This window comes from Dicentrarchus labrax, unplaced genomic scaffold, assembly GCF_905237075.1.
Source record: "Dicentrarchus labrax unplaced genomic scaffold, dlabrax2021, whole genome shotgun sequence".
Lineage (NCBI taxonomy): Eukaryota > Metazoa > Chordata > Actinopteri > Moronidae > Dicentrarchus > Dicentrarchus labrax.
The window spans coordinates 28,675,475-28,797,370 of NW_026136719.1; the positions used below are offsets into that span (position 1 = coordinate 28,675,475).

Consider the following 121,896-nt stretch of genomic DNA (forward strand, 5'->3'; position numbering starts at 1 on the left):
TTATTAATGTATTATCACCTATAAATAAGAATTGTTGTGTTTTATTTACCTTAGAATTAGCCTTTTATATCTACATAAAGAGTAGGTCCTCTTCCACAGAGGCCGCCATGTTTCTACAAACCAAACCAAACACTGCTCACCATAGTTTCTCCTACACGCTGGGAAGGCTGAGCTGTATTCAAATGGTTGCAATCTTCAACTTCACAGGTAGATGCCACTAAATCCTACACACTGGTCCTTTAACTGAGAGTCAATCACTGTAAGTGGCTTCACATTTGGTCAGTTTATGATGTAACAGTTAATTAAAACAAATTTATTATGAAAACAGCATAAAATGGGGGCACATCTGAAACACATGGAAACAGAAAATAGTGGTACAGAAAATGACAGTCAGGCTTGAAAAAGTGCAACAGAGATGGTGAGAAGTAAATAAAACATATTATCCATATATGTTGGTTGGGCACTTTAAATAACATGCATGATGAGGACAGTTCATTAAAAATATAGTAAAGTTTATCTCCTCAAGCTGTATAAGTGCAAATGCATCCTAGTCATCTGTACTTTTCTGTGTAATTTACTAATGACACTAGGTGGCATCAAATTACTGCAGTTAGGATCTGCTGCTTCTGCCCATGTGAGACTAATGAAGTGTGAGCTAAAGTATGTCCTCTCCTTATATTTCAGAGTTTATAAGACAGAGACAGAGTCAAGTGTCTCACAGAATCACTGCAAATATTGGAGTCAAGTAGCCGGTGCAACACACACACACACACACACACACACACGCACACTTACACACAGGAACACAGGGAGGGAAGACAGAAAAGATCAGGGGAAGGGAGAGGCAGGAACTAATGCTACACTCAGTAGTGTGTAACAACAAAAATCCAAGTGGAGCCCCATGCTGCTGCTCACAGAGCAGCTTCTCCTCGCGTTAACCCCGCCCCAAACACAGACGTCATCGAGACACAGCCCGTGACGTGTGGACGCACCACTCTCCTCCTCCGTCCCGGAGCAAAGCATCATCAAAATCATCATCCATCACCCTCTCTCTCCCTCTCTCTCTCCCTCTCTCTCTCTCTCTCTCTCTCTCTCTCTCTCTCCTTCCTCTGTTGTCTTTTTAATGTAACTTCTGACTGATCGGGAGAGCAGGGAGCGTCTGGAAAGCCTGGTCCGGCGACTCCATCTCTGATGAAGGATCTGCTCGAGCGGTGTTCCGTTTAAAGCTGGACACACAAGACAGAAAGGATCAGATTGTGTATTTTTGGGGATAACGTTGCTTTCCTCCGAGGATTTTGGCTCAGTGTTGTCTGTCTTTATGTTTCCCCACTGTGGATGTTATAGTGCATTATCTCGGGCTGAATGAAGCTTTCTTTTTGGATTTCCACCGCGCCGAGGTTGTTCCTGGGTCACTGCCCATTCTTTACTTGTGAGGTCGCGCGTTATAATTATATTGCCGTTATTTTATGAGCTCTATTCGCATTTCGAGGCGTAACTTGTATTTAATTTAGTCGAACAATGCCGCAGTTTCCTTGAAAGTGTACTAGTCATTCATGCAGACAGATCGCGTGCGTTAATTATCGCGTAAAAAGAGGAAAGTTGGGCGCGCAAAGTTTTGGAGACGGTCGATATGGCTATGGTGGCGTGGAGAAACACCGAGGGCGTCGGGGACACCCAGGGGACCCTCTCTTCCCCGGTGTCCCAGGTCGCACCTCTGTCTCTGCCCGGGGAGCTGACGGGACACATGAACCCGGCGCCCTCTCTGGAAATACCCCCGGCGGCAGCAGCACCCCAGGGCGCACCGCCGCCCAATCCGTCCAGCACCGCCGCCGCCACCAACAATAACAACAACACCACCACCTCTTCCTCCTCCTCCTCCTCCTCCATGGACAAACAGCAGAGCCAGCAGATCGAGTGCATCGTGTGCGGGGATAAATCCAGCGGGAAGCACTACGGACAGTTCACATGTGAGGGATGTAAGAGCTTCTTTAAACGCAGCGTCAGGAGGAACCTGACCTACACCTGCAGGGCCAACAGGAACTGTCCCGTAGACCAGCACCACCGCAACCAGTGCCAGTACTGTCGCCTCAAGAAATGCCTCAAAGTCGGCATGAGGAGGGAAGGTACGGGCTGGCGTCCTCCTGTTGTTACTATCGGTATTATCACATCATATTATCCAGCACCACACGGTTCAGGACTCAGTTCAGTTTCACACAACCCTCTGTATTTATCGACATTATTTTCTTTGACCACATGTCTGTCCTGTAGACTGCTGGGAGTTTTGTGCATGCTACATTTGTACAGCTAGTGTAATTTATTCCTGGACACGGCCATCAGTGTTGCCTTTGTCTAGTCCCTCATACAGTAGCCCAGAGATATTTCCTCCCATTCATATTCTATTAATATTAGACTAGTGTGTCGGATACTAGTCTCTGTAGCCTACTAGGCTATCTCCAGTGTCTCGCCTGTGGTGTTACAGAAATTAGTCTGGCCCAGCTAGCATCTCGTAGCATGTTCAGTATATTATTGTTGCTATTCGCCGGCTGTGTCCGTCCTGTGTGGCCATTGTGTGGCCGAAACAGCCCGCAGCCGCTTTAAATGTCACGTGCTTAAATTAAACAGTGATTTTGCTACATTTTAGCTTAATTTCGATTTTATTTTTTCGTTTAAATTGTAGCTTTCAAGCCCGTGGCGTTTTTGGTAGATTACGCTACATGTTCTTGTGTGTGTGTGTGTGTGTGTGTGTGTGTGTGTGTGCGTGTGCGTGTTTGTGTGTGTGTGCGTCTGCTCGTATTCATAACGTATGCTGGTCGGATAGGCCCAGCATAGCCTACTGTAGCCTCATAGTACAGCTCCTGACATAACTGAGGGACATTGGAGAGTTTCCAGAGCAGTTGGGCTGTAGAGTTGAATAAAGTTGAATGCAGGTTTCATCACCAAAAATTGAGGAGAGTAAAAACCCCACAGGTGTATCAGTCGACTATTAAAGTTGGTAGGCCTACAAGCGAAAGTAGCTAATATTAGTAATATAATATTATATATAATGAATAATATAGACAATATATTTTACAATAATAATATACATTATATATAAAATCACAATGCATGAATTCTAATATATTTACAAATCACTATTAGAATATAGTTTTGCTCTTGAATTGAAACAATTTGGGAAAATAATGAAGAGCCTTCAAAGACCTACAAACAGGCTGGAAACGCCATTATCTGCACGTTGGCCTAGAAATAGATTTCAATGGGCACCGAGCTGAATGTGACATTTCCTTCCAGGAGCTGTCTAAAACAGTTATTCACGTCCATTTATGAAGAGCTAGTCTACCTACAGGCTACTGGCCGTGGAAATGAACTCTAATGGCTGAAGGCCTAAGTGTGTGTGTGTGTGTGTGTGTGTGTGTGTGTTAATTGACACCTCTGGTTCTTATAGATATATGCCATCTTCTGCATTTTACTGTTATTTTTTTTTAAATGTCGTGTGTTGTAGTTAATCGCCTTCTAGCTTGATTTGACATTTGTGCTGTTTGTGTGGTTGCAGCTGTCCAGAGAGGCAGACTTCCCACCCAGTCTTACCACGGCCAGTTCGCTCTGACAAACGGAGACCCTCTGCAGTGTCACTCCTACCTGTCGGGCTACATCTCTCTCCTGCTGCGGGCCGAGCCCTACCCGACCTCCAGGTTCGGCTCTCAGTGCCTGCAGAGCAACAACATCATGGGCATCGAGAACATCTGCGAGCTAGCGGCCCGGATGCTGTTCAGCGCCGTGGAGTGGGCCCGCAACATCCCCTTCTTCCCGGACCTGCAGGTGACGGACCAGGTGGCCCTGCTCCGCCTCACCTGGAGCGAACTGTTCGTCCTGAACGCCGCACAGTGCTCCATGCCCGTCCACGTCGCCCCACTGCTGGCCGCCGCCGGCCTCCACGCCTCCCCGATGTCCGCGGACCGGGTGGTGGCCTTCATGGACCACATCCGGGTCTTTCAGGAGCAGGTGGAGAAGCTCAAGGTGCTGCACGTGGATTCGGCAGAGTACAGCTGCATCAAGGCCATCGTGCTGTTTACCACAGGTAAAATCCGCTTCTCTGTGGCTGAAATGTGCGTGTAGCAAAAGATTAAGACTTCTGACCTCCACAGTGATGATCTGGCAAAAAAAAAAAAAAATTTAAGTAAAGAAAGGTGTTGACAGGGTGGTGTGATGTAGTAAATAAAAAGATAATACCGTACACAAACAACCACCAGTATGAACAAAATACGATCTGTTTAAAAAAGACACCACTCTTTAGAAGACTGCTTCAGGGAAAATAAAAGGTGGGCGAAATATTATTTAGATTTTTTTAAAGCGCCCCTATAAAATACCGTTGTACCGGAGTGAACCTTCAATTAGGCCAAAAATAAAAAAATAAATAATAAATACTAAGATGGTTACACCCCCTACAGAAAGCTACTTTTACAGAATATTTTTCTAGGAAATCCATGATGCGCACCAGCTTCCCTTTTCTGTTAAATTGAATCTTTTGGGTTTATGTTCCGTTAAAAGTTGTACAAGAGTTCCCTTATGGTCTGCTTTATTTCACTGTAAAAAAATAAAAATAATGTTATTAGATGCAGAATTTTTATTTTTCCTACAAATTTCAATTCGATCAGAACTCACCTCCACAATCATGATAAAGTTAAAAAAAAAAAAAAAAAGATGTTAAAGCCAAAAAAAAAAAAAAAAGAAAGTTTTCTTTTGAAGTCTTGTAGCTGAAATAATTTCTTTACTGACTAGGATCTACAAAGTTAGTCCGCCCCAGTGGAACACAGTTGAGTTTTTCAGTATTATGAAGTTTATTATTATTATTATAACATTTAGGAGGCTGCCAGTGAGTTTTTGTGGGTTTGCAAACTGCACGAAACCCCTGCAGAAATATAAAGCACTTTACAGGAATCCTATTGTAGCAAATGAAAACAGGGCTAGGTGTTCAACATTTGACAGCACACTATATTTTCTTACATTGTTGCTTCACATAGAAGAATCAGCAAAGTACTTCATCAAATAGACTGTTTTATCTTTTTTACCACTTTGTTATTTTTTTTAAGCCCCATATAGAAAGCGGTTAAATCAACTGAAGTTAATTTGTAGTCTTTAAATTACTTGTTTAAATCGGATAATTCATTAAAATAATTAGATAGGAGAAATTTTGTTTTTAATCTAAAAAATCCAATTTCTCTAAACATTAATTACAAATAATAAAAAATGCAAATAGATGCATTTATTTTTGTTGTGTGTTTAAATTGCTACACCTGAATTTGGCATATAACTAATTCTTTTGTACAAGAGAATAAGTGAAGCTGTTGGTCCCAACTGCATTGCAAAATTTCAGAGGCTTTTAATAAAAGTCAGGACGATGTTTGATGGCTGGATCGTGAACAGGATCAAAAGAATGAGTAGCAGCAGAGTAAAAAAAATAAAAAAGGTCTCCTATGTAGGTCTATTTTAGTCCCCATGAGCACATCTGAACACGTGTCTTTAAACTGGGACACGGAGACCGTTCTTTAACCCCTACTTCAATCCGGCCTGCAGCATTACAGTGCAAACAGGGGTCTGCTGTGTGTAGAAATACTACACACAGTATATGCAAAGCTCTTAAAGAGCAAAGCAGAGTACCTAAGTGCTCTGATACACATCAATAGTTTACTTATTTCTCATTCTGAACCTCATTTTTTAGATTTTACTTGGAGCAATGGCTCTATTTTTGCTTCCATGAGATTGATGAGGTATCAATTCATCTCAATGACAGGGTGATTTTTTTCAGCCTCTTGCTGTTCTGTTTTCACCACAGCACTGACCCGAGTGTAAATTTAGGGATTTTACTTATTTGCGAATTACGTTTTGAAACCTTTGCACATGTACTGTACTTTATTACCTTACCATGTCTGACCGTCTGATGTATTTATTGTTAAATATTACCTGCTCTACTGTTCTGTTACTAGCAGGCTTACTCAGATTGGCTTATTATAAGATAATTAACTACTTGAGTCGTCTCTCTGCAATCCTGCCAGTTCCTTTATTGCAATAACTAATAACTTAAAACACTAAGTAACAATGACAAATGCAAATCATTTCATGTTTGTTGCCTGAAAATATAATTGTTTCTTGTTTCTGGTGGTCTTTTGCCTCGTGATGATCATGGTTCACTTATATAACACTATGTCAACCACTGATTCATTCTGTCGTTCTTATGTGTGCTGTAGTCACTGTGTGCTAACATAGTTAGCGAAATATCTGCAACATTAACCGGTGTTCCTTTTCGATGGTTGAACCACTGGTCTTGACTGCTTCTTCTCCTGTCTGTTTTTTGTGTCGCTGTCGTTCTCTCTGTCTGTAGATGCTTGTGGTCTGTCGGACGTGGCCCACGTGGAGGGTCTTCAGGAAAAATCCCAGTGTGCTTTAGAAGAGTATGTGAGGAGCCAGTATCCCAACCAGCCTAACAGGTTTGGGAAGCTGCTTCTCCGCTTGCCTTCCCTCCGCACCGTCTCTTCTTCTGTCATAGAGCAGCTTTTCTTCGTCCGTCTGGTGGGGAAAACCCCCATAGAAACACTGATAAGGGACATGCTGCTGTCCGGAAGCAGCTTCAACTGGCCCTACATGCCTATTCAATAGAGGAAAAAAGCTACAGTGGTGCTATTAAGGTCAGGAAAAGGTCCCACACCTCAAACCAAGTCATTCCAGTGCACCGTAAAATCTCTGTTGCTTTGAACAAGGGAAAAAAACTGCCAGTGGAAATTAGATAATTACAGGCTTTTCCAATGTAAAAGAATGACCTCAATTCACATGTATTCTTATACCAACCGCCATTTTCTTGATAGCCTACCAGAGGAGAGATCTGCCTTATTCCTCATTGCGTCCCTGTTTATCTAGAAAGGTCCCTGAAATAAGTCGACCGTTTTGCCGACATTAAACAATTTGAACCCAGAATTTTTTACTTGTTCAAAGAGAAACAATGTTTTACGAAATGAGATGACTGGTTATGATGGACATCTTTTGCAGTGTGGTGACCACTCACAGTCTATGGTTTTTGGGATAACAAACAATATTTATTGGACCCTGTGTGTATATTTATCGTGCTTGTAAATTATGTTTTGGCTCCTTTTTTAAATGTTTTATGTATTTTTGGCCCGGCCAGTGAGAAAACTGCAGGGATTGTCTTGTGTCGATCTGCTATGTTTTTTGTTTTTTCTCTTTTTTTGTTTTTCTTTCATATACCTTCCAGACATGGCACTTTGGACTAAAGGAACATTTCAGAAAGATTTAATACAGGTGTTTGAAACCCATCATCATCTGACTTTAACCTATTTGCTCAATTGTGTACAGCCAGAACGGTGAGATTAATGCTGTTTTAGTTATTTTGGATTCATATTCTATTTGCATTATCAACATACAATGAATGAGAAGAAGAAAAACAAAATAAATGTTTGGAAAATGCCCTTATCGTGATCAGGGTTTGGTTGCGCCGAGTAATGCGTTACTCCTTTCATAGATAATATCATTACGTTCTCAGATGAATACATCTTTCATATTTTAGTTAATACTTGATGGCAGGTGTAATTATGTCCTCTCGCCATAAAGTTTCTGTTCTACTCTTTTTGCCTTCTAAGACCAATATTAAAAAAAAAAAAATCTCTTTTGAACAATCAAAAAGCTGAGAACATCTTGTTTATTTCTCATCAAATTAGTGAATTTTGCCACTCAGAGTAATTCAGATTTTCTGTTATTTCTCATCTAAACAGAGATGATTACAAGGCTAAGTATGGCAAAAATAAATACGGGGGAGGAGGCTGAATGTTAGATAGCTGTATGTTTATCTGATAATTTTATATGTCGAGGAAGTCAAATTGTTTCCTTTGGACTGGTAACTTGTTTCAGGGAAAAGTAATGACATTATTTTACTGGATTAACGATTAATGCATTACCAAACACTTCTCATTCCTGTATGTTTCCAGGTCTTTTACACTGACTGTCTCAGAGAGATTTTTAGAGCACTGGGCCTGATGTATACTGTAACGACAGTTTCTTAATGGGATAAATGAACTGTACGCAACTTCCCAGTTCAAGTAACAAATCTGTTTCATTATAAGTCATGCATTTATGAGCCCAGGCCGCTTTATGGCACAATAGACCACTGCAGGGTATTGCTGAACTGAAAGTGTGTGTGTATGTGCGTGTGTGCGTGCGTGTGTGTGTGTGTGAGAGAGAGAGTGTGTATTTGTGTTTACTTCTTTTTGACAACCACTCTGATGTACTGTGAAAGCATATTGGTTAACATATTGGTACCGTATTAAATTATAACTCAAGATTTATAAATAAAGTGTATTTGGTTTATTTTGCCATTTCAATTCTATGTTGTTTATGACCTCCACTCCCAAAAGAAGAAAAAACTGTGTGTCTGTGTGTGTGTGTGTGTGTGTGTGTGTGTGTGTGTGTGTCTGTGTGTGCACGAGTTGGTGTTCTGGAGCCTGTTTGACGATAATATTGTCACCAATCAGACATTTTAATCCAACTAATTGATTCCCATTGACAGGCCTTGTGTGTATGTCAAGATTTATTTAAAGTTGCCTTATTTGAAGACCTGGGAAACATTTCTCCTGCAGTTATGCTACTATGAAACATTTAAAACATTGAGAAAACAACACACACACACACACACACACACACACACACACACACAGACACACACACTGTTCACCCCGTTTCTATTTTAAAGCAGATTTTGAATTTTGGATTGCAGTGGGACATCTTACTAACAATTATTGGACCAAATTAATTCTTTGAATAAAATGATGAATCATTATTTAAAGTGGATATAAACAGTAAAACAAGCATATAAAACCTCTATAAGAAATGAATACTCTTATAGGGAGTAGACCCGAATTATACAAGGTGATAGTTACCTCTAGTTATACAGTGCCGTAAATGTCTGTTTTCACCAAAGTTAAACCAGTTCAACTAATGCTTAATATCACTACTTAACGCTACCTTAACATCTCTTAACACTTTTGTGCTACTGAGGATTCAAAGGTGGTTAAGTGCTGCGTAAAACAAGAGAGCGGAATGAAAACGGAATTATAATCCTGTCTGTGTTGCCAGATTGAGGAGGACAGAGAGGATTAAAGCAGCTTCTTTGCTTCTTAGTGGACAGAGAGCTAATGAGGGGCCCCTGAGTGCTCTGTCACAACAGTTTACCCTGAGGAGGATGAAGCTGGGCGCCGGACGGCCCCTGGGTACTCTGGGCCAAAGGGCCAACATAAAACAATGGAGCATTTTCCCACACACGTACAGGTCCAGAAGAAGAAAAATGCCAAGGAAGGGTGCAATGCAGGAGGAAAATCAGAGCAGTTGGGACAGAGGCTGATCTATAAAGCAGGAGAATCACCAGCACCCAGTCAAACGGCTGTTCATGTGCTTCCGTGTTCAGTTACGTCACTTTTCTAAGATTGGTCCGAGTCATAAATGAGGAAGCACCTCCTCTCTGCTGTTTGTGGGGAACTGAGGCTGGATCAGTCATTAGGCAGCATGGTTCGGACTTAGCCAATCAGCTTCCGTGAGTTAAAGTGTTGAGCCAATCAGATCACTGTTTAGATTCTTTTTTTAATAATATTAACATTCAACATGTCAAGTGAGGACTAACTATTCAACCTGAAGGCTCAGGCCTAGGGAGACTGCTAATAGAGCAATAAATAAACAGTAATAGAATACGCTTAATAGCAACTTATATTCATCAAACTAAACCACAGTTACTTAATAATGTCCAACCCAAATATTCTCTTCAGTGTTTCTGTGGGCTGATGAGATATTGCGTGTTTGCGATGCAAATAAACCTTTTGTGCGATTTTCTTTAACATAGAAGTCACTGTTTTTATTTATTCATTTTTTAAAATTATTATTCGAATCTTGTTTTATGCTGTAAACGCTTCTGTAAAATTCCTGAAAACGGCTAAATACAAAGTAAAATTATTTTCTGAAAAAAATTATATTTTCGGTTTGCGGAAGGATATGACTTCAGATGTGTGTAGTTAATGAATTGTATAGTATCACAGCTGTATCGTTTTCCAGCTGTTCCAAGTAAACTGTAAGCAGGGACCAAACTGGAGCCACGTGGTCTTTTTTTTTAGCTTTTATGGTAGAGCTGGGAAATAAAATCAGCCCTTCAATATAATTAAGCTATGACAATTGCGGCTGAATGTTAATAAATAAAATATTAATCTTGCTCACTGGGACGTGCGTGCCCTACTGCAGACCTGGTTTATTTGTGCTGACTGCAGCTTTGGAAGCCGTTTCAATGACATGCCTAAAACCAATAATTATCACTCTCCAATCTGTAATGACGCCGAACTAGTTCGCCATCATCCCCAAAATATTATTTAAACTCCATTATATCGCCTATCTATCTTTATTTATTTATTTTTAATGTGTAGAAATAATTTTACTGTAACAAGAAATGCGATTATAAAAAAAGGTTTTCAGAGAAGAGAGTTTTGGGGATAATTACTGAAGTGAAACGGTTTTACTCTCAAATGTGTTTTGTCAGAAAAAAAGAAAAGAAAAATAAACCGTAAGTTTTACGAAATTGTCCTTTTGGAAACAAAGCTCTCACACTCTATTTTACAGCGACGCAACGTTGCAGTCGGAATAACGCTGGTTGCTCAACTTTCCTTTAACAAGCAGTCGATGATAATCCAGCTCCTCTTTTTTTCTCTGTGTTAAAATATAAAATATGTTTCACTGGTTTGGCTCTTTGGGGGATTGTGTTAATAAGTCGAACGGAAAACAGCCGCTGGTCGTTATTTCATTGTTTGACTGTTGTGGCTGAAATATATCATACCTTAAATATAGTCCACTTAATATTTTATAACGTAGAGACAGTTTATTTTTATAACCGAATATATTGATTACAAGTTTAAACCAATTGTCTCAGTCACTTCTACATTATTATTATTATTATTATTATTATTATTGTTTTAAAAACTGTACTAAAGCAGCAGTTCTGAAGTATTATAGATTACTGTTATGTAGATTATTGTTCCTCAGCTTTTTCTTTTGCTTTCTTTTTATTTTTTAATTTTAAGGATTTTTTTTAGAATTAGTTTTGTAGATTATTTTTTCTAGTTTGTCTTCTGAAAAGCAAGTCTGAACCTAAAAAAAATTTTCATTAAAAAACACAATCAAATTGTACTGAAAAACGTAATTCAGTAGGCTAGATATATTTTCACTAACTGTTAACAACAAAGCCAATGTTGGGAATGAATGATTATTTAAAAAAAATCTGTATTAGTTTCAGAGTAGGCAAACAACAACAGTAAAAAAATACATTCAATATTCTACAGTCACCCAGTGAGCTTTTTGAACCCAAAACATTTTTTAAAGCTTTTACTGTATTATATCTTCATAAATCCTTTGATATTTATTCAACAAAATTATATTTGATCATACATCTTTTTCATCTCTTTAGTAAGTTTATTGTATACAATCTTAGATCTTTTCAGATTTATTACTTACTGACCCTTACTGACTGACTTACTGACTGACTTATTTATGGAGTTATTTGTAATTTTGTGCTTTTATTGTGATTGATGTAAAGGTTATAAAGTGCCACAGTCTGAACTTTGTCCTATAGTGTTATATACTATACAGTGGCTTAACATAAGGCCTTTAATAAAAAAAACGACCGGAATCCTCTTTTTCTCACATCAAGACATATTCTCTCTCTATAGGCTTACAGAACAAACACATTAAATATTGTATAAGTCAATAAAAGTTCACGTCTGCTGTTGCTCGGATGTCCCTGAGCGAATTGACTGTGGTGTTGTTGTGGCATACTGTATGTTGAGGAGAATTAAAAGCACTTTCATTGCTGAAATGAAGCTCCATCTGTCTGGAAGCTGGCATTAAACGGACCTGCAGGCTAAAACATCTGAGAACCAATTTCACATTTTTGTGCGGAAAGCCTGTTCAAAAGCAATAAAGCTGGGACACATTTAACACGGAAACCTCATCACATCAAAGGAAAATCTTTCTTTAATCTTTTACAGGTGATCAATAGCTCCATTTGACAATTACTAAGTACAGTTTGTCATTTAATTACAGTATATTGCATGAAATGTGTTTGTCCAGACTTCATCCATCATGTGTCATCCTTCTACCATACGAATATGGATGCACTCTATCTATCTATCTATCTATCTATCTATCTATCTATCTATCTATCTATCTATCTATCTATCTATCTATCTATCTATCTATCTATCTATCTATCTATCTATCAGCAAATCTATGCTGCTGGGAAAAGAGAACCAGGTCCTTCCTTCTTCCTTTATGTCTCTTCCTTGTCCCCAAATTGCCCTTTTAATCCTGTTCTACGTGTCTGACTGACATTGTGCCACTCTGGCTCCCTGCTCTGATATCTTCAAGCTGACGGTTTGAATCAAGAGGTTCCCTTGGCTCCTTCCACTGACCTTTGACCCTGGGCTGCCCTTTTCCTGACACTGGCTGAAGAAAAGGGGGATACGATAGTGGTGAGATGCTCAGGGGGGATGAGTTGCAATCTTGAACCACCAAACTCTGATACAGACATTTGATTTAATGTCATTTCTCAAAACTTCACAACCTAAAGACTGAAAAGGTGATTAACAATCATGCAGAAATCGCCTTTAAAGGAACACTGGTGCGTTTGTTTCAAACTCCCCCTGACAAGATCACATTTTGGTTGTCATTTTGTGAATACTGCACATTTACACCCAGGGAGGCTAAGCTACAGCGGGTGCCACGCCTCAGCAAGCCCATCTGATGCTCACAGAAACAAATTCTTAAAAGCAGTGAATGTGTGAGGAAGCCTGTCTGCCGAGGAGCCCCCTCGCAAAACATTTCAGCAACCAAGGAGGAAAGGGAAAAAAACGCACCAATCAACTCAAGGACTGTACAAAGAGCGGTCTGTCGTTGCTAAGAGACAGATGCAGAATAACCTCCATGAGAAACCTGACCATGACCCTTCCTCCTCCTCCCAAACAGTCTCTCCCTCTCCTACCCAATTACTACAGAACATTAAAGCCCACCTCTGTCACATTAAAGCTGAAAGGCAGGGAGGTGGAGGGGGGCTGGGGGCTGGGGTTTGTTTTAGTAGCAGCAAGAAGCTGCACGAAGATTTCAGATTATTCCTTAAAGCGCACACAAACCAATTTTCTTTTTTTTCTTTTTTCTTCCTTTTTTTTATGTGAGAGAATGAATCCGGCTTGGGAGCAGCAGACATGAAGGGTTGATGTTGGTGCCTTTTATGCAGGCTGGTGGATAGGCGGAGTTTGGGACGGATAAGAAGAAAGTGGGGGTGGGCAGAGGGAATCTGTCAGGCGAATGAGAAGATGAAGATTTGACAGAGAGGTGACAGGGAGTTCAGCTTATACGAGGCCTGTCGATTAGTGCGTTTGCGGCTGACAGGTGGAGTCCCAGGGGCGCGTCTGTCACTGCATCTGCTGCCAGGCCCGGCCGCACCACCTCCACCACCACGGGAGACACCCATGGGCGGGGATATGCTACACACGCAGAGGGACCTTATTGGCTCGGCCCGGCAGCCCGGCCTACCAGTCAGAGCCTAGATTAAAGCTTTATTGTGCACAGAAAGCAGGGTGAAAGTCATGTTAATCCCCCACTAATACATTGCTATCAGCGATCTGTTTTTATAATGTGATCGAAACAAGCTTCCTGGAATGGGTATTAATCTGACGTGAAATAGTATTTTTTGTTTGTTTGTTTGTTTGTTCATACGTACTGTTGCAGCAGTGCATGCAGCTCTGAAAAGGACAGTGCTGAGAGGGCCTCTGATGTTGCTAAGATCCATTAAGATGCAAATCTTGCTTTTTGAAAAGTTTTTTTTTTATGAAAAGGAAACTGGGGCAAAAGGAAAATTCATACTGGGATGACGAAAATCATGCCAACACTTAAATCAAACATTATGGCAAAGTCAGATCAGACCAGAGACAAAAGTAGGCCACAGAAAAGTCTCTGTGGATGTAATAAATATCAGAGTATCAAATAGAAATGTCAGTCGCTCAGAATGTCCAAGATACAACCAGACTGTCAAAGGCAATCGGTGTTGTTTCATGTAGAAAAGGAGTACAAGTGTGGGTTTGTTGTTCATGCTTTCTTTCAGTGCTGAAGTGCATGTATTCAAGTACTGTACTTAAGTACAATTTTGTATTTTAATTGACTATATCCGTTATGTTATGTTAACTACTCCATTACAATTCATCTGACAGCTATAGTTACTTCTCAGGTTTAGATTTTACATGACATCACATCAATCCAACCTTTCGAAAAACAGATAATTAATCAATCGGTTACAACTCAGGCGGGACTTTCAATTGGCTGTCGTTTTATACGTGACTTTCGCTACACTTCTGCCATGGCAGAGATTTGCAAATGCGTGTGTGAGGAGAGATTTGTCTGTGTGCCTCAATAGCCACGCCCACTACTTTCTGATGAAAGCCTTGAGGTCATAAGTAACTTACAGCAGCCTGGAAAATGAACATGGACCAGGACCAAACAGCCTCCGGACCAATGGAGGCAGTTTGGTGACAGGGAATACAGTACCACGGTGCTTTACAGCGGCTTGGGGATGACAGCGATACTGGGGGTTCAGGCGGGGGGACGGGAGAGATGTGGGGACGAGTTAGTGGGAGGTCAGGCATCAGTGCTCACCTCTGAAGCCCTGAGCAGGGGTGGGGGCGGGTTCAGCTCTGGGTTGCCAGACGCCAAGCCCGGCAAGAAAACCTTCCCTCTCAACAGACTGGCATCCATTGGACTTGGAGACTGTGGACACTGTGCTCAGTTGCATACTTTAGCAACAATTAAGCTAATGTTATCTGTCCACCAGTCAACAAATCACTGAGAGATGAGGAGGAGAGCAGTCAGAGGACATCAGAGGGAAAAGCAGATAATATTTTCTCCATGAAATATGATCTGCTTTCACCAAACTCAGTGAATAAAGTTTAAAGTTCTGTTTCTGTACAGAGACACTGTCATTCTCATATATCGTTTTTCCAACATAATTCTTGACTCATTTGTGGTCTGATAAACAGTAAATTCATTAAATTCAGTGCCCCATATCGCTATTTTCCAGTAGGTGAGTAGGTTAAAAAAATGATAGACAGCGCAGCAATGTCTGCTACCACTGACTGGTGATATGTAGGCTGTATAGCTACTGATGCACACAGACAAATTTCTCCACACACACATTTGCCATGGAAGAAATGTAAAATGTCAGAATGTAAAAACACAGTCCGCATGAGTTGTAACCGATGAATTGTCTGCATTTCCAGCTCTGGGAGCAAATACTTAGACTGCTCAGTCATTAATATGTTTGTCTGCACAGATTTGTCCACATATTTATTTATTCTATATACGCATTTACAGATTTGTCTACATGTTTAGAATTCTCAATATATTTGCAAATGTGAATACAGATTTGTAGATTTTTTTATTTACACATTTACAAATCTAATTACGCACACACGGATTCTGAACACACATTTGCAGCTTCCTGTACACATTCACAAATCTCAGTACGTATTTACAGATTCTGTTACACATTTACAAATCTGAAAAACTCTCCACTCACATTTCTAAATGGTTTTGCTACAATAATGGCTCCATACCTGTGTCACTGAAATTTTTATCTGGAACACAAAAACACATAACTGAGTCAGAAACCAAAATGTTGAAAGAAAAATGTATATCATGCTGACCAAAAGCTGCCACATCAATATCTGATCTATAGTATCATCTATATACAAGTATATTGTAATACTGTCTCCTTTATTCATACAGATTCCACCACTATGGTGAAAATAACACACATTGTCCCTTTTAGAATCAAATCTGACAGACTATTGGGAAAAAAAAAAAAAAAAAACTATGTCCCAGATGGCTGCACAAGTTTGTAATTTTCCTGCAGCGACAAACGTATGAGTGTTTCAACACAACTGTACATTCATTCTTCTCTTTCTTCTTTGAGTATATCATCTAAAAAAACATAGAGTTTTAAAAGTTAAAACTCTGCTTTTCTGTTTTTGTCATAGGGACCTAAGAAGACGGACAGAAGTCAATTGATCTTATTAGAAAAAAACATATCTTGGGGGGAATGCTGAACATGAAACTATAAACATCTCATTGACAGGGGACAATGATGAGTGTAGACATTTGTGGGCAATGATATGAGGTAACATCAGCCAAAGAGAAGTGTAGGTGAATTTTTCTCCACTGTTAGCTGCCTATCACGCCGCGCTGTTCCCCAACAAAGGCTTTGATTTCCTTCTTAACACTTCTTAATCACCAGTGATCATTCACGGGTCACAGGAATATTGTCTGTGTGCTGTGACCTTTGACCTCCTGACAACTGGTTGTTTGTAATTTTGCTGATGGAGGATATTGGATGACAGTGGCTCAGAGAATCAGTGAAATCCCTCAAGTTTAACTTTTTAAGGACTCTATAGGGCTGAGACATGTGACTGCGTTGGGGCTCTGGATACATGCTGAAAATGTGTGATCTTAAATTAATAGGTTATATAGGGCAATTTGCCTAAAGCTCCAGAACAAATCTGGAACTTGAGCGAGTTTGTGACAGTGAAGTGCCGTTGCTTCGGCTGGTCTCTGGCGCTTTTTGCAAAACAAAGACATAACACAAAGTGAATCAACTCTCTTGGAGGCTCTTCTGAATGTTGCTCATAAAGGATTCCCACTTTTCTGTTTTGACTTTGAGTCCGTGGTTCAGATTGTCCTTCTGCTTTACATTTTTGCTGACAAGCAGTCAGCATGGTCACAGATATCATGGCCCATTCCTAAATTCACAGGAAGCCATTCGCAGCTATACACTCTCATAGAGCAGGATTCATTTCCAATAATTCATCATGGTGATTGCAGAGCCCTCATTTAGTTTAGTTAAACTTCCTGTTTTTATCACTATTTTATTGTGTCTTAAAACTCTCATTGGACTGGAGAGGATCTGTAAAACACAGATGAAACCTTTTCTGAAAAATCATTGTTTGCTATTAAGTTACTGTCTGTTTGTGCAGAAATGATCCCTTACTTTTCACATCCATGTCTTTTTCTTAAAAATATAATATGTAACATTGCCACATTAAAATGTCTAAAAATTACTAAACCTATTTCATGTACTATTTTGTTTAGTATATATATATTATTCCAAATGTTTCCAACAAAGAGAGACAGAAATACGTAATTTTATTCAAGGTAATGGTTTTCTACTTGCCTCTTGCTGCTATTACTTCCAGGGAAACACAGGGTACGCCAGAAAGCGTCAACATGACTGAACAAAATGTGAATAAGACCTTTTATATATTACCTCAACAATGAACATGATTACTGCCTGAGTCACATCATCTGCAATGGTGGTTTATTTTCAATGAAGACAACAATTCCTGTGATCCCACTGTACTTCAAGATGCCATCAAACTACGCCTTAGTGGCAGAAATTACGTACTGTGCCTTTAAGGCATCAGCAGGTTAACAGTTAAATTTCAAACTGCATTAATATACACTACACTTTGCCATATTTTTTAAAATTTCAAAAGCAGTATAAAATGTAATGAGATATAAATGTAATGCATTTATAGGCCTAAATAATTGTATTTCAAATGTAAAACCTGTATTTCCTGTAATTCCTGTAAGTCGTACATGTAGAGAGGTTTTACCACTAGTGACCACACTGATATCAGACTGTTGTTTGGGTATGTGGAGAGTCTACAGTGTTTTATTGGAGATGGGCCTCTCCTCTCTGCTGCAGCTACTTATTTATGGATTTGCACAGGAAATTCTTGTGTAGTGCAGCCTCAAGGGGGAAATGTAATGGTCACTTCAGTGAGGGAGGTGAATCAGCTCAAAACTCTCCAAATCTCCAAACGTGTCTGAGTGCAAACTATTATATAGTTAATATTGAGTTAAATTGTAATTACATTACATTCGCTTACATATTTTACATAAGCTTTGTAGATTTTATTTATTTATTATTAGTGCTGTCAGGATAACTTTAATAACAACATTAACAGCATATTTTATATCAAGCAAATGACATATGAAAAGCTTAACTTTTACATTTAACGACTGGAAAAGCCAATGGAAGTCAGGATTATTGTCTATTTTTCTACAAAAGTTTCTGTGTTTAAAGTGCAGTTTTATGTCTCAATTACTGTTTCTAAGTAATATAACATAAAAGCATACTCACAATGTTTCATTTTATAGTGTAAATAAAATATATTCTTAATATTGTCAAAAAGTCCCCAGAAAAGTCCATGATGTCAAACAAATGGAGGAAATTAATCTTAATCCAAAAAACTAGCTGTTTTGCATGTGGTTCCATGCAAACAGAGTCCCTCTATTCAGATGTGTTATGCAATAGGAGGCTGTAATCTGTTATATAATAACAGAGTAAGTGAAATCTACTGTACTTAAATTGGTGGGTTCCAGGATTTGTTCTTATCTCATAGCCAGAATTGTTTGTTCTCTTTAACATCTGTAAGATGCCAAAATGAACGTTAAAGTGAAATATTACTTACACAATGTCTAATTAACCCTTTACAGTCTGGTTTACCTTCCAGAGGTAAAGCGGAGGGCGCTGTGTAAGATATGGGTCACAGTGGCTGCACTTTATTTTGACCAAATTCTCACAATGTTGTTGCTATCCAATAAACACAGAAATGACCCAAAAAATAATCATTGGGGGAAAAAAAGATGTCAAAGTTGTAAGCAAACACATTCTCATCCTCAGATTTTAAGAAATTAATTTTTTCACCCTGTGTTCTGTGCATTTGAAATTCACATACCTTGTTCTTCTCGGAAAAGCTTTCTTGGTGGTCATGTGTGGAGGAATGTATTTCAGGATGTATTTTTTTGTTTGTTTGCACTGTCTAAACTTGTGGTTCTAACTTGCTAACCCAGTGACACGCATACAGGACACAGGTGTAATATGGAATCCAAGTAAGGAAATGAAAAGGTTTCCAAAAGTCCAAAAGTCCAAAAGTCCAAAATCCAACGATATTCAGTTTACTATTTTACATGACAAAGAAAATGAAAATGGCCTAATTAGTTGATTCAATTAATCGGTGAATTGTATCAGATGTATCCTAATACCACACACACAAGCTATTTAGAACATTAAATGGAAAAACGTCCATGAGCCGTATATAAGTGAATCTCTGTCCATTATGTTATATGCTGTTAATAAGTGCTAGATGTTAGTAAAGTTAACTATATTATGTATGGGAAAGCTGCAGATCATTACTGGACTTACTTTGTATGAATTACTGTACATACATGTGAAACCCCTCATAAAACAGTTCAACAAACCTGATGCTTTTTTGCATTACGTTTGGTTGGATCTCAAAATTGAGATGAAGTGAGCTGAAAATGGGTTGGTGCATTACACAAGAGGAAAAAAAGAGGTGAGAGGAGAAGGAAGAGAAGATCTCACACTGCAGATGGTCTGCCCGCTCCATTCAACAACAAAATACAAACCAGTGCTCTCTCTTTTACCTGTATGTTGCTCTGATGATGAAATTTTGACTCCATCATCCAGAGAAACTTCATGAATAAATATTTCTTTATAACACTGCGTCAGTGGAGAGAGGTCATTTCATCCTCATCAGATTGAATCATATTCTGTCATAAATGGTTTGAACTGTTTGGTGCTCTCGCTATTTCTCTCTGCTGAGGATATTTTTGGCTCACCAACGTGGCAAACACAGAGATGCACAGAGCAAGAGAGGGAGAGGGAGAGAGAGAGTGATGGCTGTCAGAGGGAGAGAGAAGCTCACAGAACTCCCCCGGCAGGCAGTGTGTGAGATCTGGGGCCCTGGGGCCCTTTGGATGGCTCACGCTGAATGGGTGCCCTGGCGAGGTGACCAGGCTCATTGAGAACAGGTTACGAGGGGAAGGGAATGCTTTTGCTCTGCATTTGGCCCCCTGACCCACTGTCCAACGTCTGCCTTGGCAGCTTTGAAACCCAACATATTTATTTGCAACGCTCTGAAGAGAGAGGGTGGAGCGCTTGTCAGAATAAAGTCATCGTCCTGCTGACAGCTTCATCTGCTGTTGAAGGGCAGCTATGACAGGCGCACAATGTCGCTGCGTCGGCCAGCCCTGGGCGAAGGACTGTCATATGTGGACATGCTGGGAATCTAGCAACCATCTCCCCTCCCTCCCCTCTCCCAAGCTCCCTTGATACGCCAGAATTATTTCTTTGGCCCTGTTAGAAATGTTTTTCATCTCCTTGTACAAGGATGTCAACTGGGTAACATGTGGGAACTCCCCATAGCTTATCATTAATGCGTCCATGTTTGCTTTTGTTGTTCTTCTTATTGTGTGTGTGAGAGAGAAAAGATTAAGCAGAAATGTATGTCTAAGCCATATCCAAATAAACATACAAATGTGTATAAATAAATATAATAAGATAATGTATATCTGTTACAGATGCACAAGTGTTGCTTTTAAGCTGGTACTTGTTTGGTGAGCCTTGTCTGATAATTCTCAGTAATAATTAAATTACTCTAACACTGACCAAATGACAACATCTTGTCAGTCTAGAGACATCAAATGAGCAGGTTTGTATATTTTGGCTGCATTCTGCTGAGGCACAGGCTGCACACTGTTTGCATGATGTCTCTTTTGCACACAAAGATAAATCAAAGGCAGCAGAAGTGAGTTTAAAGTTTAAACTCTAGACTGTGCTAACCATCTTTTTAAATGAAAGATATTTTGCGTTTTGGAGGCAAAAAAAGATCAGATGCACTTTGCTTTTGCCTCGCAGTTTAAGTAATTGATATCTAGGAGAAAAAAAGTGACACTGTATAATACAGCTTGCGCGAAATTGTATGTTTTTGTATGGCTCCTATTGGTACTTGTAGGTACAGTGGAAGAAAACAACACTATAGGGAACGAGGGAGTAACAACCGGGCATTTTAGAGGAAGGAGAAATAAATTAATGCTCTAAGTGTTTTCATAAATACCGGGTACCTAGGAAACAAAACTGACATTTGGGAAAAATGGTTTGAACAACACTGATCAGCCTCTGAAACTGGCACAAAACACTATCTCAAAAATAAACACAATAGACACCACTACTGGATAGGTTTACACTTAGTTTGTTAATGAGTGGAACTAAAATGTGTACCTATGTTTTGTTGTTTATTGTTGTTTATTGCAGTTATACACACATAAATAATTGTTGACACCAGATTCCTGTTGAAGGGAAAAAGCATTTGTTTTTACATGTACTTGTATCTATTACTATTAAAAACTGCATCTTCTCTGTAGTCAAGCCAAAGAACACAAGCTGGCAGGCTAAATCACAGAGTGGCCTATCCACTGAAATTCCACTGTTAGTACATTGCTGTTCTCCATAAATGATAGATGAGTCTCTCATTATTAATTCCCCTTTCCTTTGACACAAACTACATTGCTGTACCCCAGTATTTTGGGAATGTATCCCATACGTTTTATCTGTTCTTCAACCACTTGCTATCTTACCAAACCCCTGCAGTTTGGCAGCATACCAAAACTGTGAAATGTGTTATAGGATAATATCAGTGTTGTTAATACCATTTTGCCCAAATTTTTAGTTCTGTTTCCCAGCATTCATTAACAAAAACAGTTAGAACCTCTAAAATGCCCAATTGTCACTCCCTCATTGCCAATAGTCTTGTTTTCTTCCACTGTACCTACACTTAAAACAGCAGTGCTGGTTACAGTTCTATTGGTACCTGATTCATACCACAAAATGACTCTGTAAATGGTGGTCTGTATTAATGTAAAGACAGACTTAACTGACCACACTACAGCATGGCAAGATTATGATGTATAAACAGAGATATAAAATGACAGCAGAGCGACCTCTGTGTGGAGGCCCTGTACAGGTAATTGCATTAGCAATGCTCTGGCTGGTAAAGCAGCGGTACTGCGACCAGCTGGCGTCATGCTAATATGCATGGGGCACCCAGCATCCTTTCCTATCAATAAGTCATTATCTGAGCCAGGCCACTGATGGGCATCCTGCAGCCCTCTCTGCAGCTCAGACAAAGAGGATGGAGCAGGTTTCAGCGCTGGAATGCTGCCCAAATATGATGTGTTATTCATGCCACAGAGAAGCAGGAGCACCATTGCCAATACAAATGGGTGTTCAGACTGAAATCAGCACTGTATTACAAAATAAATGTAGAATTACTGCTTGGGGGACTTTCAAAATCCTAAATGTTGATGCAGTTGTCTGAGTCGCCTTCAGTTATTAGCGTGGCTTCACAGCCATTAAGCATTAGGCTTTCATGTTTTTTATGTTTTGTTTACATTTGTTTGCCCCGGATGTTGCCTCTCTCTCTGCCACTAAATAAACTAAACTAAAAGTACAATAAATGGTCTATACAAAAATACAACATTATTTAGCATGTACCTGGTACCACGTATCAGATCTCTGTCAAGGAAACTAAGCATGATTATTGAGTTAATGCATAGTATAGTGCATTAACTATATAGCCCAAATACTACCATTGCAATGGAAAATCAGTAACCAATGTGATCATAATTTGATATCTACTTGATTGATATAAATATATATAAATGCAAGAAATAGCATTTAACTTGTTTTTATTTATTTAATTATTTGGGTTGAAGAACCTCTGAGTTCATTGTTTCCCCACTTCTGAAACCAAACCTTTTCTCTCAATCCAGTTTCTGTAATACATCCACCACTTTGAATGGTTATCAGACTCCAAAACTCTTCACAGTAGTTAATAATACTATGAGACAGGATTTTACAACTCTGGGAAGTTACCTCAACTGCAGTTGTTTTATCCTCCATCTGATCACAAGGTAAACAGTAAAATGACACAGTTTAAGTTACACAGCTATCCAGCAGGAATAGGGCTTGCATGTGTGTTACACTGTATTACTTTGCATCAAACATTAAGCCAGGGTCAACTTCTTTGCAGGATGACCCTGTGTATTGTTGACGGTGTCCTCTGCATTGCCGTGTCAATCATTAAAATAAAAGAAACTCTTAGACTGACACGGTGTTATGGATCTGAAGAAGCAAGAACAAATAGAGGAAAGTATCTGTACTCCAAATGCGGCCACAAAATAACTGGGGAAAAAAACTACTGAGACAAGAGTCAACAAACTTCTTTGTGGCATTAATTGCCCCCCATACACCCCACAACATCACCACTAAATCTCTCAGCACCGTCTCCACCATCAGCTCAAATTACCGTCCACCTCTAATTGATGATGAACAATAACAGAAGAAAGCTTGTTAATGGTGAACATAATTGTCCCAGACAAAAGGCCAAACACGGCAAATCACACTTTACAGCAGGAGCGAGCAGAAGGCGACGTCTGGGCTGCAGCCAGTGAGCAGGGAGAGATATTTCACTGCAGATATCCATCTACCACCTGAATCACATTTCATTACTGGGTCACCCATTAAACAGAACGGCAGACTCCAAAAGCTTCACTTTTATGGCCTAATACACAACACGGCATTGTTTCTGTGGATTTAATGGTTATGAGAGTACATATGATAGTGATATGGGAAACATTGTGACTGTGTATGTATGTATTAGTAATGTGTGCATAGGTGTGCCGTATAAAAACCTAATGAAAATACACAGTGAGCCAATCTAAAATCAGAAATGCAGTGTACAAGAAAGATCCATTACTGTTCTAAAATCCATTTTTACTTATTTTAAGGATCTCCTGTCTCTGCCAGTGTGTGCACTAGTGTTTTCCATTAGGTCCATTTCATTCAGTACTATACAGAATAACTCCAGCCTGTTGGAGATGTTAAATGAGGTGGACAAGGCTTAAATCCTCCACTGCGTTGATAACTGGCTCACCACTCTCTCTCTTTTTCTAACACACTGCTGTGAGGAGGAGGGTTAACTATCAGCTATAATGTGTAACTGAAGATCAGCTTCCCCCTCCGGCTTCACTCCTCACACCCCCCCACCCCTCCTGCCGCACCCTCCTCCCCCATGCCAACCCTCCCCTCCCCTCCCAGCATCCCCTGCTGCTGTTGTTGGGGTGGTCTCTGCTTCTGCTGTCACCAAGCCGCTGGTCTTTCAGTCGTCCTGCTCCCTGCTCGTTTTTTTTTTTTTTTTTTTAACCGCTCTCTTAGGCGTCACAAGATTACTGAAGCAGCGCTGACATCTCTATCAGCCTGACCTAACACTCTGCCCTTTTCCTCCCTCCACCTCCTCTCCTCCTCCTGCACTCCAGGATCCATCACACTCCGGCCTGAGCCGCTCACTACTACACATTATAAAAAAAAGGGAGGGAGGGAGGGGGCTGGTAAAAACACAGAAAATACACAAAGAAAAAGTTTTTCCTCTTCAGCAGACAGCACATGAAATAAACACTTTACTGCCTCCAGCACTTGACAGTAATTTAGATAAGACCGCTTTCTTTCTCACCCCCCTTTCTCACAGTGAGACATTTCCAGGAGGTATTTCGAAGGGCATCCCAGTGGTTTATTTGGCCAAAGTATTATCTACTATGAAGCTATGATGTGTTTAAATCTAGACGGCAACATTTAACTCATATCATGCTCATTATAAAAAAAAACTGAATTTCCTCAATGAAGGATTAAAAAAGTATTAAATTACCACCCATTCATCCATTACTTTCTTGTCAGTTGTGAACAGAATTAATGATCAAAAATATGTTTTAGCTACGCAAGTGGCGTTTCTCTGTGAATGGCAATGCTGGTCTGTCAGTCAAACTGAAATATCTAAACAACTATTGGATGGATTGCATTGAAATTTGGAAAGCACATTTATGCCATTAACTTTTCTGACGGTCATGGGGAGTAAAGGATTACATGTAGTTACACTGCCATGCCAAAGTATTGACAAGTCTGACAACAGCACTCTGGTCTCGGTGAAATAGTTAATCTTACAGTTGCCAATTCATTATCACAGCCTCTAGTGAAAATGCTTTCACTGGGTGAAAATTTCACCATTAATTTGTCTTTAAAGCAGACTAACATCACAGTACAGTGAAAGCTGTTGTTTTATAAAATACTTTCCTTTCCCCTGTCTTATTTTTATATTTGGTAGAGAGTAGGAAAAGTAATCAAGTTACGTTACTTTAATATTGTGATACTTGGACTAGATTACTGACTACAGTTTTTAACAGATAATAATTAATTGTATTGTTGCATTGTTATTGTCTCTGACTTTTCATCTAGAGCCATTATTAGATTTAGTGCTAATTAGCAAATGTTAGCATACTAACAAAACAAAACAAACTATACCTTCCCAGCAAAGTAGTTCAGGAAAGTACTTTCCAATTTATTTAGACTAAATTAGGTTATGGTTTAAGGGTCTGCATGCATTGAATGTGATGCTGCATGAGGCTTCAAACTAAAAGAAAAGAGGAGTTGTGAGGATTACTTTTGAAAGTTTAACACATATTTTGAAAAGTTTCGCCTACTTTTCATACCACCAGTGTGGCACAGGGAAATAGATACAGGGACAGATGTAAAATTGTTTACAGACCAGATTTTCTGCTCTGAGAAAGGAGGAAAATCAAAGAGTATGCCTTGTGAGTTCATGCAGTGGATGAAAACCCTTACATAGCCTGATCACTGCTGAGTAACCACAAACATTATTGAATTTTATCTTTACAACTAATGCTTAATGCACATAAGTATAAAAATGATCTTATAAATGTTTTCAGTTTTATTGGGATTTTGGCTGCATAATGTAGAAATGATGATTTGTCCTCCAGACTTGTTATGTGTCCTTTTCAGTGCACAGCCCCTCAGCGTTAAAGATGAACCATCTGAGTGCACCAAGGACAACAACACAGTCCACACCACTGTTTGTGTCCCTCACTGTGGCTTCAGTAGCAGTAAAAGGGCACTTGTGCTGTCATAGTGCTCATGCATATGAATAAAAAAAGAACATGAAATGCGCACATACATATACAGTATATCATATGTACAATCACTGAGACAGCGTGTACTTCATCCCTATAGGAGCCTTAAGCAGCAGCTGTTCAGACATCTCTAACACTGATCTCAGTCATGTCAAACACAAGGTCTACATTTACAACTGCTATATGTGCTGAACATGCAATTGCAGAGTGATAAGAGTGATATGTAGAGTCTTTTCTTCCTGATGTCTTGCATTGTCCTGCACCTTGTATGTCAGCATGTATGGCTCCATTATGAGTTGTCAGTATGTCTCTGCTCTGGCTTAAGAAAAACAAACGGCTGTAATTTTATTGTTCCGGCTGAATTAAGTGATTCTAATTCTGGTCTTTTCAGACATAAGACCAGTTTCTCTTTTCATAAGTTATATTGAATTTCCCCCGCTGAATGCTGCCTTTGCTCGCCGGCTGCATTCATCCAATCACCCCCCAGTGTTAGCTTTAGAGATTTGTGAGGGGAATGATTTTCATCTGCAAACAAACTGCTGTCCTTGATAGAATTCCTCAGTCGGTCCAGCCTGAGTGTTGTTATTAAGCAACCTAAAATGACACAGTCTGCAGGGGGGCCTGCCAGTGGAAAGATGCTGTCCATTAGCTGTCAACAATGACCACTGGTCTACCCTCCCATGGGACTGGCAAGCAAGGCATCGTCTCATCCTGAGTCTGGCTGAGAGATCACACAGGGCCCATTGTCTCAAGCAGCCTGGGGTCTTATTGTAGCAGCGTCTCTGGGAAAGGACGAGCCTTCACGTCCGTGGTCTGTTAAAGAATGGGCTTTCTCCAGGCTAAGGCCATGAAAACTGTAAGGGATGAATCTAAGGGAACACAGAGAGGCTACGGAGTAGATTTGGAATAGGGGCACCCCTCCTTAGACGAGTTTGGAGTCCCCATCCAGACCTCCCTCTCCCTCTCCCAGTGCTGACCTCCCTTCTCCACCTCTGTTTAATAATGCCTGGGCCTTGGTCATTATTTTGGGCAGATGGAGACGGGGGCAGGCAGTGAAAGGAGCTGGTGTCACTCCTGAGGAGAGGATGGTAGGGATGACAGAGAAGAAAAAGCGAATCAGAGAAAAGATCAAAAGCAGAAGCTCGCCTTTCACTCGCCTGAAAGCGCTAAAGAGGATAAGGAACGATCGGGCCTGGGGTCTCCTGTCCTCTCTGGCAATTAGACTCAGCTGATGGAGAGAAAGGCGTGAATGGCAGGGTTCAAGGCCCTCTCTAGGACTCACACAACGGGAAGGAGTTTTTTCCCCGACGCCTCCTTTATCTTCCTCTCCTTTCAGAGTGTCAGAAATGCAGCTGAAATATCTCTCCAAAAAGACAGCACAATCCCCAATGCCAAACCTTAATCACGGTGGCTGATGAGATTGAGACGGGGGGGGCGTTTGAGAGAAAACACACATTCTTTTCACAATTCATCTTTACACTTTATATGAGGCCAGGATTCAAGGGAACTGTAGTAGGTTTATATGTGATAATTAAATTGGACAAATTTGAGTTGAGTCCATATTTTCATGAGAGGGCAAATCACATCCTGGGTACATACTTAAATACCAATAAACAGAGATATCTAGTTTAAAATGTATTACAGAATGAAGCTGTTTTCGAGGGCTGGAGATATCTGAATTGAAATGAAAACCATTTATTTGACTTAAATAAAGAAAACACGAAGAAAAGTAGAAAGCTAGAAAAATTTTATGTGCTAAAGTTGCATCATCAAACTAATGACTATTATAACTAATTAAATGAAACTATAGAGGAAATTAGTGTGCATGCATCCATAAACAAATGTTACTGGCATACCTCATGAGTGTCCCTGATGGACGGGCAGCCATGATGGTTTTGTACAATAGCTTGGACTGTTTCATACAATTTAGTATTCATTTTTCTGACTGGAGAGCCGTCTCGGGCACAGCCACAGCAACATGTCCCACAGGAACCTATTAACATCCTCTACATATGCAAGAGTTTCAATAGGCCGTCTATCATCCTCACAGAGGGACACGCAGCTTTTGCTACAACTTTAACAGCTTGTCATAAAAGGCGCACAGGGGATTTCAATTACGCAGGTCATCAGAGAGTGAAGAAACAGTATTTGGGTCACACAAATTTAATTTCAGCATATATACTTTGGTAAAGGTTGCCAAAAAGCCATTTGTAAAACAAAGAAAGATAAAACCAGCTGAGCTTAGTGTAAGGAATGTGGCACACGAAGAGGACTAAACGGACAGAGAAACTGTTTTAAAAGTAAAGTTTGTCTCTGGAGTCCTCCCTTCAGAGGTTTATTTAGGCCTAGTGGTGTTGACCCCAACCTATAATCCTCCTGCAGACACACCTGTAGAGGACAGTATAAAGACCCTGGACTGAACCGAGTCAAACATCGAGCTTCAAGGAGTCTCTCCACAGCCTCCAGACTGACCATGAAGATGACTCCCTGTCAGCCTTATGCTGCACATCCTTGGCCTCTTTCAGGCACATCCTCTCCAGGAGGAAGGAGGCAAATAAGAAGTCCCAGACACCGTTGACATCATCACCAGAATTCTGACCTCCAACTACGGCTACAATGAGATCCTGCTTGAAGGAGACCTGCTGGCTCCCAGAACCAATTCTGGTCCTAGAACTGCCTGTGGAGGAAAACTTCCAACGGCTTGGTGATAATCCCCTTCACAATAAGCGCTGAGTTCATCAGCTTGGAGAGGCAGAAGATCGATTTTGCCATGCATGCCTTCCACAGCTGAACCTGCATCCGCTTCGTGCCCCGTCAGAACGAGTACGACTAGCTCAGCATCGAGAACAGAGTTGAATGTTTCTCCTCTCTGGGCCGAGAGGGAGGCAGAGATCTGCTCTCTCTCAACAGACAGGGGTGCCTCTACCACAGCATCATCCAGCACCAGATCAACCACGCTCTGGGCTTCCAGCACGAGCAGACCAGGAGGGACTACGACCACTATGTCAGGATCAACTGGGAGAACATCAACCTTCAGATGGTCTACAACTTCTACAAGCAGTCCACCAACAACCTGAACACTCCCTACGACTACTTCTACAACAGGGACTATTGAAGAACAGCCTTCTCCATCCAGTACAGGAAGGACTTCATCACCCCTTCCCCAACACCAACGTCCAGATCGGCCAGAGGCAGGGCATGTCCTACTGGGACATTATGAGGATCAACATGCTCTACGGCTGCTAACAACAAAGCATCTGATCCAAAGTCATCATTTAGGAAAACTGTTCTGACCTTACTTAATAATCAGACAGTAGAATCTAGGATTATGTTAATGAATATGTGAAACCTATTCTATATATTTCTTACTGTTAACAAATCCCATGAAAATACCAAAACCAACAATGAATTAATCCTACCAACAAGTATTGTCTGTGCATCCAAAACCTTCTGTGTCAGCTCCGCTGTTGTTCAGCATTAATACATTTCCTAATAAAGTCATTACCATTATTTTATAGATCCTAGAGAAATTACATTAGCAGAAATTAAACAGGCAATTCACAGTCTCCAGTTAGGCAAAGCTCCTGGCAATGATGGATTTCCGTCAGAAATTTGTGGAATATCTTTCCCCAAGATTGTTAGCTGTCTACCAGGATGCATTGCGGAAGGGTAAACTCCCAGCTAGTATGAGATCAGCTGTTATCACTTTACTCCATAAAAAAGGGAAATATTGTGGAAACTATCATCCAATCTCGTTAATTAACGTTGATGAAAAAGTAATCTCCAAGGTGCTTGCTGCCAGGCTAGAAAGGGTGCTTCCCAATCTGGTACATGCTGATCAGGTTGGGTTTGTTAAAAATAAGTGCTCAGATGACAATCTCTGCAGAATATTACACATAATGTGGAAAAGCAGGAATGATATAGACCCCATAGTTGCCTTCTCCCTAGATGCGGAGAAGGCTTTTGATAAAGGCTTTTGAATTTGCTTTCGTCTTTCATACATTGGAGAAATTCGGGTTCAGTCCATCCTTTATGTGGTTACAGCTAGTACATACAGAGCCGATGGCTACAGTAATTACTAATAGTGTGATGTCATCTTCATTCAAAGTCGTGGCCCCTGTCGCCGCTGATATTTGCCTTATTTCTGGAACCATTGGCAATTGCATTGCGGGAAAGTAAAGACATTAAAGGGATTCAAATGGGCCATGAAGTACATAAGCTTTTTTTGTACGCTGATGACATTCTTTTGATTACAAGTAACCCAAACAGCAGTATCCAAGATCTCTTCCATTATTGACATATTTTCAGAAATCTCTTGCTACACAATTAATTGGACTAAGTCAGTGACCATGCACATCTCTAAAATATGTCCTCCGGCCATTAGGGAATCATGGCAGTACAGGTGGATGCCAGCAGGCCTGACCTATCTAGGGATCAAGCTGACACCAGGATTGGACAAAATAATGCAATCTAACATTTCTCCGGTTATTCAGGCTATTCAGCCTCTCTTACAAAACTGGGCTAAATTGAATATATATTTGTTAGGTAGGATTAACTTGGTCAAGATGATCATCTCCCCTAAAATCCTATATATTCTGTACATGCTACTATTACGTTTTCCTCCTAGCCTCTTGAAACTATACAATACTGTCGTAGAGAGTTATATATGGGCAGGCAAAAAAACAAGCTTTAACTGATCAAAATTATATGCAGCCAAAGAAAGTGGAGGCTTATCATTGTCTAAAATAGAGTGGTATCATTATGCCTTTTCACTCTCCCAGTTAGCTAAGATAAAGAATTTACGGGAGCAGGTGCCTTTCTGGGTTAAAATAGAAGAGGAACCGGTGGCTCCAACCTCCCTTAAGGCATTTTTTACTCAGATGGGAAGACCGGTACCCTTTAAGGACCCAGTTTTGACCTTTGTACAAGAAACCTGGATGAGTGCTCATCAACATATAAAATGTAGCCCGCATCTTACCCCTAAATCCTCTATTTGGTATAACAAAAAAATATTAATTGGCAAAAAACCTATTATGTGGGAGAAATGGGCAAAAGCTGTAATAAACTTGCTTTGTGACTTGCTTAGCGAAAATGGATTGAGGTCATTTGATGAAATTAAGCAAGAATATAACCTTACACAAGAGGATTTTTGGAAATTCCTACAAATTGGGCATTGCATTAAAGCTACTCAGGGGAAGAACCATGACCCCGTGACCAGGATTCAGGAGTTAGTCCAGGTAACTAGACATAAAAAATGTGGAGCCTCTAAATTTTGTGAGATTTTCAGGGAGGCACGACCACCCCACCTGGAAGGGTTGAGACTATGCTGGGAGAAAGATGTGGGCGAACAGATTTCAGCTGATAGATGGATGAAGTTGGTTGCATCGTGGCATAACTGTTCTCGTGAAGCACAGTCTCAGCTTATTCAGTACAAATTGTTTAACAGAAACCACTGGACCCCCAGTAAAATGGCCAAACTAAAACTTAAGGACAGTAACATGTGTTGGAGGTGTGAGAAGGAAGTGGATACTCTGGTACACATGTTGTATTCTTGTGAAAAAAAAATGCACATTTGTGGGAAAGGGTTGTTACCCTCTTAAATGATCTATTCGGATTACAACTCACCAAGACCCAAGCTCTGTGTATTCTGGGTCTGCTGCTAGACAATAACACTTTGACAGGAAGACAAAGACTATGGATACGTTTGGCTACTACAACAGGATGTAGAATAATTCTGAGACACTGGAAGTCATCTACTCTGTGCTGCTTTAGGGAATGGACTGAACAAATGACAAGAATGGCTACATATGAGCGAGTCACTTACAGAGTAACGGGGAGAGAGGATATCTTTAATCAAGTCTGGGGCTCCTTCTTGATGTCAATAGAGGGGTTGTCTGTCTGAATATAAGGCACCGGATCTGATCTAATCCAATATAGCGTTTGAGTGGTAGAATGAGAGGAAAAATGTTAAACACAGGTGTAAGGCACATGTCGTTGTTGTTTTTTCTTTTTCTTCTTTCTTTAATTTTAAAACGGGACAGCCGATGATGTATACGTCTTGTATTTTGTGATGGTGACATATGTTGTACTGTCTGTCAAAAATATTAATAAAATAAATAAATTTTAAGTCAATCTCACATACACTGTCCAGCTGCTGTGGATACTACATCAGTGGCTCCCAGATAGATGTATCTGAATACTCCTGCAGTTCCCAGGGGATATGTGCAAATATTAGGAGTAGCTCAAGTGAGTTGACAAAATTATTATTTATTTGAAGATATATATATTATGTAATCCACATATAGGGTCAGCTATTACACCTATGTGAACACCTGAACATCACATATTGCAACTGCAAAAGTGTGTGAAGCTATTAGCAAGCAGAGAAATGTACAGTCAGCTAAAATTAATAAATATGGTTGAAATACTTACCTAAAAGTAATAGCTTAGATAAATGGTTAATTAGGGGGTCATTCCCATTGTTCCCAGGATCCTATGTTCTAGGGTTGAGGGTCAGGGAACTTAGGACCCCGGGAATATAGACACAATAATTAGCTAACAGCAATGGATAAATGGTTGGAACTTCCAACTACGGCCGCTCTCAGTGGTAGTTCAATGCTTCTGACTCAACCAATAGATTTAATTGAATTACACATTTTGTAGAAATATACACAGCTTATTATTGCAAATTAACACATTATGTTATCAACCATTGCACTAGAGGACCAAATGCATAATTATCCACAACTGAAGCTATTCCCAAAAGAATGCACTTTATTTCACTCGTTTGAGTAGTTTGGGTTTGCTACAGATTACAGAGCCCAGCTGTTTTAGGAAATTAATTAGCTTTGTTTGTGAAAGCTGAAATAATCTATTTCACATCAGTTTATTTTAAACATCTTTTAAAACATTTACAGACAGGAGAAGTTCAAAAAGGCCTGAGAGATGGTTTTGGTATTTTTAGCAATAAAACCAATACATTTTTGCCAGCCCTATTATCAAAGATAGAACAACAAAACATTTTATTTAGCTTATCTATAGGTTTACACAACTACAACATTCTAGTACTGTAGATTTAAAGAGATAGTAAAACAAAACACCACAAAAGGACAACTTAATATGAGTGTGTTGGTCTCTCTCACAACATCCTTTTGCATCTCCGCTGTCAATCAGAGCAGTCAGCTGTTGGTAGCCTCAGGCACTTCTGGATCAAGGGCTTTGATGTCGGCCTGCTCCAGGACAACTCAGTCGCCCCACAGCCTCTGGGCAGCAGCCCAGTTAGTACACACTGTTCCTGTGATTTACCTGGACCCAGACTCCCTGAAGGATTGTTAACACTATGGGGAGTGGTAGCGGTGGTGGTGGGGGGTCCACATGGTCAAAATCAAGCTCATTATTGAGAGAAATGATTGCTGTTGAACGAGGATAAGACAATTATGACATTTTTAAAAATGGAAACTTGTGACAAAATGGTTGATCACTGATAAGCTGAAACAACAACTGGTGCTGTAGGACTGCACACAACACATTCAGTTGACTAAGAATTCAGCCATTTTGAGAAATATTCTAATTTGCTTCATTCTTGCTGAGAGTGAGAGGAGATCACTCTCATTCCAAACATGCAGTCTAAAAAAAGACCTACTTTATTAAAACACATTAGCAGTTTAACAGTTGCTAGCGAGAGGTTAACAGCAATGATAATGATTCTCATTATCGGGACAATTTGATGATAATTATACATCTCTTATGATGAGTGGTGATGTTTGGAAACAAATACATGATGGACAGAGTGTACAGATATGATCTGACCACTCACTTTATGCTTTTAAGCCATGCTTTATACTAATTTTTTACATGAAAATTAGTATATAATCACACTTATAATTCAATGCCCAGTTTCCACCAGCAGCCAGATTTTGAAGGTGAAGTGTCATAGAAATGGAGACACAGTGAGATACAAACCAACCAACCAGGCTTGTTGTCGGTGTGAAAACACCGTCCTGCTGCTCTGCAGTTTGCTAACTGGCAATATTTTATGTTGGGAACCAGATAAACAGTGCGTTGCCCATTAGACCCCTCCATCTCGTCTCCACACGCACATAAATGGTCCATGCTGGATATAGTTATTAATGCTTTAATAAAGGTTGTTAATGGATAATAATGGACATTCACACCCTCTACAGAGCTTTATATGCAGCTCCTCTGTATAAACACACACACACACACACACACACACACACACACACACACACACACACACACACACACACACACACACACACACACACACACACACACACACACACACACACACACACACACACACACACACACACACACACACACACACACAGGTCCGATATTGAGTTATAACAAGTCTTTTGAGACCGATCAGCCCGCTGTATTTGTGGCTCATCAGAATGCATGTGCCACATCACATTAGTCCCCACGTGTGAACCATGATTTTACTTGGTAATTTTGAAGGGTCTCGCCGCCTATACATATTCATGCTGAGCCTATAAGTGTCAAATTGAGATGTCCTTCCAGTGTCCTTGACAGCGGGTTATTAATATTGATACCTAAGTCAACATTATAACTAGATGAAGAGATATACAGGTCATCGTCTGCCACAGTCTCCACATCCCCTGTTCTCGAGACAATTGGACAAATCATCAAATTATTGTGTATGGAGTAGCATTGTGGTGCATATTATGTGTATATTGCACTGAGCTGTTTAAGTATATTTAGTTTATTTCTCCAGATGAGGTGTTATTTCATGCATGTCTCAAACAATCCAGTATTAGATATAATAATAGAAATTATTTTACTCAAAATGCTGACATCTTAAGTAACTAACCAGTTCAATCATTAAATATGCTTATGTGCAATACATTTGTAAAGCATTTGATGCAAAAATTGTGGGATTCTTATTGCATTTGATCAAGAGCAGTTTTCCTCTAATTTTACTCATTTCTCATTTAAGAGGCTGCTGACTGAGAGCCCACGCGCTCTGACTTAAAAGCCATAAATCCCAGGGTATTACTCTGAACGCCAACATCTTAACTACTCCGATTCTCCAATCCCTAAATTGGTGCGGCTGTTGTTGCTTGTGGCTGGTTTTAAAAACCTCCTCCTGCTCCTGAGCGGTGTGCAGCCCGGTACCGGAGGTTTGTCTGGCTGCTGTGCTTGATAGGATGCTGGCTGCAGGCATCTCGTCACAGCAGCTGAGAGGAGGTCGGCGAGGTCCTCCGGCTTGTGGCGACGCCCAAGGGCCATCAACACAGCAGGGAGCTCGGGTGCCGGCGAGGTCTCACACAGCCTCGCCTCACTTCATGAAAGCCTAATGAAGAGAGGGGGGCTCAGCAACCGTGCTGTTAAGACGCCCACAATCCTGCAGCACGGAGAGGAAGAATACGGCATGCAGGGGAATTCAAAGAGGCGCAGCACAGAGCATATAAATGTGCATGACTGTGTGCATTTATTGCTGTTAGAAATGAGAGATATAAAGTCTTCATCTGTGATTGTCATTTATAAATAAAGTTGTGTGTACAGATCTGACCCCGACCCACTCACAAGTAAAGACTGAAATACAACATAGAGCAACCTGTATGTAGGATGAACAAAAATAAAAAAACTAAAATGTAGGCACTCATCTTTGCATGTAATAACAAGTCCATATTGTCACATTAAAGTAAAATTAGTCAGTCAATATTGTAAGCGCATACCTCTTTATCCATTTTCAAAGGTAAATGTAAGAAACAAAGGATCATGCATAATATTTACTTATTACTTATGATATGTTGCTGTATATCGACATATGGAACAGTACTTCATTAATCATTAATACTTATAATCACAAAGATCTAAATAATATAACAATTTTCTAAGATGACAACTGATTTTTGAAAGTTACCCTTATAATGAAATTTCCTATCACCCCACCAACAGTTTTGGTTTGTTATTTTCAAATGGTAGATAATCCATTTTGGAATTAAAGTCTTCACATCTGTCAATGGAAATTGTGTAAAAATATACACACAAATGTTACATACCAAACATATACATTTAGTAAAGTACAAAATTAGATTTCAACTGGTTTCAGGAGGACATGACCTGAGCCAGGAATATAAAATAAAGCAGCTTCTGATTGATTATATTAAAGAATAAACTGTACATACAATAAAACACCTACAATCTTTGGAAATAATATTACAAATTATTCCAGAAATGCACAGATAGACTCATTAGTAAAATCTGTTACAAAATGTAGTAATTCTCTGCGGAGACTTCTTTGGTTGAAAGGTTTAGGTGCTGGTCGGAATGAGTGGTGCTGAGCCGTGGATCAACACAGCAAATTAAGATTCAAACCTACCACGCACCCTAAAACCGACAAAAGGTGAGATTCAGCAGATTGTCTGGGAACAGTTTTTAGGAAGGAAGCCCACGAACAGCAACATCAGGTCCCGTTGACATACCGTCCTTGTTCTATGAGGTTTTCTTCTTCTTGCTGCCTCTCATCTCACTGTACTGAACCTGCAGCAAATAACAACCAGAGCCACTTTATTCACAGAGAAACAAAAGAATGAAGCTACAATTTTTTATCACTAATGCATTACTTATTGTCCATCTTGTAGTACTTCTACTCAGTTCCTATTGGAAATCAAATAGCATTTTCACCGAGTACTACCACTACTGAGCAGGATGACCATAGTCGTCGTATAGACAGAATAACAATGGTCAGCGGTGAAACCAGAGAGAGTTGCCGTCACTACACTCAGTGGCCCAAGGGCATCGGAGGAGAGGAAGGAGGCAAACGGGGTCAAACAGCTTAGAGACAAAAGGACAGAGAGGGTGAGGATGAGAGGCGACGGCAAGTTAAAAGAAAGAAGACAGAGAGTAAAATAAAGGAAGAGGAGAGGTCAGCACAGCAGAACACAAATGGAAGAGGAGAAACAGGAAAAAAAGAGAAAACTAATTGATTTCTTGTGAATAGTTCATACTTAAAAATGTATGAATGTAATGAATATCTGGTTTATGGGCATAATGTGGCTATTTTGGACCATCAATGCAAAATCCTATAACCCTGATGAAGACCTTTGTAGAAAAAGTGTGGTTATTTTTACTATCAAAGTTATTTAAATTATTCTACAAAACCAGCTAAATTCAATAACTTATTCTGGTGGATGTGAGTTGGAGGAGATACAGCGAGCTGACTGATATTTTGCTCTTGCGGAGGCTGGTGAGTTCATACAGGAGACACCAGCAGCAGCGTCTCCTGTCTCAGCCTGGGAACAGCCTGCGCTGCAAAGCTGCTAAGCAGCAGACCTCCACCAGGGATGTATCATGACCAAAACACAACAGAAATTATACAGGGCTACATAATTATACAGATGAATCTAATTATACAGACAAGAGTGGTGAATGCCTGGGAGTTGTTTTAGTAAAATGCGAAGCTAGCGGGCTCTGGGATTTTGGGCTTCCTGGCCGGCTGATCCAGTGGAGCTTACCTTCTGCACATCTGAAGGCACCCTCGTCAGGAAATCAAGCACCTCATTGTTGTCAATGCTGTACGGGTTCCGTAATTTCTTGGTGAATTTATTGATACCTAAAACAGAAATTCACACCAACATATCATTAACAGTAGTCTCTTGTGGCTGCGCTCTTTGTTTCCACACAAACAAATAACTGCAGAGGAGACGCATGCTGTCCAAGAAACATTGCTCCGGGTACTACAGTATATGTAGCTTTTTGCTGTTTTACTTTCACTTTTTAGGGTTGGAAGAGTTGCAACATTTTACACTGTAGTCATTCAGATAATACTCTTTACAATTATATACGCTTCAATTCATACGTCACTGACATTATAAGCAGCATGTTAAAGAGATACAGGGGAAGTCACAGCAGCCAGAAAATATGGGAGCTAATACTCCTGCTACCTTTTAAATCTCATGGATAACAGAAAAAGATCCCAGGGAAATAAAAATAGTAGAATAGTTGGTGGACAGGGGTTTTATACAGTGATGAAGCACTCTGCTAAAAATGGAGGCAAACAGACACAAACACAAAGCAGACGACATAATAAACAGTGTTTGAGACTCACCCCATATCAAAACTATGTAGCGTACAGGGATGTAGTATGTAAGCATTGCTGCAGTGACAAAGATCAGTAAAGCCAAGCCAGACAGGAACGGCACCGACCAGTTGAAAGTGCTGAAGAAATAAGATCAAAAACATTAGTGAAGAATTTTAGTTTGAACTTAATTTACAGATCCCTGACTGGACATAAAATGCAGTTGTAAAAATGTAATAAATGTAACTGAGGCCCCTCTAATGCAGACTGGTATACTGGATAATTAAAGGACAGGGCAATTTAAAAAAAATGCATTAAAAATATTCAGGACATTTTAGAGACCCCTCTACCTGAAATACAAATAAACACTCAGCTGTAGTGAGCTGTAATTTACGATGGATGTTTAATTCTCACTTTTTAATCCTCTCCCCAAAAGAGGCAATCTCATCCAGCAGGTTTTGAAGGGTGATGATGGTTTCTTGGATCATGTGGATTTTCTCCATCAGCCCTTTTTTCTCTGACTCCTACGAAGACAAAACAAACAAGATGGAAGGAAGAATCCATACAGTCCAGGATGTTTTAACTTATCTTATTTGCTATTCTTCTATGCACTAGCAGAAAGCAAATTAATTCTCATCAGCCAATTGTATTAAAATTTCAATAAAAGTTCAACATTAATCTAATAGATGTCCTGGTGGAAAAAGGTTACTGCTATAATAGTTAGTGACAGATTTTAAGACATGCAGCTCATTAAATTACTCTTAACTCTTCAAAGTACTATCAGTACCAAATAATACAGACTAAATGTGTGTTTGAAAAGGAGGTGAAACTCTAATACATCTTTAAAAAATTTACTTTTGTTACCTCACATTAAATGTTGTTTTATAAAGGTGTTTTGTTCACAGCTGATTGTGCTGTATGTGTTGTAAATGAGATACTGTATTACAAAATACGTCCTGGTTAAATTAAAAAAGTACATTTATTACACTGATTAATTAATTCTAAAGAAGATGAAATCTGAATATCAAAAATATGTAGAGTTTAGTTTGTACCCTAAAAAGTCTTTGAAAAAAAAAACTGAAAAAGATAAAAAATGTGTCAGCTAAACTATACAGTAACAGAGGTTTTATATCAGACATTCTCAAAGACACAGGTTTGATCCCTACAAGACATTATAATAATACCTATCTAAGTGTCTCTGAGAGAGACACCAGGCAGATACACGTTTGATGATGGCTTGAAGTGAAAGCTCTTCAGAGTGGGACTGGACTTCACATTATGAAAGAGAAGAGGTAGCGTTCTCAGGCTAGTCCAGATCCCTTGAGGGAAGGATGGCTTTAAAGTAAACAGGGGAGACCAGACTCTGAAGATCTAGCGCCAGACTTCAGACAGAGACATGGCCACATGTCCACATCAAACACAGGGAGACCGAAGGAGGGTTAGAGGACTAAAGAGAGGAGCTGGGGTCTGAGAGGATGTTCTGTGGGGTGGCGGCAGTGCTTACTGGGGGACAGTTTACTGGCCAAAGTCACTATGTGATCTCTGTGATATACGTTTGCTTCCGCTTGGAAACACTGAGTGATTGCTGGCTCGATGCCGTCCAGACGTTGGGGACAAGCCTGGGAAAAGAGCCGTGGAGGGGATCAAACCTGGGATATTCCAGATGCACAGTGACTATAAGTCTCAAAAACCACATGTGAGACAATTTACTTTGACCTCAGTCAAATATCCATTATGCACTAAAACACTTCAGCCAGTTCAGGGTCATGTTCCCACTGGAACCAGTATGAGAACCACTTTACATCAGGTTGACGCAGGCCATTCACAACGTCTATAATCTACAATAAACTGCTGTCATTCTGAAGAAATATTTCATTGCCTAAAAGCATTGTAACACTTTCAACACGAACTTTCAAAATAAGCTTTGAAAAAGCATGTCTAAGTGCTGTCATTAGTTCCATATTGATGGTATTATATGGTGTGTTAAGCTCAGGGACTTTCCCAAATGCAGCAGAACCTCTTCCCCCGCCCCTCTATTAGCATATGAATGTGTTGTGACATGTGGAAACGGGTTGGTGAGGTCTTCATTAAGCCCAAATGTCTTTTGGTAAGCACAAGTTTACAAAAAAATACAACTAGCATTTGGCAGGAATCAAAATGCATCAGAAGATTTAGTACTGAATAAAGAGCTTAACATAAAATCATAGATCACAGTCAGACACCTCTGTCAACATGGAAAAATAAAGCTAACTTCTTCTCTATTCATCAGCATATAGAAATACAGATTCTTAGCCAACAAAGAATGAAAAAAAACCAAAGAACATCACAGGTAGCTACATACCTTCTCATCATCCTCATCCTCATCCCCCAAGTCCATATTGTCCTGAAAAAAAAAAAAAGAACGGTGGGATTCAAGTGATTCCAAGAGTTTATACATTAGGAACATTGTCGGATTTTGACAGAGGGAGTCTGTATTAACTCCAGCGTGCTCGTGGGGTCGTCATCTGACAAAGTGCAGGGATCAGTGGTGACCCTGAGGTCAGCCTTCAAAAAACACTCAGCACTGCAGGACAGCAGCTGACTGACAGGCCATAGTGGGCTCTTTCTCCACAATAAGCCATGGCAGCTCACAGTTGTAACCTATTTATATCGCAGAATATGTGTGTGTATGTGTGAATAAGTGGCAGTAACAAATATTTTTCTATTAACAGTGGGTCACGTGATTACTTCTTGTAATACATGCAGTATTAGGAGTTACCCAGAATTCCAAGGGGCAGCCACAACCAAATCAAAGACAATAATTAAGTATGGTAGGAGAGTGTGTGTCTGAATACTCAGAATACTTCAGGTTTCTATGAACTGATTGTTATTATTTACTCTATAAATCCTCACTTAGCATTAAGTTTTATGAGCCCATTATCTAGATCATTTCAGTGTCACATGATGGAATAGTATACATATGTAGAGTGTATTCATTAACACGGTTGTTGAGCTGAAACAATCAGTTAATTAATCGTTTAGTTGATTGAAATTAAACAGCTATTTTGATAATTGATCAGTTGTTAAAGTTATTCACCATTATTTCAGATCATTGTAAATTCAATATCTTTGTGTTTTGGGACTGTTGAAAACGTCACCTTAGGCTCTGGGAACAATTTCTCTCAATTTTCTGACATGTATAGTCTAAAAAAATTAACTGACTAATGGAAATTATAATGGACAGATTAGTCAATAATAGAAATGATGCAGCCTTGCATGGTTGTAAATCAGCACAGATTTCACTGATTTAACAATATAATAAAGTACATTGTTGTCTGATGGGTGCTCTGGGTATGTAATTTGCTATAACCTATAGTCTGTGTTAAACTAGCATACTGTGTTCAGTAAATACAGCTGCTCCTCCACACTGAGCACACACAAGATACAACATCCTTTTTCCTGTGAAACTAAGAGTGATCACAGTGGGGAAAAATAGCACTGTGAATTGTGACCTTTTCAGAGCGGAGGCCTGAAAACTTTTTCTAATTTGACCAGTCACAACAAGAAGAGGGCAACAGACCAATTACAGTGAAGAAGAGGCAGGATTCAGGACAATAACTAGAAGCAGACTGAAAAAAGAAGAAAGAAGCGTTAGTAAAGGACAAGCATTGTAAATTGGCTTAGGCTATAATGATATGTTGCATTAGTCTATTCAGTGAGTTTTCTATGCTTATTTATTATGTGTTATTTCATTATTATGTATCGTGTGGCTAGGTGCAGCTGGTTGCTATGGAAACAAACCAGCGTTTAATTATGAGAACAAAATGTGGTTGAGGTAGCTGTGTCTTTATTCCACAAAATAAAGAAAGGAGTGTGAACAGGAGTCAGCAGGTCACTGGACTGATGGAGGAGAAGATGGAAGATGAACGAAGCTGTTCTGGACTCACCAGGTCCTGACTGACGCGACCAGAGCGGATCTGGAGGTAGTTCCACGAGATGAGCAGGGCCAGGAAGAAGGGCAGCATGTAAAACTGCCAGTACCACACTGTCACCAAAAACACCTGCAGGGAGAGGGCCACAGAGGTCAGATATCAGTAAGGGCAGACACAAGGGGGGTTGGAAGGATAAAACAAACTGCTCTTCATTAAGTAACATCCAAAGACATTCTCAATAGTTCCTGAATCCCCGCTAGCTAAAGGTTGATCCGATCTGCTATTGATTACATAAGCACTGGTCAAGCTGATGAAGGCTACCCTGCCACTATCAAAGCCTTGCTTCCTACGTACAGTCATTCTGCATACGCTGTGCAGGGCGACCACTCTGCTCAGCTGGACCGACTCTCCATCCACCCCCTGCATATGCATTGACATTAACCACGTAAGTCTAATTGCTCTGCCTCTCTCATCTTGCGTACATTAAAGCCAGCCACACAATTCACTGCAGCCACAGGGAGCCTGTGTGTGAATATGTCATTAACATCCATAATGGCACTTGTGATGCACATTCCACCTGTGCGTGGCTCAGGTAAAATGGATAAGAGGATAAAGAAATATGGCTTGTGATGTCTCAATTGCACGGCTAAATGGAACTATAAAATAATCCTGTCAGTGAGGCAGTGCCGGCCAAAATGGCAGCGTGCCATGAGGCGTGGGGAAGGGTTTACAGGTTTTTATATGCTAATAAAAATAGAAGTGAACATCTGGTAAAGACATCACTCTCCTCTGAGGCACCAACTGACATAAAAGATGACAGATCTCCCTCCCCCCACCTTCCTCCCACCACCACCACCGCTACCACCATCAGCTTTAATGTGCAAAAAGCCAAGCATGCTCTTGTCTGTGTTATCACAAGCCAAAACAGGGCCTGGGAGAGGAGATGAAACCAATTCCTCACTGAAAGGGTTATGTTTTATTAGTGAGGACTTTGTAATGACTGGGAGAGCCGGGACAGGGGGAAAGCCAAGTCACGCTTTGGTGGAAATGTATACTCAGGCCATAAAGATTGTGATAATTGCAGCCCATTTCAGCTTGAGAGGCATTACACAGTCTTCGACAGCAAAAAGGGCTCTGGAAATATAATCCAGATCAGAGAGGGGGGAAAAAATGAAAGGCTACCTAATGTTAGGAGAGCTACTGAACTGGAGAACAGAATGCAGCAGGATTTCCACACTAATGCTCAGAGAAGGCTTTGCATGGCACAGCGGTAATCCAAGAGCAGAGAAATCACTGACATCATTTACTCCATTCATTGTTTTAAAGAAAAGACTGTGTAACTCTTGCTGAACAGCAGCTACTGTGGCCACAAGTAACAATTATGGGATAATGCTAAATGCTAAAAGGTAGTGCAACAGTCATAAAGTCGGTGGACAATAATATTTAGCCATGGTTTCCTAATATAAGCAAAACCCAAGAGGAAGAACGTGTTACTTACTGCCTCCTGTTTCTAAGCAGCATAACAATTTATATATATTCATTTTGGACAGAGATTCACTGCCAGCTAATTATTCTCAGGATCTTACTTTAAGGTGTAGATGAAAGAGTTCAGAGAAGTTGCTGCATATGAAAAGAATGTCATATGTAACATGAAAGAAAAAACAATGTGGTACATATATATATTTATTTTATAAAGTGAATTGAGGAGCTGGAAGCACACTGATGACATTGATTTTTATGTGGGAGTTATGCTTTTGTACCTTCTATCAGAATTGTTTTCTTGTATTTTCTTTTCCTTCTCGCTTCATTTCTAAGCAAACCACTTTGTATTTCTGACACCTTTTGTTTCTGCATTTGGGTGGGGTGGAAATGGGAAACTGGGGAAATTTAAATAGGCTGTATCTTTTTTCTCTGATTTACAGTACTGATTATATTTCAAAATAAAAATTGCAAGTCATAAAAAAAAGAGAAAAGTTAAACAGCAAGTGCAAAGCCGCACGAAGGTGTCTGACAGTCGGCAGGTGGTTCGTCACTCTGTCCTGTCATGCAGAGGGAAGCTTTGATTCATTACTCTCGTGTGGCGGCATTAAGCAGGCATTTACTTCCTCTCACTGAGGCTTGAAAAGGCGCTGAGTGTTAGTGTGAAAACATGAGTACAGATGGTACTGTCTTTCAAACACTGAGATGCAGTGGGAGGATGTGTGTGTATGTTGTTCATGCTTGTATGATTTGTGCTCGAGTGTGTGTGTCTGAACTGTCAGGCAAAACAACAATATTATTCCTAATAATAAACCCCCCCTATATATAAATAAAGGGGGGGTTGGGTATTCTGCAGAATTACATTATTAAGAACCTTTTTCCATCAAAAAGTAGTGTTTCATTTTGAGTACCTGTGCATTAACTGGATTAAATGTTTTCATTTTAAGCAGTTTCTGAGTTATGTGTACAGCCCCCTGACCCCATCCTGGACAAGTTTCTAGAGGTCTAAGTGATCCTGAATTTTCAAAACTAAATGTACGCCTCAAAGCTTCAGAGTGGCTTCTGTTCCGATAACAGCTCTGTGCTGCAGCTCCCATTTTTCACAACACATTGAACAAACTGTACTATTGGCTGGTGTACAGTATCTCTTTACTGGTGTCCTAAGGAATTCCAGGGATGCTGAGCAAAACTTTAGTGCCATCTACAGGTCATCAGCTGCAAAAACAAAAGGAACTTTCCATGACCTTGATCGCCTGCATAGCTAATGCACAACTTGCTGTATGCCATTTCAATCGAGCTCGATCTGGGAGTGAATAATGTCAAAAAGATCAGCACCCACTCCACTTTGCAGTTTAAAGACAAGGGCTGAGAGGCTTCTCCTGTGTTTCTGTCTTCACACTTACTTAACACTTGTATGCAACAATGGCAGGATGGAGAATAAGCCTTATCTCTGAAGAGCCTTTTAATTGGACTTCTGTCTGCATAATGGGGTCTAAATCAAACCGAGCACAGATTGGACAGAGGGTTAATGAGTTGTCAGGGAAGTAGAACAAAAATAGACTCTATCTCGACTCCACTGGGACTCTACTCTCTCCAGCTGAGGCTTAACTCTGCATCTACGAGACATGCAGCACCAAAAGCGTCCACTCCAGCACGGAGCCAGGGCCAAGCCTGCCTTTCTGCTGAGCCCAACGCCGCATTGATTAAGATTCTCGCTGGGAGAGTTCAAGTAGGGGCTGGCCAGACTGCGGTTGTCTTCCGCAGCTTGGAGGGAAAACAGAGGGAAATGCAGATAGTGTGTTGATAAGCAGTTAAAGCACTTCACCAGGAAGGCCAGCAGGCTCCTCTGAACGCTCTCCCACTGGAAGCAGCTTTTGATGTACTGCAGAGTCGACATGATAGCCATGTACAGTGTCTTCACACGCAGTACGTTCCTGGCCAAAGCCTGAAAGATACACAATATAAACATTAAAAAACATAAATAAATATTACAGTAGTTATGCCTAAAATGTAGATTAAATTGATCTTAATTATGGTTTCATTGCGTATGTTAATTCATACTTAACAGGAAACCTCTAGCCAACCAGTGAATTAGTGAGAGTAACTGGTTTGTTTTGGAATGAGCCATTGCGGTCAGGGGGGCAAAAAGTGTCAGTAATCTGACCTGATTTTGTCAACCAAGACTTTCAACAGTAAAACAGAACGAAACACTGCACGTTACGATCCGAGTCCTTGGTGTGTAAGCCAATTTTGGCGTTAGTGAGCAATGTATTGTCTGACAACAATGAGTCTTTGTGGGAAGTACAGACAGTCAGGCACCCTGTCTCGCACCCTGTCTTGCACACTGTATATCAAACTAATGTAACAGAACAGTGGACAAGAACTCAGTCACAGTTGGGGTCAATTAACGCGCAATTCAACTAATTCAGGCAAAGGAAAGTCTTTGCTTTCGCAGCCTTTGTTTTGTAGACAAAAGCAAAGTAAAAATTGTTCATGTTCCGTTCATATAGAGCAAATTGATAGTTAACATGGTAACATTTGTGCAACTTGTATTCTCCTTTTTTTCTCTTGCTCCTATTTTTCTTTAAAATTTTAATCATCCAAGCATCACAGGAATATTCAGCTCAGTGACCTCTGACCCTTGCCCTCTTTACTGCTGGTTGTTTGAAACGTTTACTGTTACTGAGTTTAGGCCGGCAACCAGCTATAATTTTCATTGTTGTTTACTCTTCCAATCATTTTCTTGATTAAGTAATTAATTGTTTGGTCTTTAAAATGCCAATTTTTTTAATTTTAATTTTTTTTTACAATTCCACAATTTCATAAGATTCAATACCTTCAAATCCACTGTGTTGTCCTACCAACAGTCTAAAACCCTAAGATAGTCAGTTTGCTATCACATAAGAAATGTAAAACAGCAAATCTGCTTATTAATTTTCTGTCGATGAATTAACTAAATGTATTATTGACTATCTATTATTCAGCACTAATCGATTGAAGGGTATTCTATCCTTCACTTGTAAGTGTATGCTGCTCTGGATGAATAAAAATCAACTACAATTAAAATCTTATGTACCATGTGTGTTACAATTTATTTTTTTACTTGCAAAATATGGATACCCAAACCCCAGATTATACAGTAAATGAATCGGAGCTGTGGCAAACCTTTTTGGAAAATTTGGGATTATCCTCCATGAATCTTCTCTCCCGGGGTTGGAAGGTTCTTATACTTGCTCTGACCTGATGAAAACAAATGAAGCTGTGAGAAACAGACAGAATCAGGCCCATCTTCCATAGCCATCATGCACTCATGTCCTCTTTACAGGATGAACTTTTACTTACAGGGTTAAAAATAACCTCCAGCTCCAGAGTGATGCTCCCCTTCGACAGCCCACCTAAGTCCTCTTTCTTCAGCGGGTAGGTGATCTGTTGTCCCCTGCGGATCTGCAGGACAGAAAGGGCATCAGGTGTCGAACTCAGCCACAAACCTGACTATCAGTCATGCTGGATTACATCTTAGCAACTCTTCAACCCGCTGGACTGTTATCGCCCTCTTCACTTTAATTTAGACACAGAGTGTAAATAGATTAGTCTATTGTGTGCATGATGGACTCTTGGTGAAGTAGTGTGTACCGAGAGCAGGGGAATGGCAACTTTTCCCAGGAAGTCTGGCGCCTTGTCTCCATCCTCATCAAAGATAGTCACCACCAGAACATCATGAATGTCTTTGACAGGGCTGCAGAGACAAACAAGGAGGTCAGATACTCCACATAACAGCAGTAGGTCCCAGTTTTTTCAACTTGTCACAAGCATACAGCATACATGAGGTTTTACATACATTATGTAGAATTAATGAGCAAAAAAAAGAGACTCAAACTGACAATGTGAAGACTTTATTCCACTCTGGGTGGAGGCTCTTGTAGACTGTGTGGGTCTGCAGTCTGTCATTCCCCAGTTCAAACACACAGAAGGGATCACTCTTGCCTGCAGAACACAACAAAAAACATTTACAGACTGAGCTTTCTCTGTCCCTTCAGATGTAAAACAGAAAAAAAGAACGTAAGTCCAAGTGTGTGACGCACCATTTAAATCAGCAGCCAGCAGTTCCGCAGCCTTGATGACTTTGACTTGAAGGAAACCGACATCACGGAGGTTTTTCAGGGACCTTTTCAAACTCTGTGGGGGGACAGTAAGTAGACAGGAAACATGAGGGTTTAGAAACATTTAAATTAGAAAACACTCAAGAGAGCCCCTTGCTCTAAATCTGTTATTTAAACAATTGTTGTTGTGTTTTTGTTTTTTTGTTTTTTTGGGGGGGGTCAATCATGTACTATCTCACAATATTAAATAATCCTTGAAAAATATTTCAAATATTTGTTCTGAAAAGCAATCATGTGTTCCTTTGCCAAGCTGTCCATTAAGAATGCATATTAATTAAATGTCAGATTTACATAATAAAGAAAGTGTATTTATATTGTCTATGGATGGGTATAAACTAGCCAAGTCCACAACCATTATGGATTGCCCAACTCACTGAACATTTATTTTCATACTTTTCTAGGATGAACTGAAACCAGGTACGATATAACATCTAAAAATGTATGTTATGCTTTGGGAAATTGTAATATATGCGTGATTTTTAGTTAACAGACTACAACATAAAAAAGTAGGCATTACACTTAAAGTGCAGCTTTTAATTTTCAAGGCAAATTGTAAAGGGACAGCATCTCCAGCACAGTCCTAAATATTCTCAATATTTAATTTAAAGAGGGTAGTGCTCAGTTGAGTACTGGTACCCTACCACTGGCAGTTTGAGGTAGACAGATATAAAGGCAACCCTGATGAACAGCGTGTGTTTTATGTGATCTTGGTGTTGTTGTGGCTGAATTAAAAAAAGAAAAAAAAGAAATCCAGTTGAAGCACCCTGATTTGTTTTGGTTATCTGAAGGTGAAAGGTTGAGTCGGCTCATGAATAAGGAGATTTTTGTCTTAGCAGGATTTATAGAAAATGCATGGTAATTTGTGACAGAGAGCACTGTATCCAACAGAATAAGACATTTCTGTTGTGGAAATTAAATTTTATGACATGTTCTCTCTTTGAATTTGTGGAACTGTACATTGGGATTTGTCATGTGGCCATCCTGGCTGTTGTTGCTGTCTAGTGTTTTGTAAGCCAATATGGGCTGGGCATCACATGCTGCAGGACACTTGTATAAACACAATCAGTCAAATATTCCCTCCTCCTCTGTAAATAATCAAGTATGGCTTAACAGAAGGACTTGTTTTTTTGTTTCTTTTCTTTTGTAACTTATTTTGTGATCATGACATCTCTATTCATTGTTACATCCATGCCACTCAGCTGTGTCTTATTGTAACACTTATAGACCTTCCCACTACATGAGTGCCTAGCTGATGTAAAAATCTTCAGCAGAAATTTTGTTACTCAGTGTCATTACAAGGCGGATACTGCCATCTATTGACCTTCCATCACAATAGTGCAAGAATCTTTGTTTCATTTTGGATTTAACTAACCTCAAACTGACTCAAATTTTAAATTGAATGTTCACTTTATAGTGACTGAGACTACCACACATTCCTTTCTCTTCACTCTTCGCCTTTTGTAATGGCCTCATACTTGCTTTAATAAAAAAAAAACCCTTAGACTGACCCAGATTCTCTCAAGAGAAAAGCTGAGATTTTTGTTGTATGTATTGATGCAACTGAAAGTGATGCAACCATACAGTACAGATAGAAGTATTGGTAGTACAGGTACTGACATAGTTGTCCAGTTGGTTCTGTTGCTCGTGAGGTTCGTCGAGTGGTGCAGCACAGAGGTCGGAGATGGAGACGCCGCTGCATGTATTCAGTGTAAGCAGGAAGACCAAGCGTCCTCTCCCCTGGTCTATGGTGTGTGTGAACAGCTGCCTCTGATCGTAAGGGACCCTGGACAGGTCAACTTCACACCTGTACACACACATATACACAAGCCTTCACCAACTGTATGCACATGCTGGCACACACATATAGATACACACAGTCATGCATACATACATATCCAATTCTAACAGCGGCAGCCTAGATTTTTCCCATTGCTGTATGCTAAGGCTCAGTAGGCATCTACTTGGGATGAAGGCTAAACACCGGACCATTCACTGAGACACTAACAGGAACGTTTTCTTCACCTGAAAAACACACCGCTCACCTGGTTGCAATTGGACTTTGCTTACAAATTATTAAGTGGAAAATCAAGGCAGCTCCTCTGGAAATGTCAAATCATTTTTTTTCCTGTTCACAGGGTTCAGGTGTTTCGCAGCAAGGCAAATTCATTTGATTTTAGACTGTTGCCGTACTGCCTTTGAAGGGTAAGTATATACACACACACATACACACAGGATCTGAATGCAGACTCACGTTCCCAAACACTCCTCAGTCTTTCGTCCTCCCTTGGACCAGAGCTCCACCTCCAGGATATTGGGACTGTCGAAGAACTGGTTTAAAGTGAACCTCTCTCTCCACTGAGGGTTGGGCACTTTGCAGTGATTCTGAATCAAAAATGAGTTTAGAACATTAAGTATAAGAAAAGAGAAATTCATGTGCATGTACATTGAACGCTGAGAGTAGCAAAGTCAAGTTCAGAAAACATTATGCCCAAATTTCCACATTATTTTACAGTGGTAATTAACTTATTCAACATTCTGTAAACGTGTGAAATGTCAGAAAACATGAATTTTTATAACATGTTTGTTGTTATCTACGTTTTTACACTACTATTTTTGTTGACTGTTTATTGACTTAAACCACCGGCCACACAACTCTAACACTTCAAGGTGTAACTAATCATGAAGGTATGCGTGCGCGGCTACTGAACGTTTTGTTGGTTAAGCAGCTTCAGAAATCAGCATCAGAAATTACCATCGCACATAAAGGCATAAAAAGTAATCACTGTGACTTTGATCCTGCCTATGGGAAAAGAAAAGGAGCAACACTGCTCTATAGCGTGCAGCTTTGATGAGTAATGGAAGATGTTGCAGAAATGCAAGATAATCATCAGTGACAGTAGCCACAGAGCCAGCAGTGCAAGAAAGTGAGCATCAATGCTCGACAATATCCAGCTGCCAGGAGGAGCAGTGATTAGAGCTCAGGCATCTCACGTCATACACCAAAAATCCATTTTAGCTTTTCCCAGAACTTCTCTTTTGCATGATCTGTGATCACATTAGAGATTATAAGAGTATTAAGGCGCTAACATTTGGGACACAGTATCAGTTATGGCAAATGTGAATGTAAAATTAAAGTCCAAGTGAAATTAAAAAAGTAATGTTAACCCTTTAAGATTCCTCAGTTACATTGTACTATTTAACAATGTAGGCCAAAAATGTACTAGAAATCAATTTCTTTGTATTTTTCAAATCAAAATCCAATCATTTTGTCTTCCTGTATAACAAAATGTGAAGAATGCTTATATAAGCATAAACTAAACGATTTCAACCAATAATATCCTGACATTCAGATGTCAATCAATCTTCAACTCATAGTCCCACCCTAGCTGTTTTTACAGGAAATAAGTCATTGTGCAAAAGCAAATGGCACTCTGATGTTCATTTCACCTGGACTTTAAATATATATATATATATATATATATATATATATATATATAGTATTTGTGCTGCATAAAATACATTACTGTATTTATAACGCCAGTCTCAAGGTAAAAATACCACAACACAATACATACACAAGAAACATTTCCAATATTTTGCTAAATTCGCAACACACTTGTGAAAGGAAATGAAAAGATTAGGGATGGAGTGGTTAAATAATGAAGAAAAGTGTTTATGACTGGAAGAGAAGAAGAAGAGAAAAAGAGCAGAGGAAGGGGAGTGTGGAGAGAAGAAAAGAGTAAAATGGGGGGGGGAGAAGAGAAGTATTAAGAATAACAAAAGGAGGGGAGGTGGGGAGTATGAGGAGATGAAAAGGATTTGTCCTCCAACCAGTACCTTGCTTTTGTATCTCTGCTCTCCCAGTTTGAAGCGAACAAAGAGCTGACCTCCCTGACCGTCCAGCAGCAGCTCCTGACCCTCGACCAGAGTCACTGACACAACCGAAGTCCACAGCTGACTCTTCTTCAGTGTCTCTGACAGACGAAAGCTCTGAAAAGAGCCTCCCGACTGCAGGAGAGGGATATGAAACAAAGGAGAGAAGGGGAACGAGGTGGAAGGAGGAGGAAAAAAAGAGATTCGGAATACAAATATAACACTTGCATGCAATATCAGGATATATAATACTTCAAGCAAACAAAAGCAAAGGGATTCTACCTTGAAATTGTCAAATAAACTATATAAAGCTTAAATCAGATGGCAACAGGCTGCAAATCAGAGCTTTGCTTTGGACATTAAAACAAGCTCCGTTGGAAGGCAGCTGAATGAGACAGCATTATCTCTCTTCTCTAGTGAAAAGAGAATGAAATGTTCGTTTCATTTCGGTAAAAGATTAGGTAAAGCCTGCTCTAGCCACAATGCACAGCGGTGCCTCTCTTCCATATATAATGGAGAGCCATATAAGATAATTAGCTGAGCTTACATGGAGACACAGTGCTGTAGAGAGATACATTTAACACAGATTCAATTAATGCAGATCAAGCTGATACTGATGTCCTGTCTGAATATGTCCTGCCACATGTCTAGGCAGAAAATAATGTTTCAATGAACAGACCACACTGAATGTGCTTGGCAGAGTATAATAAGTATCTGAAGTAGCAGGGGAACATGCACTCAGCAGGCAACTTTATTAAGTATACCTGTTCAGTAATGCAAACACCTTCCAACCACAGAATCACGTGGCTGCAGCTCAACATGCAGAAATGTTGAAATGTTTCTCGACTAACACGAGGTATGAGCCAAGATGCCAGATGTGTTGGTTCAAACATCTCACAAAAAGCTGCCCCACTCAGATTCATAGATCCATGCACTACAGAGGACAGAGTGTACTAACAGAAAATGGCATAAGCAAAAAAAGCATGCATTCAGCAGCTGTATTTTAACTGTCAACAAAGCCCATGAAAACAAAACAAAAGCAGGAACGTGTTGGTCTGGCTCTCAATACTGGTTTCCACTGACAACATAAAGCTTTAAAAAATGGGTTCACAAATAAAGTGTTTTGTTTTTTTTATTTACAGAGACACTATGTAACCCTTCAAAAATAAGACATAAATAATAAATAACACATTCTTATTCTTGAAAAGAGAAGTTAATATGCAATAAAACACATTACAGTGGCTAATGTTAGCTAACTTTAGGTGTAGCTGACATTACTGAGCTCCTCTTACATTATATTTTAGCCTTTATCATTATCCAATGTTATATAATAATATCAGCAGACTCATCCTGTAAGTAAACAGTAAGGCCAGAAATACTGTTGCTAAGCTCAGCAGTGTTTTGTAGTGGGTGACTCCAAACGTCCAAGAAATCCAGCTATGTATTGAGTTGGTATAAAGGAAAAAAATGTCTTTGTTAAATAAATACCTCAAAAACGTTATGCTGTTCTGCAGTCAAAAAGTCAGTATTAGGTAGGTATACATCACTGAGTGTTAATGACTCTTAATCTTAGAATAGCTATTTTTAGAATTAGTAATTACACCACATACATTTGTCAGCTTGTATTTGTTACAAAAGACTTCTCCTTTTCAAGGAATGGTGATTTGCTGCCCTCTTGTGCAAAAAGACCGACATAACTGCCAAAATAACAGTCTTTATGAAATGTTGGTCAACGAAGAGACACCAGATCTGCTTCATTGCACCTTGTGGTACCAGTTGAACTACTCTGAACTCTGTCGAAGGAGGTCATACCCTGCAGATGATTGGATGTTAACAGTGACTCATTATTTAGAAGCTCTATATTTCTATATATCTGTAGAATGCGAACCAAATTAAATATTACTTAAAGTTTGTCCAGTGTGTTCCCTCCATTGTGCCTTACCCTAATACTTCGTTTTCGTATTTGGGGCCACCGCTGCCAACAGGAGCATGCAAGTTAGGTGCAAAACAAAAAGACACTGCGATTAGTAAGACATAGACAGAAACATGAGTAAAAACATAAATGTGTAATATATACGATGCATTACAACTATCCCTACTGCTAGACAACATGCAGTATATATGCACGTGGGAGCTTGCCATACAGGGCCTTTTTTGCTGTCTCCATTTCTGAGTGACAGAGTCATGTCCACCAGCACGACCCCCATGTCGTCTTCCAGGCTGTTTGGGTCGTCCAAAGGCAAAGACAACTCGTTGACCCTGAAAAAAAGCAAATTTCAGCTTCAATTAATTAAAGAGCTCAAACTGGTCTAGATCAGAGATCACAGCAGTTGTGTGTCATGGAGGCAACATCTGTATTTTCACAAGAGTCACAACCAGAGGAAACTAACCAGCAGTCTTCAACTATTGCTTATGCTATAGCTGTACTGGTGCAGATGTGGGTAGTGTGGTTAGTGTGGGCTGTGCAAGGACAAACACTTTTTTTTTTTTTTTTTTTTAAATACTAAAAGCAACCATTTACACTATAGTGTAATGACACTCTATAGCCCTGCAGGTAGTGATCATTTTGAACTGGTTCATTTGGCTTGCAATAGTGAGGTCTCCAAAATTGTATTAAAAATGCAAAAATGCACCAAATACACTAGATATCATTTCTTGAAGGGTTGTTGTATTACACTGTGCATCTGTACCATGTACAGTAATGTCAGTGTATGTGCTTGAGTGTATGTGGAGGTGGACTGTGAGTGAATGGGCTGGTTAAGAATTGAGCTAGACTTTTGGAAGGAGAGGAAAAGGTGAGTCATTGTTTGTTGGATTGCAGTATGTTTTTTTAATTATATTAAAGTTTAAAGAAAAGTAACGTTTCTAAACTGAAAAAAATATTAAGGACAGGACAGGACAGGAGGACTCTGCTGCGATGTATTAAAACCACCAAGAAGATCATTGGTACTCATCTGCCCAGCGGCAGTGCTATGTGTGAGGAGAAGGACCTGCGTAGAGCCCAAAGCATACAAAAAGACCACCACAACCACATCCTGTTCACCCTGCTGCCAGACTCCTAAATACTCCACCATGTAAAAGAGTTCTATTTCTTGAACTTACTATATATTCACCCATGTACTATACTACTATCATGTTTGTATATAACATTTGTTTTTGGGAGTAGCATAAAGGGAACTACAACTTAATCTCATTACACAACCCTGTGTTGTAAAATGATAAATAATTATTCATACTACAGCACCAAACAGTGTTTGCAATACTCATTATAAACACACTATACATGCTAAAAGTAGAGAAAATAAACAATAAATATCTATCAATAAGTAATAAGAAATTGCAGTAAAGGTAAAGGTAAGTAAAAGTGTCTTCACTACATTGTCTGTCCACCAGAGAGCACTGATAAGTGACACATTTTCTAACTGCAAACTGTCCCAGTCAGCACATATGATTGTTACAATTATTTTTTAATTTTTTTTTAAATGCAACACACTGCATTCCCCTGCACTCACTTGTCAGTCTCCAGATCACTCAGGGTGACGCTGGCGGAGCCCATAAAGTCATCTGTTGTCAGATCACGGTCGTATACCTGAGGCATGTCAAACACCAAAAGACTGTTAATACAGAGAACATCATGGACACAATTACTGTAATGGTGTGTCTGTGGAACCTCAGAGACCATGACCACAGGTATTTGTTACCAATAAAGGTGTGACGAAACTGACGTGGAGTTTGTTAATACTACTACAACACAAATGTTCATAGCTGATTTAATTCACTGACTAAATGTTGTTTGGCTGAAACAACAGCTGTCTTGAGGTAAAGTGGTAGCAAAGTTCTAAAAACATTTTATTCATGTGTTGACTTGACCCATGAACAGCAGCAAATGTAGACTTCCTCCATTCATGGTTCTGGGGCTGTACCACCTGAGCTCACTCAATCACAGTAATTCCCCCAAAGCATTGTGCATTGTGCATTGTGCAATGCAAACACACTGCAACACCAAACATTTTTTGTTTGTATAATTTATGAACATTCTGACTAACCACATAGCCAACACATTTAACACCATTATTGCAGTGCCCTTCCCATGTTTGACTAACACAACACCCTCCCATGGTGAAATAGGGTTAGTAATTTAACTCACAGAAAGTGGCAGTAAGTTACCTTGATGTAGAGTTTCTGGTTCAGATCTTTCACAGGTAGGGAGAAGGACTCATTCCACGTGGGGTTGAGGTCTTTAAAAACCACTTTGCTTTTGTAGAACGTTTTCCCATCCAATTTGAATTTCACATAAGGGTCACTGGTACCTGAAAATGATATATAAATATAAAACAATGCAGATTAGATTATTTACAGATACTTCTTGACGATGTGGTGGCTATTCTTTAAATAAAACAAAGTATGATGCCGTCATGCTGCTGTAAGGTTTATTCAGTCCTCCGTGGAAGGACTCATTTGCAACAGTCACATATACAGCAGTAAAGTGAAGATTTGAATGAGTCAAAAATCAAAAAGGCAGTTTTCCTTTATCCCTGTATGAGTGGTGCTTATCATGTCCTTGGATGTTCAGTGAAGTCTCAACATCCAGCTGTTGACTTGAACACAGAGTGTAATTAAAACAGGGTTAAAGCTTCATGCATATAATAGCCTCTAGAACAGGTTGTGTAGGGTGTTCTTAAAAATTCCCATTACACTGATGTTCCTCATACTGATCATATACTCATACTGGTGGGGTGGGGTTTGGTGTCTTGCTAAATGACACCATACCAGTACACATACAGTAGTTGTGATGGAGATAGTCTGCTACTTGGGTTTACGGATTAATCAGACTTTTAGATAGACTAGACTAGATTGCCAACCATTTTTTAAGGTTTTATTTTAATTAACGGGCCACATAATATTCCCCCCGAGCAGTGGTTCGATTTCTGAAATTCATTACTCAACAGACTGGAGGGCAGCGCTCTTCCTCTTTTCACTCCATCTTTCGAAAGCAGAGTTGAATTGTCACTGTGACCAAGTGTAATAAATAACCATGAAATCACCCTACTTCTACTTTCCAAGCTTTCTAAATAGAAATGTACCCTTGTTTCTAAACTTCTAGGGAAATGTACTGGTTTCCATTAAGAGGGAGGACCAGATCGCATAGTGTGATCTTTCATATGTCTGTAGTGAGGATGTGGGTTTTCTTCCTCCTCAACTGATGGAACCACAACTTCCTGAATTGAAAGCCAATCAGATTTCAGTTTCCTCTGTGAGAAGTGGCAGCAGCTGAAAACGAGTGCATGTGTTTATTAGTGTCTCATGACTCCTGTATCACATGTAGACAGAACAACATGTGAAGGGGATTGTACCAGGATGCTTAATACTGTATTCTAACACTGCATCACATAAGTGTTTTTATACTTTTATATCTCATATTTGTTCCCTGCTCTGTCAATTTATTTTCATTCCAAGATAAAGGAGGTACAGTCTAGCTAGATGCTTGCTATTCTGTCTATCGACCAGCTGAGGGCAGCCGGCTACCCAACACCGTTTGTGGGCCGCCTCTGCGTTTAAGTCCTTTGTAATCATGCCTGGTTCTGTATGGTTTTGCTGTTAAAATATACGCAATACATTATAAATCTATTACACGACAAACCAGTGTTGTCCTTCAGCAAACAGCTGTGAGCATATGCTATGCATCATAATCATGATCAAACAGAAAAACTAAAAGGTTTTGCTTTTAAAAGACCATATGGACTTAACAATAATGACGGTGAAACCAAATCCTTCCTGCTCCTTTATCCTCTGCTTCATTCTCTGCATTATTTTTACCCAGAGCCCAGTTGTGTAAATACACAGCCACACGAGAGAAAAAATGTAATCCAAATCCCAGAGTGAAAGGCCTGGTGTAATGAATGCTGGGTGTGGCTCAGACAGGTTCTAATATGCTGTATGGAATCCTGTCCCGGCTGTTATAGGAGCTTCGCAGCTACCTTGTCTTTGGTGTCTGTAGAGTCAATAACATGGTGTGTAATCAAACAGACGCTCCTGGCCGTCATTCACAAGCCAAGGCTAAACACACAGCCTGAGGCCAGTGTACGTGAAAACAAACGACAGAGGACATAGGTTTTCAAATGTCACAACACTCTTCTGGCCACAAATAATGTTAAAAGTTTGGGTACATAAAGGAAACTCAAATGAAATGAGGAGAGATGTAAATCTGATACGACTTGAGTTTGTTGTTAAAGAAGTATTACAGAACACAAAAAATAATCTGATAAAGAGTACAGCAAATTAAAGCACTAGTTTCAACATGATAACACCACAGGAAGAATACATGAATAACAGTAGTTGCACTTACTCACTGGGAAACAAACACACATATACTTTACGTGATAAATGACGACATAGGTGACAAACAGTAAAACCATGTGTCAGATGTAATGTAGGAATATAAGAATAGAAGACTGATGTGGAAAAACACAGCACACAATATTATAGTTAGTGTGAAATGCTTTGGGAGGACATAGAGTTTAATGAGACTCAGAGCTAATGGTGCGTTCGTTTTGTCTTGTAATCGCGACTTGCAGCTCGAGAGCGACGTCACATCCGTGTTTGAAAACGAGTAACCGCGGGTTTTTGCGTTCTGTTTGGCACACAACACGACGAGCTTGGTTGCAATAGGCAGTTTGGACGTTTCCTAACGTTTATAGTGATTATCTGGTTTACGGTGCACCCACCGCGGATTTCACATGTTCATTACATATTACACAATCATATTTCACACTTTGATATCTGAATTTTGATTAACGTTAACGTTACGCTACTGCTCTGCTTTCTGCTCACGACTCGGCACTGTTGTCATAGCAACATGGAGCGTCTCTAGCCAATTTCAGCTGCACAAGCTACAAAATAACTAATGAGGCGGTATTTAACACATAATAAGACTGTAGCGACATGCCTATAGGTAACAGTATACAGTGCTATGTGTACGACTTCTTCATTTGGTTACAACAAAGACAAAAGTGCTTAAAATAGTAGAAAACCACAATGTTTACTACGTGTGATGCTCGGAGTAGCCATCTTGGTAACTGAACTAGGGGGCCTCCGAGTTCAGACAACTTAACGAGTCGTTTTATACGTCCTCGGGAGCGTTCTATTTGCAACTTCCGGTTCGTAACTCAGGAAACCGACTCGGAGATCGAGTCTGGTGGACAAAACAAACGCACCATAAATAACATTGGAGGAATGCAGCACTGGATATAGTATATGCATTACTAGCTGCAGAGCTAATGAAACCTCCATGCAGAGAAAGAGAAAGCTTACCAATTAGCAGGAAAGTTAAAACGATGACATTCTCACCAAACACTGATTTCAGGTTTAGGACAGGAGAGTAAAGAGATGATGAAAATGTGATTATATGATTCCACTCCTACGCTTCGCATTTGCTGTGTGTTTCCTCATGTGCTGAAGTATTATTTGCTCCTGCATCTACCCTTGTTCTGACCACTAAGGTATCACTTCACTTCATAGTTGCTGAAAATCAAGTTGCTTTAGTGTTGTTTGCATAGTATCCAATTCAGAACATGTTGCAGGTTTTTTAACATCTTACCATTCTAACGGCACTAAGTTGGTCCATGAAGTGCAGCTGCCAACTTCTGCATACAGTACATGAATACACAAAGAAAGATCTGCTGTATATGTTCTTTTGTTCTTTTTTGCACTTCACTGTTGTCATGTGGGATCATACAGTATGTGTATGTGTAGTAGCAGTGGTTCTTACCACAGCGGTCCCTGATGACCAGGTTGCGTCCTTCCTTCAGGTTGATGGTGAGCAGAAAGGACCTGGAAAGATCCCTGGTGTTCTCTGACACACTGAAGGACTCGTTGCCCATCTCGTACTAGAAACAGACACCAAAACATTAGCATAATTTGTTTTGTTTATTACTAGTAGTAGTACATGTGATTGCAGCTAGACTTTCTGAGTACGTCTACAGCTGGATCTGAATATGAACACATATCATGTGTAAATAGAGCTGAGTTTCAGTAAAGATACTAAAACCATGCTTTTTTATATACTACTATACCTCAATATAAACCTTTTCTACAAACCACATTTTTATTGACAAAAAGGAATAACATTTTTAAAGTTCTGATAATTGATTAGGAACGATACGATCAAAAAATACTGTAGAAGATCAAATATGGCCGAACATTTGACATCCGTAATTGACAGATTGACCATAGTTGGTGTTATAGGTTTCCCTATTTTCTTTCATATTTCAAAATTCTCTAATTTGAAATGTTAAAGTCTTGATTTTATTACATTTAGTTATATTTCCCTTATATATTTCCTTTGTGGGTTTAAGCACATAGGGACCATTTTGTTTGTTTTTTAGAATAACAACATGGAAAAATGAATTGCGGTGTCCACATTGTTCCTATTGCAACACTACAGCTTGTAAACGTAAGCTGTTAGGGGGTTTTTTCACAGCATTGAGACACACAACTTCGAGTTCTTTGATTTTGTTCTGCTTTCATTCATTCATTCATTCCAAAGTTACATGTTCTTCACATACTAGAATTTACAGATTATGTCTATAAGTCCTTATTTTATACTTAGACTGTGTTGACCTTTTTTATGTAGTTTTTGATACAATATAAAAAACACACTCTGTGCAGTTGTATGCCATCCATGCTTCATGTCCATGCAATGGATTATTTAATCACTATTAAGCCTCTCCACCAAAGCATGCATCTTTCAGAGAATAAACCCTGGTAGCCTGGAATCACCCAGCTCAGAGTCCCAACCCTGACCGTGAGGATGACACACACTGAGCGCTGAACCACACCGCCTACTGTCCCATCATGTTCTGAACACAACACAATAATCTGGATTAAACTTTGACACGAGTGTGTGTCAACCAAAGCACAATGCCGCTGTCTGCACAATGCTTACCAAAAAACACGATCACAGCCACTTGACAGAAACAGCCTTCCGCGGGGTCCTTTTAACCCCACAGATAAAACCACCCACTCTCACCTTTTCTACACGACGTTATTAGATAAATCTTTAGTACACAACATAGTGAATAATATTAAAATGATATCAGCACTGAATCCCCATACAAATTTACAAATGCTCAAACTGGATTGCAGCACTTACATTTTGGTTGACCCTGTCCTTTGACACGAGACTGTTGAAATCATGATTACCATACTGCGGAGACAAAGATAAATACATTTCCAATAAATCTATCATGTGATATATGAAGAGGAAAGTCCCAGAGAATGAAAGAGGAAAGTTTAAGTCTGCTGGTCAGTTAAAGGGTCAAGAACTGATCTCTCTTTGGCATTTCTACCACCAGCACAAATCCTCTGATCATTTATTAAAAATTCCTGTATCCAGGGGACTGCACAGCATTAAACCACAGAACAAAATACTGGGAGAAAAAGCGAATCCGCTCTCTTTCTGTTTTTCATTTTCAGTTCAAAATGACTTCAGTTCAGAGCCTTTACCTCCTTGTAGACTTTATATCACGAGGGACTGAGCATTATCCAATACATTGACAATATTTACAGATCTTTTGGGAACCTAATGTATAACATGGACTGATCACATAACTAGGAGAAAGTACATCTGTTTTTTTTTTTGCAAAAAAGCATTTGCAGAAAGTCAGCCTGTCAGGAATGAAAACAAGATCAGAGATTTTCCAGTTTTCCGTGTGTTGCATTTCTCTGTTGTAGTTTTTAAAAAATGTCAAGTGCACAGAGTTCAAGAGACTGTGGTCGGACTAACCTGTTCTGGGACCCCAGGGAAAAAATGAACTAGTGTGCCACTATCAAACCAAGGGGTTTTCACACTGTGTACAATACATTGTATATTATATACAGGAAGTCAAATCAAGTCAAATCAGTTTTATTTGGCTTGCTCACAGTATGTATATGCAGCAATAGCACTGGCTGTAGAAAAATGTGGTGTAAAACCAGATTTTGACATACAAATACAGATTCTACAGCTATGCTAGCAGGTCTGTGAGGCTCAGGCTGTACTGAGGCACAGTGGTGTTACATGCTAACATGCTCACGATGGCAATGCTAACACAATGATGTTTAGCAGGCACTGTGTAATGTTGACCCTGTTCACCACCTTAGTTAGCAGTGTATGTAGTTAGCTTAGTTAGCAGTGTGTGATAACATTATCTAATTAGTACTAAACTGAAAGTAGAGCTAAGGCTGATGGGAACATCTGCAGTTTAAAAAAAGTATTTAATCACAAACCAGTAGTATTCAAACAAGTCAATTTTGACCTGATGACAATGAATGTTGAAAAGCAAAGAGATCGCCAAAGTGATGACAATTCATCCTGATGCATCTCACAACAATCCATTGATGACATATTTCAAGATAACATTTTGTGTTGTCATAACGTGAGAGCCAAAATGCCATGTGATTACAGTAAGTCCATCAAAGGTGTGGTGCAAAGTCATGAGACAACATTTACTATTTGCTATCCTTGTTCAGAAACACATTTGCTTCTGCCATTTTCATCCCTGGAAAACAGGAACAAGAAGCACTGTTGGGGAAAATCCAATATAACACCTCAGCACCGGCACCTTTCATCTTAAGAGAAAGCAATCTGACAGTGACAGCGTGGAATGTAGGTGGAGAGGACATAAGAGAAATACGTTTCCTTGTTAATAGTGTTGTCCTATGACAGAGGTATTGACTGTAGCTTTAATATAAGTCATATGTTCAGCCTAAGTAGTAACTGTGACTGTGAAAAGACAAGACTATGACACAGGTGTCTGTAAACTTTGTTGTGTATGTAAACAAGGGCGATATTACATCATGCAGGCATACGGACCCTGACTTCAGCAATGCTTTGAGTCCTTGTGTCCAGTTTTGCCAAACAATTGAGAAATTAGACTACTGCGATACAGAAAGGCAACTTACATAGCTTGAAACTTATATTACAGTTACAATATTGTAATGCAAAATTATTAATAGATAAAGCTATATATATATATATTATTGAATAATAAGTGAAACTGGACCTCATATTTAATGAATATGAATGAAATCAAGCACCAAAGGCATTTTTGTGTCTATTTATGTCGTTCCATTCCGTCTGTGACGGTCTCTGATGCTTGGTTCTTTGTATGCATGTGCTTTTGTTTGTCTGCCTATGTTTGCTTTTCTTTCTGCTGTACCCAGGTCTCTCTTGCAAAAGCAATCTTGATCTCAAAGACTACCTGATTAAACAAAGGTGTAAGGTGTGAAGGGTTGTATATGTCTCAATTTGGCAGTAACTGCTTGCCTTAGTCCATCTACTGACCACGAGAAGACAATAGCAACAAGACTTGTAAAAGAAGTCTTCACTGTAACATTGTAAAAAGCAAGCATCCATTAAGCCCAACATATATGAAAAATATAGATGTAAATATAGTTTATATAGCTTCCCAATGATGATATTTTGTGGAATATTAAATCAGTGCTAAATGTCACTGATTTAAAATTAGCAAGGAAAGTTTATTTAGGTGCTGTTGAAACCTACTATTACAGGAAGTGAGAAACATGATTGACAGATCTGCTACCTGACACAGAGTGTGGTTTGTCAGTGTAACTCTGCCTGCCAGATGTCACATATTGTAGCATACATTTACTTCTGTCTATATTGTCATATATTGTACTATAATGAACATACTTAAGACTCTTTTTATATGTATATACGAATATATACACATTTTCTATTTCTAGTCTATATATATTTTGTTAGATATTATAGAATTATTATTTTATTTCTATTCTTAATGTCACAAACATTTTTTTTTTTGATGACCTAAAAATTCTAAGAATGTGTTGTTTTTAAAATGTGTTAGACCAAGCAACTGGTTCTCAAATAACTTAAATTAAAGAGAAAGATTGATTTCAAAATTCTACACATTTCTCTGAGCCTACTGAACTATGTCAGATCTCTTTAGATTTTAAAGTTGGCCATTACAGAAATAAACATCAGAATATGTGGAATGTTGGGCATCAAATCCCAAAATATCTATAAATATTTACATGTGTCACAACAAAACACCAACTCTTAATACTATTGATTCCTACCTCATACCATACAAGATCAATTATCTAACACTAAGTAGCACCCGTGCTCAAATCAACATCCTTGTAAAGTGATATGTTGTTGTAAAGACCTGTCATTAAATGTCATGCTTTGGGAGTATACAAACACACACCTTTTGTTGCTGTAGACTATTGATTTTGGAATGAGCTCCAATTTCATCTTCGCCCAGCTCCTCCAAGGTAAACTTTAAAAGGTCCTGTGCAAATATACCTGAAACCTCACTTCCGCCAGTGTACAATAAACCAACCCGTTCTTTAGAAGTACATGATCTCTTTACCTGTGTGCTACCAGGAAACAAAATACTATACTATACAAAACAATCTTATTCTACGGTCATGCTCACCGTTAATTATTCTACAAAATATATTGATATGGAAACATTAATCCAGCGTAAGAGATATCAAAATAAAAATCTATTAAAATGTTTAGGTCTACAACTTTTATATAAAGACCCTTTGCTTATGTTTGGAGGAATGATCTGTTCTTTCAGACACTGATTCAACATTTCAAATGCAGTGTCTGTACCTGTGAGCTGTCCTGGAAAACCTCTATGGATGGAGTGTCTGGGCTGTAGACTGTCATCATCTCCGGTAGGGCCAGCTCCTCAGGCTCCATTCCCCTGGCAGGTCTGTAGTTTGTCTCTAGGGAACTCTTCTCCTCCTCACAGAGACTGTTGACAGACTCCTGAGAAGAAGCCCAGTCTGTGCAGTCTGTAGGCACACTTAGTCTGTGTTCACTCCTCCCAGCTCCTCCACCAGCTACACCTGTCTTCAGGCCACTCCCACCTCCTCCTGGGCCTCGAGCAGGCTTGACAAGTGGTGACGAGGGGTTGCTGTAGCTGGGGGAGTTGTACTGTTGCAGCTGCGTGTTGGAGGAGACGTGAGCGTACTCCTGCCTCATGTCCCTCATGTCGGGAACGGAGGAGCTCATCCGGTGGTCCATGGCGTGTTCGAGCTGGATGACCGACTTGCTTGGGCTCGTCTTGCCTCGCCGAAGATGTGGCAGCATCTTCTGGCGGAGATGCCGAAGCATGCCCGGCTTCTTGGAGTCCATGATGGGAGGGAGAGTTAGTCTTTGTCTAAGATCTGGACATCACCAGCTAGATTAAAAAAAACAGAGACAGAGAGGAGTTAGTCACTGTCTGCAGCTGAGACTGGGCTCAGTCACTCTGTAGAAAAGTTGTTGATTGTTGATTCTCATTTCCAGCTTGACAAATTGGCAACCCAAAGCGACGATCTGGGAGCACAAACAGTTGTTTGATTCCTATTTACCCAAAGTGTCCAGAGTGACTTAATCAACTATCTCTCTCCAGGATAATTGACCACTTTAAGCTGCAATTCATCAAAGCTTGTGTCACATTCTTACATACTTCTTATATTCTCTTGCCATTAATTCTTATGAACATGCAAGGAAGCTCAGCTCTTGATCAGCCCCCAAATAATTGCAACCATTAAAGGATGACAACATAACATTCCTAATTAACTGTAATTCCAATACAATTTTACAATAAATCCTCCATGAAATGAGAGACATATAAAACATGGGAGAAAACTGAAGTGAAAGTGTCTTGCTTTCTTGCCAAGAGTTAGATGACAGTCCTCTCTCATATCTATCCATTACTGTAGATGTAAATCTAGGAAATAGTTTAAATGCTGTAAGTGCTCTCAACAAGGTCTGTGGATTATCTTGAGTAAGCTGGTCATGACTTCTGGAGAGAGACTTTGTTGTTGGGTTTTCTAATGTATTTTTTGGCGCTTTGAGCACCACAAGCTGAGTGCCATCTGGGTACATTATATTGGAGAGAAGGCAAACATCTCTATGACTGATATCTCCAAGACTCTGAAACTCATCTCAGAACAGGAAAAATATGTATTTCTGATTGTGGATGAACTGTGCCTTTTAGTCAGTGTGTAACAATAACCATAGCACTCAGTGGTAAGGGTTACTGTAACATCATCTCTCACATTGTATTCACAAAGAAGATCTCATTGTTTAAGGAAGCGTCACCCGTTCTCAACTCAGACACAGGTGCTTAAACACCATTGGAGCAAAAGGCATTGCATATTAACAGTAGATATCACATTATCAGCTCATGGAACAGAAACAAAAGATCAAAGAGGAGAAGGAAGCTAGGAAAGAGAAATTCTGAACCGAACCTCAATGATAGGAGGTTGATGATTAACTCGTGCTTCCTAAGGTAATCAGGAAATAATAAATCATTCTTCTGCATCACCATAACAGAATTTAGCAGGATAGCTTACCTTCCAACTGTATTTTACGTACTTTTATATTGAGTTTTTATTAAAAATAAAGCACATGCACAAAACTGCAGCAACCAGACACATTGTACTTGTAAACTGTATTAACTGTAAACATGTTGCTCGAATCCAGAATAATTTAGATACCATTTTCACTACTGTCTCTTGTATACTTAGTAGTCACATAATTATTATTACTTAATTATTTTATCAGATGTATGACATCAGTTCTCTCCTTTCGATGTGGCTCATTCATTACCGTTGACCCATTTTATGTAATTACCACCCTAACAGAAGAGAACAGATGAAATACTTAGCAAGCAACACAAATCACAATCTATTTTCCCAATCCAATCTATTTAAGTCTGCAGAACACACATTCACATATGACTCTAAACACTTATTCATCCAGCTATATGTAACCTCAACAAAGACTAGCCAATCAATATGAGGGCAGCCACATACTGTACCCATATTCTACATACAGCAACTGCAGTGGAGGCCAATATGCAAATGCAGACACAGTACACAGAAATGGCCCCATATCAATCAGTCAAAATTAAATGCCACAACAAAGACTAAAAGAATCCATAATCTTAGCATGTGTTGTGCTGTAGATACAGTTCTCATAAATTACAACCTAATTGGGTTTCTTTTCCCACTTCCCTTCATTAGAAATAACTTTTACACATTTGAGTATTTTAATTTGTGACCTTTGGTTAAATAACGTAGGATTAAAATGTTCCACCTACTTAATCCTACTGTCTTTCAGCAGGATCACACAGTCTATGAAAGTCTGAACCATGAGGATGTGGTCATGTCATACATGATTCATTAATGGTATTTACTCTAATGCTGCCTGTGCTTCAACACAAATGCCAGTCAAACTGGCAACACTAATAAAATGATAAAACATTTGGGGGAAGAACGAGACACTTGCTCTTCATTATGTTTTTTCAGCACAATGCATGGAAAATAAACTACATTTCTACAAAGCATGCATGTCTTATTTAAGATTCAGTTTAAAAATGTGTCTGTCGCTTCATGTATTTATTTATCATCAATATCATATCACTGCTGATTACATTCTCCCAGATGCAAATTCAAAAGATGCGCTGCAGAATTATTTCCTGGCTGATACATGTATGCATATATGTATATAAATAATTGTATATTGTTTGTTTGTATATTGTATTATTTAATTTCATTTGTTATTATTTAACATTTAATTGCCTTTTTTGTAGCATGAAGGGACTGCAAACCTTCATTTCATTATACAGTCTTGTGTTGTATAATGATATGTGGTGGATAAAAATACAAAATACAAAAAATGTATAAAATAACAGTACAAGCTCTGTCCTGAAAATACATTTGCATACATTTGAATCCACAACTCTCACGCAGGGGGACAGAGGAAGTTGGTTATGAAATGCCATTGAACTGCTATGCATTATACCATGCGGGTATTCTGTCCACCTTTCGTAGATTTGCCAAATGTGATCATCAGTAAAAACACAGAGTGCAGCTACTACAATATTTTTAATGGATTGTTCCTGAATTTGTTTGTGCATGTATTTGGCTGAGTCATCTATCATGCATTTACAGTTTGCAGACTGCAAAGTCACCTTTGTTCTATAAAACATAATCTCGATTTCCAACTAAAGGAACAAACTGTGAGTAGACAATGCTGTCTGTGCATATTGTGATGCGTTTGATACTTGCTTGCTAATCTGTCATCCCTCTAGATGATCTCTGCACTACAAACAGCAGCAGTTGTACCTGCCAAGAGCTACTGCTCCGGTTTCTGACAAAACCTGATTTTGTAAAACGGCCCCATAAGCCTCTTACCGGCCTCAGACTTTGTATTGTCATTAAATGCGACTGATAACCTGCCATGTTATCAGCTTGCAAAGGAATATGGAGGAATGACAAAGAACAAAACAAGAACCAGTATTTACAAAAAACGCAGAGATGATGACAGATGTTAAAGTTGTGACATTGAAAATACAGTTTCAGATTGAGAGTCCAAGAATTTTCAAATGTCACACCTAATTTCTGACACTGATAGCTAGCAACACTGACATGATATTTCTTCAAAATGGGATATTATTTATGGGATAGTAATAGTTAGTTACTTTTCCCAGGAATTACTCTAGAACCACTTATTGCAATGCCCAGTTTGGAGAAAATGAGTAAACTAATGACTCATATCTGTAGCCTAGATTCAGAATTCTCTCGCCTGACCCACATACAAGGATTAGATTGTGGATGACTGAAAGAGAGAGACAGCAGGCAGAGGGAAAGGATGATGGCCACTCACAGGCCTGACTGCAGATCTGTCTATTACTCAAGAAAGGAATAGTTCTAAAGTGCACATTTGTCATGATCTACTATTCTACTAGTGTTGCTTAATGTGTGTCTCTTCTTTTTCTGCAAAAACCCCACCCATCATATAAAAAACACACTTGTGCTGGCAGGTAGCTACCAGAGTAATCTCTCAGTATGAGGCGTGTATTTGGTTTTCAGCTGGACAAAAACTCTGTTTACATTTCGAGAGAACATGGTTGTGGCCTGATTTGATTAATTTCACCCTTCTCCTCCTGATCTAACAACACAGGTGAGTAAAGTGTGGCCGGAGGCCAGCACACCTCTACAGCTCCAGAGCTCTGTATCTCTCTATAGCTCAGTATCGCACATTAATACAAACCATGTCTACACACCTAAAGGATTTGACTGAAATGCTTCATGTAAGCAAACCCTGCCACACAGCATTAACTGAAGCTAAAGACAATAACTTCCTTCCACTGTGCTTTTAAAGCACCTATGTGCAGAAACAGTTTATTGTGATGTCATGATTGTAACATCTTTTAAATTATTCTGATTATATGTGCTTTTGTTTGTAGGACAAACGTCTGTGAAGTAGATGTTATGCTTTAAGCTAATTTATCTTAGTGTCCCTGTGTTCAATACAAGGCTTGTAGGTCTGATCCAACAGACGAGCTACTGTAGCTCAAACTGCTGAAAGAGTTAATGCTGGTTCTGATAGAAAGGTGTCAGAACACACAGTCTGTTGGTATGGGGCTGCATAACATTGTGACCACCAGGGTGCCCAGGTGGTCACAATGTTATGGTTGATTGGTGAAAAGTGGCTTTAAAGCTGCCTAATCAATATTTTAATGTAGTCACTCATAGTGACAAACCTGCAAAGAATTACCAAACGACATAGCAATCCCTTTCAGATCCACGGAGTGTTTCAGCATCTTTCAGCTCATTGTTTTGGTTTCACTTTCAGCAGCAGCAGGACGCTGTTTAAAAAACAAACGGTGCGCTACTTGCCCAGCAAAGTTAGCGGCTAGCCTGTAAACGGAGTGGAGCATTTAGAAACTAAAGAAGCTGCTAAGATATTTCCGTCAGGAGTTGGTGGAGAACAAAATAAAACTAAGGAGAGTGAAGACTGGACGTAAATGCGACAAATACTATGTTGTGTGTATGATTTGTTCCTGCTGCCCCCAAGTGGCCCAAAAAATGTCTTGCAAGTGCTAGTACAGATAGTCAACTTTTACGAACAATACAGCCAGCCAGGGTCTCCAAAGGCCTTTATTACATCCATACCATTCTTTATTAGCTTTATAAAACATTTATCTAGAGAAATCAAAATGTAATCTAAATATAGGCAAGATCAAACTGACAGGACAACGAGACGTGGAGGATCGGAGTGATAAAGCCGGAGCTCATAGCTTTTTATTTCTATATTTTATTTCCATGATGTTTCTAACATGATTTTTAACAATTGAAGCTAAACCCATGACTGAATAACATGATGAGTTAGACCTAATTATCAAGAGAAAAGGCCCATGGTGGAGCCCCAGACTTAAAAGACAATAATCTGGAATGTGTTTTTAACTACCTTTACTGTGGTTATTGGTCACAGCAGACAAACCAGTTCATCTGCATGACTAATAGCCTGCATCCCTTCTGTTGTCATTGCATTTTTTTGTTAGGGTGTTTCACGATTAGACTTAGAAATTAAGTCAAACATCAATGAAAGTGATACATGTCCCCAGAAAGACCATGTCAAAACTCCAGAAGATAAGAAGAAGAAGAAGATAAGCAGCATGGAGGCATTTGGCAGCTGTTTCAGCCAAATAATTGTGTGTATGCTTGCTCCATGGTCAGTTCTACCCAGCAACTCCATGACAGTTATTCTCAAGCACTGGAGCATAAAATGACCACAATGACTATGTAGACAGTACGTATGAAGCGGTACTGAGCAGGACACGCAACCCTCGATTTGACTATAAAATGTAAAAGTGTAAATTGTGCCTTACTGACGGTGTGGTTCGAAAAACATTAGAGTAACAGGGCCCTGGTGTAATCATGCAACCAAATTATACAACAAGGTCGCCACACAGCTGAATGGGCTATTTACTGTCAATCAAGCCGGATGGTTTGACTGGACTTAACCTGGACTAAACAGATACAATTTGAATGCACACACTGCACAGCTAGCCAGGACAGTCAGGCCAGCCTTTATTCCAATTTCTTAATAGGGAGAACTACACATAAAATCGAGATTTAAAGGTTGCTATGTAAAGATATAGATGACGTCACACTCCCTCCTCCCCCTGCGTTGCTATTGCAACTTCTCTCTGGTTTGTTTACACAGTCGGCCTGCTCCATGTGCCGCAGAGTAGAGTGACAAACATTTTTCTCATCTACGTCGTCCAGTGTGTCGGAGTTAGTGGCATCTAGCCACATTTTTGACCACACCTGCAGTGGTGATTGTTGGAAAGAGTGTGAAAAGACTTACAAAGTCAGTTTTGGGGAGTTTTTTCATTTTCCCATCCCCCATCCTTTTGGTCTGAGATGCTGGTGCTTTAATGCGACATCCAATGGCAAGTGAACTGTGCATCTATAACCTTTAAAAATATGAGCCTGTTCATGGTTAAATGGCACATTGCGTCCCTTTTACAGTACATCCCTAGTGTCAGCTTAATCTGTGGACAAGTGAAGGCTGAAGGCGCAAAGCCAGCACAGTTCAAGGTGACACTGCCAAAGCACCCATCCTTTCTACAGGCAACCTTGTCCAGAAATACTCACTAACCTTACTTGCATCACATTTTAGTAATTTATCTGATCTTATGTAAAGAGGAAGTCTGTGAGATGGCCAAGAAAAACAGGATTCATCTCCTCGATCATGATAAATAGTGAGGTCCAAGGTAACAGCATTACACAAAAAGACTGAGCCTTAACAATAATGGATGAAAAACATAAGGGTGCTCTGAAGAAGTAACTAAGTAAGTAAAGCATTTGTTGATTATAGTGTTACAATATTAGAACAAAACTATATGGAAGCATGAGAGGAGAGCAAACACACCTGTTGCCCTACAGTACATGTAATAAATAAAAATGTCTATTTAGAAAAGTCTATAATTTTATTTAATATGATTTCTTTAAAGACATACCATTAAAAGACTGCTGATTCTACTGATAAGAAAAGTGTAACAGCCCGTGTATAATACGTGTCTACATGGATTTAAAAAATGTCAACAAGGTGCTGGTACATGAGCCTGAAGGGCGCCCACTGCAAAGGAGAGAGGACACTATAAATGAGCTACAAACTGACGAAATGCTGCAAAAGATATGATACTGAAACATTCAGTAGAGAAATATATAAATTCAGGATTGTGTTGTCACAGAAAAAAATGCTCTAAAGACTGGGGAAATGTGTGCAAAATACCCCTGTTTTATAACTGATGAATGCTCTATTCAGGGATGTTTTCATGATGTTTATCTGCTTTTCATAAGTTCTGCATGAAGAGAGCCTGAGCCATTTGAATGAGGCCACGTGGTGTTAGTTACAAGTTTTCCATTAGAGTCAACCTGATCTGATGAGATTCTGTATACAGTAAGCCTCAGTCGCTGTTATTAAGGGTGCTGGAGCAGGCTGACACATGTACCGATGACTGTATGAAAACACATTTCTTCTTTAATTCCTAAATGAGGTCAACGCCGTTTGGAAAAACCAGGCAGACTGATTTTACAAAATGCCTGCTAGAATTCAAATAACGGAAGATAGCGTTTTAATATGATACTGGGTTAATCCGTTGTTGAACATGAAAGCACTTTTGCAGACTACATTTTAGAGATCTGAGTGATGAACAAGCAATGGTTTTATCCAACCAAAGCAGATAGAATAATAATAAAAGCAACTGTCCAATTTTCAAATGATGACCATATTGTACCGGACACTTAAAGATGATATGACATCAGTTATAAAGACTTCAAATGGCTTTTATAGTTTTTTTCTCAGCTGGTGGAGTTGTGCAACTGCACAGCCTTGTCTGAACAAGACTAGAAGCTATTTCCTGAAACTATTGCACAGCTTAATGTGGGGCAAGACTAAAGCCTCTTGCAGGGAAACACACAAGAAAAAAATGTAATAACTCTGGCATAAATAAATCTACAGTTCCAACGGATTTACAGACTTTGTTGTTGTCAGTTTAGTGGTTACAAGCTTTAGCATGCTGTGACTACATAAACAATGTGCCATGCCTCTGGGTCTATAACATGCTGAAAGTTCTTGGGTAAATCAATCAATCAATCAATTAATCAATCAATAATCTATTAGTGACAGTACCCTACCTCTCCAAAAATGAGTCCAGTAGACAATATCTGGACTCACTGCGAGTAACCTACCTGCCTAAAACAGTGACCCGCTGCTCTTAAACCAATCTCCTTTTAAAAGTCACGCAAATATTATCCTGCCTAAAGAAAAAGAGAAATAATAATACTATTATGTATCAAACGCTCCACTGAGTGTACGGGGGCTGCTCTTTTATTCGGCATGGCCACCAAGCAGCAACCATTGGAAAAGTGACACGAAACTTCACAGTGATAACTTGTCGCTGTGTCCAGCTGTGTGTTGCTGGAGGACTGGTGGGTGATTTAAGACTCGACAGCATTTTCTCGAAACAAGTGTTGTCTGTTTGATACCCACGCCGCACTGACGACCGACTCTCGTTGTCGTGGAAACTTTTTTTAAATCGCGCTGCCTAAAACATGTAAATACGTGGATAACTAGAAAAGTGTTGCCAGGTGTTTGACCGGAGTTGGCCCTGCAGCCTCCTTCCATCCAGATGTAGGCAGCCTAAAAAGAAAGATTCCCACGAAGTTACACATTAAAGAGTCGACACGAGTGCTTCTGTCCGAGAGAGGGCATGTATCCGGACAGGAAGGGGGCTCACCTGACCAGCCCCACCTCAATGACCCCGACAGGTAACTCAACTACCTAACGTTCAGTTCCTCCCCTGGAGAAGGAAAGAAAGAGTGAACTTTTACCTTTTCCCGTTGCTAAGAACCTCCGACGACTGTTTCTCATTCACCTCATGGCTGCTGAACATAGCGGTGAGATAAACCGACAGCGACGGCCCGGAACATCGACCCTACGGTGCGGTGCGGTGCGGTGCGGGGAGACTTCCTCCTCCTCTCTGTTTGAGCATCAGGCATCAAGGCAGACACCATAGAGCCGCTTTCAGAGCAGGACTTTCAAAATAAAATCACTGCCGGCGAGCGCGCGCACCAAAAGACCAAAAAAAGTCTAAAAATATATACAGAGATAATAAATAGGCAAATTGAAAGCAGAACAGCTTCAAAATGCATTTAGACATCTATGAGTATAATGTATAGGCTAAATTAAATATGCTTTTTTATGTCTAGTTGACACTTAATTTATTTATATTTTCCGGTAGGCTGCTCTAACTTGACTGGGGTGCGTTACATCGGTGGTATGTCTCTGAAACTCTCTCCATTGTCCCATAGCTGTTCAACTGATTCACATCATTGTCATTCTCATCAAACCATTCAATGACGCATGTCATGTTTCTCCACTCATTCATTCAGGGTTCTCCTTTAAGTTGTCAAACATCTGTGCAAGCTATGTTTTGAGACATTTTAATCACTTTTAGCAAAAAAAAAAAGGATAAAATAAAAGATAAATATCTGACCTAACTTTAAATTAAGTGGAATAACTAGACTGTTCCACAGAATTGCTTACTGAATCAGTTATTTCAGATGAATCAAGCTGAAGTCAATAAGTGCTATCAATGTCCACCAGAAATGAAAGAAATGCTTATTTTTCTATCTACTATACTTGTCTACAGCAGTCATTTGTGTCTCACATAAACCTAATCCCTTTCTCAAACAGCTGTTTGCTCTCATCCTTAACCTTGGTATTTAATCCGTCCACCCTCCAGCTCAGTGCACTGGGTGAGTGAGGCCTCAGCCTCTGTACTTTTCTCTTCATCGGAACCAGTATGATTCTGTCACTCCTCTCCTTTCTACAAGCATGCACACTTGTAAAACGATTACTGTAATCAGTAACGGCCGTCTACCATTCAAGAGCTGTTTATTTGACTCAATAGGACTAATGTGGTTAAACAACAAAATAATCCTGACATTAAATATTTTACCATTCAAGTTTATGTTTTAATCAGTGACCAAAACTTCAAGTTTATAACTGACACAAGATGGTATAAAATAATAAAGGACTTTTTATCACTGGTGCTTCTTTCTTTTTATCCTTGGCTCACATTAACCTCTACTATCTTCTCACACAGTAGATCAGAAGTTGCATGGCAGTTAATGTCAGCACTTATGTCACCAACCAGAGGTGTTACACGTTGCACCTCACACACCAAACAGCCATCTGTTCTGAATCCTCGCCTTTCTCCTCTTCATTCATATCTTACCTCCTGACGGGTTGTAGTCATTTACTGTTCCAGTTCTCTACCACATAATGCACATGGTTTTAGCCAGGTCTGCTTTATGACTTAGGCAGTTCATCTGTGAACTACATAGTTCCTGTCTGTTTCCAGCAGGCTATTGTAGTCTAATGATCATAAAGATCCAAATTAGTAAATACTGATGTTATCAAGCTTTCACTGTGTTTTAAATAGTCGGTCAACAAAGATTTTGTTTTCTATTTTCCCATCAACCAAGCACCATGACTTCCACCACAGTCACCGCATTTTCTTTTTATGGTTACCTCTGCATCGGACACACACTGTACTGTAATTGTTTATGAACACAATCAATGTTTTCCTTCTTCTCTAAAAAGGTTGCAAAACTTTCTCTCAGCTCTTTGACTGATATGCTTCCCAGCCACATTATCATTCAGCAGAGCCACTGTGGTTAGTCTTGCAGCTTTTGCACTCCTCAGCACAGGTTGTACCCACACGTTCACTCTTCTCAGCATTGATAATTTTACTGTTCCATCACACCCTCGTTCAGTAAATTCCCATTCACATCTCCAACCTATCCCTCCGCACTCTTGAAAACTGAACCTGACACACTTTGCTACTGTATGACAAAAACACTGTTGTGTGCATTTATATGTTTCAGTTAACTACCTTAATCTGTGGTTGCTTAAGACTTACTTAAAACAATGCACTGAACTCACGAAATAATAAATACATTATAATCCTGTAAATATTCATTGAGTATGGATTTCTGTTGAAATTTCATCACTTTAAATTGAATTCCCCCATTGTGGCTTAAAACACACACTTGAGGAAGTTACCTCATGTGCAAATGCACAACCACAGACAAGACAGAGGTACTTTTGTTAGGTGTTAGGTGAGTGTTTCTCTGTGGTAAATGTGACACGAGTTTCCCTCTGCAATTAATAAAGCAGATTTAATCTCATCTCACCTTATTAGTATGGCTAGATTTAGCCCTGTTGGCTATCAGGCAGAATCAGACAGTTTTATCTTTTCCATTAGCATGTTTGTCTTCTGAAGAGCTGAATTTGTTTTGTTTACTAAAATTCATTCAAACATTTCCCAGAGTGCTTGTACCTTTCAGTAATAATGTAACAATATATTTCGGGAGGCAGTTAAATCGAGATACGAATATGTGAAGATGCAAACTGGTGAGATGAAAAATGAATTTTTTTGAAACAGCAGAGGGCGCTATCTACTTATGACTTTTGTTCTTTGTCCTACTTCACTTGTGCCAGTAGCTGCATCAAGGCGCAAAGACATCACTTCACATTATCAAAAAAAAAAAAAAAGAATGCATTGTTTGCACAGTTTATACCCTACCTCAGAAACAGCAAATGATTCTTGTAGAAATAAAGAAATCTTTTTTGGTCACAATTGCTCTTCAATCTCATCTAGTTGAAAAAAATCACTAGAAAATCATATTGTGAACCCAGTATTGTGAACTGTGTGGATTGGGAGTTGAGTGTATCTTACATCCCTACCTTTCAGTATATTGTTGGAGACCTGGTTTCAAGATTAATCTAACAGACGCTTGATGAGAAAGGGAAGGAGAATGCTTGGCAACTGTGGCGATCATCCACAAAACTATTTGTACTACTTTTGGAAAGTCTGGCGGAGGTGTCTTATTTCACCTAGGTGGATACAACAGACAGATTAACAATATATAGTTACACCAAAAAGTGATATATATTAAAGATGGTATATACAAAACAAAACGACACATTTCGGTAGTACATACAGAACAAGTGTCCATGGCTTTCAGTTTCAAATCTGAATGAAATATTGTCTTATTCTGTGCAAAATATAAAAACACACACAAACAACATAAAAACAGCATACTGCTATGGCTGATATAAATAAGTGTCTTTATAAAGAGCAGTAACAGGGGTGATGCGGGGGAAGTATTGCTTTCATGTTTGACTCATTCAATGTTTCGAACCCTGAGAATATCGGAAATGAATTGGGTGACACCCAGAGGGAGACATTTTCTCTTCTCCTGTGAACTGCACTGCATCCCACTGAATAAGAGAGGGATAGATTGTACTGCAATTGGACCCACATTATCAGTCTGTGATGCTTAAAAGATTTATATTTTAAAAAGGACGGCCTGTTGTGTTTTACCACTGAAGATTTTCTGAAAGTTAATGAAATGATTCTGACAGATCTGGATTTTTTTCAGACTAATTTTGCAAAACCCTTCTGAAAAATCTGAGAAAACAACAAACAAACAAACAGAAATAGCTTAATAAAAAATAACACATCAATAAAATCCACATTTCATTTTCATAACAGTGTCCTTCCTGTGTTTGCCCTGGTGTCGTGTCGTCACGTGACTAAAGGGTTTATGTCACCCAGCTGTCCATTCGCATTCGCTTGACTGACGGACTCTCTGTCCGACTCGCAGGGAGCGAGTGGAAGTCCTGGCGCTGCTGCTCCTCCCGGTCACTGCCACCCTCGTGGGAGCTGCAGGAGGAGCTGATGCTGTCTGCAGGAGACCTCCCCATCTCTGCTCTGTTGGATGAAGAGGTGGAGGAGTGATGATGAGGAGGGGGATGAGCCTGAGTCATGTAGCCTGATTGGCTGAGGTGGTCGCGGGGCGGGGAGATAGGCTCGGCTTTGATGTTGATATTGTGATTGGTGCTGATGGAGAGACTGGACGTCCCCGACCTACAGACAGAGGGACAGAGGAGGAGGAGGTTTTGAGGCCGAGACTGTGGAGTGAAGGTGCCACCTAGTGGTGAAACTAACAAGTCTGTAGACAGAAAGGACAACTGCGAAGGAGCTGCTAAACTGTTTTCTATTGTTCTGAGTACAATGACAGCAAATATCTATGTAGTACTGTACTTAAGTAGTAATTTGAGATACTTAACTTGAGCATTTTCATTTTATGCTACTTTATGCTTACACTATAATTAAGGATCAAATATACTACTACTAGTACTTTTTTCCCACATTGTTTATTTGACAACTCATGTTGAGAGTAAAATTAAGATTTTACATATAAAACATAAAATGACCAAAAAGCAATATATGATGTATTTGAATAGATTTAACAAACCAAGAGTGCAAAAATGAGTTAAAATTAGTTCCACTTGACAAGAAATTGTTACTTACACATTAATGCATTACCAAATATCATCTAATAATATAATTTGTAATATTAAAACACTCACAGGAGGCATTGTTTTGCATTTAGTGCATTTACTTTAGACATTCAGAATTCAGGACTTGAAAGTGGCGCTATGTAGCTTGTGAAAGGAGAGATAATGCCTCTTCTTACCAATGAAAAGGTGAGCACATAATTAAAATGCACCCTTGCTCAATACAATAGTAGTCACACCCTCTCCTATGTCAGGCTTAAGTCTTAAGACATTAGCCTCGTGCTTCAATACCAATTCACATCAAAAAGTATACTCTTAAATGACCAATGTGTAGGATTGAGTATTATCTAGCAATGAACTTGCAGATTGCAACCAACTCGCCTCACCCTCCCGTTCCAAGCATGTAATCAAAAACACAGTGGTCGCAAAACTCGTGAAAAATACAAAAGGCACCATCTAGAGCCAGAGTTTGGTATGTCCCCTTCTGGGCCCATTCTAAGTTAACAAAAACACAACAATTCTTATATTCAGTGATTATACACTAATGAAAACACACCTATGAATATTATATTCAATTGCTACCAATAGATCCTCCTAAATGATACACACTGGACCTTTGACAGATTGTGAAAAACTGCCTCTGGCTTTTGATGCTGCATTACCTGTTCTGTACACTGTGTATGACAGGGGATTTTTCAAACAGCGTGAATGGATATGTCAACTACCAACTTTGTTAACAAACTGTGAAACAGTAAATCCTGCTATCAGTCATGAAGAGAGAAAGGTTAACTGTCAGGTACTTACCCCAGTGAGCCCAGCTGGTGTTGCTGCCATGCCGCCATGGAGCCCAAAGAGGGGCCTGCAGGGGAGCTGAAACCTGACAGCTCTGCACTGTTCAGGGAGTAATCTGACAAAGAGAGAGACAACATGTAACATCCTTGCACACAAAAAGCATTAGACTCAAGTCTGTATTGTTGTTCCTTGATACAATTTTAGTATCAGAGTAAAAGGCTAAAGTGAAACTTTGCTCACATTCCCACAATGAGTAGCTTAACCACCTGAAACAGTTTCACTTTCGCCAATGTTCGTTGGAGAGTTTTCGTGTCACTTGATGCACATAGGCTCTTCTACCACTTCTACCATTTAATGACACAAAAATTAAATGAAGACAAATGGCAACATTTCAGTGTCTTTTTAGCTGTGTTGTGGCCTCATTGGGTTTTCAGGGGCTCCACTAACAACAATAATACTGTACAAATACTAATAATAATCAGGTACCATTGTTGTAGGCCGAGCTGATGCCGGAGTAGACCAGACTCTGGTGAGACAGACTGGGTGTGGTGATGGAGACCACTGGGGTGGACAGAGGCTGGCTGGACTGACTGCTGCTCAGCCTCTGGTTACTCTGAAAATAAATAAAAACAGATACAAAGTCACTAAGTTTATTTATCTTCTCTCTTGCTGCTCTTGTTGCTTTTCTGTGCTTAGCTTGCAAATATACCGAACAGTAGATTACATGCAGCTGAGCATTGCTTGTGATAACCCATTTCAACCACATGATGTCAGTATAAATTCATTTTCTGAAGGTGTCTTTCTTCAGTGAGTGAAAAATAAGGGGAAAAAAATTAAATACAGAATGACTTTTTGGTATGTCCACTTTGTATTAACATGCCACATCTACTTACTAATTTTCTAAGTTCCCCAGAACGCTCTCTGTAAATCCATTTTTAAGATAAAGACCTTATAGTCATTACTTAATATTTGAAAACAGACGCCCTAGTTTGTAAAACAGCTCTTGGAATGAAAATATTTCTTATCCTCTAAATTACTTGGTTCAATTTTGAGCTATTTTGCCACATCTCAACTGGTAGCAGTCTTGTTAAGGAATCATAATCAGGCCCACAGCTACAACATCAGTGCTAATTTAATTGATTGAGTGTTTTTGTATTAATCAACAAACCACTAAATACTAGCGGGCAATTCATTATTAATCAGACACTGACTCAAATTAGGCTAGAAAACCAAGTTGGTTTGGCATACTTTATGCCTGGCTGGTAAAGCTGCTTGTAATCAAAACTGGTGGCTCTTAAACTTGACACATTTCTAACGGTAATTAGACGTTTTGTGTTGTTCCTCTCTGGGTGTTGGCATTCCAGCCTGATAATGTCAGCAATGACATCACCCTGAGTGAGGTAATTCACTACTGAACACACACACACACACACACACACACGGTAGGTTAACCAACTGATATATGCCTGCAACTAACATGTCATCAAAGCTCAGCCAGTGTAAGGGAGCATTGCATTATGTTTCCTTCCTCTTTCCCTGTGTGATCTGTGTTATCCCTGTCACTATGCATGACAAATGGTGTAACTATAGACTTCCAGTTGGAGCTAACATGGTAGCGATGATGGTTATCGAATGCAGCCTGGGAAAAAAGGCAGACCCGCTCAGTTCTTTATGGATACTGCTTTAAAGACATTCAATGAGCACATTTTAAAGGGTTGTTCATGCCTGTTTGTGCAAGTCACACACAGTGCACAACGCACACTGTGCACTCTAACATGCATACACATACACAGAGGAGGAAGTGAAAGGCAGTTTCAGAATGATCAAACAGAGGAGTTGCTGTCTGACCACAACTCAACATCTTTTATTGCAGTCAACAAATACTACATGTCGTCACCTGAGCAGCTACCATCCTCTTCTGTTTAAACACTGGCATGTTTCAACTGCACGTCAGTGTAAACCCATAAAAGCTGATATTTAACACTCTAAGACCACTGAAAAAGACAATGCTAACTGACATATTCATCCAGTGATCAACTCAGGAAGAACTAAATGATGAGAAATTATGATGATTAACAAATCAAATTTTGACTAATTTCTGCAGAGGCAGTGTTGCCTGCCACATGTGGGATCATTTATATTTTGGCCACCTGAAATTTAGTCATACAGTATTTTATTAATTGTAATGACTGCCCCGAGATAAGTCTAATCAGTCTAAAGTGCTTTCAATTTGTGATCCATTTCTAACTCATTGTCTGTAAATGATCAAAATAATCGTACGTTTTCTTAACGTTTTACACTGTAACTCCTGTATCTCCTGAAAGGTGGGACTTTCACATTTATGTTTATAAAAAGGAGAAGTAAGAAATGCTATGCTTTTTCTGATGGATCCCACAGCCAGCGGAATAATGGAGCCGCCTGGTCAACATAAAAAAGAAAAACAAGTCTCACTTTCCATTGTTTGCTAATCGTTACATCATGTTTGAGCATATTGTGGGAGGGAAGGGCAGCAGTACAGGAGTAAAGAGCAAATCAATAACTTCAATAACCCACGGACTCAAGAAGCTCTGAAGACTCCTACTGCACTCTACAGAGCAGGGACTACGGAGTCTGTTAGATTTCATGAATCTAATCACCATAAGTTTTTGTACTCTGCATTTTCTGAGGCCTTACTTGTTCCACAATTTGAGATGCGAGTATAATGTAACAGTGTATTATTTAAAAATTTGAGTTCTAGTGTTATTATTTCTGAATCTGACTCAAGTTTTCACAGAGAATCTGCACTTCCTTTTTAACAAAGTGGATGAGTTGTAGCCTGAATATTTGTAGGCCTGTTGTCTTCCAAAACTAATTTTGTGGTAAATTAAAAAACTTTAACTTTAAACCCATCCTTTTACCTTATAAGGTCCTTAAGGATAGAGTAATTCAATCTGGCAACAAGGGAGGGTGGGGGCGGGGGTGTGTGGGGGTGTGCGGGGGTGTGCGGGTGTCTTTCGGTATGAACAAGCAGTGGTGTCACCCTGTGTGTGAAGGTAAAGTGCACACACTTTACTGATTCTTGTGGTCTTTCTGCAAATGCTGGTGCAAGATACAGAGGGATACAGATAAAACATAACACACATGACATCCTACCAGTGGAGGAGTTTAGTCCTAGTCTAGACTTCTTTGACAGCTAGAGCTTTGATGTTTTGATGAGCAGGTCCCTGAATTATCTTGGTCTTGTCTTATAACCCACAGACATATGACATATATATTGTTTGTTAGTGGTGGTAAGTACTATAAAGGGCAGCAACACACCAATAAAATAAGACTGTAAGCTGATGTTTAGAATGCAGCCAAAATAAGGCACAGTATGAAATAAATAATGTAAGCAAAACCGTTGGTTCACAATGAAAAAACACAGGTGACTCCACTGAAAGACACTACGGATCATTAATGGCACCACATACTCATTCCTTGAAGTAAATTATTTTTTAAATAATCTGTCAGCTTGTTTTCACACACACACACACACACACACACACACACACACACACACACACACACACACACACACACACACACACACACACACACACACACACACACACACACACACACACACACACACACACACACACACACTTACCAGTGTTTGCATCATTCCTTTGGACTGAGGGATGACCACCCGGAGGTCTGTCTTGCGGCTGGTAGGGACCAGGCTGTTCCCAGGAGGTGGAAGAGGAGGAGATTTGGGTGGTATAATCTTCCCCAAGCTGCTTCCACCAGGTGAGCCCACAAAACCGTTCACTAAAAAACAGAAAAGCAAACACATGGTGCCTGGTTAGCTCAGTCGGTAGAGCTGGCAACCCATGTACCGAGTTGCTGCCTGGGTTCGAATCCGACCTTCAGCCCTTTGCTGCGTGTCATCCCCACTCTCTGCCCCCCTTTCCTGTCTATCTTCGCCCATCACTTTCAATAAAAGGCCAAAATAAAAAAATATATTTTAGAAATGCAGACACACATGGACATTTAAGAAGTGATGGTGAGGCATTCCCAACTTTCCCTTAAGTGTTGACTTTATGGAGAATATGAGCTTTTCTACACAGACCAGCAGCCCTGTATGTGTAATTCAAATAAACATTTTGCCAGGGACATTTTCAGAGCCCCTCATAGTTGTCTCTTTTAGTGAAAAGCACAATGCACCTGGATGTAAAAATATTTTAAGATTTAGAAAAACAGAGGGGAGGTTATGAGGTTAGAATGGAGAAAGTACGGATATATATTATACAGGAGATAATAATGAATAATTGATATTTTCTTGCTCATGACATTGCATAATGGCGGTGTTCATAGGAGACATGCTGTTCTGAGAGGGAGACCACAAAGATGACAGGAAGGATAGTCTGCAAGGAGGACAGTTTGTAGCGAGGACCCAACAGCAAAGACAAGTACAGCTGAACATAAACCAGTAAAGAATTACTTGTAATAACAGATGACTTGACTATCATTTAAGCTAAAACCATTCAAATGGTCCAATGTAAAGTGGTCACTCACAGAACTTCCTATAGTAGCTATATTCAAATGGTCCAATGTAAAGTGGTCACTCACAGAACTTCCTATAGTAGCTATATTCAAGTCTTTGGTTGAAACATGATACATTTACTGGACTGACCGTCTAAAACAGTGGTTTCTGACTTGGGGATTGTGGCCTCCACAAGGGGTCACATAATAAATGTGAGGGGTCATGGGACAGGAAGCAGAAAACATATAAGAACATAAAATTGTGTTGTCCCTCTCATTTTTCCCTTTTTCCTCGTGAATTATTTGATAATCTTAGAGAATAATCACTCTTTTTTGGACTTGTCACAAACAGAAGATATATGCAACTAGGCGGTGACGAGGGATGAGAAGCCATTCCTTTGGTTTTAAAAAAAGGTTGGGTAGCACTGCTCTAGATGTTTGAGATGCTAAACAACAAACAACTATTGTTGTTTTGGTCACACGCCTTCACTTGTTTTTGCCTTTAATGGACAGGACAGCTCAAGATAGACAGGGAAACATTTAATCTGCTGTTTTGTAAGATCAGGTAGGTCTGCATCACTGCAAGTAATAAAAAATGTAGCGCTGTCAAACGATAATTGCATTAATGTCATAGTTAACTTGCAATTAATCGCAATTAATCGCACATTTTTATCTATTCTAAATGTTGCTTGATTTCTTTTTGTCCCATTATTTTTTCTCATTTTAATGCTCTTATCAACATGGAAAAGTGGATCGGCTTGCTTTGTGCAAATGTTGTTTTTATTGAAAAATCATCCATTGTCGCCTGGCTTTGACGAGGGGGCGGAGAATTCGCATCAGCTGTGTGTTTGGCCATCAAGTGGTATTTCAGACTGGACATGCTGCCTTGATAGCTCAGTTCACAACGACAAAACACACAGATCACTTTGGTCTTCTCAATGGAACCATTTGGCAACTTTTTAAAAGTAAACTTTCCATTCAGAATATTATTGGCATCCATTTCGGCGTCTCGCACTCGCCGTCCACTCAAAATGTAACATCTACTACTCTTAAACAAGTGTGTGCGGCTTTAATCTCGCAATAAAAAAATTTACGCCATTAAAATGGGTTTGCGTTAACGCCATTCATAACGCGTTTTATCTGACAGCACTAAAAAAACGAGAAACATGCTGAACACAAGAGTTACAGAACTTTTTCAAGAACTTATTTCAGAAACCTTAAACATAATAATGAGCAAAGCATGACTCTTTCCTCCTTGCATTTGTTTGGAAGGAGATATATACAGTAGGTGTGGCTGACTGTGAATTCCACTTTATTGTACTAAAGTTCACAATATATTATGTCACAAAAGTGTCTGTTGTGTGAGACATTTTCTCTGTCACTCTGAGCAGGTGGAGATTGGTGAACACTGGTGTAATATACAAAGTATGTGTTGAATAAAAGGAAGTGCAACCTGGACTCTGTGCTACTAATTCAACACTGTACACATGGGTTGCACTCTATGACATATGACATGAACATTGTAGTTATTGTATCTTTTTTATGTAATTCCACCTATTTCTACATTTCCTCAAACGTCACTTTAAGCACTGCAACTGCATTAGTTTTACACATTTTCTATAAAAAAGATTGTTATTAACATTTTATTAGCCGTAAATGCTGCTGCAGTTGGAGTTGACGTACAGGCTTATAAATGTCCTGTCATAATTTTTTCTCTGATGATCTCAGACAAACTGAATGTCCTTAAAGCTCAAAGCACTACCACAATAAAATAGTAGAATATGAAACATAATAATTGAATATGATGAATATTAACTGTCAGGCATGCTACTGGGTTATAAGAAGCAGATTTCCCAACAGCAACTAGCCTGATGTGTTGGACAGTGAACCTAACGGCAGACAGACAGAGAGAGACTGAGAAAGGGAAGAAATAGAGGGAGTTTATAGCAAGTAAGCCCCCATCAAGGAGAATGCTGGTTGTAAGAGGACAGATTTTCCTTGCATTATTTATACTTGTTATAGTCTTATTATATTAGACTTTTGTATGAGGACAGCTGGTAGAAAGATTCTTTTACTTGTGTAATGTGAAATGTTTCCTGGTCCACAATAAGTTGAATTACATATTTATGTACTTGTGGTCATGGTGTTGCTCAGGGGTAAAGTGCGTTTGACTCTTGACAGATACATACCAACTGGTCCAGACCCATTTTGCAGAGTCAGATCAGAACTGCTGTGCAGGCCACCTAAAGATAAACACACACAAAACACACACTAATTGTTATTTGATTTTTTTCCCCACCAGTTTTTGTTCTGTGACATGTATCCAATGTAACTGGTTTTGATGGTTGTCAGAATTAGTTTGCTGGTCTTTGTTTTATTTACTAATTGTCATTTGCCTGCTGTGTCTTTTTTGGCACAGTTGCTGGTAATTTTAAGTTCCACCTAGACAAAAGATGAACCTTTAAATACACATGCACAAAGAGTTTCCTATGACTGACTGTCATCAGCTCAGTATGCACACAATGAGTTTAGTTAGCACGTTATCTGCCTTCCCTTCTGGATTATCAAGCACACACACATACACGCACCTGTGTTCCCAGTGCTGGAAGGTCTATGTGGTGAGTTCATGTTTCTGTGGAGGTGTGTGTGAGGCGAGGAGAGGATCCCACTGTCAGCCAGAGCTGCTGTGGCTGCAGCTAGAGCTTGGGAGGTCGCTCCTCCTCCCCCTCCTGCACCGGAGCCGTACAACATGCTGCCTGGTGCTACATGCATGAAGTTCTGCTGTGGGAGGCCTGTGGGCTGCAGAGGTGACAGATAGAGACAAGTAAACATGAGCTTGATCAATAACAGAATACAATACTTGTATTCGGGTTTTTTTTTACATTACATTCTATGTTTTTGTGCTTGTCTGACAAGGTACTTCACCAAAGAGGTCAGGTATATGGTCACCAACTGACTGACTGACATAAATGGGACATTTGGCTCCCAATGTTGTGCTGTAGAGTGAAAAGAAAAGGAAGAAGTATCCCAATCTAAACCAATAGGATTTCAGAGTCTGTGGGGAAGATGCCAAAAAAAAAAGTAGACATACTGGCAGGAAGTTTGTTTGTTCAAGTACCTGCTGAGGAAATGTGGGTGGGAAAAGCCAATGGGTTACAGTCTCTACACAGACTTCAGACAAGGCTTTAAACTGCTTCAGCAGAGGTGCTCAGTGTCACTTGGTGCATTTGTATCTATGTGAAGAATAATGTAGCTGATCAAAACCGACAACAAACTACAGTGCAACTTACAATTTTATGACTCTTCATCATGTTGTCAAACTCTTCATTAATCTTCTTGTATTTCTCCTCAGTATTGGGGGTGAGGACGTAGGAGGCATCAGCATCGGGGCTGTCGCAGCCTCTGTGCTCCTTCTTGTTCAGGGCCTGTGGGTGAAATAAACACATGGGGAAGGCATTAGGTTTAGAAAGACTAATTAATATGCATTGGTAAAAAAAAAAAAATAGACATAGCAGCAACATCAACAGATTGTTGGCACAGTTTACAGAGGCCTTTGGTTGACATTCATACATTCAAAGCCACATTGTGGCGAGAGGAGAGACAACTTCATAAATCCCAATAAACCAGTTTGTTAAAAATGATTTACATTTACATCTATTTTATTATTTTTATGAATTCTTTCTGATGGAAAAGTCCGTCAGTACAGCTCTCAATGTCTAAAATACAATCCAATTTACAGAGCACATACAGCTTTAAGTGTTCATAATAGATTGTTAAAGAAATCAGACATACAGATAAAATCCCAATAAAACAAGCACTTCACAAATGTAAAAGGAGTCAAGCTGAGATTTAGCAGTTTTAAACATATTAACAATTCATGATTACTATATAATAACATTTGTCCATGTCACATGCTGAGGTATTGCAGAACACAGGATGTGTATGGTTCTGGTTGCTCCATATCTAATATATGGTTAAAGAGCAGGAAGGACAACCAATCTCTGACATGACAAGAAACCAGATCTGATTCTCAAGAGGTTCACAGTATCCAGATACATCCCTACAACACTGAGGCTGTAGTTACACTTCTGCAAGTCTCTACATGAAATCCTGGCGAGTTCTTTACTGGTATTCACAGTACAGTAAGAGGAAACACATTTATATAGCATGCTAAGATACCTTTATGGCGTTCGCAAAAACATCAAAACATTTTGTTGTTGTTTTCGTCATTACACATTATTTATGTTTTGTTTAGACATTTTTCTCAAATACTTCTCAAGCAGAATGTTTTAACAGCTTTTCCACTGACTGACTGTCTTGTTTTTGACCTTGTACCAATTGTTGGTTTAATTCACACGTTAATCAGGCTTTTATTTATCTTAATGTCTCTCTGGAGAATTCATTAACATTCATAGAGCAAAAGCATGCAACAGGGAGTTGGTAATCTAGAAAATAAAGCAGAGTAGTTGTATAATTTTAGTCACTCTAGCAGCATGGCTCGGAGTCGGTTGATCCACTACTTTAGTCCAGACTGAAATATTTGAACTATTGGATGGATTGCTGTGAAGTTGGTTACACAAATTCATTGTCTACAAAAGGACATATCCTCATGACTTTGGTGATCCCCTGACTTTTCATGTTGACTAATGCCATTCCAATGTTAGCATCCTCACTTTAGCATTTAAGTAAGGTCTCAGCATGACTGTAGACTCTTACGGCATGTCTACATGGGATGTGTTTCAGCTGTGTTTTTCAGTCATTCATCTGACAGAACTCACACATTTCTATTTGATCAATTCAGCTGTCTATACAGGCTGCGTAACAGATCACGTCTTACTCTTGCTATATGCATGTAAACACAATCCAAAACTAGATTTTGACAAGAATCTGGCAATACGATACATATCACGATACAGGGGTTACGATTCAATATATTGCAAGACTGTAAGCAACACGACATATATTGCGATTTCAAACAAATCTAACTTTAGTCATAGTACAAAGAACACAGCACAATATGCTTAATATCTGAGTAAAACAAAGTTTGCATTTTTATTTATCACAGTAACATCCGACATTATAGCCTTCAGTTCACGTTTACAACACTGTTATCTAGTGGTTTGGGGTTTATATAAAAAAAAACTTTTGAGAATCAATATAATATCACAAAGTCTAACAGTACTGCCTAGACTTTTGTCTATTGTTACATCATTTTGTGCCAGTTATGAGTGAATTATCTACATTCGTGGGGTCTCATTTTCTTTTTAACTGACTATCTTTTGTCTATGTAAATAAATATTGTCACTTCAATTCACTACTACTTGAGGCTTCAGCTTTTTACACACCATCAAAACAACTAACATCTATCAAGCATTGTTAAAACATCTCATACACAGTTTTGGCTACACACTAGTGGGAAAACATCCATCTATAAAATGTAAGGCTTATTTACACAGTCTGCAATGAGAAATTAATCTGGGAGTTACTGATCTGAGGCCTGTACAATTGGCGTCTACTTTGAGAAATGTATTCATGTTTTGCATAAACAGTAGCTGAACCGACGCCTTCATGCTTTATCTAAATATCATCTGCTTATACAGAAGAGCATACATTATTCTACTCGAGACATGCTGCTCCACGTCGCAAACTTACTCATCTATATTCACACCAGCCTTTTAAACACAATAGTCTGGAGTAAGCAGATATTTTTTATGGCAAGCCTGAAACAACTTTGGGTTTGGTTGGGTGTTTATAGTGCTGTAGGGTGTACAGACAGAGAAATAAAAGGCAAAAAGTTGGCGAATGCATCCCTGAACACTACAGAGTTATAGCCTTCAAATGAGATTCATGAGCACAAATTCTTCTCTCAATAGAGGATCATATTACTGTCAGCAGTACAGCTTAGACAAATATCCACAGAGCTGCAGGAAGGCAGTCCTGGTAAAGAAAATCCTGCTTTGATTAAGGAACAACCTGATCTTAAAATCAACTCAGGTAAGAATTACATTTAGGTTAGGCTTACAGTAAAGGCTGGGGTTAGGCATTAATTTGTGATGGCAATGTTAAGGACTACCAAAAGTATTATGTCAGTAAGGGTCCCATAAGAGGTATGTATGTTTCATCAATCATAAAGTACAATTATAATTATAGTGTTTTTGTTACAGATTAAAAATTCACACATTGGAAAAAGGATGTGAAACTAAAGTTTGTGATATTAATATAGTCAGAAATCTCGCTCTGTTACCAAAATGAGCAAGCCTACAGTGCTGCTTATACTCTTTACTTTCATCTTGTCACTTCCTAGCATAACATTTGTACACCCTTGCATCAATATCCTGCTTACAGTTTAATAAAATTTTAATTTCTGTTGTAACATACTGGGATGATAAACGTTTCTTTAACATATCCACCATTTGATAACTCCAATGAGTATTACATGCTCAATACAATGGGAATTTTTCTTCTTTTTCTGACATATATTGTACATTGTGCTTTTTAACATACTGTTAATAAATCACAGCAAGATACGTAAACTGGGAAGTTTAGATAAGTTAGTGAAGAGCATTAAATGGAGTGAGTTAGAGAAGTGAGCTTGTGACTGGCAGTTTGAAAACCCAAATCTGGAAATGTAAAAAAAGCAACATTTAAACCTGCATGAACTTATTTTTTTGGCTACTTGGGGGCAGTGAAAACAAGATATAAACACAACACTGACATATTATCACTTTTTAAGTTGATATGATGAACTTGTTAGCAAACAGTTGCCTATTTAGACATTCCATCGAAAAAGCAATGCAACATTAGTATTTTTTTGTAACCGTGTTTCTGGCCACCTGATGAATGTTAGTCCAATATTCACTCTCGTAGCTCTGTTTTGATCTCCAGTAACTCTGCTGGCTATCTGGCTCTTTAGCTGTTAAATGCTCACCTTAAGCCCTGTGTCTGTCTGTTATTTGGTGCTGGGCAAATAGTGTTTTCTGGAAACAGCTGCCTGCACACATAGTTATGTGATCCATTGTTAATATAAAAATATGTATTACTGGAGTCAAAGTCCAAAAAGTGTAGTGCACATTATATATATGTAATGTATGTATGTAATATATATACACATTTTCTGATGGTACATTTAAAATATTTAAATAAAATGAAATTGAATTTCCACCACAAATTCCCATTGTTAATAATAATGAAGTCAAGCAAGGAATTGGCATTGTTCAGGTGGTTTAGACTTACTTTAGGTAATCTGTTTAGAACATAGAACAGATGAATTGTTGGATGTTAATTTACAGCACCTGGACTTTGGTAGAGGAGTCACTGTAAAAAATCAAATCATACCGACATCATGCGAGCCTGGATGATGACATCACTTCTCTGGTATCCATCATCTCATCTCTGCTCCTCATTACATTACACGTCATTGCGTGGAAAGGACGGACTGACAGACCAACACACTAGCCAGCTGACTGTCTGTCCACCACATGTCTTCTGCATTCCCAGACACTGCTAGTTCATAAGAGTATTAAACACACACACTCACAAGTCTATTTTCACCACATGCCTGAAACTACATTTTAACAACTGGTGACCACTTAAGAAGTCACACACTCAATTATGGGATGGTACATTATCTGAGTTTGTCATTTGTTATTATTATACAAAATGACAGGTGGCAAACGAATCATCCATGTGTGATTTAAAATTCTGTAAATTACAAATAATATTGCCCTGACACATATTCGGACACACATGGTAGAGGAAAAGGGACTCCTATATTGTGTGTGAAGAGGATGATCCAAAACACACACTTTTCCACATGTTAACATTCCTGCAAAACTCCTCAAAAAACCATAGCTCTATCATCAGCAATGATATTTTTTTTTTACTATGCATTCTTTTCAGCCATCAATCGCCAGTGGCAGGTCAGGAGAGACACAAGAGTTTGGTGTTCCAATATACAAAAGAAGTTGTACTGTTCACTACTTATTCCTTATAACGGTCCAGAAAGAGCAAGGTCCCTGCTCCTGCTACTTTAAAGCACCGCATCGGTTTAATATGTCAATGGTTTTATGACAACAAGCTTACGGCAGGGAAGTACTGTGATAAACAACCTGTATTGAGATGTCACATAAACGTTTGTTCAAAGTCACTGGAATGAGTCTGCAAATACTTGCATGTGAAGGTATGTGTAACCCCTGAAAGTACATTGTAACTGTTACAGTAAGTTGACACAACTCTGTGACATTCAACGTATAATGACTCAGACATCATTATTAATGATGTGAGGAGAAAGGAGCCGAATTACGAAAGATGGAAAGTGTTTATTTACTCAGCATCAGGAGTTTGTTACTCTTCAGTCATTCTCTGATTCAGGTGTAAACTTTTCTTGACCTCACGGACAGCTGTTACCAAACATGTGATCTCTTCAGTTTCTTTAAATGTTTCACACATTCTCCGGTAGCTTTGCAGTTTCTTTAAATATGTGGGAGTTACAGTTCTGAACTTGAGTTCTGAAATAAGTTGTTTTCTTGGACTGAGAATGGACAGTGTGCAGTACAGAGTGGACAGAGGGCACAGAGGGACACAGAGTAGACCCAGGAGAGGAGGGTCCAGTGGGATTTGGTCCAAGACCCAGCGGGCTATATGTGGCTCCACAGATGCTAGTTTAAACCACTACATCATGTCTGGGCACTGACGACTATCTTAAAGTGTCTGTTAGAGGATCTGAGAGTGTGTGTGTCTCCTTATCATCTCAAATGTCAAAGTCGGCTTTAGAGGATCTCCAAAGGCATGTGGCTCATTGCCACCGTGAGGTACAAGCTGCAACGTTAAGCATCTTAACATGTGAGGGTGATGTCTTGTTGCTGTTGGGGCTGCATCAAAGATAAAATAAGCCACCCCCCTTTCCCTGGAGTGATTCTTTTCCAGTTGGGTGACTGCCCTATAGGCTAAGAATAGGGCAGGCACGGGAGTATTTGAGATGTGATTCGACACATCTCTGGCAGATAAGCACAGCTCACACACTTTCAAAGGCTAGTCCACACAGTTTCAGAAACAGATTGTTTTTTTATGAGGCATCCTATCATACTTGACCTGAACTAAACTGAATCAGCCGCTCTGCTGCCTGCCACACTGTCAGTTGTCAGCGTACTTTAGTTTTCACTTTCTGTTATGGTTCTCATTCATCTCTGGGTTCTGCAGGCTGGAATTACTACATCACATACCTTGGACGGCTGCTCTGTTGTTGTTGAAACTCAACTCTGCTGCACACAAACCTGTCTCATTATCATGACAAAGGTAATCTGTCAGGGAGATTAGCTGACCAGCTAGGACTATGTAGTTGTTTTAGTTGGCGGACCATCATCATTTAAAAAAAAAAGTTTTCCTTAGGTTCATCTCCCCTTCATATGAAATTATATCTCTAGAGTGTATATCAAAAGACTTATAGTTTAAAGTCGGAATAAAATAAAAATGTAGCGTTTCTAAGAAATCCGTATCAATAAATGTTACGGAGTGCTGCGGTTAAAGGACTACTCGTTGCCGTACGTTTTAATAGTCTGGTTATCTGCCATTACCATGAAAGACAGCTAAAGCTAGTTAAACTCTTACTCTCATTTGTATCACGTGGGACAAACAGAACCACCCCAATGGCGGATAACGCTTTGTGTGGTTGATGAAAAGGGAAAAATTTGTATTAACATTTTCAAACTCTACAGTAGGATATTTCTATGGCCAGTGCACCATGATACCTTAGCGGCTAAGTCAACACATCTGCTAGCATTGTTGGCTCTCAGATGTCAGTCAACAAAGGCTATGGGAACGGTCCATCAACTGTTTCCACAAATATGCGCAAAAAAGAATTTATCCTGCTTTAGAAAATTAAAAAACAGCAATAGCTCGAATGCCATGACATGCACAAGGAGAATTCAAATTTCAATTCAACTTAAAAAGATACTTAAATAAACTATCAAACCAGGTAAAGAGATACAGTGCTAATACTCATGTGCAGACGGCCTGTGTGTGACAAAGAAATGTGTGAGCCGTTTGTGTCTGTGCCAGACATTTAATCATCAGTCAACATCTTCCATCAAAAAACAACAATGAACCCAAAGAAGCCTTCTGGCAGTCCCTCCCAACATGGGAAGTCTGTTGCAGCCCATAGTGTAATACTTTACACATAGTCAAATTTAATGTTTTAATGTTGCAAATGGACTGACCGATATGTAAAAGAGCAACCTCTTGCTTTCCAGGCTTTGTTTTAACTAGCTTGTCTGTTTGTGTGACATCTGTGGGAAAAAACAAACAAATGAGGGTTCAAAGCAGGCAAATCATGCCTGGCTAATGGCTCACGGAGCCGACACAGGTGTCTGTTTGTGGTTTACAGCAGGAGAATAGACACGATTATGCTATTTCATTCAGCATTCAACAGTTGTGGTCTTTGAAGAGGATTTACTGTTTCACATGCATGCTCATGTTCATCTTTAAGCCTGTATTGGCTTTAGATAGCAGTGTTGTAAATGTAAACTGAGGGCTATGATGTTAAAATGCAAATAAACTCAGATTTTAAGCATATTGTGCTGTGTTCTTTGTACTACCACAGTATAGGCACTGTGATCAATACAAATGCAGATGCTCTAGTTGCATAAAAAAAGTAAAACATGTTTGTATTCATATGGTAGTTTTTTTTTTTTTTTAAGAATCGCAATATATTGCCTTGCATAAAGTATCGCAATATATCGCATTATATTGAATCATAACCCCTGTATTGTGGTATGTATTATATCGGCAGATACAAAGCCTTCATTGGCTCAAGGTTTCTTTTCCTTTTCAGTTCTATAATAGTTTATTTCCCCTTGAGAAACAATGTTAGATTTACTTGGGTAGGTTAAGTCTGTAATTTTGGTAAGATAAATGTCACTGAGTGAAGACAGAAAGCAGCTGGAAAACATGCCTGGACTCTCCTGAAAAAAACTTGAATCCTAATTTAAACTTTTAAAAAAAAGACTAAGAATTTTGAAAAGAAATAGTTAAATAGTTTAGGAAGTTTAGCTTCTTTTTCAGTTGACAGTTTTCATTTGGTACAGCACTGCAGCATGCATGTGTGTGTGTGTGTGTGTGTGTTTGTGGGAGCAGTAACTTCAGGCTCTCAGCAAGGCAAACACACATTAGAAGCTTACATAAACAGCCAGAACGTGAGTCACGATGACCATTCATTTTTAATGGCAGCAGCAGTGAGTACGTGCTGTGAAGAGACAGGACAGTGCTGCTCAGGGACCATGATGCAACAGCACCAGCGTCAGCACCCGGATGACGCTGCAGCCAGGACCCCACAAAACGGGCAAACAGCTGGATCTTCTCTTATCACTAAAAACCTCAATGCGTAATAAACAGTAACACAGATGCATTACCCAAAATCATTTTTCTCTATTTCCTTTCCTTCAATTTGTGACATGAAAATCTCAGTCTTCATTATTAGTTAAGTACATTTTTTGTGAGCACTGCAAAATCTGTGTCACTTTACTTCCTAAGTAAACAAAACAAGATACAATGAAAGTCTGATTATTTACCCAATACAGTCACTGCTTCACCTACTCAACACACAAGCCTGGCATGTTTAGTCATTAAAATGAACAAACCATCAAGTCTCAGTTGCTACACATTTACCTTTTCTCACTTTTTATCATTTGTACCAAATCTTTTGTCTCATTTTGGGTAAGTTGACCAATTCATCTTAGTTTATTACCTTTCAGTCTACTAGTTCCTCTTTTCTTTTTCTTTTCTCTGTATGTAGTCTCTATTAACTGTCCATGGAAAAAAATGGAAAACATGTCTAGGGTTTCATATCAATTCCCCTCATGCATGAATGCACTCCTCTATCAAACCATCAAATGAAAAAACACATCAAATATCATCTCTTCTCTATAATTTTGCAAATGCAAAATAGACTGTTAGATCCATATTTGCATATTGGAATTTAGGTGGCACTCACAACACTATGTACTATGTGCAACAGCATAATAAGTTTCTATAGACCACCCACCAAATGTAAAGAGGAAAAAGAAAGTTCACATTCCCTACAAACATAGACTGTACATAAACAAGACTGTACTGGGTACCATATTTTGTCAGTGCAAAGCTCTCCAATGATATAAGATGGAGAGAACCATTTGAACTAAACTGCCCAGCCACTCACCTCTACAATGTCAGAGTTGGTTCTGCTCTCGTGGGGTTCATTGTACTCGGTGTATTTCAGTAGGACTTTGTCCATGTCGGTGCTGGCATACTGAAACAGCTTGTTGGAGCTGTTGAAGATGATGAGGGCGATTTCACAGTCACAAAGAACGCTCAACTCATAGGCCTTCTTCATCAAACCAAACTTCCTCTTCATGAAAGTCACCTAGAAGGACAGATGGATCAATTTAGTTTTCTTCAAATCTCTGCTCCTATCACAACGAGGAGAGTTTGGCTAAAACAAGTTGTGAATCTAGGAGCATCATACTAATCAGTCGTTCAGAAGCGCATTCTGGACATACAAACAAGCAGTTTACAAGCAGGGAGAACAACATGGATGCAATTGGCAGTGCAAAACTGAATAACAACTGATTACATTTTCAAATTATTTTAAAAGCATCTGCATATTTTTCCCATTTTTTTCTTTTCATTTTCTATTACCTAAAACATTATTTCTACAATTGAGATGTCACAGTAGAAGGTATATAATAATAATAGTGCTAATTTGATATGTGCAGGGGAGGTGTAAGCCAAAGTGGTTTATACAAAGTTCTCTCCAATGCAATCAATATTTACTATAAACAGGAGTCTTTCAGCAGAAAACACAACTTTAAAATTTTTAAAGGGACATAAAATTGCATGAAAAGGAGTGGTGTCATGATCCAAAATCCAAATAGCCATCCAACTGCAGCCTTTGATCTGAGGGATATGGTGTGCGAAGTGTGGTGCAACAACAGTCTTAATATTTGCATTTACATTGATGTTGTATTTCAGGCATTTAGTTGCTCTTACCCAGATCAACTGATAATGAGCCACTGAACAAAGCGGTACTGACTCAAAATCAACTGATACCAAAATACACAGTGAGTCACTGACAGAACCTTGTAAGAGATAACAAAAGTGATTCAAAATGTGTCTATGTCACATATGGAGGAGAGGAGAAGGAGGGAGGTTCCCATGCGAGATCTGACACTTAATTCCCAAAAGAGGGTGGTTGGGTTCAGCCTTGAACGTAATCATATTCCTTGAAAGTCCTTATACTGTCAGCAAACCCTCCTTGGATATGCATGACAAAAATAGTCCAAGTGTAATCTGTAATCTAAAATGATAACAATCATTCTTTAAACCTCCATGTTCCCCTAAATCATAAATTGCACCTTTACATAAGGCTAAATGTTTGGAGTGTACCTAAAAGCTCACACCAAACCCACACACAACCCACAGGTCACACATCCATCATACTCTCTCATCCCTTTTTTGCTGTGCATTCAACTCCCTGCAATGAGTCAGTGTGTGCATCTGGGTATGTCTTCCTTCCATCATGGCTTATGGGATCCTGACTCATATCATCACATACCTACAAGCTGCCTTTGACTCTCACACCTTGTCGCACCTCCAAGATTTCCAGCAATGCTGAGTATCAGGTGTACTGGTCCATGTCTGACTGCTTCATGTTCTCACATTTCCACACATTCACCACTCTGCAGCTTAAACACAGTCCTCTACTGCTGCTGCTGAGCTACTTTACTGGAGTGGTTAGGTAGTACCTTAGGTTCTTGCTCAAAGGCACTGTATCAGAGGTGGTTGATAAAGGGTATATCCAATATTACCAACATGCAATCTAAATGGACTACAACTGCCCCTGAAAACCATCTTTCTCTATCCACAGTTGTGTCAACCATTGCAGTTGCTATTTACTGATGATGACTCTAAATTAGAAGAACAGGAATCTCCTAATCAGACTGGCAGTTTTCTATAGTTGTGGTTGAAGCAAGTGTGTGTGCCATTCACACATAGAGATATTCATCTGTTGCAGTACTTAAAAAAACACCCACACCCATACTTTTGTTTCCCCTATGCCATCTTTTTACTTTCTATAGCACCTACTCACCACCACTGGAAATTCACTGGTCACAGAAATATCCCCTCAGTCTGCTGTAACCTTTGTTCTACTTGAAGAACAAGAAATGATGCTACCTTCAATGTGGGCCTCACTGGAAGTGAGTTAACTGACATATGTAGAGTGGAAACCATAACCTTCGTTAGCCAAAGCATGTCAGTTGTTGGGTTAAATGTATTGAGCCTGGTGACTTACAGCTCCTCACATATTCCAGCCTCACTTGGAGGCTTTTACCCAGGGAACTGCAGGGAGTACCATTATATGCATGAAAGCACTGTGGCTTTTTATATTTTATAGCACAGAAAACCAGATAGAGAAAGACGTGCTGTTAACAAGTGATTTAGTGTCCTATATGGTTATAAAAGTATTTATATATTTTTTAATTTTAACATTTTCTCAATGGGGTAGATATAATGTCATATTTTGTCTCCAGTGCAGTTTAATTTGTTTTTTAAATGTCTAAGGAGCAAAGTGTCCTCAGCCAAGATGTTGGGGCTCTTGCAACATCACATGTTCCAGTTAGGGAGACTTCATCAGATGGCCAACCAAGTTCATGTTCAACCAAGCTGAACATTTGCACTAATGCCAGAAACATCTGGAACAGTAGTAGTCACTGAATAAATGTTGCATCTCATTATAGTAACTAGATTAGATGATAGTGGTCTAAAGGACGCCACGGTTCTCACTATGATTCCAAGGGCAGTTAAGGTTTTTTTGTTTAGTTTAGTTTTTTTACAGCTACCTCTTAAATGATGTTTGAAATTATAATTATAGTCATTATTTCTTCAGCATGACTTGCAAATACATTTCTTTGAAAGAACTGCCTTGTTCCTCTTTTAGACTATTTAACTGCCAATGTATCGCTGGTGCCTCTTGCTACTACACCAATGTCATTACTATATATTCTATATAGTGTGAAATAGCATGACAGTTACAAAAAGAGGAAAACCTGCTAAAAAAAACTTGACAGATAAAACAAGAACACAAGCCAACTTCCCAAAATAGAGTACAAGAACCTAAATATACAGCAGGCTCCAGTGATGCACACCCGACAGCTAAAACAGTGTCTATCTAAAAATGCTCTGGCCAAGACAACCAAACATCAAATATAAACATCATCCCAGATATTTATTTTCCAGCCACATCCCTATTTCCAGAGCCTGCGCCTTCTGTCCAGACAGGCTGGTATTTGTTGTGCTGTTGGGGGTGATATATATAGAGGAGACAGACAGAGAGGGATTCCAGTGGGCAGCAGTGTGGCTGCGCAAGGAGACGGTGAGGAGAGAAGGCCACTGTGTGTCCCTAACACTGACCCGCCCTGCTAATGACAGGGTGCTGTCCGGAGCTAGCTAACCCCAAATTACTGCCCTCGCCACCAGCTGTGACCACTGCACTCTCAAAAGTAAAACTTAGGAATCTTCAGGAGTTCTTTGGATTGAAACCATAGGGGATCCACAGAACGCTCTTTGAGGGATCCCTTTGTAAAGCGTTCATTAACCTGCAAATACTTGCACATCCACATAATATTTGGTCTGTCTATATGAAGACTCTACAGGGCTGCTTTTTAAAATGTAATCTCCACCTCTGCTTGTGGCTCATTTGGATCTTGGAATAAATCCAGTGAATCCTTATTTGTTGGAGTGGGATCTAAGCAGCATTCAGGGGCCACACATCAACTCATCATAAAAACAAAACATAACAACCAAACAATTCCACAACTGCCTCTAGATGTTGTTTACCACAGCAGAGATATGCAGGAGGCTTCTTTTTTTTTTTTTAAATGGATGCATTTTGTGATTTAGAAGACTGGGGAAATATTCAACATAGTAGTGTCAGGGAGAAGGAGCTTACAAAAGCTTATGTGCACAGGAGGTTCTTTCACCCAAAAGGTTTTGTGCAAAGAACAAACAAGGCATAATTCTTATATAAGGGACGCACTCCTTATATGGGTTATATCACTCCGTAGATGTGAGAGCTGACTATCCTTGGACACCTTGCTTTGCCACTTCTGCACCTGTAAGGCCTTTACACACCAAGTCCATATTTTCCATGTGCGTTTTTTTAATCCGTCATCCGATATATTTGTTATCCGTAGAAACCTTGCACACTGATCTGATGCGCTTTATTATTCTATTCGTTCAGAAATTCACAATACGAGAGTGAGTCATCAACCAACCAGGATGATTATGTGGTCCTCTGACTTAAAAGTATAAACAGAAAAAGGAAATATTACATACAAGGTGTTTCTTGACGCTGCTGTTACTCTGTCTTACTCTTTCTCCCTCATTTCCTCCCTTGCTTCCTCCACTGGCGGTTCCTCAGCAGGCTGTTGCCACTCTCTGCCCACGTCTTACATTTGGCATCGTGGCTACAAGAGGCAAAGCTGTCCTCCCTCTCGAACTATTGTTCCCCCTCTCTGTCTGTGTGCTGTCCTCATCCTCTATTTCTTTTGACGGGTGCGAAAAAACGCAGCAAATCAAACCTGTTCCACTGACGGACATGATTGATACAATGTGAGGTTGTTTTTTCTTTTAAATGTGCAACAATTCTGAATGAAAAACAGACTTGGCGTGCAAAGGCCTTTACCAATGATATGGATATAGCAAGGCAACAATATTGCATTGTTTATGTTGCTGTACTGCTGTGAATAAGTACACGACTAAATCTTTAAAAATGTAAGATTAAATGACACTGAAGACACTGACCTGGCGGTTCCTCTCATCTACGATCCGGGTGATCTGGATCTTCTTCCTCCCCATTGCCAAAACAACTTCCTCCAACAGCTGAAGAAGAATGAAAGTGGGCTCCAGGTAGTCAAGAGTTCAGCAGAAAATCCTTAACACATAGTTCCACTCTCAGCTTTGTTGCTTCAGTATCAGTTTTGCATGGCTTGCTGAAAAAGACAGAGATAGAGACAGACAACTTAGTCCCAATGTTATTCAGCCATCATCACAGTATGAACAGTGGAACAAACAGTTACATTTAGCAAATACATTCAAATACTTCATAAGAGCATCACTTAACAAAAGGTCCTACATTCCTTGCACCAAGACAATGTCAAGAAATGTAAAAAATCCCAGTCTTTGCACTCTGGGATAGACCAAACAACAGATATTTTCCTCGATGAATAAAGTATGTATATACAATTTACTACGGGCTGTTTTCTGGAGAAATTTCTTTGGTTACTAATTCAAGTAATTCTGTGCAAACATTTCCATGCAACCGACTATAACACTATTTTCTGTGTAAAGACTTGGCAAGACCTGGTGTATCCTTCCTTCAGGCTTTCTTTTCCTTCTTTAATTTGTCAGTTTCCTCAATATTGCACCGCTGCACTGCAGTCTTTGTCACTGCTAATTCCACTCTGCTGCTTCTCTTCACCTGACAGCAAGGAGGTCACCAGGGTGGCATAAAATGCACCAAGGTTTGCTGACCAACCAGCAGGATTTGCTAGTTCAACAACAAGGATATGATTTCTCACCGGTTTCCAACCAACAAACACTTCCAACTGTGTTTGTTGGAACACACAACCAAGCCAAATGCACTGCTACCAGGGACTGAACCAGCATTACTGCCATAGTCTCTCTCTTCTCTTCCAGGGTCCTTTTGGCCTCAGAAGTCTTTTACTTTGGAGTTTGATCTGTGACCATGGATTTTATATACACACATCAAGAGGAACTCAAGAGCAATCTGACTGAAAAACACCAAGAGAACTGTAGTCCATCTACGTCATCACACACCTTGTCTAGCTGGCTCCAAACTCTCGTCGACAGCAGCACTCCTTCATGTACACCAACATGAGTATTTAGCCCAGTAGTCTTGAGAGAACTCGCCTCTGCTCTCCTGCTTTCTCCTCCTGCAGGAGTGCCCACCTGCCTCGCTGAGTCCCTCCTCTCCTCAGCCACAGTGTTTCTGAGCCCTGCCTTCCCCCAGAGCTCCTTAGCTCTTTCCTAATCTCATCTGATCTGGGAGGAGGCAGAGAGTGAGGCGAAGCCTGGCTGGCTTTATCCTAACCCTCTCTGGATTACTGCAGCATGTGGATCCCAGAGCTGAGCCACCAAAACCCCCACTGCAGACCCATTTCAAAGGGTTGGGAGATGGGACAAACATATTTGTCATGCACAGTGGAAATGTATTGGTGATTATCTGTTGATTTTAAAGGACCTCTACATTTGATAAAAGTATAATATTATTGAGTGCCAGTCACTTATCTAGCAGATACATCAAGAATAATAAAATGAAATAGAAAATCCCATGTTGATTTGAAATGCAGTCTTTACGGTAATGTGGTCTTTTACCATGAGTGATTGTTTAAAAGCTTCCTATTGAAAATACACATCAATAAACACATTCTCTTTTCATATTTATTTTTTTGGTCCTTGAACATTTACAGTTGTATATTATGGCAATTGGTTTGCAAAAGACTGCACGCAATCATCTAACCCATCCAGTTCAGCACTAGCACAGATCCCAGCTGACCCTGCCAGGTCAGTTCAGGGTACACACTGTCACAGACAAAGACTCCTTGCATATTTGGGATTTAAAGGTCAGAAGGATTTATCTGTTTGACAATCTGGATGATTTGATGGCAAGACACAAATATTTTAAAAAGAGAAAAAAAAAGAATCCTTTCCACCAGTCTTTCCACGAGAAAGGAGACAACAAACATTTCTTTCCAGCAGTTCTTGGGTGATGGTTCAGTTTAATTGCTATATTCTATTGCTAAGTTTGAAACAGCTAAATCCTTGTGGCGCTGTAAAGTCACTCTATAGAGCTCTGCACTAGTTAGGAGAGTCTTTGAAAAGCAGAAGACCCTTTGTAGCACTTGTGTGAGAACTGAGTTTTTGTGTTGATAATAATGCGTCACATAAAACGCCATAAATGGTTGGTTGACAATGTATATGTTCAATTATTTTAACATGTACCTTTACATAGTCATATTGGTGCAAAATTGGAACATAAACATAACACTGAAAAGGTCTTTTTCATTTCATCTCAAAATGGTACTACAGCGGCCACTATATCGGTAATATGTGAATTTTTCCCCTCTAAAATCGATATCCTTCTCAAAAAATCCCATCACTCTGCTAACTTGACGAACTAAATTTAATCAAATTAATAATAAACCCTGTATAGACTACTAATCTGTTTTCCCAAACAAGTTTTATAAGGAAACATAATTGCTCCCAGGATTATGTTCCCTGCAATGTTTTTGAGAGTAGGAACATTTATTTAGCACTTACTATTGTGACTGGGATGGATGGTGAAAGTACAAAGTGCAGGACTTTAATGCCAGAGACTGGGATTTACATCCTGACTCCCGTGCAATCTCAGGCAACAAAGGCACGTTGGTAAAGGCTAGGGAAAGACTGTGGTTTCAGTTAAATGTTAATGAATTGAGCATGTCTGGTTTTGTGCTTGAAGTCACTGTGGACTTTGTCAATATTAAACCAACAACAGGATCTCGTCCTAACCTTAACCAAATGCTGTGAGCGCCTAAACATGACCATAGAAAAAGTTTTAAAATGTTGTAGTTGCTGCAGGTGGATGAGTTGTCATTGCACATGTTTTGCTCGACACTATGCAGATATTTTCATTATTGTTGCAATTTCTTGGAGCAAGTTTTGTCCTAATACATGATGATTGTAGTTCTGATTAGGTTTCATGCCTTCACATTGACAATAGAGGCCTCACCCAATACGATGTTGTTTCGAAAAAAATCTCAGTAAAAATTGTCATTTCCAGAAATATCTGTGTCCACACGGATTCACTGAAACGACTGGAGCGTCTAGCGGCGGCGGCTGAGGTTAAATGCTAGAGAGGCGGAAAAAAATCCGCCCAATGACTCCGGGCAATCCGGCGTTTTCAGATTTTCCCACTCTGGGACCTGTTTCCACAAAATATCGTTTTCGCTTTCACGCCGTATCCATCTGGACGCGAGGCCGATACCATAAAGTATTTATCCGGATTTTAGAAAAACGTATTTGTGAGGACAGGCCCCTAGTGTCCTCATGCTGTCCTGTGAATGCTTTATTATGTGTAATGTTGGTGATAAGTGAAAGCTTAACTACAGAATACTCACAATACATAAAAATACAAATTTACAAACTGTAAATAGACTATTTTCTTTTGTTTTTGTCTTTGTGACAATAAATCTGGCTCTGGCTTCAGAGTCTGTGAAGCAGTGACAGAGCTTACATGTGCATGTGCTTCCAAGACACCCAGACCAGTTGTCCTGATCAATGCAGATGTAATATGTTACTATGGCAGAAACTCTATCTGGCTGATGTAAAAATCAATAAAACCCACGGGATGAGCCAACAGGCTGCAGCAACCAGCACTCACACAAACATCTACATGACAAAGCTATATATGGTAATTTCATTACATCCGAATGAAAAACACAATGTGAGAGGAGGAGCAAAGGAGCACATTGGTTATATTTTTATGTTAATTTAAGACTGAATCCTCTTGAGTCTCTTTATATTTTTGAAAAGTTAACCTCTGGCAATTTCCAAGTGTCTCCAGATGATTTATTAAAATAGATATTTAGCTATTTGGAATAAAGTGTATGAACCTTCTTCATTTCTTCAGAACCAGTCTTTTTTATGTGAAATAACAGCTGTATTGTATTGTTTATCAATTTCATCTATTTTTTTTTTGGGAAACTAATTGTGCAGTGAAAAAACTAAATTAATCAATTAATTCAATTAAAAAGAATTATTTTTTGTAAACCTTTGTAGGGGTAAAAGTTAGTGAACGTTGAGCTGCATTGCTTAAAAGGAGCAGGTAAATACAATCAGGAGGCACAAAATTGTTGGGTACATTAACTAACTAATGAGACATCTTAAGAGAAGACATTGGGTAGCACTGATTGAAACCGATCAAACCAGGTCAAATTAGTCTTACCACAATTAATCGAAATATTATCGAAATCGCAATATGACCCAACGCAATATCCAAATCGCAAAAGCTGCAAATTGTTTGATAAAAGGTCAAATGTGTGACAAAAAGGCATTATAATGCAGTACTGTAGTGCTGCAGAGATGAACTGGCCTACAAATCTTGCTCTCCAGACTGAAGAAAAATCATGTTGTATGGTACAGAGATTTTAATATACATAATAATACACATAATAACAATATGATGTTTTTACCGAATAGTGCAGCCCTAGCTGAGAGGAAGACAGCTCTCAGAGGACCTCTGGATGACAGTAACACCACTTGCCTGAGGAAAGCTATAAATTCATCTAAAGAAAATGTGAGCTCCATTGGTCCGCCGTATGGTTCACAAACTGTTGAGCAGCGCTGTGTGAGTCACATGATCAATCTATCAAATTTCTGTATGATTTTTCTTTGATCGTATGTTTTTGGTACCTTCGGCCTTCAGCTTGTAAAATAATAACACTTGCAAGTAATTGTAGTTACACATTATCATTTATTTTCTGGATATTTTGTATTTTGGAAAATCATTTCTATATTTATTATAGTAATTTCCTAAATTATCAAACATCAGTGAAATAGCTCTGTAGTTTCCTTATCTATACTTGCTGTGGCCTGTCTTTAACTTCAAAATATACCCCCCCAAGCTCCCACACCCCCCATGTATCCTTAACATGAGGTGCTAAGCCCTCCGAGCAAACCTCGCAGCAAAACGCTCTTCTCTTTATCTCACCCATGAAATCCAATTGCTGTGGATCTTAAGAACCGTGACCATGCTTTGTGAGGCTGTGAAACACACTTTTCCAAGGTTGAATCGCACAGGATTTTATATCAGTTATGCCTGTACAATAGCAGAATGTCACATATTGTTGTTTTGGTAAATGGAGACTATGGGTTTCAACATTTTTCTACACATAAAGTATACTGAAGCAGAACATTTCTTACTAAAAACAGTCTTTCTTGTGGCTAATATACAGTATACTTAATGCTTCACCTTCTAGTTAGTTAAGATCAATATCGCTTTCATATCTGTATGTTAGGTATGAAGCAGGAGCCTTATCTTTAGACAGAGCCAGGTTAGCTGTTTCCCCCTATTTCTAGTCTTTATGCTAAGCTAAACTATGCAGCTGTTCCTTTAAAAGAACTTCTAAATTTTAGTAATGTGACTTATTGGGATATTGATAATACAACTGATAATTGTCTCCCTTAACAACCACAATAGATATGCATTTAAGCAAGGAACCTAACTCATACTACTCCAGAATCCTCAAGTCGGTGACAGTAGAAGATCATGACGTATGGCTGGTCTGGGCAGTTCTTAGGAAGTCTGAAGCGTACTGAGTGGGAGTTGTTGCTCAATAACTGCATGGTGTTCACTAAACCCTTCCATGAATACATGAAGGTTTAACCATCAGTCCTCTCCTTAAAGAACTAACTACATCCCAGTCATTAAAAAAAGAATTTTGTAACTTTTACATACACATATTAAGCAAACTTTCATCCGTAAAAGTATTGTAATCACAGCTCAAAGATGCAAATGAAGTATACAGTGGCCAACCTTTAATGGCAACCAATAATGTTTTTGTGTTCTTGTGTGCGAGGATATGCTGGGCAGCTTTTGAGACTTCAGATGCCCTGAAAAATCATCACACGGTCAAACACAGAATAATGACAGCAGGACTGGACATTGCTAAAACACAGAGTAAAACTCCTCCACTTTGCCAACTTCTTGTTAGCTCTGACAGACTACTTCCTGTTTCATCAGTAAAAGAGGGAAAATAAGTTGAATTCCCCCTCCCAACCACCTCCGCCCACACACATCAACGTGAAGAATTTTTTACATCAAGCTGGGCATCTTTTTATCACCATCTTACACTAACTGCAAAATCAGAATAAACTACACAACCTCAACAAGGAACCGGCAGACAAGCAATTAAAGGTTATTTGATTTAAACTAGCACGTTCAACATTTTGGGAAATGTGCTTTTATTGTTGAAAGTCAGATGAGAGGCTTAATATTACTCTGGTATTTGTCCATTAAAGGTGAAGCTACAGCGAAGAGACAGTTAGCTTAGCGTCACATAAAGACTGGAAGCAGGAGGAAATAGCTAGCCAAACAGCTAACTGGATAAGTCCACATGTAAAAAAAATCCACCAATTAAACCACAGTTGGACAGGTTTTACATTCCATACAACATGTTTACTAGCTTAAGAGGAGCTCATAGGCCGATTTTGTTACCTTTGAACAGAGCCAGGCATGCCATTTCACCGTTCTTCAAGTTTATGCAACCAAGGCAAATCATGCTGCATGCCTGTGATACAGGGGAGACTGCTGGAATAGAAGTTGTCAAGGTTTCATTTAGAGCAATGTGATTGAAGTTTCCCGTAGACTTTGATTGCTCCTAATTGGCTTTTCAACGCTTTTAACCCATACTGAGGCCTTTTTCAATCTACACTAATTGATAGTGTCACCTTTAACACTCAGGCAATTATTCTTCCAATTATTCTTCAGATAATGGTTTGGAAACTTGCAGTGTAGTATGCGCACAGTACCATGCATTTCATATTTTAGCATCCAATCTGCAAGAGAACATGGCAGGACCCCTCTAACACTGGCCCCTTGACCCCAATAAACCCCACTAAACGGGGTCAACAGTGTAAAAATAGAAAATTCTACAGTTCTAACTTCATGAGCTCTAATTAACAGCTGCCACTTTAACATCTTCTCTTGTAAAGAATAAACAAAGTCAGAGCTGCAGAAGGTTAATCACGCTGGGTCTTAACAGCACCAGGTTGTCTGCAGTACAAAGCAGCTCAGAGTAATTGGCAACCCTTTCATCCCTCCTCCTCATTAAAGACCATGGGTTCATCTCTAATTGTGTTGACCCCACCATGACCCATGCTCCAGTCACTCCAACAGTGAATCAATGAGGCTTCAAGCTGATGCTACGCAGCATGCATCACTAGGCTACCAGTAGAATAAAATAGCCACTGTCTCCGATAAACGCAAAACTGAACGTTATTTTGGTTTGGCAGATTATAGAGCTGATCCTCATTGTGAGCGCAAAAACACCATTTGCTGGAAGATGAAAGAGTTTCAGTTTCATCACTGTTTGCAAAAGTGTTAAAGACTGATGACAGATCACATTCCTTATTCATGTCTTTACCTTCCCCGCAGCTTTGCTCATCTCCTTGCTCTCCTCTATTTCCCATTTTTGCCCGATGTTGTCGTTCTTCCTCTAGCAGCTTATTTGCATCCCATCCATCAGCAGGGAGAGAAAGAGGCTCTCTTGCTCAAAGCATTACTAGGCGGACTGATAGAGGATTCTTCCTGCCCCCTGGCAAACCCCGGACAGTCTTTGAAGTTCTCATAAATGGAGTTTTTATAAAAGTTCTTAGGATAACTTATACATGGTAAACAGTCAGACTACGTGGTGGACCTGCTCCCCGAGGGAGGTGGAGTGAGATCAGCAGGCTTGTTTACTGGCTGAAGTGTTTAACACTTCCCTGTGTAGAGTAGCATTCAATGTGCAGACCCCTCCCCACATGCCCACTTGTGAATATGAGTTCTCTTTGATGTAGGGAAAGCGAATGACAATTTATGTAAAAACATAACGGAGTTGCAGCTACTTAAAAGACTTAACGATGAAATTAGCATCTTCTTATGCAAATGATACTCTGGCACAATGAACAATCTTTGAAGAAGCAAAAGTTAAAACACATGTCACAACCAGCAACGACAGCTGCAAATGAGTCTCCTTGTAAATCTGCCCAATGACAAAACCTGAGATTCAGTAAAGTCAATCTTAAAATATTCCACTTCACCCTATTCTCTTGCTTATTGAGGCAGGAACATGCCTTTCATAGCAAGACAGGAGCAGGGAAACCGAGTGTTGGCAGGAGCGGACTGTGATTAATTCATCACCCACAGTCAGACAGGCTAGCCTCTGGTATCATGCAGCTTGAGTATCGACGCTGGCCTCTGCTGCTTTGCAGGTCACCAAGCTAATGAGTTTTTGCCCGAAATGTAATAATTAAACTCATCTCCGTCCACTAGCAAACGAGCCATCTAATGCCAGGCTGAAGGCCAGGCAGATTAGATGGCTTAAACTGTCATCTGCCATACCATCCGACTCCTCCGTTCAGTTAGCAAACTAAGATGCTGTGTGTCAAGTATGAGTCACTATAAGGGTATAGAAAAGTCTGTATTAGTGCGTTTATAATCATTTAGGTCAACGCATGAAGACAATACAAAATGTGTTTTTGCAATAAAGAACATGATGATAAATGTGTGAATTTCACACTCAACAACCCCACAGCTTCAGGGCTGCATTCACCGACACCCTATTCTCCAGCGTGCTGCACTGTTACTCACAATCTCCCAGCCTAGTAAAAACTCCAAGACAGCAGTCTGCTCATTTAATTACTGGCCCACTGTGATGTCATTTCATTATTGTGTTGCTTTTATGACAGTGGTAGTGGGATAAGATTTTCCTGTCTCAACACAGAGACACTGATGTCATGCCTGCAACGCAGATTGAAACACAAGCTGCCCCGTAAAATATGGCTATGCTTCCATACTCTCTGTTCCTTTCATAAAAAACACTAATTGGTCTTCAGCTGAACTTTCAATACTGACACATGTGCACTATGCCATTGTCATTTTTCCCTGCAAAGTTATCAGCTGTGTGACTGAGGTGAAGTGATCTTGGACTGACGCGATGTGCATTGTCTTAGCTAAATGTCTCGTTTCCAAACTGTAATCATGCAGCATGTACAGTATAATATTTATAACAAGCAAAAGAGGCTGCAGCTCTACCAGGCCAATAAAACAAGAAAAATTCCAACCACAAACAATTCCATGTCAAGGATCCCCAAACACACTCACACACTCAACTTCAACTGGAGAACCAGGTTTTAAGCCCATTTATCATTTGCCCAGAGATCTGTGTTTCTATGCTGAGTAACACTGAAGATATTAGTTAAAGAAACACATGAAATGGGAATATAGAATGGGGAAAAACACTTCCTGAAGCAGCGGATCCTCCCACCGCATAACTGTAATGTGAGTATGAATGCACTTGTTTGTTTATTGTTTCAACATGAAACAGATTCATTCAACTTTAGTTCCACTTCACATTTTTCACCCCGGTCATGCGTGGCACCTTACAGCGTCTCTATGCCCCCACCCCAGGGGTCCCCGTCCCACAGTTTGAGAAACATATATCTTTCTTGACAGCGATGCTAAACGCTAAGGTGATGACACACACACACACACACAGATGTACACTATAATATGAAGCACTCTCCAATCATACAGTAGTCATACAAACTATCCAAATACAGTAAATACTGTAGATCTGTACAGACAACCTTTTCTTCTTCTGTCCTGCTCTATGCTCACTGCAAATGAGTTTGCAGAGCCACATTACTTAATCACCGAGAAGTATCTCTAGCCTCAGCCCAGTCTTTTGATCTGCTAAATGATATTATAATGAATTCTTTAACATTTTTGTTTGTTCCTGCTCTCATTGAAATTCTGTGCTTTCAGCAAAGTAATATCATCCTTTTAATGTTGTGAAGAGATGGTAAGTAGATCGGAGGCCTCTATCCTGAGGGTCCACACAATCTCTTATCCACCCACCCCTAACCCCCTCTTCACACACACACACACACACACAGTATATACACTCCCTAACACTACCATCTCTTTCTCCAAGATTACTGAGTAAACGGTGGACTCTTTGGTTGGTATATGTTTAGGACAAGTAGAGTTCATTTGGAGTCTTTCCACATGCATCCATCTTGTATTAATGTCAGTCAGTGGTGTACATAAAGGTATCAAAAATTGACACTTCCAGTATGTGTGCCACTAAAGCATTCTACATCAACATTTTAGGTGGTGTGTAAATGGATTATGGAGATGAATAATGGACACAATCTCAAAGTATATATTTCAAATGGCAAATTCAAGTTTTTTTTATTGTAAGCTGTAAAGCTACTTCTGGAAATGTAAAGTTTAGCCTTGAATTTCAATAGTTTGATAAGTTTCTACAGATATTATTTCAAACACAGCTCCTGTTCATTGTAAAGAAGGAACAGCCATTATTCAAGCCAACAGTTGTTCAGTTTTTGACTATCATTTAATTGATCGGTCTTCAAGACAACACAAGTACCGCACACATCTAACCATATAACCTCATTATAATGTAAACTTCCTTTCCTGGATAAAATGTCTGCATGATTTCAGAATTAGTTCGATTTTTTTAGCAGCTGGTGAAGCTTGTCCATCCTGCAGACTGACTCCAGACCATTCTGGGGAGGCTAAAGTCATGGATTAACTATGTGCATTTGTTCACTGTTATTTCTCTTTCACTGAATTGCTGGCATGAGAAAAATATTACTGCTGGGATCAGCTAGGTCACCTGGGATTAGGGTGTATAATTGCTGAAAGCCACATGTAAGATCACACTGGGTGCTTCTGTGTGAAACTGACATCAGCTTGAACAGCAAGGCTATAGCTGTAACAGCCTGACTTCAATTTGTAGTCACCAAATTGGTCCCTATCATTATTAGGGACCTCGCAAGCGACCGCTGGAGGTCCCTATTGTTTTTGCTTCGTTTCTTCTTCACTATTATTATTATTTTTAGCACTTTTGATTGCGTTTTTCCCCCCCTGAATATATACGAAAAGTCAATTTTATTTGGCAAAGTTGTCAGGCCTGGTGAAAAATTTGATATTCTATGTGTCTTTTTCAGGTCGGCCACTAGGTGGCGCTACTATTTAGGAAAGTATTTTCACTTTTTAGTTACTTAATAACTTTTGCATATTTTGTCGCACATTCAAAAAACTTATATGCACGCGTTCAGTGAATGGAGCTGAATCTCTCCATATAGGCCCCGCCCACTTCCGCCTATAATTTTTTTCCGCTAGGGTGCGAAAAGTCCTTAAAGTACGTTTTCTTGGTCCTCCTACATGCTTTGTCCAATTCCCACGAAATTTTTCACCTAGCACCTGGGGACCGCCCTGGCAAAAAAAGTAATTTGAACCTTTTTGAAATTTCAAAAAATAAGAGCGCTATAAAATTAAGACTTCCTGTAGATTTTTCGTCAAAAAAGGAAGAGGACCATTTCTTAACATTGGTATGTTCGATTCACATCAAACTTGGGTCCATAGTTCCTCATGTCCTCCTTAGGCACCGTGCACAATTTCAGACCATTACCACTAGGTGGCGCTCTTTAAAATGAAGGACTTTATATCTCTGCAACGGCACGTGTGATTAAAATGAAACTTGGTAGGATGCTTGCCCATGGCTCCCTAAGGCTCACCAAAAAAGGAAAAAAAATCAGGCCACTGGGTGGCGCTCTGGTGGCAGAATAAATCACTGTGCGGAGACCGTAATAGTTATGAATATGAAATTCACAGGGCACGTGTAGAGTAGTGCCTGAAGCTCACATACCAAAGATCGTGTTTGTCGTGTGTGTAGCGCCCCCTACAGGATAAAAAAACAGCAGCCCCGGCGCCACGTTTCACCGATATGTACGAAACTTGGTAGGCATGTTTAACATGCTGAGACGTACAAAAAAGCCTCTTGGACCCATACCCGACACCCCACAGGAAGTCGGCCATTTTGATTTAAAGTTTCGATTTCGGCGAACTTTTCGCGTTGTATTTGAACGAACTCCTCCTAGGGAATTTATCGGATATGCTTCAAAATTTGTGAGTACACTCAAAAAATGGTGCTGATTAAAAGTTGTGCTATTTGTGCATGTACGTTGAAGGGCGTGTCCGTGGCGTGGCATCAAAGTCAGCCATTTAGATTTTTTTGGTCATTTTCTGGGATTTTTCGCGTTGTATTTGAACGAACTCCTCCTAGGGAATTTATCGGATCAACTTCCAATTTAATCAGCGCAATCTAAAGACATTCATGATTAAAAGTTGTGCTATTTATGACATTCCGTCAAACGGCGTACCCGTGGCGTTGCGTTGAATTTCGACCATTCACCATAAACAGATGGTACTCAACTTCAGTGTACAGTCCCACCCTGAACACGTCCTCATAACTTCAGCGTACATGATCCAATCTCAATGAAACTTAAGGTGTGTTACAACAGTCCCGCCCTGAACTTGTCTACATGACAATATTAAGACATAGTGATAGCGCCACCTTCTGGCAACAGGTGGTAAGCGCTGCATGGCGATTTTGTGCTGCGTTACGTGAAATGACCGTGCCAGTGACGACTTGTCAAATTCAGCGGATTCGCCATGAAATGCCACTCATGACTTCAGTGTGCAATGTCCAATCTCCAGTGAACTTCATATATTCTGTAACAGTCTCGCCCTGAACATGTCCTCATAACTTCAGCGTACGTGGTCCAATCTCAATGAAACTTCACGTGTTACAACAGTCCCGCCCCGGAACTTGTCTACATGACAATATTAAGACATAGTGATAGCGCCACCTTCCGGCAACGGGTGGTAAGCGCTGCGTGGCGATTTTGAGCTGATTTACGTGAAATTTTCGTGTTGTGGCAGCACGCCCCGAGTTGCATGGAGTGCGAGGTCCCGCCCAACGCTGCTTGCAGCTTTAATTATTATTATTATTATTATTATTCATGTCATAAATTCTTATTATCCTTTATTCACTCAAATTTTCAATAAACAAATAATCTTAATCCCATAAATCAACTGACAAGTGCTAAAACAACCAGTGACACTTATCAACCAATATCATGCACATATCACATATCAATTTCTAAAAGATAGCAAGTCTGACAGTAACACTACCAGTATACTAGAGGTATGTGAAATTGTAGAAAATTATTATAATGTCAAAACAAATTAAGCCAGAGATTGGATTAACCAGAATTGCCTTTAAGATATTACATTTGAGGATATTTGAGTGGTCGTGCAACCTGACCATGGGACTATTACAGGCGTTTGGTTACATTTATAATAATTTCTCATTTTATTTGTTCTCATAGTCAGAAGTGCTCTAAGTTAAAAAGACTCTTGACAGAGTATGTGGAAGTTGCTGGTATAACCTAGTCCTCAACTCAGCAAGGAGGAGAGAACGTCTCCATGCACAGCCAGCATTAATGAAGTGTTGGCACCATTAAGAACAGTGTCGGGACTCTGAGCAGACCTAAACCACTCTATGGCCTGGACCCTGTCTCTGCAAATCAACACTGAGTTTAATTAAGTCAAGCCACACTGCCATTGACCCAACATTACTGTTTAAGTTGGCAGGGCTGAGGGAAACCTATTTACTGCGAGCAACAAAGGCAGTTTTATATGACTGCAGGAAAGCAGATTGCAAGGCTAATATTTGGAAATTGTTTTATTTGATTTCTGTATTTATTGAGTGTAATTTCTGAGCTCCTCTGCGGCATTTTTAGCATCAAACGTGCGGGTGTGTGGCCCAGCGGTCAGACGGCAGGCAGCCAGAGGTTTGGCTGGTTTGGAAGGACCAGCTCAGGCCTGATTACTGGGGCGACCCTGCAGGAAGAGTTCTCAAGTCCAATAGATTAGGAGCTTTTCCAGAAACCACAGCATGAGCAGAGGAGAGGGGAGAACATCAACCAAAGCCTTCATTGCTAGAAAGTATTGCTCAACACAGTAAACATGATTTCATTCTTACTTCCCAATAAAGATACACATAAAATGCATTTTATATTTCCCCTGACCCCTCAACACTGTCTGCAAGTAATTTGAATCAGGAGAACCAGAGTTGTATAATGCAGTTCTGAACATTTTAGTAAATATTCTGTGAAGGACTGGACTGTGGCTTATTTCAATTAACTGGAATTGTGGTTTTATGACATAAAAATCATAACATTAAAACCCAAAGGAATGGTTGTGATTATTAGTCATCGTAAAAGATAAGGCAGATGGATCGAGAAAAGGAGGACTCATCAATAAAATAGAAGAGCTGTGAGAAATTTAAGAAAGCAATATTACCTGAAAGAGTTTGGTTTGTCTCCTGGCAGGAGGAGGAACTCCTCTTCAACCTGAAACTTGGAGGATGGACACGGGGGAAACGATTTTTACAGACAACAGTTCCTCCTCTAGCTCTGAGATTCTGAAAGAAAAACCAAGAAACTTTTAGTGTCTTAATTTCTTACTTTGTGTTTTCAAGTAAAATAGAAAAAGTAGCTGAAACGGACAAATATGTTAATTAGCTTTAGTCGCCAAAGGAGGAAAGTGATGCTCCAGTTCTGTTATTCTGGGTTTAAATGAGAGCAGTAATTCACCTCTTAAGAGCACTTATCCCATTGAGAACACACACGCTTTTCTCCTCAAATGAGTCACCACACGTAGACACAAGAGTGCACACAACTGTTTGTGTGAAAAAGACCATTTGTAATGAATGAAGCCACATTGCTGTGACGAAACCATCAGTGAAAATATCATTTTTCCATAAAAGATGCAATGTCTGTTTAATCATCAGACGGGAGAGGGATATTCCATGTGGGTCATGAAAACTTTAGCGTGAAGATTTAAGTGCTGTAGACCGAACTAAAATGAGCTTGTGCTGTTCCATAATCACATCAGTCTGGATGTTAGCATCAGCACAGACAGGTAACAAGCACACAACAAGCCTCCACAGCAGCAAGAGTCAGCTAAACCGCTCATCTTCTTCGCTGTGTGTGATACAGCATGTCATTGGTTTAGCCAGGCATCGCCACAGCTAATCAAAGTGGATAAGAAATGCATTAGTACACACAGGAGCATCCTGCATTAGCTTGGGCTAAAGCAGGCCATGTAATTGACTAGAAAAAACTAAGTCAGTCAGTCAGTCACGGAGGACTTGAAATAGCCTCTCAATAAAATGCACACACACACACACACACACACACACACACACACACACACACACACACACACACACACACACACACACACACACACAGTGCAGCCTCTATTTCTTCAGCGTGTGGTGCAAAAAGAGAAGCCTGTCCTTCAGAAGTGTTGCTATTTCTGTTTACCACAAGGCCCCAAATATTCTATCATTAGGGAAACTAGGAGGGAAAGGAAATACCACTGGTGAACACATGAACTCCATAGAGCCGCACAAAGAAACCTAACTGGCAGGCTGGACTGTCATGTTTCTGGTAACAGGTTTTATTTCCACAATATCCATGTGTCCATTTAGGTAAAAGTGTCACAAAAGTGATATTTTCTCACTTCTTGTAAGGCATCATCTGCTTTTTCTACTCTCGGATTCAACACTTGTCCAAACCCCCATTCAATTTATCACATTTACAGTCATAAATACATTGGTGAGAAAGATCTTTTTTTGTAAGTAAATCATGGTCATAAAGGTTGGTAAAGAGTGTTATTAGACCTCAAGACTGGCCCATTTTCTCTGGTTGGCCCAGCTTACAGCCTTTCTTGGTGAAAATGCAAATGATGTGTTGTCAAACCAGAGCCATTACACTGGAGGCGATGCTTCTTCTACCAGTGTTTTAGCTGCATGAATTAAAAACAGCATAACACAAGAAATGTATGATGTATGTCTTTGGGAGCATGCCTGTATTTTAACTTTTGCAACGGCCAATTTGAATACAGGCATTGACGGAATCTTTTGCACCAGCTGTAAAGAGGAAGAAGCATCTATCTGAGGCAACAAGTGAAGCCAAAAGGGGCAGAGACAGAAATCTCTTAAAGAAGATGGTTAATATTGATTGATAAGCCTTTGCATGGTGGAAACAATGAAAATATGAGATTAAAATACAATCCAAGATGATTTACATACATAATAAAATCTAAAATCTGTTGCTTAATATTCATATAAATGCAGTATGTGTAGTCACTAAATTTACATTGCAGTCCTTTATCCTGTGGGTAACATCCCCAACTACAACCTTTCCTTTAGCATCCAGGTTTCTGCACTGTGCTACATAGATGTTGACTTTGCTGAGCTCTGAGGTCAGTTCATAGAATTTTCTACTCTTATTCTCTTATTATGTGATGGCTGAATGTCTTCACTTTATACATATTGCACAAATAAAGCTACACCTATATCTACCTCCAACCAACATGACATTAGCTGCCATTTGTCACTTCTATAACTGAGGTCATATCCTAAACTCAGTTCTTGAGAGTGATTTCATAACCTCTGAGTCCCACCACTAACCACAATGCCAAAAAACAAAACTAACACACTCACAAGCAACAAGATGGTATGCATCAGATCTATACTCGTGCCATCACATTTCTCTCGCAAAAAGACCAAGTGCATTTAATTAAATGGGCAGGGGTCCCAGCTATGCTTCCAGCCAGATTACATTAGGACACAGTAAAGTTTTGATTGTCATTCTCATGAAACAACGTCCAGCCAACCTTTGTAGAGTATGATTTTGGACGTGTCCTCTTTCATTTTGGCTGACGGAATAAAATGTCTAATGCTTGTTTAAAATATTTTCCACTATGTTATCCACATGCTTACAATACTGTTAATGGTTTTTACATGTAGCTCCACATATTCCCGTATATTTCAACTGATGTAGTGATGACCAAGGGTTGGGTCCCTTTGTGTCACATCATTCTGTGAATGGGCTGTCCCAACTACCAAGGGGAGTTGGAAGTTGTGTTTCTTTAAATGTAAACACTTGAAACATACTAATCAGATTTACAGTAATCAGAACATTGTGTGCATGTACCCATGAGGCACAAGATTGTGCAATGAACAATAGTTCTCACTGAAATGTAGTGTGTGATGTACGTTGAATTTACAGTACCTTGAACAAAAGTCCGAATTTGATCAAGTGTACGTGACTTAGCCACAATTACTTAAAATGTAATGCATTTTCAAACTTCAGACCACAAGATGTTCTAGGTTTTATCTGATTTTCTTGGTTAATTGATAAACCTGCATGAGAGGACAGGTCCTTGAATGAATATTTGCTCATGGACCTTAAAAATACTTCAAGCTTGTTATGCCAGTCACTCAACAACTGAAAAGCTAAGAGGTATTAGCAGTGCCTTGAAACTTATTGGTAACATCTCTGAACTAAAGAGAGAGAAGTACTTGTTTTAATCCTGCAATTTGGCCACTTGGGGGCAGTAGAAACAAGCTATAAACACAAAATTAACATACCATAATGTTCTACCTTGATATGGCTAAGGTTTTAGTAAACACTTGTCTATTTATGCATACAGCAACACTGGTGTTCATTTTAAGTCATTTTTCTGCCCACGATGATAATTCCTTTTACCTCAGTTTCTGGTCTCCACCAGGCACAGCAGTCAAATGCTAAAGTCAGCATGCTAACAGGCTCACACTGACAACGTCAAGTAGGAATAACTATTGGCAAGAATTTGGCGATATAATACGTATCATGGCACAGGGGTTATGATTCAATATATTGCGATGTATCGCAATACTGTAAGCAAGGTGATAGATTGAGTTGTTTTTCTTTAATCTAATTTTAGGAAAAGTATAAAGAACACACCACCATATGCAAACAATTTGTACTTTTATTTACTTTTTTATGAAACCAAAACAGTGAGATTTACATTTAAATGTATCCCAGTCCCTGTAACAACCAACTTCATAGCCCTAGGTTCACGCTTATAACACTGCTAACTAGCGGTTTAAACACAAAAATATATACAATATCACAAAACAAAATATTGAGATATATTTTAAATATTTTCCAACACCCCTAACACTGAGTTTATAGGCAAAGACTGGCAGAGACATTAAAATATCTATACCATTGAATGAATTATCTGGAACAAAGCATATGACAGTTACAGTAAGCGTCAAGGGGCAACAACAAAGTAACATGCTAACCCTGGCTGTGTTATTGGCTCATTATAGAAATCCACTATCCTTAATGCCATTCACATAACTGAACTAAACTCTAAAATAAGAGAAACATCAACACATTACACTGTACGGCAACAAAATGAAAGTATATGTGCTCCAGACTACACAGTATCTAGGATATCTAAGTCTGCTAAGAGATAACCGACTGGAGATGGGAGACTTCTTTCATCCCATATGCTCCCTGTGGTCTCAGCAGTCTGACAGGGTGACAGTGTAACCATGACCTGATTACCTGTCCCCTGAAGCCTGTAATCACTAAAGCCAGCAGACAGGCACTGTCAGTCCGCTGACAGGGAGGATAATTGAAGGTGATGCTACATGCTGCTAGCCCTGCTAATGAAATATGAAAACAAAGAGCAGGGACAAGGAAGCGGGGCACAAAAGAGGTCTGAGCTCCAGAGCAGCACATTTTCTGTCTATTCACCAGCCACTTTTCATTTTCCCTGCCAATAGGACGCTTAAAATACTGGTCTATGTGGAATGATGGTCTGTGGATTGGACTCCCTTCCATCCTGATAAAATAGCTTTTTTAGTGACTGGTCCTTCCCATAGACATTCCCACTGAGTCTCAGGTTTTCCAGTTACTGGAATGTTCAAAGGCAAATGGGTGTGTGTAATATTAGTTCAGTGATAAGATGCGTGCATCTCCTGGCTCCACAGTTACAGTGTAGACTATTAAAAAAACAACCGTGCATCAGTGATGTCACCCATAACATTCTGAAGGGACTTTCTCAAACTTGAATGTGGGTTTATCAGCAAACTGCAACAGGCTGAGACACTAAACATCTCTTTAAACATGATTGTTCTTAATTTAATACTAAGAGACCAAACTCTTGTAAAAAAAAAAAAAAAAAAAATTGAGAATTTTTCATTGAAAGAAGAAGTTAGAGAACAATTCCCAACCTGCTAAAATCTGTCCTGGTTGACAGAGTTGTGAGGCTCAGAAGGAGCATAATTCCAGGATGTAAAGCCAGGAAATGGTGATGGTGATTAAAATTAAACCATCCAAAGCTAGCTATTGACTTTTTGAGAATTCCCCCAGGCCTTGCCAAGTTACCACCTTCATACTTCCTTTAAATACTGAAAGATACCCAACCTTGTGGTTGTATGGTTTTTACATTTGCGAGATCAGACAAACCACAGGGTCACACGAGAATCCATCTTGCCAGGGTACAAGCTACACACTTGTGTGAGCTATGACCTTGGATCCGCCTAATAAGAGAGAGCTCCTCTGAAAACATGATTTGTGATCTATCGAGGGTGTGTCTAAAATGTTGACAATATACTATTTTTGCCATGTATTTCTAGCTTTCTGTATCTTTATCATCACGGACTATGTGTAAAATGAGGCTATTATTGATGTATGTATGTTATTAACTGATCCTTAAATATCAAATCTGCTAACATAAAGCAAGTAGGCCTTCATGACTGCAGCTATGAATGTTTCTTTGCAATTATAGTGCAAACGGTACAGTTCGCACACTGGTCCAAACCACAGGTGGTACCGGACCAATCAGTGTCCTGAGAGGAATGACTGACAGTTACAGCCGTGTTAGCGACTGTAACAAACAACAATGGTGGCTGCTAAAGAGGTTAGCGTAGAAGCTGCTAGCAGAACTGGAGAGTATTTCATCAGTGAGATGAGAGAAAGAACAGCACTGAAGGTTTTTCTCCATGTAAAAGATGTTTTCGTTCTTCTCATGGTTTGATGAGAGCTTGACGACTTTATGGTATATGGTTCATTGATCTGACTCTTTAAAGTGTGCCTGCCCTTTCCAACGACAACGTCCCAGATGGATCTGTGTAACAAACTATCTGGCACAGTCAGGTTGGAGGATAACATTCAGGAACGCTAAAACTCAATTTTTCTTGCGGCACAAAGTATATTGGAACCTCTGCTCACCCACCAATCAGTGTAGATGGGCTGTCTGCTTCATCAATGTACATTTGTAAAGCCACAACAGACACTGACAGTCTCAAATAAATACAGCATTATTTTATTTTTTTTACATTGAGCTTTGTGATTCTCTCTTTTGTTACTGACATTGTTCTGATAATATAAAAAAAGTATTTTAAGCAATACCCATAGGCCCGTATGTACTTTAATATTAAGCATTACTGGTTGCTGTAATTGGTCCTCCTGTCAATACTGGCCACAAAGGGATCCCTTCTTAAAGCAATTTCAATGTAAAAGATGGGGGACAAATGCACAGTCCTCATTCAGTGCTAAAAGCACTTTAAAGTTCAGATGAACATAATATGAGGCTTCAGGAGTCTCAGTGAGACAAATGAAGTGAATCTTCAAAGTTTTACAAAGTTCCTGCTTTTGGTTACTGTCCCTCAGCCAGCCTCTGTGTAGTGTCCACAGAGGCACAAAGAGGGAATACTATACTTTAGAGGACAACCACCTGATTTAGCTAACTCTGACTACTGAAGCATGATATTAGCTATATGAGAATGTATTTTCTTACACAAAACGAGGAGTTTTGTCACTTACACTGAAATCACTTTAGAAAGAGATCTCGTTGCGGCAAGTACGGACCAGAGGAACAATTACAGCACCCAAAAACCTTTTTCACATACACATGGAAATCTAAGTATTGTATCGGCATAGACTTGTAAAAATTGTGAACTCTTCCTTTAAAACCAGATTACTTCATCCAAATGTTCACACTATCATTTTAAAACAAATGAACATCTGACCAAACAGCTGTAGATACTATAACTCCCCCACAGACATCTGAGATATTCTGTGACAAAGTGTTGTAAAACTGATGTTTGTGGTGTTATTTATCCTTCTTATTCTGCTACAGTTAGTGATGTCCAGTCTCTTAGAGGGGAAGGGCACATGGTTGGTATTTTTGAGGTACTATGCTGACAGTATTTTGGATTAAAACTCTTTAAATTCACATCCCTGCAGCACTGGATTACAGTTACCTTAATGTATCTATTGCTATGGAGTCACTGACATGGTACTGTGACAGTCCTGTAGGGACTTTACTGCTGAATTATACAGTACTTCTCTGTATTATGCTTCTGGTACTCCAATAGTAGCCCTACTGGTACATCTCTTCTCTTCATCTTAGAAATATAGCCTACAAGTACACACTGTTTTGAGGCAGCAGGTCCCATCACATTCAGATAGACAGGCTGTAGAAGTATCCCAAGGAGAAAATGGTGAAGCTAACCGGCTAAAAACAGCTAGTGCTTGTTTTTACAGCGTTGCAGAGTTAATCAAAGTTTCATTAAAGCACTCTGGTTTCTGTACAGTGCCCGTACTGTACTCACGTTATGCCACTCAGCCACAAAATAACTAAACAAAACAAATTACCGTCCCGCTCACTAGCATGCTGTACAGAATCATTATGTCATTATTTTGGGTTGTTTAGGAAACTAACGGACCGAGTTAAAGCGGGTGAACAAGAATACACAACACTGTGTGAAGAGTCAGCGGCTCCCGTCCCTCAGTCCGTCTGTACAGCAGACAGTAAACAGACTCTGTCACATGTAAAAGACACATAGTTTGTCCACTCACCCATGTGCCCTTCCCGACGCGTCTGTAAACACGGAGAGTTTTCTATCAAAGTGTCTCCGGTGGACACACACACACAGTCAGAGCCTCGACCGCTACATTTAGGAAACTAACTCAGAGCAGCGCGAGGGTTTGGCTCCTCCCACCAGAGTAGTGTGTTTGGATCTTCCCATCCCACGTACAGTGTGGGGTATGTATGGGGGACCGAGGCCGCCAAAATCAGAACTAAAGCAACAAATAAATGACCCAATAAACGAATAAATAAATATGTCATTAATGCGCCAAAAATAATATCAAAAACAAATATAGACATTCATTTATTTATAAATTTAACATAATAAGTATTAATACTAATTATTTATTTATTTACCCTCACATTAATTATTTATTATTTATTTTCCCATTTAATTTCTTTTTCCATTTCTATAGGCT

At 39.5% G+C, this 121,896-nt stretch overlaps 3 protein-coding genes and 1 pseudogene across 8 annotated transcripts; 2 read left to right on the forward strand and 2 right to left on the reverse strand.

Moving 5' to 3' along the window:
• Positions 1-1,035: 1,035 nt before the first annotated feature.
• On the forward strand, positions 1,036-8,384 carry LOC127352140 (COUP transcription factor 2-like). 2 transcript variants are annotated; one of them, XM_051380312.1, is made up of 3 exons: positions 1,036-2,156; positions 3,551-4,075; positions 6,377-8,384. In XM_051380312.1, exons 1-3 carry the CDS (start codon positions 1,631-1,633, stop codon positions 6,649-6,651), a joined length of 1,326 nt encoding a protein of 441 aa, XP_051236272.1. In that variant the 5' UTR covers positions 1,036-1,630; the 3' UTR covers positions 6,652-8,384. The 2 variants fall into 2 exon arrangements, with proteins under 2 accessions (XP_051236272.1, XP_051236273.1); XM_051380313.1 differs by having other exon boundaries at positions 1,040-2,123.
• A 17,488-nt stretch (positions 8,385-25,872) lies between these two features.
• Positions 25,873-29,223, forward strand: LOC127351452 (high choriolytic enzyme 1-like; annotated as a pseudogene).
• A 6,209-nt stretch (positions 29,224-35,432) lies between these two features.
• LOC127351534 (multiple C2 and transmembrane domain-containing protein 2) lies at positions 35,433-73,352 on the reverse strand. 3 transcript variants are annotated; one of them, XM_051379147.1, is made up of 23 exons: positions 73,188-73,352; positions 64,114-64,687; positions 60,622-60,675; positions 59,239-59,356; positions 55,638-55,780; positions 54,983-55,059; positions 53,615-53,729; positions 53,413-53,445; positions 51,435-51,605; positions 49,849-49,979; positions 49,215-49,401; positions 47,520-47,613; positions 47,319-47,421; positions 47,071-47,173; positions 46,780-46,881; positions 46,603-46,677; positions 45,263-45,382; positions 41,974-42,087; positions 40,389-40,430; positions 38,462-38,571; positions 38,078-38,187; positions 37,485-37,582; positions 35,433-36,510 (listed from the first exon to the last, which is right to left on the reverse strand). In XM_051379147.1, the coding sequence occupies exons 2-23, from the start codon at positions 64,639-64,641 to the stop codon at positions 36,463-36,465; spliced, it is 2,676 nt and encodes an 891-aa protein (XP_051235107.1). In that variant the 5' UTR covers positions 64,642-64,687; positions 73,188-73,352; the 3' UTR covers positions 35,433-36,462. The 3 variants fall into 3 exon arrangements, with proteins under 3 accessions (XP_051235107.1, XP_051235109.1, XP_051235108.1); XM_051379149.1 differs by lacking the exon at positions 60,622-60,675; XM_051379148.1 differs by lacking the exon at positions 53,413-53,445.
• Positions 73,353-76,291: 2,939 nt separating this feature from the next.
• Positions 76,292-121,605, reverse strand: LOC127351944 (myocyte-specific enhancer factor 2A). 3 transcript variants are annotated; one of them, XM_051379961.1, is made up of 11 exons: positions 121,468-121,605; positions 114,056-114,176; positions 99,859-100,046; positions 95,216-95,419; positions 86,316-86,450; positions 85,614-85,824; positions 85,215-85,268; positions 82,151-82,311; positions 79,009-79,135; positions 78,535-78,637; positions 76,292-77,296 (listed from the first exon to the last, which is right to left on the reverse strand). In XM_051379961.1, exons 3-11 carry the CDS (start codon positions 99,910-99,912, stop codon positions 76,972-76,974), a joined length of 1,374 nt encoding a protein of 457 aa, XP_051235921.1. In that variant the 5' UTR covers positions 99,913-100,046; positions 114,056-114,176; positions 121,468-121,605; the 3' UTR covers positions 76,292-76,971. The 3 variants fall into 3 exon arrangements, with proteins under 3 accessions (XP_051235921.1, XP_051235922.1, XP_051235923.1); XM_051379962.1 differs by lacking the exon at positions 114,056-114,176 and having other exon boundaries at positions 121,468-121,591; XM_051379963.1 differs by lacking the exons at positions 114,056-114,176; positions 121,468-121,605 and adding an exon at positions 100,894-100,988.
• Positions 121,606-121,896: the final 291 nt, after the last annotated feature.

Coding starts and splice junctions, on each gene's coding strand:
- LOC127352140 (XM_051380312.1), top strand. CDS start 1,631: ATGGCTATGGTGGCGTGGAGAAACACCGAGGGCGTCGGGGACACCCAG. Junction 2,157..3,550: donor TCCTCCTGTTGTTACTATCG/GTATTATCACAT, acceptor GTGTGGTTGCAG/CTGTCCAGAGAGGCAGACTT. Junction 4,076..6,376: donor CATCGTGCTGTTTACCACAG/GTAAAATCCGCT, acceptor CTCTGTCTGTAG/ATGCTTGTGGTCTGTCGGAC.
- LOC127351534 (XM_051379147.1), bottom strand. CDS start 64,641: ATGGACTCCAAGAAGCCGGGCATGCTTCGGCATCTCCGCCAGAAGATG. Junction 49,980..51,434: donor AGCAGAGATACAAAAGCAAG/GTACTGGTTGGA, acceptor TTTTTGATTCAG/AATCACTGCAAAGTGCCCAA. Junction 47,174..47,318: donor TGGAATAAAGTCTTCACATT/GTCAGTTTGAGT, acceptor TTGTCTCTGCAG/CCCTGTCAAAGACATTCATG.
- LOC127351944 (XM_051379961.1), bottom strand. CDS start 99,912: ATGGGGAGGAAGAAGATCCAGATCACCCGGATCGTAGATGAGAGGAAC. Junction 95,420..99,858: donor TAGATGAGAGGAACCGCCAG/GTCAGTGTCTTC, acceptor CTGTCCTTCTAG/GTGACTTTCATGAAGAGGAA. Junction 85,269..85,613: donor TTCCAGCACTGGGAACACAG/GTGCGTGTATGT, acceptor GTTTATCTTTAG/GTGGCCTGCACAGCAGTTCT.